Source organism: Lepisma saccharinum, chromosome 22, assembly GCF_977018435.1.
Source record: "Lepisma saccharinum chromosome 22, izLepSacc3.1, whole genome shotgun sequence".
NCBI classification, from domain to species: Eukaryota; Metazoa; Arthropoda; class Insecta; order Zygentoma; family Lepismatidae; genus Lepisma; species Lepisma saccharinum.
Window position 1 is genome coordinate 13,512,605 of NC_139250.1, and position 103,711 is coordinate 13,616,315.

Here is a 103,711-nt window from a genome sequence, read left to right on the forward strand (position 1 = left end):
CAAAGTATGTTCAGAGTTTCTCGCAAGGAATTCAAGAGAATCTCTATCCATATTCCATGTGAGTTTTGTCTAGATATTGGTAGTGTTTCTTCTGTCATTAACATCCTAGACTTCTTTCCTATTACTACAAATCAGGGTTGGGTTCAGGAACACATAAATTCTAATGGGTTCTATTGTGTTGTTGCAGGACTGGAACCATTCTTCTCGCACAATTTCAATTCGGTCCACGTTGCGTGTTGTTTAATTGAAAAAAGGTTCCTGGAGCGAATTTAAATTGATCCAGAAAAAGAGTTGCTGGACCGTATTTAAATTTTTCCTGAAAAAAAGGTTCCTGGGCCGAATCGAAATACTTTAAACATAAAAAGGTTCTTTACGGCCTAGAACCCATTTGCAACTTGCTGATTTTCTCTTCCGAACTGGAATTGAATTTATTTACAATTCCTCGAAATTATCAACCCTGGGATTATTAAGGATGCAGAAATCCATACATTCTAATGAGTTCTATTTGGTTCCGTAACATGACAGGAACAATTTTTCTCGCACAATTTAAACTCGATCAAAGTTGCTTTTTGTTTAATTGAATGAAGGTTCCTGAACCGTATTTAAATTGATCCGGAAAAAAATTCCTGGATCGTATTTAAATTGATCTGGTGAAAAGGTTCCTGAACGGAATTTAAATGTTTTAAAGATAAAAGGGTTCTTTACTGTCCAGAACCCATTGACGCTTGCTGAATTTCACTCCTGGACCGGAATTGAATTTAAAATTCCTTTACCTTTAACAACCCTGGTACAAATCCGGTCAATATACTGTGTAATCGGCATAGGATCATTCCATCCCAATCAGACAGGAGGTGCCATTGGACCATCACAGACTTCTTTGAAACAAAAATATATGTAATAGTTAAATAGAGTGTTTAGAAATGCATTAAGCGCGCTACAATGGCAGAGAATGTTAAAAGAAATGCTTTAAAATCTACCTTCACTTTGTGATAAAGTTACAGGCTTGCAAAGATGTGAGACAAAGTTCACATTTTCGAAGTCACGTGAGAACATGGTTTTCATCATGTTAATAACATGAAATCAATTTTAAGAATGGTTTTAGGTGTTAAAAGAAGTGAGAAACCATGATTCCCCCACCATTTTTCAAACATAACAAAAGCGTCTGTTGCGTTGAAGGTACTTTTGGATTGTAGTAGGGGTTTCAAAGATCTCGTTGCTATGGATACAAAATTCATGACCTCCGGCTAAACAGCAGAAATCAATTTTTGTTAATTACCCTGTCAAACAATGAAGTTTGACGTATCGATAGGTTCTCGAAGTATTATGCTGAATTGAAACTTTCACACCTTACAAGGAATATTTCAAAGCGAAATAACGAGATATTACAACTAAATTCAGATTAATTAAATGCAAATGAAATGGTGATTTCGAATTTTGGCCCACATATATTGTTGAAACAAATACTCTTTTTGCTCCTCTGTTACCCGTTTTCATGGAAACGTAAACTTAAATGAATCCAACAAATTTTCTCAAATGCATTTAGTGCATTTGTTATGTGCATAAATATGCCTTTGCTGAAACAGAAACAATGAATAAGCAAAGGAATATTTGTTCACTATCACTAAAATGAAAAATTACAATAATCGGCGCTCAAGGAGACTGATTATTTTCTATGCTGTAATTGAGTAAGTACTAAGTCAGATATGTAAGCATGTGTTGTAGATTTTTGTTAAATTAATCACAGGTTTTAATCTGCTCAAGAACTTGTTTATATGATTCTGAAATTGTTTAAGACCATTTCCTGCGCAGATACTAGAGACTAGAACGTCTATTATAATAATATCAATATGGTCTAAACTGCGTATAGTAACAGAACAACAACAATAGTCAACTTATGTTAAAAAAAGAACATGCTGCATGAATATATTTATAATTAGTTTAATAGGGAAGTTTTTGTTTCCTACTTGAATAGTGTGAGTAGCGAGAAGTACACATAGATTGTCAAACACTTGTTTCTAGTTAGGCGGCAAACAAATGACGTCACTAACATCACATGCTTTTAGTAATCTTTTCTAAATGCTCAACAATTTTCTGTTTTTCTTTTGCAACAATCATGCAGTTTTTAGAATTGCCTTTTCATTCTGTCATGGTCGGCGGCTGCCTGTTAAATATCACGTGGTTTTGTATGTTGACTATAATCCAATTTACAGATGTAACAAGCATTTATTTTTAATATTGTAAAATCCGATTTTGTGACATCATAGGTAGCATGTTTTGTTTCTTTTCTCACAAGACATTTTCCAATTAGATAAATTCGAAAGTTTTGTTCGAGAATGGAAATTTGTAGCAGGAGTGGGAAATTTTTCTTCGAAAAGGGATTTTTTCTCTTTGAAAAATGAAATTTTCGACATCACTGGCTGAGGGAATTTATGCGAAATGAGGTTTACATCACTGCGTATATCCGGTGCCTTCTCGCCCGCAGGAACATTACTAAAAATGGATGGACTGCCGCAATGTCGGTGCAGTGTTTACAAATTGCATATCCCGTAATCGCTCACAAGGACCATTTCCATGTATACCTTCCTCTCCGCCGTACATTTCCATCTCCCGACGGTCCAGACGAGCTATCCCAGCCAAATGACTCCCTTTTACACCCCGTTGGAATCGGCTCCGTCCGTCCCATTACACGGGAACCTCCCCTTCGGCTCGTGAAGTAAAATGAAAACAGCCCTAAAGGAAGCCAATGAGTTTGTACAAGGGCCTGTGTGCGAAGGTTAATGGAGTTTGCATTCTGGAGAGGAACTCTAGTCACGTATCATTGCAGTGTGCTATAAATAAGCTCCTGGGTTGCATAGAAACTTGCTGCAAAGTGTGTTTCTCTCTTCCTCTAGCGCTTGTGCTTAACAGATCGACCTAGTTTTGTAACAGCTTCATCGTAACCTAAGCGTAAGTGCGATGCGCATCCTCCATCGTCACAGGAAAGGCTCCGCCCATTTATCGCTCTTCTGTCTACTGCGCAGGCGCAGAAGTCTACCGCGCAACTTCCACTTGACGTTACAATGATAGCCCCTCCCATTTATCACTTTTAGCTCCTTTGCGCAAGCGCAAGAGCCTATTGCGCATCGACTTGTCACAGAAAATGATTCTGCGCAGATGTGGGAGAATGCTACGCATTTTTCTATTCACGAGGCCATCGTCTGAAGTATTAAAGGTTGTCTGAATCGAAAGCTATTTTGACTTTGAATGAAATCGGCGTCCTTTGTGGAATGACTCGTATAACTATGAAGCTAGGAATCTCAGGTTTGTAATTCATCACTCACCCTTGCCGTCGAACTTAATCTACAGAGATAGACAATTTGAAATAAAGCTGTTTGTTTCTAATCTCCGGAAACGATTTTCTGCGCCCATAAGGGAAGATACTCATACTATAGTTAATGGACACTAGGTCTGAACCCCAGTTTCTACTACATAAGCCTTTTAGCTGTCCTGGCAGCCAAGCCTATACTTACTATGATGAACATAAAACTTTGAACAAATGCATTTTGCAGTTGCTTATAAGAAAAATACCTGGAACACAAATCTGACTGATCCCACCATATTGGATTCAAATATGGCGGCTTTCGAACTATATCTGCCATATTTTATATCTAGTCAGAAACTCGTTACTGTTTTTTTAAATAATAATAATAAATTTCCTTCATTAAGCGGGCGAGGTTCAACCTAGGGCTGTTCTGCCATCTAACTTGTCAATGTAATGTTACATACAAATATGATGAACTGCTTATGGAGCAGAAGCTACATGTAAAATTATACATATATACCTGAAAGTACACAAAATTAAATGGATGCACAGATGTGAAACTGCAACATTTGTTGGGACCAGGATTTGTGTTCAGGATATATGAAGGGTACAGGGGAGAAACAATCAAAGTCCATTTTTTAACCTCTTACAGGAATGCAATTAGAAAGTTTGTAAATGCCATAGACTGAAGCAGAAAAAAGGATTTTTCAATACTGATTTGTGCATGTGAGGTTGTAGTACATGGAGTGGGATGCTGCATCTTAGGTTTCCCTGCTACGTATCTACGTGATTCTTGAGTATTTCTGAGAAAGCCTCTTTAATAAACAATAGTTGAAGTTTCCCGGGTGTAAAGAATTGTTCCATTCATTGTTCTCTGCGGAGAGTTTGATGTAGTTATGTGAACTCAGTTGCTCTATTTTGTGGCCTGCATTCATAATCCAAATTTCAGTTCTACCGTATGTCTACCTCCATATCTGAAAAACAGATAAAAATATTAGAATAGAGCAGAGTTTACTATTGTAACATCCAGATGTAAAGTTCCATTTCATTTTGCTTCTATGTTTAATTTCAAATTTTCCCTTTCATCGCTTTCATACTTATTTCGTTCGTATCAATTCTCAAGCTTGTTTTTTTTTTCACTCGTTTCATCTTGTTTTCTTTTCAGTCTGTATTTCATGTGCTTTTGCTATTGTGATTTTTCCCTCATTAACTCATTTTATTCCTTCTTTATAATATCCACTTCTTCCTCATATTATTTTGTTTCGTATCTTTTGTTACCACCTGTAATTACTTTAGTACTTGGTGCGAGCTATTTTTTTCGTATGCTACATTTTACAAGTTCATTTTTATTTCTTGCTTGGTTATCAAAGCGCGCTACGGAGCCACGGGTTCGAATCCCGGTCTGTGCATGGGTGTTTGTGAGTGTCCATTCATCAATTTCATCATATCATCACCAGACCTCTTTTTAGGTTCTAAAAAGTGTGCTTTTAGGTTCCAAAATAGGTTCCAATCCCAAAATAGGTTCTAAAAATTTTAAATTAGGCTCGAAAAATCCTGAAGTAGCTTAAAAAACAACTTAAAACGGTTCAAAATTCCTGAAAAATACTGATTATGTATAAGCGTTAAAAAGAAGCGTAAGAAATCTTAACAGGTATATTAACAACCGATTATTAACTTTCTAACCAAATTTTCATTTGCATACATCATTTTCAAAATAATCCAGAAACTATTGTAATTCTATACACATTTTGTTAGCGAAAGTTACTTTGTTGATACGAAGAATCAATTATGCATATATAATTTGCTGTACAATATCTGGGTGGCAACTCACCGGGAATTCCTTGAATTCAGGGAATTGTGCGTGAATTTTTCTCCATTGACGTCAAAAGTTTAGTGCTTTGAAAAAAAAACATTATGGATTTAGGAGGGAGGGAAATCGACTGAAAGTAAGTTCCAAAAACGTTACTCAATGAATTTTTCAGTACCAAACTGAGCAAATACCTCTGTGTGATATAAAAATCATGAGAAACCTTAAAAAATATATAAAAACCTAAAAAAAAAGTTTGATTTAGATGCTTAAACCTAAAATAGGTTCTAACAAGCAAAATAGGTTATTTTAGGAACTTCACCAGTTGTTGCGTTTTTTTAATGAAACGTTGATGTAACTTGTTATTTCTTATTTACCTACAAAGGAAAAAATAGGTTAAAAACCTAAAATTCAAGGTCTAATCATCACTCATCACCATCTTCGCAAATTAGCCAAATTGGCACAAAAAGCGAAGTAAAATAAAGCAAATCAATCAATCAATCTTCTTCGCGATTAGCCAAAAATGGTGGAAGAGCGATGTAAAATAAACAAAATTAATCAATTTTTATTTCTTGAGTACTCATCTACTTATTTGATTGTCCATTCCACCATTCTAAATGGTTCTGTATGCTGTCTTATTCTTTACTGTTGCATGATTATCATCTATTTAATTTGCTGCCAACGTGGCTGCATGCTTTGAATGTTCGATTGAATGTCTCGCCATCGGAGTTTCAGAGCTTGAGTCCCTGCCTGGACATTAGTGTGCTTTGTAAGTGTCCCTTGAGCAACCTCACCCAATCTTAATCTACACACAGAAAACTAAATGCATCATATCGATTGATGCACCAGAATGCATCGATTGATGGACTAAAGTGCGTTTTATGGCTTCTTTAAAGAATCAGATTCACATTTGATGCATTTGCATGCATTTCTGTATGTCGTGAAAGAAACACCGAAGTGCTTCATTTTATTCAAGTGAGGATTTATTTCAGTCGAGATGCACTTCAATGCATCAGTCGATGTTCCTTGATGCACCTTCCTGCATCATCAAAAAAGATGCATTCTGGTTCATCAAGGTGCATCAAAACGCATCAACTGATGCATTGAAGTGCATCTCGCCTGAATTAAATCCTTGCTTGAATCAAACGATGCACTTTGGTGTTTCTTTCACGATATATAAAAATGCACCCAAAATGTATCAAATGTGAATCTGATTCTTTGAAGAAGCCCTAAAACACACTTTAGTGCATCAATCGATGCATTCTGGTGCATCAATCGATATAATGCATTTAGTTCTCTGAGTGTATCCTCACACTCACTGCAGTCACTATTAGTCCAATAGTGGCGTAAAATAGTGAAAAGATGGCTTAATTTATAGACCAACCACTTATTCTGCAATTATCGACAATGTAAATAAAAAACATAATATTGAAATGTTTTCTGTTCAGAATAATGTTTTTACTCGTGTAACTTTGTTGAATCACTTCACATTTATGTGTATTTATTTTTTTATTGTAGATGACGCTACGTTAGCAGATAATTATAAAGATAGCATTTTGGGCAGATCCAAAGTGAAAACAACTACGATGAAATCATCTACTTCCTAAGATGGGGAATGAACAATATGTGAAGGTAAGTACACAATAGGTTACAGCATTTATTAAGTCATTTCCTATATACTTTCTCAGTATTATGCATAAACATTTTTTTCTATTTCATTATAAGAAAGTTACGAAATTCGACTTAGTGAAGAGAGCATCGGATCCTCATATTGTCTCGTTCATTACAAGACTATATTATAATTAAATTTGCATTTGAAGTTATCGTGCACTTTTCTGTTTTCGTGAAACTCGTAGACGTTTGAATATTCTTATTACCATACGTATTGGTGTACGTTTGCCATACGTTACGTTCTAGTGAGGTATATTTTTATTACATGTTTGTTTCGGGCTTTATATTTATTATCCACTGAACTTCTTGTTGTAATGTATTTCTTGCATAAAGTGTAATTTTGTGAGCGTATAATGACGACAAAGTTAATATTGCATTTTGTAGCAAAATATTTCGACGATTACTCTGATGTTCTTATAACCGATTGTTTTTGAACAAATTCTGTGAAACTCGCAGGCGAGTTTCCAGAGAAATACAATTCCATAATTTACGAATAAATATTATTACATATATATTAACATTTATATTACGTATAGACCCTCAACCGGTATCGGCCGATGTAGCCATATTGATTGATTGATTGATTTGGTGTTTAAGTCCACTTTATGCACAGTAAGGCTAATCGAGACTGGGCCTTAGTCTAAAGTGGGATCCGAACCACTTGCACCTCCACCGGGTATCGAACCCGGGACCCCGATGTAGCCATATTGATGCATTAGTTTACCTATCATTATAGTTAAATATAGGCGAACGCACCCTAATGTGTCCTCAAAAATATGAATGTACAAATTACCATTAATACAATGAAAATAATATTCGTGTTTAGATATTTAGTTTCATTTGAATTGGCTCTCTCTATTTAAAACAATGTCTAAAATAATCAGTAATCACGTAGTAAAGATGTTTTTCACTTCATAAATCGCACAGAGTATTAACTATCAAGTGACCAGAAACAATATTATATTGTATGAAGTAATGTGCATTAGAAAGCATGGAAACATTGAAACTACATACTTATTTATAAGAGGAATATAGCTGATATTAGCTGTAGAGATATAGCCTTGCATCACATTTGTTAGAGTTGGTTATTCTGTACGAATATTATTTTCAGATGTTTGCTTATATTAAGTAAATAATATAAATCTCGTTAGATGTTAAAATTTCATCCTCATATACCTAATAGTTTTCTTTGAAAAGAGAACATGAAGCCACCACAATCAGACTATAACATTATTCAGATAGGCAATTGATACTCCCCTTAAAGCACCCCGAAATAAATTAGCCTGCAGTGATACTACTCCGATATACTTATAAATAGTCTATAATGTAGTGGTATTATTTTTATGAAGAGAAGGTAATCATATGCTCTTGCTTTGTAAAGACTAATTTCCCAGTCTCTTTTTCAAAGCAAGACCTGGTAAGTCACCTTGTAACAGATTAATTCATGTTCTTCAGGAAACATTTGTATTTTTTTTTTATCGGGGCGCTTATCAGTGTCTGTAAATTTTCTATCTCAGCACTTTAGTGGTATAGATATCATATCGGTCCATCTCTAATTTGCATAAATTGTTTTAACAAAATGCGAATGTTAACAGTAGAAACGTGTGTGCGCAATATTTTTGCTCGTGTCTTCGGCTCGGCTCTTACCGTAAAAACGAGTTTTTTAGTTTTTTATGCATCACTTCTAATCGAACCCACAAGTACGCTTTTTGTTGTGCTGGGAATTTTTGAAAGAATGAACTGTGTACGAGTTCAATATACATGTTTGGTTCATTGGTTCTACAACAACAAGAAACACTGTATTTATACATTTTAATGCTTTCAGGGAAAAATTAAAAGGTTCTGTTGGCGTGCTGTGTTATTTATTTGTTTGCAAATATTAGCGAATGAGATGCTTTTCTTGTTTTTTATTCCGCAAAATTTTTGACGCCGCGAAATAATAATCAACGTTCCCTCCCGTTCTTTTGCAAGACGATTATCGATCCAGCGTTTTTATGAACAATAAATATTCACTATCATTACCCTTATCATAACACACAGCCCTTGCGCGTTCTGCATTTATTGCATTTTACAGCTAATTAGAAAGCATATATCTATTTATTTTAATAGTCACGTTTAATAACGCTCAATTCAATTTTCCCTTTGCTCACTAATCAATTACTGAGGCATTTTTTTGCCCCCTCTCCCCACCCACTGGGGGCTATAAAGTAATTTCCCCTCCTACGACGCGCCGGTTGGGTTGGCAGCCCTGGCGATTGCCCGCCCTCTTTCCTCGTATTGACGTCACTGGCGTCCCGACGCGGCGCGTGCGCAAAACGCGGACCGCGTAGAAAAAGGCGGGACGAGACGCGCTAGCTGATTGGTCGAAACGATTTTTTCCCGTTGTCGTACTCTCGAACCCCCTTTCATGTATATATATATATTCGTGGCTAAAAGGGGTAATATTTCGAAAAGGGGGGAGAGAGTGTAACGTTGCAAGAGTGGAGGGGGATCCAATATGGAGTCTGCGCGAAATCTGACAGGAAGTAGGCTGAAGTTACACGAATTGCCCGCTCTATTTCGCTTGGCGCTGATTAAAAATTACAAATAAGCCTCACGCGAAAGGCTTATCATTACCGAGAAATAATTGTCAAAGCCGCAGGAACGGCCATGAAATGTTTGATAATGCGCCACGAAAATTGTCCACGGTTTAAAAACTGCTTTTTTCCCTCCACGCGAATAGAACCTGATCGTGTGTCGGAATCTATTTCTTCTCAGGCCAGCATGTCGTGTGCAAGCGAGGTAGCGTGATCTGCAGTTGTTCATTCGCAAGCATAGGTGCTTGTAATTACTTTTAGTAACTGGACAGGATGAAGTATTCTTGGCAAAAGGGTATTTCCCATCCCTGCCAGTGGCGTGTCCAGGATTTTCAAAGGGCTTGGGGTTACCTTTTGAAGTAGTCTCATTTTGTCATCTTTTCTTGCCTCTGACATTTTTTTTTGTTACATTTGGCCGAAGTGATGGTTATGACTTCCACCCCCCCCCCCTTGGGCACGCCACTGATCCCTGCTCACAGTTAGTATCATTCAAGGGCGTGCGGAGATGGGGTTGGGGGCTCAATCCTCCCAAAAATAACTGTGATACAAGTGTCCTAGAAGTCACGCAACCGAGATTTTGAACGTACGTAACGTTTTTGCACAAAAAGCAATAGATATGAAACTTCCACTGGGTATTAACTTTGTCTGTGTCGATATTTTTAAATCAATTAACGAGAAAATTATGCTCTACATGCGCATTCCGCATGCGGAACGAGTTGCTAAAGTGTAAAATATGTGTACGAAGTAAGAACAAACATGGATGAAACACAACCATGGAGTCGCTTGCAAGATATTTCGATGTGTATCGATGGTCTGTTTGGGTAGTCATCGGAATGATAAAAGAACGATAAATTTTTGCGCATTTGATGCATTACAGACGATTTTATGGGGTTAATTAGCGCATAAAAAAGTATGTTTTTTTAGAAATTACGAGGTGTACTGGCAACATTGGTCGTGTCAGAGGGCAGTATCAGGTGTGCCCAACATCTGCTTATGTTATTCAATCAACATCCAGAAAACGTAAAAACCTAACCTACACAATCTTTTCAAATCTTTTCTTTCATCTGGGTTCCTTCATCAAAGGATCACAGAAAACATTTCTATTAAAGTCTTCCTAAGCACAGGTATCTGAAGGTATCAAGTTATTAAATTTCAAAATCTCACGTTAAATTTTTAACAATTGAGGGTTAATAAATGAAGGTAGGCCTAAATACGAATCGATACCAACCTGTCACCATTCCATTTTGGATTTTAGCCTTGTTATATATTAAGCTATCGATGTAGCAATTTTCATCCATTTTGATATTGGATCTCATGGTTAAGAACTATCTTGAAAACGGTGTCGTGTCGTTTGCGCCGAGGGTTCTTATCGGTTAATTTCCGCCGTGACATATGTCAAGACCTTCCTTGGCTGGTTTTCCCACAATCCAGAGTGTCATCACCGCCGCGCGCACGTACGTTTATGGGCACGTGGTGCATAGTGCATAAAGTGGACTTAAAACATAAAATCAAACAAACAAACAAACGTCTGTTTATGACGTTCAACAGCTGTGTTTACACTGAAATGTTAAACCTATTCAGAGAGTCAAATATGACTTTTCTTTACTTATTTCAAAAGATGTTACACAGAATTGCTTGTATCACTTTTATTCCACAATACAAAATACATAAATCAGCATCAGACTAGTAACTATTAATCATTTATACACTACATAAAATCGTCAAAAAAACATTGTAAATACAGTATTGTTAAAATATTGCAAGCATTCTACAAGTACTACGTAAATGTACATTTTCGAAGCAACATAAATTTACCAGTCTATTACACTTAATTATTATACACTATATAAAATCGTTAAAAAACATTATAAATAAAGTATTAAAAAAAATTAAAGAAAATTTCATAAAATTGTATGTTTCCAATTAAGTTCGCTTAGGTTGTAAATTTTCAAGAAATTCTTACCATTGAGTAAGAAGCAATGCGGCTTTGAAATAATGAATGAGTGATTCCAATTTTCCGTCGGTTGAGTGTTTCAGGAAATTTTACACCCCTTTATCTCCTGAAACAAATGTCCAAGTACATTATAAATCCGCATTTCTTGTAAGAGCCATATGAGGAACAAATGTAGCAAATTTGAAGAATCTCTGAGAAAGACTGTTGGCATGGAATGATCTTAACGCAAGAAACTGAGTGTGAATATCTCTCTTAATTTTCATGTAGGGAAAGGATTTTAAGGTGCAAAATTATGGTCGGGAAAGGGAAGAAAAATTCTGAAAATGTTTTCAAAAAGGTTCAAGAAAAGGTGCTGATAAAATGCATTTATTCAATGCTCTCTTTTTCTGCGCCTTCTGTATATAATTCGCGCGGACCGCAGAGAGAACTGTCGTTCTGCCGAATAGGAATATAATTCGCGCGGACCGCAGAGAGAATTGTGGTTCTGCCGAATAGGTTTTGTTGAAGTTTGTGTTTTCTCTCGCGGGTTTTGCTACATTATCTTGGGAACTATTGGGCTGCGATGATTATATTATGCCATTTTTATAGCTTTCGTTCTGCTCTACAAAATAAGACTAAAAGATTTCATGTATGTGCTTAAGAAAAGTGAAAATCGTTCACTTTTCTGTCCAATTTCTTAACAAAACATGAGACGAAAGGAAGGAAAAAGGTGCTAAAGCATCAAAGACGGGATAAAAAGGGGATAAGTATTTTTGGATTTTTAAAATATTTTTACACCCTAAAATTCGTTCCCTAGTAATAAGCGATAAAAGGTATAGGCTTGAGCGACTACTGAAGCATCCTGTAGCTGCTTGTTCACCTCTTACCCTCCTGGCCACCCGCAATCGGCTCGGATTTCTTTAGGGGATATCTTATACAGAGATGGACTTATTTTACAGTAAATTCAACTATACACAAATGAACTGTTCCCGCGAAATGATATAGGGGGTAATTTAACTTGTCCATCAATTTTTACTAGATCAAATATCGGTGCTAAGAAATGTTGAATCTTTAAATAACAGTATGAGTGGGTGTACCTGAGCCTTACTCTTGCTTTAATAATTGGTCCAAAAACTCGAAATTTAGGACATAGGGAGGAGTGAAATACAAAATTGATTGATTTATTTTTTTATTATGGGTGCATCAGCCCATAGGATACTTTTGCCCTTCATCCAATAGGGGGATAACCTTATAACAAAAATAAAATTGATGACAGGCCCCAAACAAGAAAATAAAATATATTTATTTATTTATTTATTCCTTGTTTTGGATGGCGAAGTTAAGGCACAAGCCTTTTCTTCCACTTAACCATCTCTACTTTACATTTTATAAATTGATTTTTATAGCTGTTTGTGAAATATATAAAAACTAAAAACATTAAGATACCAAAAAATGAAATATATAAAAACTAAGAACATTAAGATACCAAAAAAAGAAAAAAAAAACAAGAAAAAAGAAAAATAAAAACACGCAAAAAGCATAAAAAATAAAAACATCGTACATACACACTAAGAAAAGTAAAAAAAATACACGTAAAACATAAACAGACACACAACAAACATACTCAAATTACAGAAAAAGTCGCTGGGTGTTGGTCCTACAAGTTTACACGAAGGTTTAATTTTATTTCCCTGTTGTCAGTACTGGTAAGTTGACTCAGAAGATGATTTCTTAATTTTGATTTTAATTGGCCTACAGAAGATGAGTTTCTTATGTCATTGGGGAGGTTGTTCCACGCTCTGGTAGCAGTGAGGGTTAAGGAATTTCCATAAAACGTTGTCTTGTGGGAGGGGATGGCCAGCAGAGAGTTGTCTCTCGATCGGGTGGCAAAGGTGTGTGCTGCGCTTAGGGGTTGAAATCGAGAGAGTAGGTAGAAGGGCTCTCGTGAGTTTACTATTTTGTAGAGCGTGGAAGCGGCGGCGAGTGGAAAGGTCGATCCAACCTAGGTCCTTGAAAGCCGGGGTCAGGTGGTCAAAATATTTGATATTATAAATGTAGCCTAAAGCATCCTCACTCAATTTTTAAAACTAATACATTCATTCATTACTTAGCAACAACTGAAACTCTACTATCTCTGAGGACAAATGTCTCCTTGGGTAGGATATAGCTGAGGCTGTGAAGGGGCACTCAGAACATATAAAAACAAACACAAGGCAACACAGTCACACAGATGATTATTCCGACCGTGGGTCGAGGCGCCAGAACCTCGTTGGCCCCCAAGGAGCAGTTACCGGGGTAGAAAAAACTAAAATCAGGTGCCAGCTATTCCTTTGTGGCAAATATGGTCTCAGGAAGCCACGAATCCAAAGTAAGATAAAGCTACACATTTTGAAATATGATCTTCAAACATTTAATCTATTAATTAACACAAGACTAGATTAAACGCATAATGCGGAAGATTGGAATTCCTAGAAAAGGCTCAACTGGTAACAACATGGATAACTATGCAATACATGGCCGCCTCTACCATATCGCCGCACATTTTAAAACTCTGCAAGAAACAATGAAAAAGAAATCATTCGATGTTTATTATTGTGATTTAATGATACACGTGGTTCAGAAAACACACAAACTTTAAAAAAAACACGCACTGAACTCCAGATATATTTTTTTAAATATATTTTTAGTACTGAATTTGAAAATTCGGGCTCCAGGTGAAAATTTTCAGGTGGCATGGCGATTGGACACCCTGAATTTTTCTACCCCTATCGGGGTACCTGGGGTTGGTGTTGAATTTTGGATGCCTTACCAGGAGGTCGCCCCTTACAAGCCAGTAAAATCTCATATATACAGGGTGTATCATAAGTACTGTAATAGCGCAAACTGACACAATTGAAAGTACACGATAATAGAAGCAAGAAAGTCTCAGATAATCGTGAATGTGTGGTTACAAGCCGCCACTGACTTCATTGTTTGTAAACGTCGTCCTAGTTGGTAAAATGCTAATAATGTGTGGTTAGAAGTCGTCACTGATTGCATTTTGTAAACACCGAGTGCTTTACTCCTTGCGCGTTTCGAGGTTTGCTCTTCGTTTACAAAACAGAACATTTCCGAGAGGTGGCGTTGTAATCAAACAAGATGGATACAATCAGTATACAGTCTAATCGTACTGCGGGAGTCACGTCAGTTGTATTGTACTGAGTAGTGAAAATGGAACCTTACAGCAACAAAGAGTACATTTTACCAACTAGGACGACGTTTACAAACAATGAAGTCAGTGTCGGCTTGTAACCACACATTCGTAATTATCTCGGAAACGGCTCGTTTGCAGACCCATGTTTACTGAGACTTTTTTGCTTCTATTATCGTGTACTTTCAAGTGTGGCAGTTTGCGCTATTACACTGTACTTATGAAGCACACCGTATAGCCTATATATATGGTGGGCATGAGAGAGAGAAACAAGAAGATTGTGTGGAAAGGAAATGAAATAATGGAAAAACACGACAAAAGGGAAAATTTACGAGAGCTTAAAAAGTATCTCGAAATCTTTTTGAAATTAAAACAGGCTTTTGTACACGATAACAATGCACTGTGCCGTATGACTGAAAGCAAACCGAAAAGGAAAAAAAGGGGAGAGAGAGACAATTAAAAAGTTCTTGTCAGAGGAGATGGGAGAACAAAAGAAGGAAAATTGAGTCATGTAGCTGGGGAGAAGCGAGAGTACAAAGGGAAAATGATGTAAAATTTAGGAAAGGAATGGAGGTGGGGAGGGGGAGATATGTTAGGTTCTGAAGCACAAAACATTAGGGGGGAGGTAACGTAAGGTTCTTTTCAAGGAAACTTTCCATCACTTCATTTTAAGGAACACGGAGAACTGAACTTATATTGTTCTCTACGTCGTTAATTGGGCATCTTGTAGGGATCAATTTTCCCCTCAAGTCTTGATGAAGCTGAGAAATTTCGCGTGATGATTCCATTGTGTATATCCGTGTTGTATTTGTGTTATTGCAAATAACCCTGCAAGGCTGCTTGAGGGAAGAGAATATAGATCTAAGGTACATTAGCTAATTTGTACATGTTGATCCGTGTTCTCTCGCAGTTATGGCATGTTCTTCCAGTCCGGGAAGATTTCTGCGGTAAGTCAGCAATTTTAGAAGAATCTGTCCTGATTACGATGATTTTTTTCCGATCTTGTAGTAGACACCACCTTGATTGGAATTATTGCATTTTTTCTGCTTCGTTTTTTGTACAGAACCGATATTGCAATTGATGATCTTGCATCAAGAACGATGCAGATCCAAATTTACTGCTGTTTGAGTCATCTGCATATGACCATTTTAATGATACTCGGAAGTGATCGCTTACACTACGCAACAATGAACAACCTTTCCCAGGTTGAAGATAATCAAAACCTATCATCGAACGACCATGTCACAAGAACGGTTGTAAGGACTGGCAATATCATCCATAGATAACATTGGCTCAAACCAAAACCATTCGGAAGTTGTGAGCGAATTCAGCTCCAGAAAATGCAAAGACATTATTATTAAAATTTGATTATACTTTTGCTAACGTATGCCTGAAAATCTTGTATGGAGTTACATTAGTTGTTTTTGTTATTGATTTGCTTTATTTTACTTCGCTTCTTATGCCATTTTTGGCTAATTTGCAAAGATGGGGATGATATGATGCAATTGATGAATGGACACTCACAAACATCCATGCCTAGGCCGGGATTCGAACCCGGAACCCCTGGCATCGTAGCGCGATGTACATTGAGATTTGAGACTTAAAGAACGAATGGGAGCTGCTCCCACATTCTAATCTCGCTCAGGGCATCGCGAGGATTGGTTGAAAAATGGCGGAGGCACGAGTGTTCAGTGAGATGTGCACTATGTAGACCTACATGTGGCACACACAGTGGCAGCCTCGCTCCGAGTGGTTGGCGTATGTAATTTCGGGATATGCAAGCAGTGATCATTGCACTGACCGCCAGCGTTCACTTCGGCGCACATCTGCGAAGTGGCATTTTCTGCAGGCCACAATTATTAGGTGTTAAACGGAAATTTACCTAAATGCAATGTTTTGCTCTGTACAGGCAGCACATATCGCACATGTTGTGGTCTGATACTACAAATCGCATGTCTTACAGACGTTGGGGGCTTTCCTGGGATTTGGAGAGTCCTTGAAAAGGTAATTATTGTTGGCAGTAAACTATTTCCTACCATGGGCGTCACTAATTTGATTAGTATAAATAATAACAATAATTATTATTATCATTACTATATTGTTATTTTGTTATTGTAAACTAATAAACAAAGAGCAATTTTATTCCCAATTTGTTATTATTATTATTTAAGTGGAGGAGTCTTTGCTACTCGAACCACCAAATGAGTGACTATTCAGTACAACTGATTTTCATTATTATAATAATAATTATTATTATTTATATTTCATGCAGTTAGTGTACTGAATATCATAGTCAGTAGTAGCGAATGCGTGACAAAACTGAGGGGGTTGGCAAGGAAAGGACAGTTTACTTTCTCTTAGTAGCACAGCTTAGCATTAACATACTACAGTTCAGGGGCAACTGCCACTCCACGCACCCCTAATCGCCGCCACTGTTCAAGTCATAAAGTTTATGTCGTGTGACCTTTCACATAGAACTATAATTTTTGGTATTTTGAAACTTGTGGAACCATTTATTCTTCGAATTAAATAGTTGAATATGAAAATATAACCTCGTTACTGTATTCTACACTATTGTTTTTCGATCTAATGCAGTTTTTACTTTGGTTATTCTCTTCGAATACCAGCTAAATGAACTTTATTTCCTGTTATTAACTAAAGCTTTCTGCTTTTTTGTAACTTGAAGTTAACGATGCCAATTTCCAAGCGTGGTCACTCTCACTTATCTCACCAAACTCAAACAACTTCTTGGCCGTATTTCGTTTTCTGACCTCAGGAAAATGCTTTCGTTGTTAAGCTAAATATAATGTATTTATGCCAAGAGATTTAAACCTAAGAAACCTAGCCTAACCACGAAAGAATCCGCGCTTGCGTCAGAAGTGAAGTACGGTGCTTGACCAAGAAGGTGTTTGAGTCTGGTGCGATGAGGGTATATTTTTTTGAGTCCCTTGTGAATGTCCCTTCATCAGTTTCATCCAATCCTTGCCACGTCCTCTTCCTTTTCGACAAAGTCAGGAGCGTATATTCTAGGCTAGCTAGGCTATCTGCGAAGCCTGAAGTCTAGAGAATAAAATACAGGAGCAAAATCGATCAGATATTGTAAATATTATTCATATCAGTGATATGATGGAGTTGACAACCTGATTTTTTATGAGTTGGCAACCTGATTTCTTATGGGTTGGCAACCTGATTTCCTATGAGTTGGCAACCTGATTTCCTATAAGTTGGCAACCTGATTTCCTATAAGTTGGCAACCTGATTTCTTATGAGTTGGCAACCTGATTTCCTATGGTTTGGCAACCTGATTTCTTATGAGTTAGCAACCTGATTTCTTATGAGTTGGTAAATTTATTTCTATTCATAGCCTAGGATCACATGCCATAGTGAGATAGCCCAGATATTGGATTCAGTCTACGCCACTGGACAAAGTTTATTATTATTAGTAGGGAGCGGAAGTTGATGACCTAAAAATATAGCTATATGACCTATACAATGTCCTAAAAATGAGAAAAAATGACGTAACAAATGCAAAAAATGACCATTAAATTTGTTAGTTTCAGGTTAAAAATTGAAATGAAAAGGAAATTAAACAAAATGCTATCTTGCTTTTTGAAAAAAGGCACCAAATGATACCACATGCACATTCAGTTTGAATATGCAACGAAGATTTCCAATGGAAACAACCGAATAATTTTAAAGCAATTTAATGAAAAAGTCGTATACACTGAATGAATTGGTGTAAAATGCATTAATTTCCTGCATCTTCCGCTCCCTAATTATTAGTAATCTTGAGTATTATTGTTAATTTGATTTGTTGCATATGGCGACTCGGTGATCTGTCTGGCGTTTTCACAGCCCGCTATGGCGAGAGATCCCGGGTTCGAATCCTGGGTGTCGACCTCCGTGACGAAGTGGTCAGCACAGCGCGCCATGACGTCAGGGTCTCGAGTATGGGTATGGGAGTTCTTTGTGATTGTCCCTTCATCAATTTCATCATACCATCACTCATCTTCATACTCGCGTTTAGCCAAAAGTCGCAGGTGAGCGAAGTTGAATAAACCAAAATATGTGCTGCAAAAAATGTTACGTTATTCTCGTTGAATAAACTCAGGCTTTACAAAATGAGTAAGCATTATGTTTTACTTATATACACCTCACATCAAGCACTATATCCAATACCTGCAATGAGCTATCTAGTTGTCTATACTGTCCACACTGCGCATATGCCCTAATATACTGTTCGGGTACCTCAGTTTGTTACGTTAGTCACTATGAAATGACCTTGAAGGAAATGAAACTTTGAACATTGTAGTACTTCTCAAAAAAAGTACTTACACGTTTGATCCAGAAAGTAATGAAACAACATGAATTTAAAATCCCGGAGTTATTTTTCGGACACCCTGTATAACCTTCTTGGGAAGTTGTTTTTGATAGGAAGCGCCTTGCTGTTTCCAAGCCGACGCCTATGTTTGATACCACACTGAACACCGGGCACTGCCGATAGAAGGCTTAGGTTGTCGCTACCCTATTCACCCCTTCAGTTCAGATGAAAAATTAATTAGAGAGACTCCAGCCTCTTTGAACATGCACCCTTTCTCCCCCAACCCTATCTTACATCCCCCACTCTCGATTACAAATCGCGTGTCAGATCCAGGTGAAAAACCCGAAAACTAAAAAAAAAAAAGAAGTTGGGCCGGCGAAATTGAAAAGGCCTATCCCGGGACCCTCTCAGTCTCCAGCCAGAAACTTTTCTTGATTAATAATGGAAGTTTAGGGCCAAATTAATCTTCTGTGTTTCTCGTCTTTGGATTTTCTTTTGCGCGGGAGGTGGAGGGGGGCTTTATTGAGGGGGCGGATTTTTCAATCATTTTTTCCATAATTATTAAAGCACCTAAGAAGAGGGGAAGATTTGAGCATGTTTGTTTCAGACTTGATGCAGATTTGTTTCTAAAAAAAAAAATGTTAGTCATGCATTTACACCTTTCTTTCCCATCCTTACTCCGTCCCACATATTGATTGAATACAGTAATAATTAATGATTGAAAATAGGGGAAGTACTGACAGTGTGGCCATATGCTCTTTTTTTTATGGAGGACACCTTTAAAAAAATCCGTCGGGTTCAAAATTCTGTTTAAAATCCTTAGGATCTTTGAATAACCGTGTGTTCGACGGCTGTTCTCTTTAAGAAATCAATATTGAAGAATTCATGTTTTAGCTCATACTCGATCGAATCTTCCGTGTATAGAATCAAGTATCATTTCTATGTGACAATAATCGTAGAAATATACATGTAAGAATCTTTCCTCGTAGTTGCAGCCCATAATCATTTATTTCATTTTCATATATCGCTATCCCGGGTTTCTAACCCGGTAAAGGCACATAGTGGTTCGGATCCTACTTTAAACTGTAGGTCCAGTCCCGATTAGCCTTACTGTGCATAAAGTGAACGTCAAATCAATCAATCAAAATCATATATCGCTATGTATTGGTAAGATAGACTAAACTAAAACTACATTATAACATGGATATGATGACGTTTATTTAAGTTTCAATTTCACTGTCTTTCACCTCACGATCCATATTTGAGGACCAACTGCCAAAGACAAATTACCGTTACACGTGTACTACTGGGCTTCGAGCGTATACCGATCGTTTTGCCTGCTCGAGCGTTATTCGCTCGAGCGAAGAAGCTGTCAATTCCTTACGCTATCTAGCGTCGTTCGTACGAACTATTTGGCGCTCGAACGAAATGCTCTTCCTGCAGCACACTAATATGGATCGTAGATGGCAGAATCTCGGTCTCGTCTCGAGTTGTGGATGCCTGCCTCGTTCTTTGTCTCGTTTCGCTTGAAAACCATCCGTTACTATACCAAAAGTAAATTCATCAGTTGAAGCAAGAAAAATGGATAAGGTCTGTAGCTGAGAAAAAGATGCAGCAAGGTGCATCTAAAAATACATTAATTGAAAGTACAATTACATCATATGATGCACTTTGGATTTACCTTTACAAATGATAGACAAAATACAACTAACTAACTCTCTAACCTTCTCAAACCCGAAGGTTTATGGCTGCAGCAGTACAAGCCTTCAATTTGTCTCTATCCTGGGCAAGATCAATTCAATCTTTTCCATCATTACAGATTTCATGTAGGTCCATCTCAACGTTATCCCTCCATCTTCGTCTTTACCTTCCTACTGATCTCTTACCATCAGGTTTCCTAACAAGAATCCTGTAAACTCTTCTTTCCTCTCCCATTCGTTCCACATGGCCTGCCCATCTAAGTCTTCTTGATTTAATCATTCTAAGAATATCTGGACATGAATGCAAATTATGTAACCTTCTCCACTCACATGTCTCCTCATCCCTTTTAGGTCCAAATATTTTTCTAATGATTTTACTTTCAAACACTCTTAATTTATTTCCTCTTTTAATACAAGGGACCAAGTTTCGCATCCATACAACACTACAAGTAAAATTACTGTTTTGTATAATTTGATTTTTAGTTTCTTAGATATTATATGCTAAGATATAGGTTTATGAAGAGAAAAGTAACATGCATATCCTGAATTAAGCCTGCTTTTTATTTCCTCTTTAATATCATTTTCATTTGTTAGTATTACTCCTAAGTACTTGAATTTGGAAACTGATTCAAACGAGTTGTTATAAATAATTTAAAAATACATCAAACTGTAAACCAGATTCTTGCAAAGTACCTAGGTACAAAAAACACATTTTGGTGCATCATTGGATGTGTTTCTTGTGCATCAAATTATATTTGATACATTTAGTTTTATGAGTGTATGTTCACTCCAGTAGCACATTAACGTGCTTAAACGGCTAATTATATATTTTAGTGCATCAAAGTATAGAGAGAAATGCATCAAAAGGTACTTTGATCGTCTGCTGTTCCGTGTGACGCACCGGAATTGCATCAGTTGAGAAGGCCAGATTCCATCATTTCAAGGATACCAAAATTGATGCACTTATAGAATTCTCTGTGTGGGGGGAAAAGGAGGGGAAGGGGTGATATAAATCATTAATTAATTAATTTATCGACTCTCTTCTATGGAGAAAACTGACAACGAAAGGTTCTTAAAAATAATATCAATGGACAAGGATTCAAAGTGACAAAAATCCGCTGTGGTGACTATATCTACCAGTTTTCACCTTATGGGCAATCAATATTCGGGTTTACGACTTTTGAAACACTCTGTATTTAGTTGGAATGCCGTGTCAGTTTCATGAAAATTGCGCTACTGAAAAGAAGCGAAATCTTTCCCGTCGCAAAATTCCTGAGTACGTCACTGGATTCATTAAAAGTTAATTTTGTTTAAAAGAGTTTTATTAAAAAAAATCTGTAGAATTCTACATTGGAAGAGAACTGAGTGGCTTCAAAGAACAAACTCTATCGTACGTCTTGTTCAGGCAAGTTCTCCATCAACCCCCCTTTCAAAAAAAAAGTCTGAAATGGAAGCTGTTTAATTTATTTTTAAAAGACGAAGCATCTTGTTTCACTCAGTTCATCATATGAGCGTTTTAAGCGAAGCCTTCGTGGAGGGGGCGGTATTGCTTCTTTAATTATAAGAAATAAGTGCTTCTCGAAGATCTCGTAGGTAGTTAGTCTTTTCAGGATCACAAAAGTTTGTTTTTAAATCCGTTGAGAGTTCAAAAAAGAAGAGTTGTGAAAGCACCACTCCTTTCCTAAGAGGAAAATGTGTCGTTGAATTTGTAATATCTAATGTTACAAAGCGAATGATAAACATAATTTTCGAAGGCACCTTTCCTAGTGTGGGGTGGGGGGCGGTACGTGTTTGTTAATTTATTTAGTTCTGAGATCAACATCTCGATTGTTTGCTTGACAGGCAGACAGACAATCAGATCAAAATACCTTATATAACACTATGTTAGTATTAGTTAGATGGTTCTGTACACCTAGTTTTATGGTTCTATCTTTAGTTGTTGCTTAGGAATCGATAGGTATAGATTGGGCTCTATTGTTGACTAAAACAGACAAATACGAGAATATGAATGGCCGATGAATATCGGATTTTCTGACATACGGATAATCCGAGATGTCGGATATCCGAATGTGTGCATTATCCGGACGGTTTTTTCGTTTATCAGTTTTCCGGGCTATCCCTACATTCTTTTATTCACCATGTTCGTATTTCACTGCATCGGATTCCTACAAACCCTTCATCAAATCTGTTCCATACGGATATCTCAGGAGCGTATATTCTACGCTAGCTAGGCTTTCTGCGAAGCCTGATGTCTAGAGAATAAAATACAGGAAAAAAATCGATCAGAAATTGTAAATATTATTCATATCAGTGATATGATGATGATGATTCTGGAGTTGGCAACGTGATTTCTTATGAGTTGGCAACCTGATTTCCTATGAGTTGGCAACCTGATTTATTATGGGTTTGCAACCTGATTTCCTATGGGTTGGCAACCTGATTTCCTATGAGTTGGCAACCTGATTTCTTATGGTTTGGCAACCTGATTTCTTATGAGTTGGCAACCTGATTTCTTATGAGTTGGCAACCTGATTTCTTATGAGTTGGCAACCTGATTTCCTATGAGTTGGCAACCTGATTTCCTATGGGTTGGCAACCTGATTTCCTATGAGTTGGCAACCTGATTTCTTATGGTTTGGCAACCTGATTTCGTATGAGTTGGCAACCTGATTCCTTATGAGTTGGCAACCTGGTTTCTTATGAGTTGGCAACCTGATGTCTTAGGAGTTGGTAAATGTATTTCTATTCGCAGCCTAGGACCACGTGACAGTGAGATAGCCCAGATCTTGGACTCAGTATACGCTATTGGGATATCTGAATTATCAGGATATCCGGATTATCCGTTGGATATTGGGATTTCCGAATTTTCCGTTGCATCCGAAATATATCCGTTATCCGGATTTTGATGCAATTCCTATAAGAGTTAGCGCAGGGCGCTACGACGCCAGTGGATTCGATTTCAAATCCCAGCCTGGGCATGTGTGTTCTTTTAGAGTGTCCCTTCATCAATTTCATCATATCATCACTCTTCGCGATTAGCTAAAAGTGGCAGAAAAGTGAAGTGAAATAAACCAAATCAACCAAACCAACTCCCACAACCAGACGGTCCGGCTGATTGAGATGAATTTTGTTGCTTCGGGATGATCTTTGGTAGGTCCATCAGTGCACCAAATTTTATATTTATAGCTCTTGTAGTTTCAGAGATATCGAAAGTTGGGACGAACGTTGTTACTCTCTTTTTCTGTCGGTCATGATGAAAGGCCTCAGACACTGAGGCTCTGTCCGAAATGTCCAAAAAGGAGACTTTAAGTACGGTCTTATCGGAAGTGACGTGACCGAGTGCAGTTCGAAAACGCCAATTAGAAGAGCAATCGACACCATAGCACGGGGCACGCATCGTTCCAGGCTTGAATACCTGATTCGTGCATTCGTTGTTCATTTGTTTGAAATCACGGAAGTCGAAAGTCAGCCAGATGTTGGTTGAAGTTATTCTAATGTGTGGAAATGTAAGTATGAGAACATTTTAATATGCTGTGTGATTTCTATGGTGCAAAGCAAGTGTTTGAAACGCGGGAAGAACAACGTCTACTGATCGCAGGCCCGTATCCAAGGGGGGGCAGGGAAGCCATGCCCCCCCTCAAGCCATGAAAATTTCTAATTTGAACGTATAAAAAACTACAAAAATTACGTTGATGGTTTTTCAAATTTTACATGAATTTCGATTTTGTCCTTGCACAAATGAATAGGTTGTTTCTGGACAGATGCAGGCTATAGAAGTCTGCAGTCTGCAATATTCGGCTATTTTAGTTCTACAGCCATTGATGCAAGGCATTCCGATTTAGTCGGGACAGTCCATTCCTTTTAATCCATGTCCCGACTTTTTTGCCTCAGCTCGGTCACAAATGTTTCACATAATTAGAATAGAAGGGATTTTATTATACATTTTGCATTATGGAAGAAAGGTTCCTCAATGACTGCAATACAAAACCAACTATATAAGGGGCATTTAGCTGTCCACCCGCACCGCAAGGTCTGTGATCCCTTTTCGCCACCACTGAGCAGAAGGATAAAAATAACTTTGTTTTCTTTCTCCGACATCAGGGATTTTCTGCAACTGATGTCCATTCTGCCACTCAATGGCTTAGGGTTAATTAATATTATGTAAACGGAGAATCCACTTCACAGTAGAATCGTTGCTAGATTTTGTGGGCAAAAAATTGCCTGAAGTACTCTTAACATATATTGTTATTTGTCCAAAAGACTCAAATTAAGTACATTATTATTTACGCAATTCTGTCAACAGGAATTTCTTTATCTGCAACTTTTCTTCTTATCTACTTGTAATTATCTTGAACATAAATACATAGTGTGCAGTGACCTTACAACAGTGAACAGACAACTTTCACAGTGTGCAGAAGACATCAAGGCCAAAAAATTTGATGCTACAAGCCGTTGAAAATGGAATTTTTGTATCCCACATGTATGCAACCCCATTTAATAGCATTTAATTTTACTGTCGAATAAGATTCTAGAAGCGAAAATACACCATAGAAACAATATTACGCCAGCAGACACACTGCCAAGGTGAAGTCACTTAGCCGTTCCCTTCAGATATTTTTTTTTTTACAGAGTTCGCACTGACTCCAAAATCCTGGACAACTGGAGGAGTCAGGAAAACAAGGCTAGGACTGAGGTCATTGGAAACAAATTATTTTGGCTTGGCAGAATTTGTAACCGGAAACACGTTTCGTTTTATCTTCCCAACAATCTTCTCTTTTGGGTAATATTGCATATAAAAAGGTTCTTTAATTTATTTTCAAAAATGTTCAACAAACGTGATTCATTTGATTAACTTACAAAGTTGAAATGTAACTCCTATTTTTTATCATATTAAATGATTACACAGTTATGTAAAATACCTGGAAAAGTCAGGGACTTTGGAAAATGGGTGTGAACCCTCATCTATAAACCCCACAGTTTGAAGAAGTGATTTCCCAGCAGAAAAGTCGAAACTCCCATTTGATTAGCCGTAACTTGATGTTGAAGTTGATTCCCCATAAGGAAAACATGGGATTCCGAAAATTCTTATTCGTCATATTTTTTACAGGTCGTATCTAGCTTAATAATCAAATTTGAAAATCGCTTCGACCTGCCACATGTGGAGAAAATCATACTCTCTTGTACCCCCACGTTTTTCTTCAGTAGCATTGCCCATTCCGACGATATTCAAATAAATGTACACATGGTGCGTAACTGTATCTCCTCGCCTTAAATGCAAATTGCAGCGAAATATTTTGAGCAACAGAGAGTTTATCTTACGTTAATTCCTCATTATGATGCGTCGATTTTTCTCTCCTACAAATTGCATCGTAAGACTCCTCAATACCTTCCCAGTCGTTGTACAGTCACCAGCAATACAAATGGCGAACCTAGATTCTGAAATACTCGCTCTCTTGAAAGGTGTTATGTGTGTTGCCTAACTCTGCGGCAACAAGTGGATTTTAATAGCAAAGTTTCAATGGCAACTTCTTCCGTCGCCGATGAGTTAGAAAACACACATAACGCCTTGCAAGAATGTGAATATTTCAGGATCCAGGTGTCCTATTTTTATTGGCGGTGACTGTACAATGGTTTTTCTTGCGAACCTTCCGAACCGCACCATGCTTTATGTTCAGCGTAAGCTCTGAAGATTACTCACTTCAAAACCCATCACGTTTCCCTGTAGCGAAGGAACTACTTTCGGTTGTTACCAGTCCATCACTTATCCTAACGCGAAAGAAAAAAGCATTACTTAAACTACCCTTAATTCTATGTTCCGTGGACTTTCCCGTAGGTCTACGTCTTGCCAAGTCCTCGCTAAATGCAACACAAGAGATGCGGGGGGGGGGAGAATGTAACGGGGCAAAACAAATGAAGAACGCCGTATCTTCCTTTTTCATGCTTTCCCGTCACGTTCGCGCCTTTTTTTATACCAAGCCATAATCACTACGTGCTGGATCGCAACGCCCCATATTTCTTCAGCGGGATTGACGAGAAACACGAGTTTTACAGCGCTCAGTTTAAAACCCAGCAAATAACTAATATATGCATGTTTTAAGTGTAAATCATGAAACGTTATGTGCTTTGGACCGGCGAAGGTTATTGCAGTCAGGCAAACGACTGACAACTCCCCCCTGGTGGAGTCAGATCAGCAGGGGGGAGTTGTCCAAGGGGCAACGTTAATACGGTAATGAGGCGTTTCGTTGCCGTTAAGAGAAACAAGAGGACGTTTGCTTGTCCCTTGCTTTTTAATATTCATCTGCATTTTCCCGTTAACGTTGCCCATTTTTCATTTGGTAATTATTTCCTTTCAAGATCTCAGGGGGTGTAATGCTTTCTGCATAGATGGCAGGGGTAGAAAAGCACATACTTCATTACAGTCTACAACTGCAAAAGAGTTTTGGCATATTTTACGATCATAGATTCATGTTTTCATTCATATCATGTCCTTCATAGAATTCGTATGTCAGTTTTTTGGTCATGACTAAGGCTCGGAAGTTGAGGAAAAATCCTTATTTTTCCCTTAGTGTCCGAAGACGAGGCCCAACATATTATATGTTCATTTTGGGTCATTGTAGGCCACAAAAAGGTGGGGTTTATTTGTCATTTTCGGCGTTTTTCGGCGTTTTTTGGCTTATTTGTCCTTTTCTAGCCTATTTTTAGGTCTTAACGGCTTTCTTTTGCAACTTCACCTTCTTTCGACTACGTTTTTACTGCCCATTCTCATTTCGAATCATCATCAGTTCATCACCTCTTAAACATCCTTTCTGTAGTAAAGAAATAAGAAAAAATAATAAATATATTTGAACCATCCCTGAAACGAGAGAAAAATATTTTTGGACGACTGAAGCAGGTACGGTACAAGGCCCTTTAACCTGTAAGTGGCAACTTCCTCTTGTTTTGAAGCTTTCAGCAAGGTGTATACGACCAGACAGCACGCCCCTGCAAAGATCTCAAGTCAGATAAGGAGGTGCCGCGCATATTCATTAAATATGTAATTAGAACTGAAGTTATTAATTAATTTGGATCACATTTATACGTCCTTTGTTTCAGTTCTTAGGTCCTTTTTTTGATATTTTTAGGTATTTTTATGTTTGTTTTTTTTGGCAATTTATAGGTCTTCAACTTCCGAGCCCTAGTCATAACTGATCTGAGCCGACGTAGTTGCAGTTCCCCCCCTCCCCTCCCAATGTGCATCTCTTGGAACAAATAGCATTTTCACAATGAAAGAAATTTTTCTCGCTATGGGAAGAGACATTAAGTACATAACGTACTATTTCAGACTTTAGTAGCCTACCATTTATTTTGGCTTGGTGGTTTCCTTGATATGTGGCAAGAACAAAACGGGGTCCACATTTGGTACACTTCCTATATATAGGAAGGTCCCGCTTTCGAATCCCGGCCTGGGCATAGGTATTCTTTCTGAGTGTCCTCCCATTAATTTCATCATATCAACACTCATTCTTATTTTCGCGATTAGCCAAAAGTGGCAGAAAAAAGAAGTAAAATAAACCAAATCAATATATATATATATATATATATATATGGTGTAATATGTACTATGCAATATAATCTAGAGGCACTAGCGTACACAGGACTTTATTTTCGTGAGCTACAATTTATAAAGGTTGATATTACATAGCTGCGTTCTAGTGGGGAGGGATACACTATGAAATACAGTAAAACCTGTCTATCCCGGAACATGATGGTTCCGAGCAAAATTTTCCGTCTTATACAGGGACTTTAAATACAGTATAGAGCGCTGCAGGAAATAATGGAAAACAGATTTACATTTCGCATTACTTATAATGTAGAGTACTAATGCATGTACGTACATGAATAAAAATGTACAGTCGCAATAAGCATAGCAGAGATTACAATTATGTAACTACACAACATGTTGGTACACTTTTTAAACTATTGTAAGAACGTACAGTACGTACTTATGTATCTTTTCGAACCCGGGACCCCTGGCGCGTTGAGGGAAAGAGAAAGATTGAAAGATGGAATAAGAGAGGTGAAGAAAGATTGAGATAAAAGTGAAGAAAAAGAAGCAAAGATAGATAACAAGAAAAATAAAAAGATGACGAAAGAACAGAGGAGAAATAGACAAAGAAAGGTGCATAAAGAGGGTAAGAGATGAAAGAAAGAAGCGGAATTGTAACAGCTATGAAGATCGACAATGTTACCGATAAGCGGGTGGCAACAGAGGCATGTTCCACTTACAGTATTTGTTTTCTTGCGAGCGAGAAAAATAAAGGAAGAAATTTCAGTCTTACTGAGAATAAAAACATCTCGATTGGTCTTGGGGACTTTTTTCCCCGTACTTACAGGTTTCCTTCTTATAGAAGTTCCGGGATATGCAGTTTTTACTGTATTTCGTAATTATCTCCTGTAACCTTCGTTTTGAAAATGGTCTTGGGGCACGGGTCTGAAGAAAACAGTATAAATATTCCGTGTAGAGTATTACAACCTTCACATTCAAAACTTTGCTGAACTTCATGAAGCTATAAACGTTAAACGAGGAGCTTCGTACATATTCAAATATCGGACCTGTCATAACTGCGGTTCCTGAAACCCAATTAAATACAGTATAATCGTTAAGACTTCTAATTCTTTATAAAGCAGGCAGTTCAAGATTATTGTCTTCCTCCTCTCTTCATTCCCACAAAGAACATAACTTCCGACGCCATCTTGATTCGAAACTGTCGGTGGCTTCTCACGTCTTAGACGATGACAAAAAAAAGTACTTTTATTAACGTGACATAACCTCCCCCTTCTATAAGGCTTCTTTCTCTTTTGAACCCGGCGACCAAAGTTATGCAGAATAGGTGTAACGTGGAGACACAAACGTCTGTCTACAAGGATGAGGTTGCAATGTTGCCAGAACCAGGAAGTAAAATTTCCCTACTAAAGGTGCAAAAAATCCCTTTCTCGTCCAAGTTTTTTCTTCATGTAAGAAAAATTGTAATCGCGATCACAAATCTTAAGCACTTATAACTATGATTATTATTAACGGTAGTAGTATAATTATTACTATTATTTTCACTGAAACAGAAATATAAAGACATTTTGAATGGATGAAAAGTAGAGAATAATGATGATTGCTGATAGCAAATTGTACACTTTGCGAAGAATATAGTACTGAATGTCAGAATTTTCAGTAAAGTTAGGTTATACTTATTGAATTATTAAAATAATTTTAAAAGTTGGTCGCCTGGAAGGTGGTGCTGATCACATCACCTCTCCAAAGGCCTAGATACTATATGGGGCCCCTACCCCCGACACCCCTTCTATGTGTCTTAACGACATATTGCAGTGTGCAGGAGGGCACTGGGGCCTCCCCGATGGTGTAATGGTAGCGTCGTCATGGTAACCGCCAAAGGGTTCTAGTTTCGATATCAGGTGGAGGCACATACAGTGCCTCGTGTTCCACTGTAGGTCTAGTCCAGATTAGCCCATCTGTGCACAAAGCGGACTTAAAAACTCCAGAAAAATAAAAGTAGAAACTTCATTGCGTCAGGTAGAAAAATATTGTGTACATTAATTTTCCGAAACACCAAATTTCAAATGTTTAATTATATTTGTGGTATAAATTAGTTGAAAAAGAAGAAAAGTAGCCAAGTATCTTCAAAGTTTCCTGCAATTTCGATATTTTCCATGACATTATACTCTTTTCTCTATTCATTTAGAAATTCTGTCTGAATTTCCCCACTGAGGGGAAATTTCCCTTCGTGTGGCTACACTTGAGAGGGGCAGGAATTGGGTCCGCTGGGGGCATTAGCATATGAAAGATTCCGTAGTATGCTATGCAAATGGGAAAGGTCTTATGGGGTCATTTGCATACTCTCTTTCGTGGACCCCCTGTTAACGGAGTTTCCCGTCAGAGGGTGCTGATGGCCATTTTCCTCCTTGGTGGGAAAAGCTTCGTCTTGGATAAATAGAATTTCGTCTGGTGGGGCACAGGTGTGTCGAAGGGGGGAGGGGTTATCCTCACCGTTCCTGTAGCATCCTTCCGTGCAAGTCTAACGTATCTTTGCACTGTTGCCAACTTCCATTCTAAAGCACCAAGTTCATATTTGACTATAGCCGACTTGGTGGTCGAATGAGGAACTCAGGGGTACCAGATACACTGAAAAAAACATTCCTGTCACTTATCCACAAACCATTCATGTACTAAAACACTCGTTTAGTGTGGGCATTAGTTCCAGATAAACACAAAAGAGACTTCAATATTTTAGGAAAATTGGAATGTGCCACATTGTTGACATTGAAATGTGAAATAATTTCTACCCAACATTGCTATAGTTGATAGTAATACTAGAGAAGGTGTATTGTTGCAGTAATTCTATGCCGATAAGTCATTGTCACATAAAAGGGACATCTTAGTGTCCCGTTTTACGTTTTCAAAAATCAGGACAGAGGCTCAAAAAACGGACGAGTAGTATGGGATGTCTGGTCACCTTACTTAACATTAGCCCCGTGTAGTTCGCTGTACTTCTTGACTCTCTCTGCACTCGCGTGTCTAGTTGGTTACTCGTCTACTTCGTTCACTTGATGTCAAGTAGTGTATTTGCTGGAGCGGTGTAGCTTGTGGTGTATGATTACGTGGTGCGTGTTAACTAATCGAATGAACGTTCAAAGCAGCAGACAGGCATTTGTTGAATCTTTTTGAACTTGAACACCGCTTTCCGTCTACTTGGTTGAACGTCATTTCCAGGGCTAGGATTTTGATGCAAATGCATCTCTTTTTTGATAAAGCAGAAACATTGCACAAGTAGATAGGAACGTGTTTCACACGTAAGTGAATTAATTGGGATGCCTTTGTTAGGGCATTTTTTTGCGTGTTTTTACTCTTTCTTGGAGTAAAGGTCATTTTTTTAACTTTTTAAACCGTTTAAGTCATTTTTCAGCCTTTTAAAAGTCATATTATGCATTTTTCTACACTTTATTGAAAGAAGGGGCATTTTACATGCAAATGTAACTCTTTGAAGGGGAGAGGTTCCCGACTCTCGTCTCATTGCCTTCAGCGCAGTTCTGAAGGACTGTGTTTGAAGAAACAAAGAAATTCTTTGCATTATTGCTGATACAATATGTTGTGTAACAATTCAGCTCAAACAATGTGATTTCCCCTTTTATCAGTAACTACATTGTCTCCAGATGGATTATTGTTAAAAAAACAAGGGGTACAAAGTTTTGTGCTCTGTATCGAACATTTTGTCAAGGAAGCAATTTGCACTCCATGGAATTGAAAGTGACTTAATAGCAAGTAATATTGTTCATTTGAAGTACGCTCCTCCTGTGTCGGTGGAAGTCGAGAGAATTTTTTTCATGTACAAAGCTCTTTTGTCCGACAACCGACAATCATTCACTTTTGAAAATTTGCATATGTTTTTCGTTGTGTACTGCAACTCAGTACTTAAAGTGTAAAAGATGACAAAAAGTGAACTTTCTTACTTGTACTACCATACGCAATGAACATGTGATAGATACTGTAACGTTAATTTGTAATTTGAATTTCTCTTGGTAGTTTATAAATTTGTTTTACAAATCTTTCAGAATTTTTAGGTCATTTTTCTAAGCTTATAGGGCATTTTCTTGCATGTATTAGGTCATAAATGCATTTTTTAAAGGACATTTTTTGGCAATTTTAGGGCCATCAAATCCTATCCCTAGTCATTTCCTTGCACCAGACTGACACCGGGATACACCTGGTGTCAAAAAGTGCAACGAACTACCGTAGACGTATCAACGTATCAACCAATGCACGGGATCAAAAGTCTCGAGTTACAACGAACCAAGAAACCAAGGATTTCACATACCGTTATGACAACTAGTGCATTCGAAGTGCATAAGATAGATTATAAGTTCTTCATTCTCTGTGTGTATATATTTATGTGCGTGTGTGTAGTCTCCACGATGATAAACGCGACCAACAACCCTCTATTCCGTTTAATGGGGTAACAAAATGCAGGCACTAAATCCTTCTTTGCAAATGACTGCAAGGAACTAGTCAGAATTCAGGCAAGCTCCGAGCAATTTTCTGGTACCGAGATTATATTTTGTCCCCTTTGAGTATCTGTGGTCGAGAACTTGGCCAGTTACTACTACTCGGCCTCGTTAATTTGGAAGGATTTGGAGTTGATTAAGCCTATTTTTTCTTCACTTTCAGCCATTCCGTTCTTAATTTATTTTCTCTCCCCCCTCCGCCCCGCCCGCACACAGAGGAACAAAAGAGAAGAAATGGCGGGAAAGAATTATGAAGAAAGCCAGGGAAGCAAATAAACTTAATATTCACATTATAGCTTGGGTAATTAAGCCCCCGGCATGGCTCGGAATTTTGCGATAATTCTCCCCCCAAAAGTACTTATTTGCAAGGCCTAATCGGCTTCTTATTGGTTAATTCCGCCCAATCAGAAACAGCCACGTTGTAACTTTTCTCTGCTGGCAATTTCTCCCTCGATCTTCAACTGTCTTTGACCGTTTTTTTTTAATTCTTTCCTTTCGTAGCTTTGTGGAGAAAAAGGATTTTTCGTGCAACTTAGGTTTGTAATCTGTGAGGAAAAAGAAGAAAAAGGAGAAGTTTAAGACAGAGTGGAGCAGCTAATTAGTCGGATGGGAGACTTTGTTGCTAATTGTGTGCCACGCTTGAACAGTAGTGACATCTGCTGGTTGGCTCGAATCTAATGAATCGTGATTTCTTGTGCAGGCGCTCGCACAGAATGTAGATGCGGATCGCGTTAGCTTGGAACTAGTTCTAAATCAACGTGACGATGTTGGACATTGTGCGTATATCAAATAATGATGAGTAGATGCCACTTTTATACTTTAAACTTATCGTCATGTGTTGTTAATTTATTTACAGTGAGATTTCCCCTCGACTGCATACAGCACTTTTACAGTGATGCACAAAACAAGATATAAACAGTTTAAAACAGGATCTCACATTGTCGAGTACATAATTGTGTGTATATTTAGTTTGTACTGGTAAAACCCAATTCTCCGTTGAGAAAGCGCTTGGTACACTGGCGTACGCAGTGGGAGCTGATGGGGTTACAGCACCCTCCAAAATTTCAGACATACAAATTTTCAATTCAAAGCAGTAAAGATCTCGGGTATAAACAAAGTGGTGATTGCAAACTCTTCATAAAATGGCCCCTGATTACCATTTATGTCATTGAACAAATTTCAAATCGAAGGTTAAAAATGGTACTTACATTGCGTATCGCTCTCCTCCTAGAACGCAGCTCCTCCGAAAAAAATCTTCGTACGCCAGTGCTGTATAATAAATCATAAATGTTTTTTACAATAATATGTATTCTCATGCTGTTTCTACGATGAGTCCTGTTTTAAATTCAACCATCTATGCAAATAAAATAACAATAAATAATGGCAAGGCTGATAGCAGCGGCGATGGGACTCGATGTGCTGACCACGCGTCAACCAATAGGAAGTCGCTGGTGTTGGCTCTCAAAGTTATGTTAGGGTTTAGAGTTTATTATTACAGAATGGGATTGAGTGGAGGAGAAAAGGGGACTGCTGCTACTAGCGGTTTTTTTACAGCGTATTCTGCTTCACTCGCCCTCTCAATTTCTCCCCTTCTCTGTTGTTATGCGCGACCTTGCTCCACAGATTCCCGATCCGGCCCCCGTGGCGGAGTGGTTAGCACATCGCGCTACGATGCCAGGGGTCCAGGGTTCGAATCCTGGCCTGGGCATGGATGTTTGTGAGTGTCCATTCATCATATCATCACTCATGCCCATCTTCGTAATTAACCAAAAGTGGCACAAAAAGCGAAGTAAAATAAAGCAAATCAATCAATCAATTAATCAACAGATTCCCGGGATAGAGTATATAATGAGGATGCTTTTGAATGGATGATATTGTCCAGGCAAATTCATAGTGGGCATATATCTTACGTTCAAACAATGTTAAATCAGAGAGACATATATTATAATACGTTTATCTGTGGTTAAATATCTGCGCTCCCCACGAGAGACTCAGACTGGCAGCTTACATTATTTACATAAAATAGCGAATGGTAACATCAGGTAACATCATCAACGCCTTACGGATATTCTACTTAAGCGAACATTCGTAATATGGTTACGGATGTTTATTTTCTACTTATTGCACATACACAACCCCGTTCCCTGCTAGTGCTGCCACCTAGCGACGCGGTCTGGAACTCGCCTCGCAGACATGTGGCGTACCCCAGCCTGGCCTACATATCCCGTAAGTTTCATCGCTCTGTCACTTTCTTTCGCTTTTTCACGGCATTAATCGGGATATTTATTGACTGTACCAAATATTAATGCATATTGTGATCATTTTCTGGTCATATTAAGCATATTTCCCCATTTTCAAGCTGTAAATAACTTTATACAGAAGACTTGGCTATTTCAGAAGTGGATTACATTTGTTCCCCTTGTGTCAGTCGAAGTATGGTTGACAATACGCTTTCATTTACATTTGCAATTTGCACAAAGTAGTCATTGCGTACTTTAAGTCAGACCTCATCAAGTTAACTGTTTGTGAAAATATCTCAGCATGTGGTATTGATATATGGAAGAAAATAAAAAGTTCTTCATGGATTCAAAATTAATACTTTTCAGTTGTTTGTCTTTCTTTTTAAATCTGTTCCACCTCATTAAGAACACACAATTTATTAATTAGATGTTAGATTGATTGAATTAGGTTATTTGACGTTGCTTTTTTCCACTTTTGGCTAATCGCGACGATGAGGATGAGTGATGATATGATGAAATTGATGAATGGACACTCACAAAGAACACCCAGGCCGGGATTCGAACCCGGGACCCCTGGCGTCGTTAGTGCTCTGTGCTAACCACTCCGCCACGAAGGTCGGCCTGTAGTTGCTATGGTACAGGACATATTTGTGTAAATTTTATATCGTATATTCTGATGATTCTTAGGACATAAAAATCTTCGACCTAATAAGAATTAACACCGACCTCCGTGGGGGAGTGGTTACTACACTGAGCTCAAATCCCGGGTGTTCTTTATGTCTCCATGAGTTTCTTCACTTATCCTCATCGTCGCGATTAGCCAAAAGTGGCAGAAAAGATACATAAAGTCACCCCCATTAAATAAATCAGTAATAATAATAATTAACATGCTGTCATTTTGCCTGAAGTATCTACGGCGTAGGGAGGTACAATTTATTATGTTAAATGGATTATATTCAATAATTATAATTAGAAACATTCTCACCAATATTGTTTTCTGTGCTATACAGTGGCGTGCCTAGGATTTTCGAAAGGGGGGGGGGCACGTATACTACTTTTAGTAGTAATCCCTCATGTTCCCATCATTTTGTGCCTTTGACGTTCTTTTTTATTATTTTAGAGATACTGGATTAAAGGGGGTTATGACCCCACCAATCCCCCTTGGGCACGCCACTGACTATGTATGTCAGTCACCATCACTTCGGGATTTTAAGACTGTATGTTATGCAAAATAGATAAAGGTTAAATCGAAATATTTGAAAGAAAGCTTCTATATGGTATAGCCTATAGGAACCAGCAAAGAAGTTTACTAATCTATGGAAAATTCGAGCGAGTGTTCATAATTTCACTTCGAAAACCAACGGTTGAAAGTTCTTAATGATCATCCAATCGATTTGTACTTCGCTAGTTCCCGACTGCGGTTAAATGCAACCGCCGCTACGGCTGGAAGAGGAAGCATTGGATTTTCCTCCCAGTTTCCTCCACTGGGAAAATAAAATAGACGCCATTTGCATACAAATCTTCCTGCTTCTCGCGAAGGAATGAATGAGGGTGCTCTGCTTTCCTTGATTAGCATTCCCTCGACGAAGTGAGGATTATGGACATGTCCGGTTCCCTTTGCTGCAACCCCTCCACCTCTTTCAAAAGTTGCCCCATTTTCCTCCGCTTTTGAACTTGGCACCAAGAGAGATCAAAATGTTGACTGATGAATTGCATTCCTGATAATAGATGGCACCACATATCTTGAAAACATATTTTTATGATTCATCTCTTTAGAAATAAATTATCAACTAATATTACTAATGCATAAATTGTATATTCTACACATTGACAGTATTTGAAGCATAACTATCGTGTTTTGTAAAAGTAATAAAGATTTTACCTTTCACAAAAGTATCTCTCATGTACTCGAATAAAAACTTCACACACTATAAGTTGAGCGAATCTGGGTTACAGTTGCAATTGGTCAAATCATACAATGTCAGCTCTTACACTATCCAGAGTAGATATTAATATTTATGATTGTTGTTACGATATAGTACGTACTGTATGTCCCACACCTTGGCCGTGGTGACTGAGATTTCAGGCTGTGTATGAGAGCGGTGGCCACCCATAAAATTGTGGAAATTTGCTATGCCATAAATACAAACCCCCACCCCCACAAACACGTGTGTGTGTGTGTATATATATATATATATATATATATATATATATATATATATATATATTGTATTCTCTAGGAACCGATAGGTGATATAATTCATTTATTAAGATTGATTGATTGATTTGCTTTATTTTACTTCGCTTTTTGTGCCACTTTTGGCTAATTTGTGAAGATGAGGATAAGTGATGATGTGATGAAATTGATAAATGGACACTCACAAACATCCATGCTCAGACCGGGATTCGAACCCGGTACCCCTGGCGTCGTAGCGCGATGTGCTGACCACTCCGGCACGGGGGCCGGTTTCATTTATTAAGAATGTAACTGTAATTTGTTTTCGTTTCATTGCAAGTAAATGATCCACCGTGTGTCTGGGGGTTCGGTAACCGTGGTTATAGTTAACCAATAGAGAAAGACAAGTTTGCATTGAATTGCTATTACATAGTTATATTGAATTCGTTTATGTACACAATGCACACACATACATTTATTTTGTAGTCCGTACATAATATAACTACTAAACTATTGACTAATATAACCAAGCCTAACGTAATATACTGTTTTTTTTATTACGGTTATGTATCATTTTGTTTCTATGTTTATAAACTTCATCTGTCATTATCTGCCCATGTTAAACATGTGCTCCATTTATTGGGTGTGTACGTTGATCATCATCAATTCAGTTTCAGTAATATCAATCATATCTGTTTCATTCAATTTGAATTAAATTTTAACTTTCTACATGTTTTTCCCAACTCCACTACCATTTCAATCAAATGTGATTAAGTATTAACTTTATTCCGCAATATGTGATGCCCAACACTACTGTGCATCCCAGGTGGCGCTCTGGTAGCGTCGTCGATTTGTAAGGGTTCCGTGTTCGATACCCGGTGGAGGCATATAGTGGTTCGGATCCCACTTTAAACTGTAGGTCGAGTCCCGATGTGCATAAAGATTACTTAAAACACCAACTCAATCAATCAATAAAAAAAACCAACACTACTGCAAATATTGTCAATTTGATTACGTTTCAATTCAATTCTAATATGTTCTATCCAATTCTACTACAATTTTTGTCAAATTTGATCACGTTTTGAGTAAATTCCACAATATCTTTTGCCCAGTTCAACTACAATTTCCTTTAAATGTGGTTAAGTTTTAAATAAATTCCACAATATGTATTGCGCAATACTACAGCAAATTTGATAATTTCATTACGTTTCAATTAGGTTATACACTATGTTTTGTCCAATTCCACTACCATTTCAAGAATTTTATTATGTTTCAAATTAATACCACAATATGTTTTGCCCAAGTCTACTACAATTCTATCAAATTTGATAATGTTTCACTCAATTCCACAATAAGTTTTGCCCAAGTCTACTACAATTTTTATGAAAATTGATAATGTTTCACTGAATTCCATAGCAAGTTCTGCCCAAGTCTACTACAACTTCTGTCAAAGGTGATAACGTTTCACTCAGTTCCACAATATGTTCTGCCCAAGTCTACTACAATTTCTGTCAAATTTGATAATGTTTTACTCAATTCCATAATAAGTTCTGCCCAAGTCTACTACAATTCTATCAAATTAGAAAATGTTTCACTTAATTCCACAAAAAGTTCTAAGTCTACTACAAGTTCTGTCAAACGTGATAACGTTTCACTCAATTCCACAATATGTTCTGCCCAAGTCTACTACAATTTCTGTCAAATTTGATGTTCCTCTCAATTCCACGATATGTTCTGCACAAGTCTACTACAATTTCTATTCGATTAGATAATGTTTCACTCAATTCCACAATATGTTCTGCCCAAGTCTACTACAATTTCTATTAGATTAGATAAAGTTTCACTCAATTCCATAATAAGTTCTGCCCAAGTCTACTACAATTTCTATCAAATTAGATAATGTTTCACTCAATTCCACAATATGTTCTGCCCAAGTCTACTACAATTTCTATTAGATTAGATAATGTTTCACTCAATTCCACAATATGTTCTCCCCAAGTCTACTACAATTACTATCAAATTTGATACTGTTTCACTCAATTCCATAATAAGTTCTGCCCAAGTCTACTACAATTTCTATCAAATTAGATAATGCTTCACTCAATTCCACAATACGTTCTGCTCAAGTCTACTACAATTTCTATTAGATTAGATAATGTTTCACTCAATTCCACAATATGTTCTCCCCAAGTCTACTACAATTCTATCAAATTTGATAATGTTTCACTCAATTCCATAGTAAGTTCTGCCCAAGTCTACTACAATTTCTATCAAATTTCATAATGTTTCACTCAATTCCACAATAAGTTCTTATCAAGTCTACTACAATTTTTATGAAAAATAATAATTGTTCACTCAATTCCACAATAAGTTCTTATCAAGTCTACTACAATTTTTATGAAAATTGATAATGTTTCACTCAATTCCATAACAAGTTCTGCCCAAGTCTACTACAATTTCTATCAAATTTGATAATGTTTTACTCAATTCCACAATAAGTTCTTATCAAGTCTACTACAATTTTTATGAAAATTAATAATGTTTCACTCAATTACACAATAAGTTCTGCTCAAGTCTGCTACAATTTCTATCAAGTTAGAAAATGTTTCACTCAATTCCACAATAAGTTCTGCCTAAGTTTACTACAATTAATTCAAATTTGATCACGTTTAACTCAACTCCATAATACGTTCTGCCCAAGTCTGCTACAATTTCTATCAAATTTGATAACATTCACTCAATTACATAATACGTTCTTCCCAATTCTACTAACATTTCAACTAAATATGATCACGCTTCAAGTCAATTCCACAATACGTTCTATCAAATTCTACTGCCATTCCTATCACATTTGCTTTTATATCACATAATTATGCTATACCTTTTGCTGAGTTTTAACTCGATCCAACCAACTTTCAATCAATTCTCCTAGTTTCTCAAGTCTACAGTGATTACAAGGCGATTACGAATATTTCGTATTGTATTCGTATTGCTGCAATACGAAACTGTTTCAAGGCTGTCTCTGAAGACCGTAGGCTGGAGGCTGTCCAATGGCATGGCTAGAAAAGATGCTCTGGAATTTTTCCATGCGCAAGCGTCTTGGAAGCAATCTCATTACTTTTATGAGTTTCTGCTTTGAAAAGACCCAAGTCTCTCTCTCTTTCATGGAAAATCCTTTCCCCCTTCCATATTCTTCATTTTCTTCCCTTCCCCCCCTTTTTCTTTTCTCCTGTCTTTCCTTTTATGGGGGAAATTTGTATTCGTCTGGAAGGATGGATCTCGCCTTACCTCCCCTCCCTTGGATCTTGCATTAGTCAATTCTCCCTTTTTTTAAATCCACGTATCAGGGATGCTGGGCGTCGTTTTTTGGGTGGCTTAGAGATGATGAAGGGTTAGCTAGGGGAGAGATTAAAATTTCAGTGTTGCCAACTGGTTTATTTTTACACCAAATCGAATATAAGTTTACAAATCAGCAGTGTTGCCAACCGCTTTATTTTAACACCAGACCGAAGATAAATTCACAAATGTAACCATATAATCTGGAGAACCACCAATGTACCTTCTTTTGCAACTTCTTCAAACATATCAAACGCAAATCTGTATATTTTTTTGTAGATATATCATAAACTTTGTTTATGGTGATCTCAAAGTGAATCAACTAGTGTAAGTTGTAATTCTGTGCTGTGTGGTTGCATATACATTCAGGATAAAATACTAAAAAATACATTACGCGAAGCAATACGGAAATAGGGACCTAGATACAACACACAATTATATAACTAGGCTGTTCGAAGTCAAAAAATTATATTTTACAGCAGACCTTTATGGTTAATTTTGTTAAAGTGGGTGAAACAAGGTGCATGAGCATAATGATGGCCAGTTTGCTTGGTAATACTTATGCATCTCACTGTACATGAAATTTTATTATTTTTAATAGCATATAGCCCGGCAATATGATCTCGTCTTACAGTACTTAATTTTGCATTGAATATTGCATAGTTAGTGTAGTTCAGAGGATATTTCATGTCAATATAAACTTGATAAATGTTACTATTTATAATAATATCTCTTTCAAGGTTCAACTGGACGAACTACACTCCAGAATTAATTTCGTCGTCCGAACTGTAGATGGCAGGCATGGCAGATAAACTGCGTAAGTCAGATGAATGAATTCTTAAGTGAATTTTTAAGTATAAGTATAAGTATAAGTTAAGTATAAGTTCCTTGTGTATTCCATTCTTTATATATCTTACACTTAGTCCATCAATGAGCTCAAAATTACTTTTCTTTACCAAATAACAGATGATAGAGCAAAAATAAATATATACAATGAATTAGTTGAATTATGATTTCGTTCGCTAACAGTTAACAACACTTTAAGTTATTCTCTTTGGCAGTTGATAGAAATATATTATTTTTTAGGAAAAATATTCAGGATAAAACCAAAACTTGCCAGTAAATAACTGCATATCAGCAATCCATGTAGACAGGGTAATGAAAAAAGAACGTTTCAAATCATAACGGGTAAAATATGTATTCAGATAATGTTCTGTGATTTGCCAGAATGTCGTAAAATACATTAGGTGTTAATCTGTTACGATTCTATGTGACTTCCATTGTTAATACGGCAAGCATTTCACTTGTAGTCAATTTTTTCCACACTATATCACAGCCATTTGTACTTTGAGGCGCCAACACTCCCCCCTTTCACCTAGGTTATTGAGTCGTTGGGGGAAGCAAGCGATGTGATTGGTCACTTGAGGGGTTCCATTTCGACACGTCACAGCAGGCGCTCGAAACAGCCAATCAGACAAGCATGGTCTTGAAATCTTGAAATCTGCCCGCGCTTTTATTCTACTGGAGGCCGGGTATATCGCCAGGTGCTCAGAACAGCCAAACAGATGAGAATGTTCTTGAAATCTTCCGGCGCTCTTATGCTATTGAAGGCCGGGAATATCGCCAGGTGCTCAGAACAGCCAAACAGATGAGAATGTTCTTGAAATCTTCCGGCGCTCTTATGCTATTGAAGGCCGGGAATATCGCCAGGTGCTCAGAACAGCCAAACAGATGAGAATGTTCTTGAAATCTTCCGGCGCTCTTATGCTATTGAAGGCCGGGAATATCGCCAGGTGCTCAGAACAGCCAAACAGATGAGAATGTTCTTGAAATCTTCCCGCGCTCTTATGCTATTGAAGGCCGGGAATATCGCCAGGTGCTCAGAACAGCCAAACAGATGAGAATGTTCTTGAAATCTTCCGGCGCTCTTATGCTATTGAAGGCCGGGAATATCGCCAGGTGCTCAGAACAGCCAAACAGATGAGAATGTTCTTGAAATCTTCCCGCGCTCTTATGCTATTGAAGGCCGGGAATATCGCCAGGTGCTCAGAACAGCCAAACAGATGAGAATGTTCTTGAAATCTTCCGGCGCTCTTATGCTATTGAAGGCCGGGAATATCGCCAGGTGCTCAGAACAGCCAAACAGATGAGAATGTTCTTAAAATCTTCCGGCGCTCTTATGCTATTGGATGCCGGGAATATCGCCAGGTGCTCAGAACAGCCAAACAGATGAGAATGTTCTTGAAATCTTCCCGCGCTCTTATGCTATTAGATGCCGGGAATATCGCCATGTGCTCAGAACAGCCAAACTGATGAGAATGTTCTTGAAATCTTCCCGCGCTCTTATGCTATTGGAGGCCGGGAATATCGCCAGGTGCTCAGAACAGCCAAACAGATGAGAATGTTCTTGAAATCTTCCGGCGCTCTTATGCTATTGAAGGCCGGGACTATCGCCAGGTGCTCAGAACAGCCAAACAGATGAGAATGTTCTTGAAATCTTCCCGCGCTCTTATGTTATTAGATGCCGGGAATATCGCAAGGTGCTCAGAACAGCCAAACAGATGAGAATGTTCTTGAAATCTTCCCGCGCTCTTATGCTATTGAAGGCCGGGAATATCGCCAGGTGCTCAGAACAGCAAAACAGATGAGAATGTTCTTGAAATCTTCCGGCGCTCTTATGCTATTGAAGGCCGGGAATATCGCCAGTTGCTCAGAACAGCCAAACAGATGAGAATGTTCTTGAAATCTTCCGGCGCTCTTATGTTATTAGATGCCGGGAATATCGCAAGGTGCTCAGAACAGCCAAACAGATGAGAATGTTCTTGAAATCTTCCCGCGCTCTTATGCTATTGAAGGCCGGGAATATCGCCAGGTGCTCAGAACAGCCAAACAGATGAGAATATTCTTGAAATCTTCCCGCGCTCTTATGCTATTGAAGACCGGGAATATCGCCAGGTGCTCAGAACAGCCAAACAGATGAGAATGTTCTTGAAATCTTCCGGCGCTCTTATGCTATTGAAGACCGGGAATATCGCCAGGTGCTCAGAACAGCCAAACAGATGAGAATGTTCTTGAAATCTTCCGGCGCTCTTATGCTATTGAAGGCCGGGCATATCGCCAGGTGCTCAGAACAGCCAAACAGATGAGAATGTTCTTGAAATCTTCCGGCGCTCTTATGGTATTGAAGGCCTTGAATATCGCCAGGTGCTCAGAACAGCCAAACAGATGAGAATGTTCTTGAAATCTTCCCGCGCTCTTATGCTATTGAAGGCTGGGAATATCGCCAGGTGCTCAGAACAGCCAAACAGATGAGAATATTCTTGAAATCTTCCGGCGCTCTTATGCTATTGAAGGCCGGGAATATCGCCAGGTGCTCAGAACAGCCAAACAGATGAGAATGTTCTTGAAATCTTCCCGCGCTCTTATGCTATTGAAGGCCGGGAATATCGCCAGGTGCTCAGAACAGCCAAACAGATGAGAATGTTCTTGAAATCTTCCGGCGCTCTTATGCTATTGAAGGCCGGGAATATCGCCAGGTGCTCAGAACAGCCAAACAGATGAGAATGTTCTTAAAATCTTCCGGCGCTCTTATGCTATTGGATGCCGGGAATATCGCCAGGTGCTCAGAACAGCCAAACAGATGAGAATGTTCTTGAAATCTTCCCGCGCTCTTATGCTATTAGATGCCGGGAATATCGCCATGTGCTCAGAACAGCCAAACTGATGAGAATGTTCTTGAAATCTTCCGGCGCTCTTATGCTATTGAAGGCCGGGAATATCGCCAGGTGCTCAGAACAGCCAGACAGATGAGAATGTTCTTGAAATCTTCCTGCGCTCTTATGCTATTGAAGGCCGGGACTATCGCCAGGTGCTCAGAACAGCCAAACAGATGAGAATGTTCTTGTGAATCTTCCCGCGCTCTTATGTTATTAGATGCAGGGAATATCGCAAGGTGCTCAGAACAGCCAAACAGATGAGAATGTTCTTGAAATCTTCCCGCGCTCTTATGCTATTGAAGGCCGGGAATATCGCCAGGTGCTCAGAACAGCCAAACAAATGAGAATGTTCTTGAAATCTTCCCGCGCTCTTATGCTATCGAAGGCCGGGAAACAGTCAAACAGATGAGAACGTTCTTGAAATCTTCCCGCGCTATTGAACAGCCAAACAGATGAGAATGTTCTTGAAATCTTCCCGCGCTCTTATGCTATTAGATGCCGGGAATAACGCCAGGTGCTCAGAACAGCCAAACAGATGAGAATGTTCTTGAAATCTTCCCGCGCTCTTATGCTATTAGATGCCGGGAATATCGCCAGGTGCTCAGAACAGCCAAACAGATGAGAATGTTCTTGAAATCTTCCCGCGCTCTTATCCTATTGAAGGCCGGGAACATCGCCAGGTGCTCAGAACAGCCAAACAGATGAGAATGTTCTTGAAATCTTCCGGCGCTCTGATGCTATTGGATGCCGGGAATATCGCCAGGCGATCTGAGCAGCCAATCAGACGAGCATGTTCTTGAAATCTTCCCGCGCTCTTATGCTATTGAAGGCCGGGAATATCGCCAGGTGCTCATCACAGTCAAACAGATGAGAATGTTCTTGAAATCTTCCCGCGCTATTGAACAGCCAAACAGATGAGAATGGTCTTGAAATCTTCCCGCGCTCTTATGCTATTAGATGCTGGGATTATCGCCAGGTGCTCAGAACAGCCAAACAGATGAGAATGTTCTTGAAATCTTCCCGCGCTCTTATGCTATTGAAGGCCGGGAATATCGCCAGGTGCTCAGAACAGCCAAACAGATGAGAATGTTCTTGAAATCTTCCGGCGCTCTTATGCTATTGAAGGCCGGGAATATCGCCAGGTGCTCAGAACAGCCAAACAGATGAGAATGTTCTTGAAATCTTCCCGCGCTCTTATGCTATTGAAGGCCGGGAATATCGCCAGGTGCTCAGAACAGCAAAACAGAAGAGAATGTTCTTGAAATCTTCCCGCGCTCTTATGCTATTGGATGCCGGGAATATCGCCAGGTGTTCAAAACAGCCAAACAGATGAGAATGTTCTTGAAATCTTCCGGCGCTCTTATGCTATTGAAGGCCTGGAATATCGCCAGGTGCTCAGAACAGCCAAACAGATGAGAATGTTCTTGAAATCTTCAGGCGCTCTTATGCTATTGAAGGCCGGGAATATCGCCAGGTGCTCATAACAGCAAAACAGATGAGAATGTTCTTAAAATCTTCCGGCGCTCTTATGCTATTGAAGGCCGGGAATATCGCCAGGTGCTCAGAACAGCCAAACAGATGAGAATGTTCTTGAAATCTTCCGGCGCTCTTATGCTATTGGATGCCGGGAATATCGCCAGGCGATCTGAGCAGCCAATCAGACGAGCATGTTCTTGAAATCTTCCCGCGCTCTTATGCTATTGAAGGCCGGGAATATCGCCAGGTGCTCAGAACAGCCAAACAGATGAGAATGTTCTTGAAATCTTCCGGCGCTCTGATGCTATTGAAGGCCGGGATTATCGCCAGGTGCTCAGAACAGCCAAACAGAAGAGAATGTTCTTCAAATCTTCCCGCGCTCTTGTGCTATTGAAGGCTGGGAATAACTCCGGTTGTACTCCGAGTCACGTCAGCAACCGCAGCAGCAATTCAATGCCAGGTCAGCAACGTTTACTGATTTTTTACGAATTCTAATAAGAAAACGTTCACACGTGTAAAGTCTGGTGAACGAGGTGATAATGGTATTGGGGCTCCGCGATAAATTACAGACCTGGGAACAAGGTGCTGAAATATCTTGGCACTTCTTTGTCTTAATGAGGGGGTGCCAGCCTCATCCTGCTGGAAATGTATGTGGCTTTTGTATTCGTCTTCATCGAATTGTGTGTGATGATGAACTGTTAGAGCACGTCTACATAAACAATATCGTTAATGGTCTTCTGCATGAAAACAAAAGGCTCGTACACGTTCCCTTTACAGAGGATGAAAAACGTTTGCTACGTCATACAGGGAATACAAATTTCCTGAGATTTTCGGTCACTTGCCATAAGGGCTAAATACTCCAATGCAGGTGTGCCCACAGGGGAAATTCATGGCGTGCTTGCGTCATGCGATTTTTTTGGGGGGGGGGGTATATTTTTTACCAATTCTATATATCTTCACACAAAAATGCGAGGGGTGATCGTTTCGTTTTGTTGACTTGTTATTAATTTTTAGTTATGGTTATTTACATTTTTTCTACTTACCTGTTGTTGATCGCAGCGATGGGATTGAAATGAAACTCCACTTCTTATGCCTTTAGAATCGGTTTGAAATTAGGGCGGGGGGGGAGGGGCGTGCTGTTCGCATTAATATAAGGTTAAGGATAAGGTTCAGTGCAATAGCAATGGCAGTGAGCCCGAATAGTTTTTTGTACGTTTTGTGTTAGCGAACATGAAAGTGAGCCTAAAGTGCCTAAAGTAAACATATATTGCTCAAATATGTCTATTATATTGTTCCGCAAATTTTGTCTGACTAATATAATTTGAGTAAATAATTCGGTATAAAGGGGCCGGGCGGGGGTAATATTCTACCTTTTGTGGGGGATGCGTCATAGGTCTTGGAGGGGATGGGCACCCTTTGCGCCAATGTATCGTGTCTGTAGCGTCATTGTAAGCTTTCGGCATATTGTTATTGAATGAGCCGATTTTACATTTCTCAGACAGGCTTTTAATTTTCTTAACCGTTTATCATCCTTATTAGCAGATGATATCTTAACAAACGTTTTAAACTTTTTGAGAAGAGTTTGTGAGGAAGTTCTTTTTTAGTAAATTCTTACTTTATGCTGTAATCAAGAGGTCCCAGAATCGATTTCCGGTGAAGATACATGGCACAGTGGACTTAAAACACCAAATCAATTTACCTGGACGCAACTTTACGAAAAAAAAATCACAAAAAAAATTGAGGTACAGTCACGGACACTTCTGGGTTGAAACTTTTCCAGTGAAATTCAATGAGATTATTAGAAACCAGAAGTATCCGTGACTGTACAAAATGCTACACATTGTATTTGTACTACGAGAAGTTTATTCTGGGTTTATACATATTCTGTGCCCTTCCCCCCAAAAGAAATCATAATTCTGGATATGCCTATGCTAACGACGGACCCAAATTCTAACATTTCTTTGTACATTTTTGATAAAACGATAATCACGATGTATTTTAAACCTGAAATTAGTATTTAGTATTAGTATTAGTACATTTCGTTAGTATATAATATTTGTATCTTCAAATATGACAGGTAATTGGCAACATAGCCATGATAACGAAGCAGTTAAAATAATGCTACTATGGCAACACTTAAATTGATATTTTCTCTACGTCATAAATCCCATGTAATTTACAGATAAAATTTAATCTACAGCGATTCTTAGTTTTATACCTGAATCACACGAGGCTAGCTCTCCTGCTGGATTTTCCAGTTGGACGTGGACTAGTTGTGTGGCCCTGGCTCATCTGCTAGTTCTCGCCTCACACGATACTTGTTAAAGTCGACGCGCTATCTTGGTTAACGACCGGCTGGCTTTAGAGTCCACGGAGCGCGCCGACCAGCTGCAACAATCACATTCAACGCACAGTGTTGGACCCATCTACTCTACGCCACCTTGTCCCTCCGCGCACAAGCTCCTTCCCACGGTCTCCACATTGAAGTTGCAAACTACGGCAACAGCGTATCCGCAGTCATGTGACTGAGACTCCACGTGGAGTAGACCAGCAGAATGACAGCTGCGTTCATTGGCTGAAGGTTGAGTGTGATTGGACGAAAACAAGTCGCCGCTGTTTAACCCCACTCATGTTCGTGGCGGCGGCTTCCTTCAGTTCTTGGACGTTAACGAAGTAAACGCGCGGACTATACTGTACTTGTCGGTATACTTTTGTTCCCATAAGATATTGCACAGAGCAGACAAGCTAAAAAGATGGACGAGCGATTTGAAGAACCATGTAGGAGAATAGCTATGCTGTTATTAAATATTAATATGAAAAGAAAAGTATGGGCTAGAAATGGCTCCAAAGAAAATACGAAGGTCACTATTTATATTTTGAGCCTTGGCAACACTGATTGAAGTTAGGCGCGATTTGACGTTTGCACGGAATCGTCTGGCATTATTGACCATAACGTACTTCGAATGTTTTGTCAATAGCTTCATTTGTGTTGTTTATGTTGCCTTGGAGATTGCGCGACAACAATAAAATGGAATTAACTCGTGAACATTTTCGTGCGATGAGTTTTTACGATTTTCGACGTGGATTATCAAGACAAGAGTGCAACGATCAACTTACTTCCACATTTGGCGATGAAGCCCCATCCTTTGCCACTGTGAAACGCTGGTATAACGAATTTAATCGTGGCCGCCATTCGCTCACCGACGAGATTCGCAAAGGTCGTCCGAAATCAGTTGTTGTTCAAGAAAACATTGATGCTGTGCAAAACCTAATACTGCAAGATCGTCATGTGACATACTGTGAGATTGAGGCAACCATAGGCATTAGTTCCACCAGCATATATAAAATATTACGTGATCATTTAGCTGTGAGAAAGGTATGTTCTCGTTGGATCCCACACAATTTGACAAAAACTCAAAAAGACGCTCGCGTCAATTGGTGCAAACAAATGCTCAATAAATACAATCGTGGTGCTTCAAAAGACGTATATAAGATTGTAACAGGTGACGAATTATGGATATATGCATATGAGCCGGAACGTAAACAGCAGTCGACTGTATGGGTGTTTCAAGATGAACCCAATCCAACAAAAGTTGTTCACGCTCGAAGCACATCGAAACAAATGGTCGCCTGTTTTTTCGGGAAAACTGGTCATGTGGCAACTGTGCCTTTAGAGGAACGTAGAACGGTCAACTCTGAATGGTACACAACAATTTGTTTGCCAGAGGTCTTCGGTCAAATACGGAAAACAAACAAACGCCGTCGGATCATTCTTCGTCAAGACAATGCCAGCTGTCACACATCTCGTCTAACAACCGACTTTATGAACAGTCAAAAAATCGAATTGATGGGTCATCCGCCGTACAGTCCTGATTTGGCACCCAATGACTTCTTCTTGTTCCCGAATGTCAAGAATAAATTGCGTGGACAACGATTTTCGTCGGCGGAAGACGCCGTTGATGCGTTCAAAAACCATATTATGGAGGTGTCTCAAGAAGATTGGAAAAACTGCTTTGATAAATGGTTCGAACGAATGCAAAAGTGTATTGACCATAAAGGAGAATACTTCGAAAAACAAGAAAGCAGTTTTCAATGCCAAATTCCTGTTTTTTCATTGTTAGGCTTAAAATATAAATAGTGACCCTCGTATGGTAATCAATGTATACTCAACAAGATTTTTTAATGAACTCTGATCTGTATTCATACATGAGATTTGCAGGATTAATTCATAAGTATTTTTTTTCAAGTAATGTGTCAAACATTTATTTAATACTTTGGTAATAATACGAATTTTCTTTTTCGGCTAATCACATTTGTCGTGTATAAATATCATTGCTTCGGATGAATTCCTAAATACTATTGAACACGAATACACGTCTCTGTTTTTCTCTCATCAAGCAGCGAACATAGACAATCAACACTCGAAAAGCACAGAAAAAAATCCTACTTTCTCTGCCAAACACACAGACTATCTTCACTTGATCAAACTTTCAAACAGCTATGAATGGCTGTTTCACATAACCTAGCAGAGAAAGCCATTTGCAATTAGAACACGATCTAGTCGTCTGGCATCCATCATTTTCAGCCAGGTAGCCAGTCCGGCGCCAACTAGGGCATTCCTACTGGAAATCCAGTTCCGTGTGATTTGGCGTTTAGATCTGAACACAACTAAATTGTTTATTACACAAATTAAGCCAAAGTAATGTTGCAGAATGTTTGCGTTTATCAAATATGGAAACAAAGAAAAGTTGAACCATGTTGTGTGAACCATTACACACTGTGCGAAGGGGCGGGGAGACATTGCTCTGCTCTTTTGTCTCATCAGGGCCACCAACTGCAGGGGAAAAAGAAGCGAATCTCGTCTCCCCTTGCACAAGTCACCCTTGTCTCCATTTGCTTCCCCCTTTTGTCTTTCAGTGTCTTTATCGTTAAAAAAACCTTCGGGAAGCACGTTTTTAAAAAATATGATCGGTGGAAATCAATTTGAACGTGCCTAAAGTTCCTAGGGGTTCATTACGAGCAACGAGTCGCATGCAGATAAAAAAAAGAGAGAGGAGAATTAAAAGCAGTTGCGAAGTTAATGTCTACTTTACAAAGGAGAACGGTTTCGCGAGGGAATGTTACGTTCTCTTCCCCCCACTAGTTAAAATCTTTTCTGTCTATGACGTCACAGAAACACACAGCACATTAAAATGAACAGTCGTAGAACTGCATTACGTGTTTTGATTTAGAAGCAGTGTAGCAGTGTGAGCGTGGTAAGGTAAGTGAAATAACAGAATATTTAATAGCAACTGGCGAATACTTCTCTCATCCTTGTGGATTAAGAGCTATTTTACTCGTATGATCAAAAGTCGCCTGTTTATTTTATTGTTTTAACAGCTTTCCTTTCATTAATCGCACATTTCTTAGTAACGCTCCAAAATCGTCACAATAAATGTTATTCTTCGGCATCGTTGCCAGAGGCGTCTCCTGCGGTGCATGCTGCGCATGCGTCAATTGTGGGAAAAAGGAAAGTTTGCTCTGCGACGACATTCATGAGCGTTTCTACATTCTAATGTCTTCATATAGGAGAAGTATTTATTTTACACGAGAGCGCTCAACTAAGATTATATTACATTTCTTGGATCTGAAGTGACGCATGCGTCAATTGTGGGAAAAGAATTATTACTTTCTTTCACTTCAGATCCAAGAAATGTAATATAAGCTTAGTTGAGCGCTCTCGTGTGAAATAAATACTTCTCGTATATGAAGAAATTAGAATGTAGAAATGCTCATGAATGTCGTCGCAGAGCAAGCTGCCATTTTTCCCACAATTGACGCATGCGCAGCATGCGTTCAAGAGACGCCTCTGATCGTTGCTAACTCGTCAAAACCGTACCAGTATGTCAGGTGGATCGAATTTTTGTCTCCAGAACTGCACCCTTGCACTTTAGGGATTTCTGTCTGCCCTCCAATTTTCAAGTTTATTAAAATTTTAAGTGCCTCCCCGATGGCGCAGTGGTGGCGTTGTCGCCTTGTAATCAAGGGGTCCCGGGTTCCATTCCCGGTGGAGGCACATAGTGGTTCGGATCCAACTTTAAACTGTAGGTCCAGTCCCGATTAGCCTTACTGTGAATAAAGTGAACTTAAAACACCAATTCAATCAATATTAAAATTTTAAATTCTTATTTACTTTCTGGAGCCCTGACGAGCAAATAAAGACAAGTTCCTATGACTTTGCAAGCGTACGTCGTTTATAAAATTATTCCTGGACGTTATTTTTATGGGATGAAAACCTCTCGATTCTGCCCCAAATTACGCCCATGCGCCGCACGTGTGTTTGTGTATATATATATATATATATATATATATATATATATATATATATATATAAAATACACAGTGTCTTTCTTCGTGAGCTTGCAACACTAACAAATCAACAGAAAAGGAAAATATTTTTGTACATGTATCATGTGGTCCTTTAACATTGTTTTCAGCAAAATCCATGATGATGAGTATACCAGTTTATCTGGGATCTCCATTACAAAATTTTAATTCCTCTAACTTGTTAGTGCTTATCTGTTAATTGAGTATAGGTTTGTGAATAGTAATTGTAGAAAACATTACTCATATTTCTATTTACATTGCTGCTTATATTTATACGTTAACCAGATATATTTAATATATTTTTACCTACATTCTATCTTCATTTATTCCCTATTTATATTACAATTAACTTATTGTCTACACTTTTCTGGTGCTTCCATCTATTATCTCTTTCTGCAAATACATTTTCTCGTATATCGGGTTTGTAATACCTCGAGTTTCCGTAATGAACAAAATACTAAAATTGGTAAACGCTGTAAGTGCCACAAGAATTCAAACACCGTTTTCCACGTTAAACTGTGAAATGAGCCATGCTTTATAATGTGGTAAACTTGAAAAGTGGCTGGTAGCCCTCTAAGTAGTTCAAAGGGCGTGTAAAGAAGTCACTCGTGTGAACGTTCTTACGGGCTGATGTGCCGAACGATGCGATTTCCCAACACTTTCGCTTTTGGCACTTACAACGTTTACCACTTTTAGTCCTCACCGCCGGTCTCTTGTCACTTTTGGAGGGATATTTCCACGAACATCTGCACATCTAATTACGGACTGAAAACGATGCGCTTTTGTTTGAAGCCGTGCATCTTTGCTCGCGCATAGTCCTGGGGGAAGAAATATGGCGGGGATGCACATTAGAGCTTGTTATTGTTTTCAAATACCGGGTGGTCCAAAAGTCCCGGAACGGTCACATATCGTGAGAAATACACATCGAATCGGAAAACGAAAAAATACGTGTTGAATAAGTGAAAGAAAGCTATTCAATAATATCACTTTTGATTTCCCACCCCCGGCGGGGGGCAACTGTGAAATTTTAAATGGAAACCGCCATTTTGTATTGTAGAATCGGAAAGAGGATTTCATTCCGAGTCCAACGAGCTATCAACCATCCTCCTAGCTCAATTAGGAATGGAGATATGGCGATTTTAAATTTTTCTCCCCCCCCCCAAAAGTGAAAATTTCATAAAACCCAAAAAATTTCAAAGGGACGCTCTGACCCTAATTGAGCTAGAGTGAAAGCGATTGCACCTTTCAATAGAGTCTATCAGGGGGTGGGGGTGGGGAATCAAGTGTGATATCATTGAATAACTTTCCTTCACCTATTAAACACGAATTTTTTCGTATTTCTCACCATATGTGGACGTTCCGGGACTTTTGGACCACCCGGTATAGCTATGAAGAAATATTTTGTTCTCGCGTGTGGAGTGGAATATGTAAAGTTATATACTTCTTAGTAAACTTTAAATCTTCAATCTTGTGTGGTGTGATTACTCACAATCTTCAAAATAGTTGTTATAGGCAGTGGCGTATCAAGGGGTGGGCGACCGCCCGTAACCTCTCGTCTCATGGGGTTGATACAGAAAATGTATTAAATGGAAGTGAGGGAAAAAAAGTTAGAAAATGGTAATTTTTGTAGGCAATAATATTAAAACATTATGGTTTATCTGGCTTTAAATTTTAGTTTAACGTTATAATTCGTCAAATAAGGTGCGTACCATGCGGGCAGGCGGGCTCTAAGCCTATAAAGGGACCCGGAAAATGTCAAAATTATTGTCATATTTCTCATGTGAAACATTTACGCAAAAATTCACGATAACTTGCGTGGAATTTTTTACCCATTTATTGTTTTCTCTAATAAAAACAATTGTCTTGAATTTTCTTCTTTCTCTCAATCTTGCACTCTCGATTTTAATATGTTAACAATAAAGCACCTCCAAGTGTCACGAAGCATGTGTGAGGCATTTAAATGCTTGCAACTCAAGAAGTTCTTACTTCCATCATAGAGCTTCATATTTCAGTTCCCGGAAAACAAAGAAAGACATTTTTAGGGTGAGTGAAATTATTAAATATAATTTTCTTCAGTAATTTAATATCATTTAAATATGATAATTTGCTGACGTATCCCTGAACATTTTGTATCGATTCACACTGAGATATTTCAAATTTAAGGAACGGATGGGAGCGTCGCATTTTAATCTCGCCAAGGACCTCGCGATATGTTGCTACGCCACTGGTTATAAGTGGAAATATGAGGTATGCTCGCAGCGATGATGGTATCCAAAGGCGTAACTTAGGATTTAATTTTGAGGGGTCAGAAACAAACTCGGCCGAATTTTCAGGGGGCAGAATAAAACTAAGCCTAATTTTCAGGGGCAGAATCAAACTGGGCACAATTTTCAGGAGCAGAATCAAACTCGGCCTAATTTTCTGGGGGCAGAAACAAACTGAGCCTAATTTTCAGGGGGCAGAATAAAACTGGGCGTAATTTTCAGGGGGCAGAATCAAACTGGGCCTAATTTTCAGGGGGCAGAATAGAACTGGGCGTAATTTTCAGGGGGCAGAATAGAACTGGGCGTAATTTTCAGGGGGTAGAATAAAACTGGGCCTAATTTTCAGGTGGCAGAATAAAACTGGGCCTAATTTTCAGGGGGCAGAATAAAACTGGGCGTAATTTTCAGGGGGTAGAATAAAACTGGGCCTAATTTTCAGGGGCAGAATAAAACTGGGCCTAATTTTCAGGGGGCAGAATAATACTGGGCCTAATTTTCAGGGGGCAGAATAAAACTGGTCCTAATTTTCAGGGGGCAGAATAAAACTAATCCTAATTTACAGGGGCAGAATCAAACTGGGCCCAATTTTCAGGAGCAGAATCAAACTGGGCCTAATTTTCAGGGGGCAGAATCAAACTGGGCCTAATTTTCAGGGGGCAGAATAAAAATGGGCCTAATTTTCAGGGGGCAGAATCAAACTGGGCCTAATTTTCAGGGGGCAGAATCAAACTGGGCCTAATTTTCAGGGGGCAGAATCAAACTGGGCGTAATTTTCAGGGGGTAGAATAAAACTGGGCCTAATTTTCAGGGGGGCAGAATAAAAATGGGCCTAATTTTCAGGGGGCTGAATAAAACTGGGCCTAATTTTCAGCGGGCAGAATCAAACTGGGCGTAATTTTCAGGGGGTAGAATAAAACTGGGCCTAATTTTCAGGGGGGCAGAATAAAAATGGGCCTAATTTTCAGGGGGCTGAATAAAACTGGGCCTAATTTTCAGGGGGCAGAATAAAACGGCCTAATTTTGAGGAGGCAGAATCAGACTTGGGGCCTAATTTTGACGGAACAGAATTAAACTTGGGCCTAATTTTGAGGGGGGCAAAATAAGACTTGGGGCCTAATTTTGAGTGGGTAAAATCAAACCTGGGCTTAACTTTGGGGTAAGAGAGACTAAAAGTTTTCCATCCCTAAAAGCAGTATCCAGAATTATTTGCTAAGTAACTGTGGCGTTCTCGAAATCACAAGTATTACTCTTTATTTCTTTGTTCATAAGGTTTTAATAAACCAGAAAATTTGGGGGAGACACTTGCCCCCTTGCACCCGCCAAGTTACGCCTATGATAGTATCCCCCAGCTTCCACATTTTTGGCTTCAGGTTTATCCATGTCAAAAGGCTCAAATTTCCAGTCTCCAACGAGAAAGGTTGAGTGCAACATCGAAACACAAAAACAAGCCAATTCCTTCTTCCCAGATTCTCTAATCAATTAAAATACCAATGTGGCCTCTTCTTAAAAACTTTCCGGGAAGCCCCCAACCCCCTTGCAATCACTAACGGTTCGAAGCATTTGAGTTACAGAGCACCAGAAAGGGGGAAAAGGAAAGGAAAAAAAATAAACGGTATTTAGATCTCGGAAAGGCTTTTTAGGAAACGTAACCTCACCGGAAAATTGGATTACTCCGAACCCGATACCCTTGCATTTCTTTCTGGACGACCGCTGTTGCGCAAAATCCCATCTAATAGTGGCACGGGTTCGAAATCTCGTCACTGGAAACGGCAGTGTGCTCTGTCTCTCTCCCCCTGGAAAGGGGTGTTGGAGGGAACTATCATTGAGACCCACTTCGACTGTTTGGAGCAGCTTACACGGTCTCTCAATTTTTGTTTACTAATTATGAACGTGATTAAAATCGGATCAGATTTTCTACCCCTGCTATTTTTTCACACATGTGCGAGCAGGAGCTGCGTCTGGCTTTACCAGAAGGGGTGGGATTTTTCGTCTTCTGGCCCCAGATGGTCTGAAAAAAGAGCATCGGGTGAAATTAAAGACTAAAATTGGTAAACGCTGTAAGTGCCACAATAATTCAAACACCGTTTTCCACGTTAAACTGTGAAATGTGCCATGCTTTATAATGTGGTAAATGTGAAATGTGGCTGGTAGCCCTCTAAGTAAGTTCAAAGGGCGTGTAAAGAGGTCACTAGTGTGCACGTTCTTACGGGCTGATGTGCGGAACGATGCGATTTCCCAACACTTTCGCTTTTGGCACTTACAACCTTAACCACTTTTAGTCCTCAATTAGCATAGTCTTAAGAAAGGGGTACTGATTTAATTTAAGGGGAGAGAAGCAAGAAATTCACCCTTGGCGATATCTAGTCTCGTTCTTCTGTATGCACGGCTTTGATGTGTTCGGTGGTTGGCAACACTGCCGATTTACTGTCCTCCCTGATCCCTTCTTGCCTTGTACTATCTGCTCATTCTCGTCTCGGTTTCTAGATAAAAAAAAGTACAAAAATATAAAATAACAGAAATTAACAATTGATTGATTGATTTCACTTCGCTCTTCTGCCACTTTTAGCAAATCGCAAAGATGAGGATGAGCGATGATTTTGATGAAGGAAACTCACAAAGAACATCCATGCCCAGGCCGGGATTCGAAAACGGGATCCCTGGAGTCGTAGCCTGCTGTGCACACATCAATAAGAACTGAAGTGTTAACTTTTATTTTTAGACAGGAAAAATATATGCTAAATTATCACGAAGAAATTATATGCATCGATTTGAACTATTCAGTTTTAACGTATATCTCATCCAGGGCGCGGATTTTGTTGACATTTCATCTTTTAACTGGTGCAACGTAGACATTGCTAACTAGTACAGAAATTCTGAACACCCTCCTCAGGTTGAAGAAATGTAATTTTTTGGGTGATTTTTTAAAATTTTGCGTCATTTTTTAAAATTTTGCGTCATTTTTTAAAATTTTGCGTCATTTTTTTTAAAAAAAATTGTGTCATTGCATGCTGAAACATAAGAAGTTCAATAATTTCTGTTTTGTCTGATGTTATCTTACGGTACTTACCCTGTGTTTAACAACAAAGACTGACGAAAATCGCGAAATGCAATATTGTCGAGTTTCTTATTCACAGTCCGTACAACACACCAAGGTGAAGAAGCAATTGTTAAATTGTTTGTCTTGGAATATATATACTATTTTTTCAATAAACAGATTGAGTTTTGTACGAATTTTTGGGTCATTTTTCAAAGATTTTAGGTCATCAAAATCCGGGTCCTGTGAGCATTACGTGCATCCTAAATTTGCACCAAAGACTGATTACCTGAGTAATAAATTATTTTTAAGTACCGGTAATACTGGCACAATTTAAGAAGCTCCACATAATGATCGCACCCGACTTTTTTTTAGAAAAAAAGGCATAAAATCTGCGACGATTAGCCTATGCGGTGAAATTGGGTAATTTATTGAAGACTCGGGAAGTATGGAAGCTTTCAGACCGAAATAGAAGCGACACCGAGGTTTCACATCGACCGTCCCGTCCAATTTGTGGATTGATTGATTTGGTGTTTGAAGTTTACTTTATGCACAGTAAGGCTAATCGGGACTGGACCTACAGTTTAAAGTGGGATCCGAACCACTATGTGCCTCCACCGGGTGTCGAAGCCGGGACCCCTTGACGACGACGCTACCACTGCGCCATCGGGGAAGCCCTCACAGTCTGTAGAAAAGCATTTACTGAACATACATGCACTATCAACAGACCGAGACGACAATACAAGCAACACGTGTCGTGTCACTCCGGTACGAAACGTTGAATTCATTCCTGGAGGCAGAATTGATTCAAGAAATGTTTTGCGACTTTAAAGAACGTTTTTGTAAATAGAAAGATGTGCCTTTCCCCCTTCACAGGAATTTCACCCCTGACCCAACCAATAAAAATCTGCAGTCCGGGCTTTGATGAGTTAGGAGGTTGGCAACACTGCCGATTTCCTCAGCTATACTGTGCATGGCTGGGTAGTTGAGGCAAGTGGATTATTTCATGAAATCCTGTTGCAATGTTGTCTGGAAGCATAGCAGAAAAAAAAATCCTGAGGGCCCTTTGTTGCCAACAACTTCCTGTTGTTCGTTGTCTACCAATGCGCAATGATAAGACTGCAATTCATCAGCTGAGAACGAGATTAATTTTTGAAAAAAATAATAAACCATATACATATCCGTATGTGTAGTTTAATTAATTAAATATAGAAATCTTATCACGGGAAACGTCAACTGCTAAAATGTCTGACGGATATTAATCGCAATTATTAAGTTTCCTCTTCGTAATGAATTTAATCGCTATTTTTGATAAGAAAAAAAAGGCAGTTTATAAGTCCGTGCAAAGCCTTGTAAATGTTATCTTGGCGCGGGACTTTCGTTAATTTATCAAAAGCGCTGCCTGGTCCGCGTAATGAATTACTGCGAAGATGTGACTGGGAGGGGGGGGGGGGGTAACAATTCCGTTAGTTGAAAACGATAAACGGATCGTTGAAACTTGTCCTTTTCCAAGTTGTCCATGATCAGTATATCACACACTGTTCATCTAATATGATTTAATTAATTTGACAATAAAAACCAGGGACACTAAATTTTAAATTCTCGAATTTCAGTGCTGACGGAACTAAAGTAGCTTTAAGATAATGGAATGGCAGTTGTGGAAACTCCATAGATGCGGATTAACAACCGTTATAGAATTTCTAAGTAACAAATTATATTAAAATGGAAATTTAAAGGAGGCTTAATTCTGGTAATGCATGTCACCTTTCTTACTCTCGTCTAATATTAAAGAATTTCTAAAATTTTCGTTTTGTCTAAAGCTAACATGTTTTATTGATGTTACTGCTTAACTCTTTGACTTCCCGGATGGCGTAGTGGTAATGTCCCTGGGTTTGATACCCGATGGAGGAACATGGTGGTTCAAATCCCACTTTAAACTGTAGGTCCCGCCCCGATTAGCCTTTCTATGCATAAAGGGTGCTTAAAACCAAAACTCAACAACAACAACTTATTTTCTTGGATGAACGTTCCCGATGCCATACGGGCAGGCCCGTAGATAGGATTTTATTTCGGGGAGGGCTCATCCCTAATCAGCACAGGCTATAACTGTCATTTTACAACAATAACTAATATAAATCATTAATATACCAATTTTAATCCAAATTTATTATTGTTATTACTATTTTATTATTATTATTATTATTAATATATAAATGGAGAGACTTTGCTACTCGATCCACCGTATGAGTGAGTACCAAACAAAACTCTTGTTCACTATTATTTTTCTTACATTTTATACAGTTAGTGTACTGAAATTCATATTCATTGTTATCTTTTATTAACTTTTACACATTCCGTTCAAAAGAAGGCTTTTAAGGTTAGGGGCAAATTTTACTCATAAAGTTTATATCGTGTGACCTGTCACAAAGAAAACTATAAATTTTGGAATCTGTTGATCCAGTTATTATTTGAATTAAATGGTAGAATATAAAAATATAACCAGGTTCTTCTATTATACAGTAAACTTTTTTCGATCTAATGTTTAATCATGCTAAGGAAGTAAAATTAATTACCACTACACACTATTTAAATTAGATATTTGTAGGATTTCGGGGAGGGCTTCAGCCACCTTAGCCCTCCCCGTGACTACGTGCCTGCAAACGGGTAAGGCTATGAAGTTGCAAGCAAGAGTTTCCGTGCTGTGGAGGAAAATTGCAATTGAGACTATAGTTCCTGTCCCGAGTAGCAAGTACACGAAACAAACTACGAATTTGTCATTTCCTTGGTTGGCTTACTTAATTTTCTATCCTCGTATATATTCTTCATATTGAAGAACATTTGAGCGCTATTTCATTAATTTCCAATTTTCTTTGTATATTTTATTTATGCGAATCTAAGATCAATGTGTTTATCAGCCCACATTTCTCGCCATGGACACGCCACTAGTCACTGCTAATTAAGCTCGTAATCCTTTATTTTCATTCTTATTGTCTTACATAAAACTCGTCGTCACGCTGGCCAAATGCCTTGTGTGGTCGACTCGCAGTCTCGCCACTGCAGGCTCCGTATTCAAGTCCCATCCAAGCGTGGGGTCTGTCCTCATGAAGTAATACAATCATCACACATCGTTGCAATTAGCTTACGCAATCAGAAAAACGACTGAATCATATTCAGACGTAAAATGAAGTGTTTGTTGCACTGATTAGTGTTTACAAATAATGTTCACCATTCAAAGATTTCACGCACATATTTTATTTTCTGATAGTAAAAATTGCTTTATGATTACATTCATATAAAAATGCATATACACAATTATCTGCCAGAGAACAACCTAAAACAAAAAGTCAAAAGTTCATTCAAACACTACACAGTTCGTTATACCTGACGCACATCTTATTTTAAGTTAACTTACATAAAGCGTTGCTCATGTTTGTACAGTATGAAGTATTAACAAGTATTTACAGAGAATTAATTTTAACAACATTACGGTTTGAATGCATTCTCCTTTCCGTAAGAAACACAGGGCTATTTCTACTTTATATTCTTGCCTATCTTGGTTGTAGTAACACTGCCACCTATTCATACATCGGTAAGTTATTTTCCATCACAAGCACAAATTATTCTTTGTATTTGTCACTGCCTCACCAGACCTCACTATCTTTGGAGATTCAGGGTCACGCAAGCCTTGACGCTACGGCGCAGTGCACTGTTCTGCTAGTTTCCCAGGAAACCGATTTCCGTCAATAGATGTCTCTAGCTCCGCGCAGAGTCCGTGCTAAAACTCTTGTAGCCCTTTGACGTCATCTTTTTGCTGTTTTCTTCGTGTCTGCTGCAGAATCGGGCAACGTGGTCTGGAAAGGCGTTTTGTGCTATTTCGTATGTCGCGTCCGTCTGTCTGTCAGTGCACAGGGACATCGCTTGGTGGAAGAAGAGTGAAATCGTTCGTTACTGCCTTCGCTGCGAGGCGTTGTTAGGTCGTGAGAGCGTGTGCGCGGTAGGTGAACAGTGGCGTTCGCGTGCCTTCGTGTGGGGCAACATGGCTGACGAGAATCAAAGTGCGCAGGCTTCAACCGCGACGCTGTTCAGGCGCAAGATGTTCAAAAAGCTGCCGGTGTACGTCGCTGAGAATCACAACGAGGTTCTGCCGTTTATTTATCACTGCATCGGCTCCAAACATTTACCGCTAGAGGGAAACACGATCGTCCATCTAGACTCGCATCCCGACATGCTGATCCCGGTAGGCATGCCTGCCGACACGGTATGGGACAAGCACCAGCTCTTTGAGCACCTCAGCATCGAAAACTGGATAATGCCCGGAGCTTACGCTGGCCATTTCAGGAATCTCGTGTGGATCAAACCTATCTGGGCTCAACAAATAAGTGACGGGTCGAGGTCGTTCTTCATTGGGCGCGAAAAGTCGTCCGGGGAGATACGACTGACGTGCAGCGAGTCGTATTTCGTCAGCGAGGCCCTCTATTGCGCAGCTGACGAACTAGAAAACAGAAGAGAGACGTTTCTGGACGTTGGGACATTGGGTCAGGGTCTGGATGACCCAACCAAGGTGGACGATATGGAGGGTCTCAGTGTCATGTTTCGGAAGTACATTACAGAACGTGATCCCTTCATTCTGGACATTGATCTAGACTTCTTCAGCACGAAAAACCCTTTCCGGAACATGTACGATAAGGCTGGCCTTTACGAGAAACTGCAGAGGATATATTACTATGAGACAGCTAGCGATGGTGGCGACGCCGAAACGCTGCGGCGAGCGGTCGAAGTGAGGAAGGCTCAGTTGAAAGAGTTACAATCAATCTTCAAGCATCTTCATGCTAGACGTAGCCTGGAGGGACTGAAGGAAAGTCCGAGACTGTCTTCAGTGAGGGAACTGGTCGAGGCTGTTTCTAGTGAGTACCCTGATGAAGAAGTGGACTGGGAGGTCATTCACGATGCCGGGTGTACTTGTGACGACACTGATCTTCCTCATCACATCAGCTCACGTGATGAGGTCGATCGTCTGATGCAGACTGTCGTGAAGATGCTGGATGTCTTGCCGACGCCTCCCGCTATCATCACTATATCAAGGTGAGTTTACTTTAAGGATAAGCATAAGACTTGTTACCAGTGGCGTATGCTGAGTCCAAGATCTGGCCTATGTCACGTGGTCCTATGCTATGGAGGAAGGGAGAAGAGCAGGCTCGCGTAAACTCCGTGTGTAAGTGGTTAGACACACCCATATAATCGTTTTCGGCGTCTTCAAGAAGTCACTTTGCCATGCAAGTGGCAGCCAGGTTGCCAACTCGTAAGCAATCAGGTTGCAAACTCGTAAAAAATCAGGTTGCCAACTCGTAAGAAATCAGGTTGCCAACTCGTAAGAAATCAGGTTGCCAACTCGTAAGAAATCAGGTTGCCAACTCGTAGAAAATCAGGTTGCCAACTCGTAAGAAATCAAGTTGCCAACTCGTAAGAAATCAGGTTGCCAACTCGTAAAAAATCAGGTTGCCAACTCGTAAAAAATCAGGTTGCCAACTCGTAAAAATTCAGGTTGCCAACTCATAAAAATTCAGGTTGCCAACTCCAGAATCAGCATCATCATCTCACTGATATGAATAATATTATATACACTTTCTGATCGATTTTTCTCCTGTATTTTATTCTCTAGACTTCAGGCTTCGCAGATAGCCTAAGTAGCCTAGAATATACGCTCCTGGTTGTTGCATAAGCGTCGTGAGGTTTGAGTTATTAGGAAGGGTGTGCAGTATAATGCACTAATAACTTACATGTACTCAATATTGATTGATTGAGTTGGTGTTTTAAGTCCACTTTATACACAGTAAGGCTAATCAGGACTGGACCTACAGTTTAAAGTGGGATCCGAACCAACTATGTGCCTCCACCGGGCGACGACGCTACCACTGCGCCATCGAGATGTACTCAATATATTTTTTTCCGGATTATACGATGGAGCATCCCCCACTGTACCCCCGCTAACAACGCCCTAGGTTAGTTGTTTCTTTCCCTGATGTAGAGCGATCAGTGGCGTGCCCAGGATTTTCGAAGGGGGCGGTATACGTATATAGTAATGAGACCATTTTGCTATCTTTTCCTGCCTTTGACTTTTTTTTTTAGTAATACTGGGCCAAAGGAGGGATATGATATATACCTGTTATAGAATATAGAGGGGTTTTGATATCATGTAAGACAATAAGATGGTCTTCCAATAAAGGGTGTGAATTGTAGGCATTGCAGTAATGTTTCAATATTTCGATATTACCACTACCCCTGACTGTACAGTCAGATGGGGGGGGGGGGGGGTCGAACCAAGTAACATCTTTGGACAGAACTTTATCACACCTGGCCTCTAAGATTTAACAGGAAGCAACTTGTCTACCACTATTTTCGTTCTATTTTATTTCCACATTCTAAGGAATGGAATTTTGTTGACGCTGAAGCTGATGTGTCCTCTCCATCATAGGCGTATCTTGGCGGGGGCAAGTGCACTTGCTTCCCTCCCTAATTTCCAGGTTTTAAAAAATATACAAGTTTTACTGTTGTTAACCCTCTGAGACATGAGGAGCAAAATAATAAAGCGTAATAATTATGATTTCGCAAATGTAACAGTTATTTAGCTAATAATGCTGGATGCTGTTCTATAAGATGGAAAACTTGTATGTGTTGGACATAATACCACGATCGTAGATTTTACAGATTTGCATGATCCCTGTAAAGTACTGGAATTGCTAGATAAAAAACCCATGTCTTGAGTTTCGGATGAAGCAGTTAAGGCTCTTATAGTGGATGATATACTGCTACGTCACAGGAGAAATATTGTGACAATATAATGGATTGTTTACGACGATAGATACAGTCTGCACTTATCTACATTCGCACTGTATACCGTTTCAGTGTGCAATAAATTTCCCACCTGAATGCGAAATAAAGCGAGTGATAGAAATCTGGCACCAATGACCTCGAGGTAGTGGGAAAACACCATTTAATGTTCTTATCGGTTTCTTTTTATGCTCCCTTTAGTTTCCTTGTCTCTTCTCTTTCTTTATTACCTTCTACTTCCACTTCTTCACATCTGTTCGGGAATGTCGAGTAAAACGTACTTAAGATTTTTAGATGGTAAAGGCGGGTTACATTGGTCGAGTGCGCGGGGAGAGTTACTGGACTGTCTGCTCGATTCGACCCTTCTATGGCGCGTAGCTGTTTACACACTTTCTACTAGACTCTATACTGGTTGCAAGCCGAAAAGGTTTATTTTGGTCTCATCGGAGCAGATGACGTTGGTTGTTCCAGAACTCCTGGTCTTCATGCACATGGTTGCTTTGCATTCTCCCATGATATCCCTGTCTGTACAATGCGCGTTGAACTGTTAAATTGCTCATTGTCTTTCCTGTTGCATTTTCGACCCGTAACCTCAATTTTGGATTTGCCTTAACTTTTCTCACCACGAAAAGTTACTTTCTGTTAGCCTTTTCTCTTTTCTTCTTCTTTCCCGATTCTGTGTTGAACCCTCACATTTGGATTTATTTACTATATACTGAACAGCAGGGCCGTAGCCAGGAAGGGGCCGGGGGTGCTCAGCCCCCCCTGGAATTGCCGTCAGCTTCCTTGACATTAGGTAAAATCATTTTGTACAATTTCTTTGCAGTGAAGAGTGAAAATGTAGACAGCAGATATTATTTGCTCACAACTTTGGTGAAGGATAACTTCACAGAGCATGAACAGCAGCGGCAAGTATTTAGAAGATTCTCTTCTGTAGACTTTATATAGTCCCTTCGCTGCCTCTGTTACAACGTCCCGTTTAGACAGAAATCAGTGACTTTGACGTCATCACAAAAATTCCCTCCGCATCTGCGTCAAAGGTTAACAGCTCCCAAGTTTTGGAAATTAAGGGGTGTTTCATTGCTTCAGCCGGAGGTGGAATGTACTGTAGGTAGTATGATTGAATATTGTCCATTTTTTCTTGCATGATATAAATACGTATCTGTATTATCAAAAGTAGTATGGAGTGTGTAGTAAGGAACGATTTCACTAGTATTCAATTAACACATCAAGTGGTATTTTAAAAGATATACATAAAATGTAGTATTTGTATATTTCTAAAATGTATGTAACTTAATGGACCCCCCCCCCAACACACACACAATTTGCCTTTATTTAATAATGTTAAACTTATAAAAATGGACTTGGTTTGAAAGACCCCCCTGATAACCCTTGAGCCCCCCCCCCTGGAGATCAATTCTAGCTACGGGCCTGCTGAACAGAAGGATGAGAGTGGCTCAACAGACCTGCAACTGAAGCTGCACGTACAAAAACGCAGTGTGCTGCACACAACGATGTGACATGATCACTACATGACTCATGCGTGCAACAAGAAAGGTATACATGAAACAACCTCTAACGATTTATAATACTCTCCATCCAATACAATTACTGTATCTCGCATATTTTGTACAAATTACCTTTTCAAATGTCCTCCCTGAATACTGGACACCTTTTGTTACGATATTTCGCAACTGACCACGTTCAGAGGTGTTTCATACAATGTATACAGCCTGTACGAACAAGTATGGTACATCCTGTAGCTCTATCTGCCCAACAATCGTCTTCGGGGGTGTGTGCCTCCATGAGTGTCAACAACCTCAGTTGCAAGTAAAAGCTGTAGGAGTAACATCGCTCTCCCGTTACAACGTTGCCAAGGGTACGTCTGCTTTTATCAGTTGTTTTTATTATCTTCTTTGTACAGTGTGTGGGTGTTTTGTGTACTAATTTTCCGTGCTTTGTGTACTATTGTACAACTTCTATCGAGTAACTGAGCTGATCAAATGTCTTTCTCTCCCCAGTTTTACAGTACGTTTGGCAACATGCTGTGTATCCGTCGCTCGTTTCGTCCCGATAGGAACTTGCTGTGCCTTATGACTCGAAAATGCCCGATGTCAGTCGAAGACAATTCAGCTGATCGCTGATTCGTTCTTTCCCAGCCGCGAGTTGGAATTGCGAGGGGTATAGCAATCAGTGTTGCCACAATGTGAGGGCACAATTTCCCTTTCCAAGGGGCAAAATTTCCCTTTTTGGACCAGTTTTTCCCTTCACTTAAGCAAATCATACAATAATAATAATACGTATTAGTAGTGGTAGAGCAGTAGCTGTAATTATTATTATTATTAGTGGTGGTAGAAGCAATAGTAGTAGTATTTCCGTTGGTCCATGTCCGTGTTAATAATAAAAGAAAAAATTCACATACATATCACTTTCATCGCTTCCTGACCAGATGTCCCAGGTTTGGATCCTGGTCAGGAATCCATTTAATCGTTAATCTTCATCGTTACTATTATCCGAAGGTGCAGAAAAGCGATGTACTTAACAGAAATATACAGGCTATATTCAAGGGAGCAGAAAAAAGAACAGAAAAAATGAAAAATGTGAATATGAAACTGGAACTTAACATAAACTGTTATAATGTAGAGTCAGATATCTTAAAATTTCCCTGAAATTGTGGTATTTTTTAATCGAAATTCCCTTTTCCCTAAAATTTCTGTCCGAATTTCCCTGCAAAAGGGATATTTCCCTTCATGTGGCAACACTGATAGCAATGTGGGATGGTGGCTGCACCTATTTGGCGCTCTTTTCACACAATGAACCCATCGACGTCGTTGGCGATTAAAATAAAGCTCTGAAACGGTTTACACACTTTTTTACGAGAAATAAATACAACAATGCACGAGGACATGTCTAGAAAGAAAACTATCTCCATTGTTTTTTTCTAATTGTTCTTGGTTGTACGTAAAACATAAATTCTTTATTTTCAATATTACTTCTCCTCGCCAGATACATCAAGTCCCATCTCCTGCACTTGATAATCATTCGTCAGTCTATCTATATCTCAGAAATTAGTCACCACATGTGAAATTTGTTGTACCTATGGAAAGATGGGTGTGATATCTACAATTGTTGCCACTAATACAATAATGATATGATGATAATGATACGATAATATTATCACCACAACGTCAAAATTGGAAGGTTTGTACTGATGGCAGTTAATCTGTGGGTTTTGGACTGGCCTAGTGGTAACGCCGTGGCCTTGTAATCAATGGGTCCCCGGTTTGATACCGGGTGGAGGCACATAGTGATTCGGGTCCCACTTTGAACTGTAGGTCCAGTATCAATTAGTCTATCTGCGCATAAAAGTGGACTTAAAATGAAAGTCAAACCAAATTGAATGAAACTAATCTGTGGTTTTCGAGCAATACCAGTCACGTGAAGCACCTGATGGGTTTGGGAAAAGCGATTTTATGGGTGAAGAGAAACTGTCATATTTTTAGTGACATATAATCCTGGTTAGCAACACTAGTAGTACAGAATTTCGTCTTCGGTCTGGAAAAATTAATTTTCAAAGTTACTTATTAAAACAAATCAGCAACATAAATTTGTGGGTATCATATTAAACCTGTAGCGTATAGCATACAACCTATCTATAAGTAACCAGTCTCCTCCATCATGGGGAAGGAATTCTGATTTAGGCCAAAAAAAATTATTAGCCTGAAATTCAAGTTTGTCGAGCGGAACGAGACGCCAGAGGATAGTAAGTCTCTGTCTCGTCTCGCTCGACAAGTCTAGTCTTGTTTTTGTTTTGTTATACAGTACAACCTCGTTAATCCGAACTAATGGGGGATACGTTGACCGGTTTAACGAAAGTCCGGATGAACTGAAATAACCTAAAAGAACAGTAGAAAGTGCATTTAAACTCCGTTTATAGCAACAAAACACGTTTATTATGGTGTATTTTAAGGGCATAGGCCTAAATACACTATACAGTATAGTACAAAGTCTGCGGGAAACAGAATTTCATCAGTGGTTGACTGCCTTTTCTTCGGGAAGTTCTGTTGTTGACTTGTAGCCACATTTAAAACCTTGCATTCTGCTTTTTTTTTGCCTTTTGACTGTCCGGATTAAGCGAAGTCCAGCTTATCGGGGTCCGGATTAACGAGATTTTACTGTACATTCGGTAGTCTCGTTCTCGGTACTGTATCAAAATTTAGTAATGCCCGTAGAAAACATAGTGCACGAAGAAACATGCTGCATGTGAGGCGGCGAGTGTTCTACCAAAACATTTTGGCACGGTTCAAGATTCAGACGCGAGAGCCTGCTAGACGACATGCACGAAGCCAAGCAAGCTTCGACGAGTGTTTTTTCTTGAAAAAAGAAGAAGAAAAAAGGGACCATCAAAAACTCATCGAAGAGGTAAAGTCAGTGTCACACTTCATTAACACGTTTTTTAATAAGCGTCTTACGTTTTCATCGGATGAATATACAAGATTGGCAGGTCTATAGATACTACTTGAAAGGTTAAACCGTGAGTTAGATTTTGTGTAATGGAAGACATTTTGGGCCCAGGAAAGAGCACAGTGTCTTGGTGGTTGTAAAAGTCAAGACATTTTGTCACCAGAATTGTTTCGTTAGACGAAGGTAGTTTCGTTAAGACAAGAGTGATTATAATGTCTTACTGATTGTTCAACTTACGGTGGGAGGAGTTAAGGATCTCACCCCATTAGAAAATATAAATAAATATTAAAATAGTTAGAATGTATTAGTTGCTCTAGAAGTCTATACATCCTAATTATTATGCAATTAAACATAAATTGATATAATTAATCCCCATGTAATCCCCCCCAAGGCCTATGACGCACTCCCCCAAAAAGGTATAACATTCACCCCCCTTTGTGCCGAATTATTTACACAATTTATTTTGGTCAGTCAAAATTTGCGGAACAATATAATCCATACATATTTAAGCAATATATGTTTACTTTAGGTACTGTAGCCTCACTTTCATGTTTGCTAACATAAAACATACAAAACTGCTCAGCCTCACTGCCATTGTTAGTGTACTGAACCTTATTCTTAGCAGTTTGCTTGACTAACCTTGTATTAAAGCAAACAGTACGCCGCCCCCCCCCCCAACCCCCAACCAAGCCGATTCTAAAGGCATAAGAGGTGGTTTTTCATTTCAACCCTGTTGCCGCGATCACCCACACGTAGGCAGAAAAACTGTACATAATAACCATAACTAAAAATCAATAAAATGTCAATCAAACGAAACGACCCCCCCCCCAATTTTTGTGTTAAGATATATAGAATTGGCATAAAATTTTGTCTTCCCAGAAAATTCCCATGACGCAGGAGCATCATGAAACCCCCCTGTGGGTACCCCTGTCTCCGGAATCAAAGGTGAATTTTCACACTTATCAAGGATGATTTAATCCCTACATAACTATATAATAGCCACATTCCTAACTCAAACATTTCTGAATACGAATAAGTGACGTCACGTGGTGGTATTTTTCAAGGGAATAGTAATAGCTTCATAATTTCTAGTTTTATACAATTAATAACGCACATACGAGGGGGGGCTGGAAAGTTCATGAAATCACCCAGAAGAAATACAGCTGGAACAACAATTTAAATACATTATTCAACGTATTCCCCCTGAAGCTCAATACACTTTTCACAACGATGTTTCAACATTTGTAACCCTTTCAAATAGAAGGTTTTGTCCTGCCATGCAAACCAGCCCTCCACCTCCTCAACCAGTGCCTCTTCGGACAGAAAATGTGTGCCCTTGAGATGTTTTTTGAGGTTTGGAAAGAGGTGATAGTCGGATGGGGCCAGATCAGGGGAATAGAGTGGATGGGGTACACAGGTAAAGCCCAGATCCGCCAGCAATTGCATGGTTTAATGGGCCTTGTGCGAGGGCGCATTGTCCTGGAGAAATTGCACACCACGGTTCACTTTACCCCGACGTTTTTCCTTCAGAGCTGCCTTCAATTCAATCAAATATGGGGAATAAACAGCAGCATTGATGTTTTCACCCTGTTTAAGATATTTTATGAGGATGACACAGTCCTTATCCCAAAATACTGATGCCAGAACCTTCCCCGCTGACCTTTGGCTTCGGAACTTCGGCTTCGAGGAGACCCACTGTGGCGCCACTCCATTAATTGCTGTTTAGTCTGTGGGTCATAATGGTTAATCCATGTTTCATCTTCAGTCACCAGGCAGCGCAAAAAATCATCAGGGTGTTGAAATTTGCGCACGATCTCCTGTGACATCTGCACCCGTTTTCATTCTGGTCAGCATTCAGACATTTTGGGATCCATTTCGCACTGAGCTTCCGCATGTCCAGATACTCTGATATTAGGACACCCACACGTTCACGCGATATCCCCAGATACGCAGCAATGGTTTTGGTGGATATGTGCCTATCCTCCAAGAACATGTCGTGCACTTTGTCATGTTTTCCCTGGTCACTGCACTTGCAGGCCTGCCAGAGCGGGGTTCATCTTCAGTCTCACCATGTCCAGTCTTAAAACGCCTCACCCATTTGGCTACTGTTGTATATCCTGGGGCATGTTCCCCCAAAGTCTCATGCAAAGTTTTATGGATATATGCATGGGGGATTTGTATTGCAACACGAAAAATTTGATGACACTGCGAAACTCATTCTTCTCAAATTTCCTTAGATCCTCCGCCATCTCTTCTTACTGAACGTGAAACAAAAAAAATAACAATGACAAAAGGATCATATTCAGGATAAGAGGTTAACAATATATGCTCTTTCTAATGGTTACAACTATTTGCTTCAATTTTCTTTTCTTCTGGGTGATTTCATGAACTTTCCAGCCCCCCCTCGTATTGGTTTAGAACGTGCGTTGAATTATTGGCAAGTCTTGGTTGAGGGAAAAGATGCACTAAGAATCGTGTTTATGCAACTTTGTGAGATCCTCCAACTTACGTCACACGAAAATTCCCGATCACAGACAAGTGGGCTCACCTGCACATATTCACCTTGGAGAATAAATCGAGATTTAATTTGACTTCCATTCCAACAGCTCAGTTAACTTTGCTTGCAAGTTGTATTGGAAGAACCTGTCCCTCATGCCCTATTTACTCGCGCGGACGCATCTGCAGGAATTGCCCCCACGTATCCATCCGCGACTGATGGAATTGCATTAAGTGATTTCCTTGCAGGCTAGTTTGCAAGACGGATTCCACGAATTCCTATCTTCGTGCGTGTTTATTTTGGTTTCTTGTTTCCTTCGCTTCTTTACCGACCGTCGTATATCTCTCCTGAAACATCTATTAAAGGACATTTAGGCGATAAGACCTGCGATCTGAAGGAATCCCGATGGATGTCTCCAGTACCAAGTACTTTTTTTTCGAAATCTCTCAAGCTGTACACCCCCCCCCCCCTCCCTGCCTTCTTTTCCTTAAACCTCCATGCGCGGTGGAATTCAAGTAGATAGGGGTTCGCACAGGGGAGTGGATCGAAAATGCAATTTAGATAAGGGGTGTTATGAGCTGGATTCACGGGGATTCTTTTGGAGACGAAAGGGGGGGGGATAAGGCAGGAACGTTTTTGGCCACTCCCACTTTTTTTCTTGTTGTCTCAGCCGCATCTTCTACGTCTGCGTGATGCTGCGGAAGCTAACCCTGCAGGACCAAGGCATCTTTCATGTGTCTATCTATATAGCTGTAGATTTGCCTTCAGAGATGAAAATATTGCCGTTGTTATGACATCGTTACAAAAGAGAACCCCAAAATATATTCCTTTTGGACAGACAAGCCACATAATGATAAAAAAATTCAAGAGGCAATACAACTTTTCAAAAGGTGGGCTCAAACACTTGCATTATAAGTTCACAAACAAAATACCATAAATCCTCTCTTCTGTGTATTATGATATTAATTCCCACCAACAATGAATCTCAATTTGATTTAAAATCTGTTATTTACTGATTTTCAATAAGCACTACACCACGAATCACGATAACAAATATAATTAAACGTCGTTAATCCGGATCCCGATAAGCCGAACTTCGCTTAATCCGGACATCCAAAAGCCCCCCCCCCCCCAAAAAAAAAAGCATAATGCAAGGTTTTAAATGTGGCTAGAAGTCAACAAGAGAACTTCCCAAAGAAAAGGCAGTCAACCACTGATGAAATTCTGTTTCCCGCAGACTTTGTACTGTACTGTATAGTGTATTAGGCCTATGCCCTTTAAATACAGCATAATAAACGTGTTTTGTTGCTATAAACGTAGTTTTAATGCACCTTCTACTGTTCTTTTAGGTTATTTCAGTTAATCCGGACTTTCGTTAAACCGGTCAACTTATTCCCCATTAATCCGGATTAACGAGGTTTTACTGTAATAATAAAAAGTAGGGCTGAGCTGATACCACTTTGAACCGATACTTGAAAATTGAAATAATAAAAAAAATGCAAAAATGTTTAACAATATTGGTGTGTAAATAGTCTTCTCCAATTATATGCATCCATTTACCAAGAAATTTGCTTTAGAATATTCAAGAATTACATCAGAATATTAAAATATATATCATGTAATCTGAGAATACAGTTTTTCGTGCAAAATTAGTGCAAAATAATAAGAAAGTTTGAATTTTGCATAACTTCCAGGATAATTGGACTCCTCGAAAGTGGCGCGCTGCATTTTGGCAGACTCCATGAAGGTCCAGTGTGCCGGATAAATATCGGCTGGTATCAATACCCATACCACTGGTATCGGTAAAATTATTGAGCGGGCTCGAGCCCCACGGGCCACAGGGCAATATACGCAATGCGAGACTGATATTCAGGATAGGATGCAAGTTGTAAGAATTTCGGTGTTTATTTCGATGATCGATTAATTGATTTGCTTTATTTTACTACGCTTTCGGTGCCACTTATGATGAAATTGATGAATGGACACTCACAAGCATCCATGTCCAGGCCAGGGTACGAACCCGGGACCCCTGGCGTTGTAGCGCGATGTGCTAACCACTCCGCCAAGGGTGCCGGCTTTTTTTCGACGAGTCCTTAACATTGGCAAGTTGCGCTATTGTGTATTTTCATGTATGTTTTTGCTTTGTAATGTGTTTATCTTATTTGACGCCGCAAGATGGTGCATCAATTCATGTATTAAAGTACAGATGGACATGGAAAGACTCATATGATGCACGTTGGCTTTATCTTTACAGACGATATACAAATATGCCAGGGGCGTATATTGTAGGCTAGCAAGGCTATCTGCAAAGCCTGAAGCCTACAGAGTATAATACGAATACAGAAGAAAAATCGATTAGAAATTGTGAATAAAAGTACTCATTTCAATAGGAAGACGATCGCGATTCTGGAGTTGGCAACGTCATTTCTTAGGAGCAACCTGATTGGCGTTGGCATGGAAACGTTACTTCCTTGAAGACGCCGAGAACGAGCGAAATGGAAGTGTCTAACCGCTTATACATCGCCTGGTCTTCTCTCTTCCTCCATAGTCTAGAACCAGGTGTCGTAATGAGATAGTCCAGATCTTGAAGTCACCATACGCCACTGAAATATGCATCAGACTGTACACCTGATTCTGGGCAAAGGCCAAAAAACACAATTTAGTGCATCAATCCATCCATAAATTTGATGCATTTCTGTGTGCATAATGGATTTCAACAAAGACGTTAATTTTTTGATCTGAAGAATTAACATCTCCATTTCTCAAATTTCTATCCATCTTCCCCATTCTCTTAGGGGTAATTGTTTCTTCCCTACGTCGTTTCCTTCTTCGTTCAATCGTGTTTTACCTCGTAAACAAATTCATCTTCAAATACTGCATTGTTTTCCTTCGTTATAGCCTCCAGGGTGTTCTCTTGTGTTCCTTTATTAACTACCGCCTGGGTTTACACGATATTTGTAGTTAAGGCTTGCGAGAAAGCTGGTTCGGCAGCAGTCTTCATCAACTTCATAATTAGCGAAGGAAGGAAGCACGGGTTAATTACAACTTCTGGACTGTTATTTTGTCAATTTTAAGCTGATTTGTGAAAATCTCTGCGCTTCAGAGAGCACTGTTCACTAAATATTTTTTTAAAAATTTATTTATTTATCAATAACGATGACACCGAAGAGTTTAGGAAAGCAAAATAAAGTGTTTAAAATGTATTTGGGTAGGTACAGGAGACAAGTATTCGGTGTTTCGCATTCGCGAATTAACGCGAATTATGCCATTGTTTTCAGAATAACAACGAATTTTAAACTTTAACGCGAAATATGCAAGATAAACTTGTAATAACACTTCTTCTGTTCAAAAAGATAACACCCAAAGAAGTGCTATTGTGTCATTTGTAGTGTACCTGGTAATAGTTCGATTCAAAATAGATCCCCATGTTTCATTTATTGCAGTTTGGCGCAGGCATGACTGACAGTGTTTAACGTCGTCCTGAAATAGAATTCGCTCATTGGGGATCTTCCCAGAAGGGAAATTTCGTAGGAACGGGAAAATTTTCAGGGAGAAGCACCTGTTGTGTTTCGGAGGGCGTGTATGTATGTGTGTACAAAAACGGTCGCAGAGGGATTTTTTGGCATTGTTCGGGAAATGTGATGTGTATGAGTGTGTTCAAAGATTTGGGTGTTATCATTCAATAAACACTTTATATTTAGTGGCTGATGAGATGAAATAGTTTTCCGAATGGAAGAAATTTGGTCATTTCTCACAAAGGTAAGCCATATTTTTTTTTGTCATTAGAACTAAAATTTCTCTCAATTTTCCAGAACTAAAACAATGTGAAAACCTTGAGCATAAAAGAATCAGTAAAAATGCACGAATTTTGCCCTAAACCGCGAAAAATAACACCGAATTGCAGTAAAAAATAACGTCGATATTTATGGAAAAGTAATATCTTCACGTCCCTACCTATAACAGAGCTCTCTTAGAGTTACATATATACCATTTAAAACTTATTTATATTAGCAAAGTGTCAAATACGTGCCCATTTGATTTACGTTTTTAGATTTCCATGCATATCTATACAGGTTGAAACTTTCACAGGCTTTTCGGGGATGTTGGCGGAGTGTTTTGATATAAGGAACTCATGGTTCCCAGTACCTTATTACAGAGTAAATGCATTTCTTTCTTTTGTTCAAACTCTACTACCTTTGTGTACGTTTAAGCAAAAAAAAACCTTTGCGTATGTTTATTCGGCAAAGTACAATTTGACTTAGTGTACGAGACTCCAGCATGGGCGGAATTTGAGCTTTTGCTTTGGGGGTGGGGGGCAGACTCTGGGGGAAGCATATGATATTATAAACTAGGGAATATTCAATAACCCTCAGGTATTGAATATCCCCTAGTTTATAACGGGTCCGGAGGCCTTCCCCCGGAAATTAAAAAAAAAACAACTTAAAAACACTGCGTTTTAGGTATTTTAGATTTGAAAATGTTTAATTTTTTCGCTTAAGTAAACAAATATTAATTAGTATATTGGTTGTCAGTTTTAAAAGAAGAAAAACAGTACGATTATTGCATTTTACATTTCATTAATTTTTTTTATTGATACAGTACTCGTATTACCTTAAAAAAGTTACGGTACAATAGTAAGCTTCCGAAATTTTAGAAAAATTAAATTGAAAAGTTATTTTGATGCCTCAGCAGTAACTGTTGACTCAACACAAAGTCATTTTATGTTTTTCTTTCTTCAAACTGTACACATCAATCAAATCGTCTAAGACCCACTATTGCGGCGCAATTACCGCACATGCCAACCGTCAAGATTTGCGGTATGGCTTCATAACAAGAATGTAGTAACTCAAATTAATCATTTGTTATTTTTTAGTATTTTTTTAAGTTGGGGGGGCAGGCCCCCCTGGCCCCTCCAGAACTCCGCCTATGGACTCCAGTCACCACTCCCATGGACCTGGTTGATAGGATTATCGCAGCCGCTTAAGATGTTAGTCAATCTTCTGGGAAGCTAGAGTGTATGCAACAGTCCATGTTGCGTCGCTGTGCAGTTTGTCGTGGCCATGGCGGTCGACATTTTGAACAGCAGCAGTTCATATTGAAGAGTTCACAGTGTACTGTACTGTACAGCTATGTATGAGTTTTGTCCTGGGTTTCTTTCTTTAGGTCGGTTTTAGACGAAGCATTTCCTTTAACATTTTTGCTAGCATAAATGCTACTTAAATGCTTCCAAAAATCTTATAACAGATACACGAAAGCTTTTCATCGAATATTTCGTTCTCTATCTCTAATTTTCATCTTCTTTTTTTCAGTCTTTTTCCTCCTTCTCTCTTCCCCTTCTCCCTTTGTTTCTCTATCTCCAATTTTAATCTTTTCTTTCCTTTGTCTCTATTATTTCTAGCCTTAATATAGTTTTTGTTGTTGTTTGACTCCACGTTTCGACACTACAAGCCCTCGAAGAAATTGATTTTATCCTGATTGTATATGCAACCACGCAACACAGGCCACTTGTGAATTGACCTTGTAATTACTGTAAACGAAATATCCACTTAGTATGTCTGAAGATGCAGCATAGTATAGAAAATTTTTAAACAGAATTCTCTTACGAGACCGAGATTCTCGATTTTTTACAAGATTGTCTCTTTCTCCGTACCATACCTTGGCTTGTAGGTATTTTTTAAAGTATTATTCAGTTGTTTATAGTATTTAATAGGTCTTTTAAACTCTTTCTTCTCTCTCAGTCACTCATTCTCGCCCTCCATTTTCTTCAACGCGAACAGTGAACCTAGATAATAAAAGGGAACTAGGAAAACTAAAACCAAGATATCTGACTTTTATATAAGAGTATATGAACACTATTATTTCACCGCTGCTTTGATATCTTGAAAAGAAATTCATTTTTTTCTGTATAGCCACCGTGCATTTCAATGGCGGACATCTTTCTCAGGTAAGGGCGTGGCATCTTCCTTTTACCCCCACACCATCCTCCCATCCTGTTTCCGTGTTTGCTTTCATCTTTTGCATCGCGGGGCTTCTCCTCCCACCATCCTGCATTTCGTTCCCTCCGTAATTTTTCGACTCGCATGAAATTTTGCGCCCCCCCCCCACCTATTCCCCCTCCGCCTTGCTTCTTTCGTTTCCATCCATCTTCGTCGTATGATTTCCATCGTCAGAGCAAAGACGGACGAATTGAAGCCATGATTAAAACAGAAAGTTGGTAAACATGAAATGGAAGGGAACCTTTCTTTCCCCCTCCCTCCCCAACCCTCCATCCAATTTCTTTCTCGTCTTTGAACAAGATCATGCCTAGGAGCTGGAATTCTTAATATCAGATTCTATCTTGAAGAAAAAAAAAGGAACTCTGAGGAGATTTCTTCAGGCATAGCCCCCCCCTTCCTCCTCCGTGCCGTTCACAAACGTGATTCTTAATTCTCGACGTCTTCCATTTCCAAAGCCCCCTCCACCCCCCCTCTCCCGTGCGCCGTTACGGCTGATGGGCATATTAAACCCCGAAAAGTAAAGCACAGTTTGCCTTTCTTCCAATCCGATATGGCGCCGATTCCCCCCTCTTCTCCTTTTTCCATTTTCATCTAAAAACTTTTCCCTCCCAATCTACTTACTTCTTCCTTTTTTATCATTTCCCTATCCCGATCTTCTTCTTCTTCTTTTTATCCAGCTTTCCTCCCTCCCCCCATCGTCTTATCTCTTTTTCTAAGATTGCGAAGTTGTGCGGCCATCTTGGTAAAACGGAGCCCATAGGATTGGAATGAAACATTCCCTCAGATAACCTGTCAGTTTAGACAACCGCACTGTAACAAAATGCACCCATTTACAACAACGACTTTTCTTGCTAGAAAATGTTTCTCGTTTCGAAGAATCATGGTCATGTTGTTAATTCTAAAATAGACTGGACTATTTTCAATGTAGAACTCCAATGGAACACAAAATTCGAATTTACAAAAACCTATATATATATATATATACAGGGTGTCATTTTAATGGCGCCCACGGACCACAGATTCGTATAGAGGACATCAAAATAAACAACTTTTCTCAGTAACATTTTTCTCGTTGGTGCATCATTTCTGCGCTACAGCCGTTCAAAAAAGACCGTTTTGCCGCCTGGATGCTGGCAACCCAACACAACATTTGATCGTATCTGTGATGTCATTTCCAGCGGAGAAACAGCGCACGGCAGGGTTGCAAGGAACACACAAGTTTTGTGAAAATTGACAAACTACCAACCACATGATTAAGTGTAAAACGAAGCGAGAAACGCGTCCAGTAGACCGAACATCATAGCCTACCAGCCAGAAGGTCAGCAGTCATCTCAAAGGAAGAGGGAAGTGAACCAACGATATGAGAAATGGTAAAAACGTATTCAAAATGAAGTGTCAATATCGGATTTTGTCTCAGCCTACATGTCAAATATCAACAACAATACATTTTATTGGGCTTACAGCTTACATGTGGCTATTTACGCCCAGTTACATATCAAATATTTGCAAATCTCGTTGCAAGGTTGATATCTACAGGATTGTATCCAGATGCATTGTGGTACTTTATGCTGATAACGGAAGTATCCGAGGTTCACGTTGTTACATTAGGACTAAAACACGTACAACCACAGTAACAATCTAATTATGAATCAGTAGCGAATATACTGCCCTGTTCAGAGTTGCAAACTATTACATTACATGTGTATCCGGTGATTAGATAAACACAGTCGTCGGAGAGCTTGTATTACTACTACTTATATCCCTGTTTTTTTCAACCATTTTTGTCACTTGCCTCATAATGCTCTGAATATACATTATATTATGTGTTGCTTACCTTTGGAATTTTGATTTCTTTCATTTCTATTTTGTCATCTGTTCAATGCGTCACAGACAACTAGTATCAGAAGGACGAAGTGGATAGACTAAATTGTAGATGCCAACTTGGTAAGTAGATTTGCAAATATTTGACATGTAAGCTGAGACAAAATTCGATATTACCACTTCCTCTTGAATTCTATTTTCTTTATACTAGTTTTCGTGTCGTTTGTTTACTTCCTGTTAGGTTAAAGAACGTGTTTTCTCGTTTTCTTTTACGGTACATAATGTGGCTGATTGTGGCTATGTCATTTTTCACAGAATATGAGTGTTCCTGGCAACCCTGGAACGCATCGCTTCAGGACGGGATATGACGTCACAAATGCAATCAAATGTTGTGTGTGGTTGCCAGCATCCAGGCGGCAAAACGATCTTTTTTGAACGGCTGTAGCACCGAAATGATGCACCAACGAGAAAAATGTTACTGAGAAATGTTGTTTGTTTTGATGTCCTCTATACGTTTCCGTGGTCCGTGGGCGCCATTAAAATGACACCCTGTATATATATATATATATATATATATATATATATATATTCGCTTTTAAAGCTTGTGCTTACTTTTCATGAAAAATGATTATTCAATTACTAAAATCATATTTCCATATTTAACTTGTAAAATGATATTTTCCCCGCCAGAAGAATCAAAATTGCAAATTTAAAATACATTTGGATTTCAACTTAACCGTTGGATGGATGGTAGAATTTTAAATGGACTTCAATTTATTGGAAAAAAGAAACATGATATTCTCTCCTAGATTTCAGCCGATTGAATTACGAAATCGAGTAACAGAATTTACGTGTTTCGTAGACTTGTTTGGACATTCATATTTGTGCCAGTACAACCCACGTCTCTCACCTACAGTGGGTGAGTATTACCGTGCAAACTGTCCATCACCATGTTCGTGCACTTTATTTGACCCAATTAGAGCTTCAAGAATTAATAGAAAACTCAAAACAAGCTGTTGACAACTTCTGCACCAGCATACATAAAAATAAAAACACATAGGATGTGAGAGAAAAATTAATGAAAATAGTCATGGACAATTTGCACGGTAATACTCATGGATCCCGCTGTATCATTGTAGCGGTTAATTCACCAAATAGAAATTAGGAATGTTAAATTAAGGTATCTTACAGCAACTTTGTTTCCCTATTTTTGTCTTCATCAGATCTTGTCAACCTTCATGGTGTAATGGAACAAGATAACTTGTATTCTAATGCCCAGGCATGACACAGATATAGAAATATTCCATTGACCATTTCAGTTATATCCAAAGTAGTCTCTGTTTAATACGCTTTACACAACTTTTACTTAACATAAATGGTCGTGAGAAATTGGACGGGGGAAAGCCTTAAATGACTACCAAATTTACTAAATCTTAAATTTTCATCTTCATAATTATTGCACAAACAAAGGAATGAATTTTGATTTGCCTTTCTACAACTGATGAATAGATCTATTCATCATTCGTCGCCAGGAAAGGTTCAAGTCTTAGTTTCTACAACTGTTGTACAGTTCGTGTAGATATTGATTCCTTCCAACAACCCCTACACAATTTATACAAGGGCAATGCGTTGATTCGTACGAAAGTTGCTTCCGTCCAACGCAACCATCTGCTGTGGTGAGATTTTTCAAGCATTTTCTGGTTTAAATTCGACGAAACTGTTTTGTTACAGAACCGAGGTACACATTTTCCCCCATACCGTGTTGTGCAATTAAGCCTGTTACTTGAACTGAAGACAAAAATATATGTAGTGTAGGTGAAACTTTTTATACTTTACAGGATTCCAAAGCATTATATTTTAGCTTCAGACGTAGATGAAACATATAGTTCGTACATTTGAAGGAGCAAAAACAAAGAACATTAAGCTTTGAACAGCTCCGAAATGCGAGGACTGCAAGCATAATGCCGTTTACACTTGTTTCTCGAGTAATTGTTATTGTTATTTTTACAGAGTTTGACCGCCTTTTAGTGAACAAAAGCGTAATCCGGAAAGATGCTATGTTACTGCAGGTGGCAGTTGCATTTAATGATGCAGCTTTTATCTTTATGTTGCTGCAGAAAATAATGCCTTTGAGTTTCAACACAACTGCTTAGTTTTTTCCTCCATTGTTTGGTAGCATGAACATTGTCGGTGAGGCTAATTAACGTACTGAGAATGTTAATCACGATCATCTAAGACTGTGATCATAATTTTCTGGTTGCAAGGCTGAAATGTGACTCCGGTGCTCGTATTTTTCAGCTTTTTCCTTGTCCTTTCTTCTATTTTTATGGTTTCATGCTTTCCTGGCTGTCAGATGCTTCCGTTGTTGGTGGTGTTTAAGTGTTGCGTTTCGAGTTTTAGAATGTTCTTTATTGCACACAAACACGTAAGATTATGCGGATGGTAGAGTTTGTCTATCAACCTTCGTACTTGTTATTATTATTATCATTATTCAACCGTTGGATACCTGAAAAACCAACTGAATGTTATGAATTTGTGCAAATATAAAAATCTACTGATATTATTTTATCGGGACCCGAATAACGGACTAAAAAACATATTTTTGAATCACCACAAGTGGTGGAGAGGATAGAAATTACTCCATATATTTCTATCAAGATTCCATCCATGACGTCTGACACGAATGACGACTATCATTGCTTTGAATTAATGTAAATTGCAACATTTGGTGACGATATTTCTAACTGTGCAAGGTCTAAGGTGATTTTAATGATTACTTTGAAAACAATTTTGCTTGAATATTTTTATGTCAAAACTTGCATGTTTATCTTCGTTTTAGAGTAGTCATTGCTGGATTGTTCGTTTGTGAATGATTTTGATTGCGTGGACGTGCATTCCAAAATAATTTGTTCTGCATTGATTTAGTGTAGTGTACTGGTTTAACCGCATGTACATTTTATTTTGTTCTTTTGTGCCGCTTTTCTGTCATTTTTGGCTAATCGCGACGATGACGAAGAGTGATTATTAGGATAAAATTGATGAAGGGGCAATCTCAAAGAACACTAGTGTCAGTACTCGAACCTGGGAACTTCGTTGGAGAGATAGGTCTCCAGCCGATACTGAGTTAACTGCTAGGAGAAACTCATCTTTGGGCATTAGTTTTATTCAACCCAGAATTTTCATATGGATTGAAATGATCGATGGATTTTTTTTTCAGTCCGAACCGATCCGAAAACACAATATTCAAACAAGGGGAATAAAATGCTTTGCTGTGATTCTAATAGCTAAAAATTATTAACGGAAGAGCGGAAACCGAAAAAGGGGGTTGAAACAAAGTGTTTTATGAAACGTCGCTTTTCCAAAAAAAACTATTTTAGGTACACATACTTAGCGATTAAATCGTTTTTAACAAGATAATGTTGTCCGTATTGTTTCCATACGAAATAATCTCACCCATTACAATTATTCATGAAAATAGCTTGAAGCGAAAATAAAATAGGCGAAACGATACGGAAAAAAATGTGTACATTGGTTCTGAAAGAAAGAGAGAAGAAGAAGAAGAAGTAAATATGAAGATAGACTGTGTTGGTATAGATTGTTTTTTTCATTGATTTTTTATGAAGTTTTGTAACATGGAGTGTTAATAAATAATATTAAAGTTACTGTTTTTGCCAAAATAAAGATTGCTACAATTGGCAACGAGGATAACATAGATAAGATTTAGCTAGGGATTGTAGTGGTTAGTAATCATGTGCAGTTTTTTTGAACAGTTTCATTTGAGGTGTGCCAACATTCAAACTTAAATTGAAAGATTTGACCAATTCTGAAGTAAGTGTTGAAACTTTCCTGGGGACGAATGATGAAAATATTCTCTCGGGCTATCGACCAGTTGTAGAAAGGATTCCAAGCTTTCGAGAGCTAATGTCATTCTCATCTTCATCTTATATCCTGAAGATGAGAGAGACGCAAGCTCTCGAAACTTAGAATCATTTCCACAACTCACCTGGTCAATTTCCCGAGAGAATCTTTTCATCCTTGACCAATTCTGTTTGCCAAATAATATTCCTTCAGAGAAAAAAGTATATTATTTTTTGTAGCTGTTCGAAGAGTCTATAATATTTTCAGTGGTAAAAGTGTCACGCAAGACGTGTGACGAATTATGTACTTTGTTGCAAAATCATTATAAGCCTAAAAGGAATGTTTTAGCAGAAATATTCGGGTTTCATTTATTGAAGCAAGGTGATGGGATAACTACATTGCTTTGAGAGTAGCCTGCCTGTTTTTTCACCACTTGTATTTTTATTCATACAATGATATCGTTAAGCATACATACTTGCCCATATTCGGGTCTTTTGTGCAAGACGTATGCAGAAACGAGTCACAGGCAAGCTGCAGACCTGCATCAGGAAGTCAAACGAAATTATTCCGTTCCAGATAGACTCGAAACTAGATAACTGCAAAGTTAGATGCAGATGTCGTAAGGATAAGCGAATGCGGAACTTCCATTAGGATTAATAGCACCCACCGCGATAGTTCCACGGGGGGTTTGACAGATGATTTCGCAGGTGCTTGATCGATTCGATCGAGGCCTGTTGGCATTCGCAACCCAGACGAAATGCAGCTGTGCACTTGCACTCCATGGTCATTCGCGCTGGCCACCTGCATTCGGCCAAACAGGTTCCTGAGGAAAGATCCAAGACACGCGTCCGCAGATAAATGGATCGGGGTCTCATAATCTACGGTCAGTATCTGGCAACTCTGACTAATTCTTCCTCCTCGGTCATATTTTTTTTGACAGGTGAGGCATATGTATCGAAGCGTCAGAAAGAATCGTTGGCTGCATGGAGGAACCCTCAGTCTTTGTCGCTTCCGAAAAGAATGAAGGTTTGGCGTTATCACTTCCACTTCCGACTTATTTATAGCTTCCTTCTCCACTTACTTTTGTTTGCTTATCCTTTTAGCCCTTTTGCTTTCCGTTGTTGGGTCCTTGCAAATCAAAACATGTCGCTAACAGAAAAATGGCTTCAGCAAAGATAAAGTCCATTGTCTCGAGCAAGAACCAAGTTTTCTTCTGTCTCTTCGTAGCTGGTGTAAATTTGCGTTTTGGCTCTATACTTTCAGACTCATTTTTTTTGTACGTACCTTTATCTCTCAATGGCTACAGCCATAAAACAAGTTACACTACAAACCTTTCATTATTCAATTGCGTTTTTCATATCGTTTATCACCGTTGCAGATAGCATGAAGGCAGCATGTAACATTATGTGCTAAGTGTTTGCAAAATAAAACTATACAATGGGACATTTTACAGCCTTCCTTATGAGCCTGATAATCATCGAACAGCCTCTGTCCTTGTATGACACAATGAGACAAGTAGCCGGTTCTTTTAAGAGAAAAAGCTGCAGCAATTATCCTGTACGCTTTGCTAATTACCATATGTTAATAACTGGTTTCCTTTAATCTAGAGTTTTTTCATTACTATTTTTTAGAATTTTATTTCGGTGCTTACGTTATTGTCGCACTGTATGTACTCTGGCTAGTACATGAGTTCCAAATGCTTGTTTTTTTATATATTATTAGTTCATCACAAATTAACAGCAAAGAAGTCAATATACAGGGATGAGCAGACAGGTTTAAAATAGCAGAAATGAAACGAACACGTTTCACTAGAGCATATTATGAAAATGGAATAAATTCTAAACTTCTTGGGGATTAATTCAGACAAACACACACAAACTGATACTAACTATAAATAATGACTTTCAAGTGGTCAACTTGCTATTTTTAAACGGTCAGCTAATTATGCTCATCCCTCTAGATCGTTTTTGAATCAAATTTGTCTGAATATTCTACATTATCGGCTCCTATATTATGAAAAACACTTCTGGGCTATGTTCCATTTCTTTGCCGTATTTATGATTTTTGTTCACTGACTAGAGCGTCATCAAGTTACCAGGAGCCCATCATATCATTTCATGTAGCAGTGAGAATAGTGCTTACATGATTGAAGAACCCCCCCTCAAAATCTCCTATCTTCCCAGATATTAGGCTGTCGAGGAGAGGATTTCTTCAAGTATGTGCATTCCGTAACCTAATTACATCACCATTAGAGTAAATTTTGGCATTTCCAGCACATTACAGTATCCACCCCCCCCCCCCAAACGTAGTACTTCTGGAATACTCTGGGATACTTACGGGCCGCCCTCCGTGGTGGAATGGTTAGCACAGCTCGCTCCGACCTGGGCGTGGGTGTTCTTTGTGAGTGTCCCTTCATCAATATCATCCTATCACCACTCATCTTCATCTTCGCAATCAGGATGCGAAATCCCGGTGGGGGGGGGGGGAATCTTGGCCTCAAAAATCCCCCCACCAAAAATTTCCGGGAGGGAGAGTTTTTGTTAAAACAACAAAAGTTAAGCGCCTAGTTTTGACTTCAACTATACTTTACTGAAGACAATTTCGAAAACATACACTATCTCTTACAAGAGAGTGTTTAACAGATCTACACCAATAGCAATATGGGCAAAACAAAAGTAAAAGAAGAATGCATAAAAAATATAAGTATGAAATCTGATTGATTTATATTAACAGAAAGCAAAAACTAAAAAAAGAGCTATTTCAATTCAACTATTACATAATAAAACTATTTCAGCTGCGAGTTACGCACATTCATCATCTGGAGCGAATGTCACTCCGATATGGCAGATCGAGTTTTTCGCAGCAGTTCCTTGTTGCAGAGCTGCCAATATAATTTCGAGAGTTAGTTAGTAAAGGAATGACTTTGCTACTTTATAAATATCTGACACAAGTATAAAAGTAACAAATTATTCAACACAGCCCACAACCTGACCAACTCATATTTTCATGTAATTTGGAGAGTTGAAACTATGCATGGAACTTAGTAACTACGAAAATTTTTAGTCTCGTGCGTCTTGTAATTGTTAAATTATTCAAGGTCAAACTTCACATGAATTGCCCTTTTTGAGCCCGCTTAGCTATACTAAATGTGCTGTAACTCTGCCCCTATTTCGCCTAGGAAGCTCAAATCAAGTTTATTGTACAGGGAATTGAACAAGCTTTCCAGCGATATATAACAAGCCTACCTTTGGATAAAAATTTAACCTTGTCACGTGACCTTGACCTTTGACCTTGAACATCTCAAAACGTCATCACCAAAAATCGTTAGAGAAAATATATTTGGTCCCTCATGGCATACTCTAAAAGATATCAAGCAATCATTCTGGGACTGCAATGGGATCAGAAGATACAAAATAATATGTGTAACTATGTGACTGATAAAAGCCTCATTATAAGAACTATGATGAGTCAAAAGCCGCTTCATTTCTCGTGAAATTCTAGCCTGATTTGATATATCACATCACCGCCTTTTCTTTGAATTTTTTGCGTTGAATTCAATATGGCGGTCAACAATATGCCGGACCTGCGCTTGACACACACAGCTAGGGATCTCCCTGTGCCTAACCTATTTCTTTCATGACTAGGATATCTCCTTTACATTTTGTAGGGAGTGTTAAAGGACTTTTGACTCGTCATAGTTCATGTTATGAGGTTTTTATCAGTCACATAGTTACACATATTAATTTGTACCTTCTGATCCCATTGCAGTCCCAGAATGATTTTTTGGTATGTTTTAGAGTATGGCATGAGGGACCAAATATATTTTTTTCACGATTTTTGGTGATGACATGTTTTGAGATATTCAAGGTCAAAGGTCAAGGTGACGTGACAAAATTATATTTTTATCCAAAGGTAGGCTTGTTATATATCACTGGAAAGCTTGTTCAATTCCCTGTACAATAAACTTTATTTGAGCTTCCTAGGCGAAATAGGGGGGGGGCAGAGTTACAGCACATTTAGTATAGCTAAGCGGGGTCAAAAAGGGCAATTCATGTGAAGTTTGACCTTGAATAATTTAACAATTACAAAACGCACGAGACTCAAAATTTTCATAGTTACTAAGTTCCATTCAACTCCCCAAATTTCATGAAAATCGGAGATGGTCAGGTTGGATACTGTGTTGATTTCACATGGAATGACTCTTCTGTGTATTTCGTAACAATGCATTTTATTTGTATATTTTTTCTTTTCTTCTTATCTGCATGCGCGTATAGATTAAGATATCCCCCCCACCAAAAAGTGGCAGAAAAGCGAAGTAAAATGTACCAAATCAATCTGCCCCGACGCCCGAGTAAACAACACATAATCTGCCGTCAACAATCCACGTTATCTGATTTGTTTTTCCCTTTCGTCGAAGAGAGATGAAACGCTAGAAGCCAACCGACGCGAGCAATGTTCTATACGTAGCAGTTTGTCCCGTGGCAACATGCTCTACCCCTTTAAACCGCCGGAGCTGACACGGAGGTTCGATCAATACATAAGCTGAGTGGAAATTGCTTGTTTTATGTACACCGGCATGCGCCGTGAAAGGACTTGCCTGCGTTGAGGTATAGCACTAGTCAAAATCTCCCTGGTTTATAAAAATTTTGGTCCCTAGGCTATCCTTTGTCCGACGTTATTGTCAGCTTTGTTATCATGGTCACTTCCACTGTATTAATAACACTTGTAAACTTTAAAATATAAACACATCTGATTAAAAATCATTCAACTTAATTTGCGAAGATGGGGATGGATGATGAAATGATGAAATTGCTGAATGGACATTCACAAACAACCATGCCCGAGCGGGATTCGAACCCGGGACCCTTGGCGTCGCAGCGCGATGTGCTAACCACTCAGCCACAGGGTCCGGCACTCATGGACGTCCGCAGGATTCTTTCCAGGGAGGGGCAAGGAAGGTTTTTTTTCTCCAGGGGGGTAAACAAGGCACATTCTCTCGAAAAATAGTGTTGTTCCCTAAAAAAACATTGCTTAAATTTGAATGTATGATTTGAATTCGAATTTAAAATTTTTGGAGCGTCAGCACTTAGGCTATTTTGCTCCCGTCACATTATATGGAGGCCAGCCCCTTACCATTACAAATAACAACTCTAACGTTGCATAACTAAAATTCTTAAAATCTACTGACTTCTGTTAAAAGCTGAGGCTGTAAATGGGCACTCAGCACACCCAAGGACAAAAAACAGGACAACACACACAAAATTATACTGGCCATAGTGCCAGTCGCCAGAGCCTCGTTAGTCTTTAGTCCAGGGTGCACTACGTGGAAGCGAGGTTGACGTTTGCGCGCCTACGTGGAAGGTACCACTTACACCCCTTGAATGTATGATGTTCATGTAATAATTAACACATATTATTGTGGCTAAAATGAAATTATATGTGTGAAATACATAATTTTTGGTTGACTCTAATTTTCCAGGGGGCCACGGCCTCCCCTTGACCCCCCTTCCGGACGCTCGTGCTTACACTCCGGTTAAAATACAGTACAGCTATGATCAGTGGCGTGCCCAGGAATTTCGAAAGGGAAGGGTTATGTATACTTTTTCTTGGTAGTCAGCCCTCATTTTGTCATATTTTCCTACCTTTGACGTTTATTTAGGAATACCTTCATTCATGAAACAATCAAGTAAAGGGACTTGTTATTATTTTGTTATTATTACAACAATATTAAGGGCTTTTAATAGTTCATTGTCTTCGTTATTTCTGCCCCTTCGGCATCTCATTTTTTTGCGAGTGGCAAATCTCCCTTTGGGACTATTCAAATTATGCTGTGCAATAATGCTGTAATACTCAGCTTAATGTACAGTCACCGGCAAACAAATGGTAACCCCAGATCCTGAAATACTCGCAAGGCGTTGTGTGTGTTGCCTAACTCTAATAGGAAAGTGTCAATTGCAACTTCCACCACCGGCGTAGACTTAGGCAACACACATTGCGCCTTGCAGGTAAACTAATATTTCAGGATGTGGGGGATCCATTTTTTTTGCCGGTGACTGTACATATTTGCTAGAAGGGTAGATTGCATGGCCGTTTATAAGGGAATGTTATAACAGATCCATATCCGTACAATTGGTTTAGTAGAAATGTTTTACATTAATTTCATATTTGATTTGATTTAGTTTATTTAACTTCCTATTCATGCCGGTTTTGGTTAATCGCGACGATGGAGATGAAGAGAAATCAGGGTGGCTATTCACCGGGAATTCTGCGTGAATTATTGTCTCCGGGAATTATACATGAATTCTGCGTAAAAGTGAAAAATAGCAACTTTTATTAATTCAAATTCAATTGAATTTATACTTATTTGTAAATACCCTGAGGCAAGTACTTCACAGTTTAGCCTTTATGTTTATGGAGGAAAGATAGGAAGTGTGTGTGGAGAATAAACAGAATTATCTCGGTCAGTTTGATTTGTTAGTGTCATTTGTAGAACAATCTATCTGACAGACGGAAAATTATTGCAAGATAAGATATTTTGAAGGTGATTAGATAAATTTGAGTTTGAAATTTTCATACAATTATCATTTTTTTAGTAGATTTGTATATCCCTTGACACTTGTGACTTGTATCTGTAGATGTATATCGAGTCTCTGTGTGTGAAATGGCAAATGCAATCTCCGCGCCTTAAATTAAATATTTTAAATATATACACTATATAGCCAAAAGTCACTGGACACCCAGTGCTGTTCATTCCAAAGACACCAGCCAGATAAGTAATAAGATGTCGGACCTCCTTTTGCTGTTATAACAGCATTTACTTTTCGGGGCAAGCTTTCCACTATGTTCTGGTCATATTTCTGGTGTTTTTTTCCTCATTTATGCTGTAGCGTCGTGAATAGTTCATGTCGAGTGGGTCTGGCACTCAACCGACGCTCCAGTTCATCCCAAAGATGCTCTATGGGGTTCCAGTCGGGGGTTTGAATGGCACATCCACCTGATTGTCCTCAAGCCACGATGCAATGGACCCTGCTTTATGGGCAGCGGCATTATCGTGCTGATAGAGAGAAAGGGCCCATTCCAAACTGTTGCCACAGTGTGGGCAGCACGCTATTATCTAAAATGTCCTCATATACACCACCATTCAAGTTGCCATTGATCAAGACTAATGGCTCGAGCCCAAGCCGGGAAGAAGAGCCCCAGACCATGAAACTACCTCCACGTTCACTTGGGTGTCCAGTGACTTTTGGCTATATAGTGTATACCGTTTAATTGAATTGAATTAGACTTTTTGGATGCATCTGAATCGCACATATCCTTTATATTGTTAATATATTTGCGTGTGTATGTGTGTGTTTGGTGAGAGGCGGTAGTTCATAAGGTTGAAATAGAGAAAACATCTGCTTGAATTTTTGGAAATTTCGCCTTGAAAACCGGGATACTTGAATTTTATCATGGTCCTAGAGTAGCCACCATGAAAATGAATTGAAAGGGCAATCTCAGATACGCATGGACAGCACACAACAAAAATTCCACTAAGGCTGTGAGTCCAGTCGCCAGAGCCTCGTTGGGCTACTATGAGGAGGGGCTGAGGTTGACTTTCGGGTGTTTTCAGAAAACGTCACCACAATTTTGTAAGAGTGATGAACATAAAAACAGAGCAAATACTGCAATGTTCAAAAGATGTTCGCAACTTTTCATATATTGTTTGGTAATAACCTACTGGTGGGAGTTAGCACAAATATTCATGTGCATTAATTTTAATGCCGAATTGATACATTTAATTCCTGAAAATCTCAATTAATTAATAAATGTAAATAATTATTAAAATAGAGGGCGAACGAATAAATATTAAATTTCAAAATAATATTATTATGGACAATATTTAGGTCTACTTCATTTTGAAATATGTGTCATTATTTAATTGTATCCTCATTAATAACACTATTAGTACTACCAATAATAACAACATGAAGCTTTTAAAATGTAAATTTCCTTAGGCAACTGAAAATTAACCCCTCCCATTCATTATGTATATACAGCCATGATAGGTTGTGATCAACAGGATAGTAGGTTAAAATGTTTTTCTACGTTTGTGGCTTCGTCTGTATCATCATTATATCCGCATCGTCGCGATTAACCCAAAGAGAGAAGAAATCATCGTGAAATCCCCATAAGATTGCAATATTTTTGTAATTATATATATATACATACATATATAATTGGTAGCTGAGAGGGTTACGTGATCAACCCTGCCAAAGTATCCGAATTCGAGTCCCGACCTGACACGAAATGATCTTTATGCTTCATCATTTCCATGTAATCATTCATCCTCATTGTCGCGATTAACCTCAAGAGGAAGAAAAAATACGTAAGCATATAAACATAGAGCTCGTAAATGTAAATTTCTGATAATTATGTAGTAGAAATCTGAAAACTCTGCCCTGATATCTGAGTAGGTTAGGCTTGTATTTATATATTTTTAGTAAATTTAGGTTCATGTGAACTTCCAAGGAAACTATAAGTCTAATAATTAAAGTAATTAACCTAAGAGAAATCCCTGCCCTAAGTTTTTATAGTTTAAAATCAACACAGTGATCTAGTAAACCACTAACGAATAAATATGTTCCTTTAGCAGACGTGTTCACCACTCTCTTCAGACTAGTCGTTAGATCTTCCCCTGTCAAGCAGACTAAAGGGCATATGCAATTCTTAAAATACCTTGCAGTTACTTCAATACAATATTAAATTTTGCATTCTTTAATTCCATATTTAGTTTTGTGTGTTATATTCAGGGCGTTAAAACTTGTGTGTGTGTGAGTATAATGTGTGTGTGCGGACATATGTGACATAGACTTTTTGACGGATCTACTTCGGGAAACTTTTGTTTTGCAGCTAGAACATCAGGGCATGCAACCGTGCAGAAATTAAAACGCCAAAGCCAATAAGAGAGGTTGGGTGGGCCGCGGCCCCCAATTTTCAATGAAACAAATCATAAAAATGGGGAGTTTGCCCCCTCTTCCCCCGCTATTGTGGGTTTTGGGACGGTGACGCAAACTTTAGCCTTATTTCCGACCTAACAGAAAAGTATCAAGATAGTAAAAAAAACATGAATTTTGTAAGCAGCTGCATGGTCGATTTTTGAACCAAATTACGAGTAGCACCTTATATTCGATCGTCGAAAAATCTACCAAAATACGAGTACAGACATTTAATATTCCGCTTCCTTACTTCACTCTCTCGGTCTCTAAAGTTCTGGGTTCAAACTCTAGGCTGTGCATGAATGAGTCGTTTTGTTTGTTCTTCCATGAGTTTCATTCTAATTATCATTCACACTCGGAGCCGTGATTAATGTAAGAATCTAGTAAAAGCGGCGTTAAATAAGCAAAAATGCATTTCGAGGTAATTATATGCCATTACTTCCCTACAAGGGTCTTCGCTCCAAGAAAAGTAATGTGAATACAGTGTTGCCAACTCTACGGTGCATTCTCTGTTGCCATGGGAATGCTGTCATAAGAGGGGGGGGAGAAATTCTCGAAGCAGCATCCGGGCGTTGCTGTAGCCGCTTCTTCCTCGCTCGAAGACTTCGATCGGATGCAAAAGAAGCCAAACTGATTCAAAAATGGAGGCAGGGGGTGTGGTTTCCTCCTCAAATCACCTCCTCTTTTTCGCAGCGGAAGGCGATCTCGCATCCCGACGAGGCACGTGCAATGGCTGATGTAGTTTCGAATCGAAACGGTCTATCTGCTTGCTGAAGGAACGATAGATATATCGTCCATTTTTCCTCTCTTCATGGATATCTTAGAAAAAGTAAAAGAAAAATATCAAATTTTAGCTTGCAGTAGTCAGATATTTATATACTACTCACCATATAATGTTTCTTTTTTTCTTTTTTAAATAAGCTAATTTATGTGTAGAGTAGAATGCATAAGTATTGCCAAGCAAATTATCCATCACCAGTGTCGTCAACTTATATGGGCCTGTGGGGCCCGAGTCCACCCAATATAATGGCCGCAACCAAATTGCGCACACTTTAGATCCAGAATTGCGCACATATCTCACTGACCTGTTTTGCCCACAGATTTTGAGCCAACGTTGCCACTTTAGACAAGAAGAGAGAGAGAAAGGTTAGGTTAGGTTAGGTTAAACACAACAGAAGTGTGAACGGCTTGAGAACATTTTACATCTGACAACATCGCCTCATTTTTTTGTGCACAATCCTGTACATTGTGACAGCTTGTCAACGGCTTATCAGATACCACTGATAAAACTGAAAAAGTGTGCGCAATCCCGCTGTAGCCAATATAATTGGTCGTGTTATTATTATTATTGGTTATCGTGATTCACGGTAGAGTGCTTATTGAAATCAGTAAATAACAGGACCTCCGTGGCGTAGTGCGCTAAAGTTCCCGGGTTCGAATCCCGCCTGGGTATCCTTAGGTGTTCTTTCTTAGTGTTCCTCCTTCACTTTCATATCATCACTCATCCCCAAAGTCGCGATTATCCAAAATGTGGCAGAATAGTGATGCTAAATAACAAAATCCCAATCCAAAAAACCTATCCATACATCTTAGTGTGTCGAGATTAATCACGTGGTAAAGTATGAATCACCAAACACTTGAACGATTCTGTTTCAAGCACCTTTACTTCTTTAAAATGATTTTCATCTGCTTTAAACAATGTTATACCTACTAATTCGAACTGATATCGTTAGATTCGGTTACAACATTACACATGGACACCTACTTTACATCAACTATTACATACATTTATATGATAACTTTTTATTGACTCCAACACTATCTCATCGAGTCGCATAGCAGCGTAAAATAAGCTAAATTAAATCAAATCAATGAAGTCAAAATGTGTTCACTATTTGTGTGGTCTCGGTGCTATAGATATGTAGCCATTTCTTTCACTGTGCTGCCACCTTGTATGATGTGAATGAAGCATATATTTTGTATTTATGTTATTTATTCGGTTTTTCTACATTGTTGCTTTTATATATATTTATTAATTTTTCTTATTAATATTAATCAATGTATCTTTATGATTTCAGATCGAGCGAGGACGATTATTGCCCACCTGAAGATGTGGACTACATCCAAGATTCTCTTTTGAAGATAATTCGTCAGAAATACTCACCCGTCGAAGTGACGCTGGCTTACAAGGACCAAGATGACAACTGATGATGGAGCTCAGTTTTGTACCCTTGCATCTTTTCCTTAGAAAGTAATAAAAACTTTAGATTGCAATTACTGTTTTGATATGAAATCTACTGTTCCTTCTTCAGTTTCTAACCTTAGCATTGATAAAAAAAGTTTCAAGTATGAACTTTCATTGAAACTTTAAATAACGATAATTTACCTCTTGTTATTTAAGATTTTTGCGTATATTCAATAATACAAATTCTAAGAATTACAAAAATTAATATTTGAGACTAAAAATAACTGAAGTTAGTAGATTAAAGAGAAAACTTGTTGAAATATTTTATTTAAAGAAGGTCGCTAAACTAGGATAATTTTTGGACCAGTTTCTTATATTGTCACTTGTATTCTTATACGTAGGATCTATAGATGCCACTGGTTGGTTTTGAACACATTTGGAATTAGAGTGATGTCCTTATAGCCTAATATTCATAACATTCCACTTAAAGCACCATATATTCTGAAATTTCGTATATGTAACCTATATAAGCCCATTGCACATCAAGCGGCAAAAATCTCATCAATATTGTGTTAAAATAAGTCCACAATGATTCAATTTCCACTTTTCCAATGTATGCACCCAAAAAAGGCAAGTAACATTACAATATGTATGTTTTGATTGAAATATGCACAATATAGTATGTACTAAAATTCTTTACGTGTAAACTGTCACATTTATGATACTTTTAAATGTACCTCCGAGGTATTTTTGTGGAGATATAGTATATGATGTAGCAGATATCAAATCATTCTCACACTAATATATACATTCCTGGATTATCAGTATGCGTGCTTGGTTATTCCCAATTTCGGTGCCTACGCCCTTAAATACGCTATGAAATGCATATTGAAGGTAAAAGTTCGTATGATTACAAAGTTGTTTTCTTGTAAACTGTCGGTTGACGTCCCTGCTCACCTTCTGTTATTGTTACTGCATAAATGTTTGCAAATTATACAAAACAAAATAACCGCAAAAGCGTAACGTGTTTGTAAATTTGAAGTCCATATTTTTCTGATAAGATATAAGAGGAACTGCAAACTTTGCCAAAGTGAATGATAGGTTGGTTTGTTTAAAGTTTATGTTGCGTATTTGTAACAGGTTTACCACAACGTAGAGGATAGCGAGGAAATGGGCAGTGTCCGTTGTCTTTGTTCAAGGTACTATCCAGCCTTTCATCAGCAGTGGCTGATGATATCCGCGGAAACGTCTGTCAAGATGGGCGACAGGAGGACTGTAACTCGAGATCTACCAAATCGGCAACAAGCAGTTGCTACCGACAATGAAAAACAGGTGAGTCCTCTCGGCCACGTTTGCTGAAGTTTTCTGCTAACAGTCAGTAGGGGAACAAGAATTTTATTTTGGAACGGGCTGTCGCTGGAGTTTAATATACCATATAGAAATTTCGAGTATGAATAACTCTTCCACCATAAACACATATGTGTCTGCGTGGGTGTTGTGGGTTCCAGAAACTGTAAATTATACATGTTCAATAAATATTGTTTCCAGACGACCAAATTCACATAATTCGTTTGTCACGGCAATGTATGAATGGAATGATTCAGTACAAAACATTTGCTTTTGAAAAATATTTAATTTAGTAATTTCCAAGATGGATATAAGTTACATATAACTTTCCTGTTTGTTTCAAAACTTGGTTATTTGTTCATGCAGGGAAGGAAGCTGCAGTCCCATCAACCTCTGCCTACAGCAACTTAATATGGAGCTTAACTTTAGGGGAGTGTATAACTAATGGTCATAGTTTCGTATAAAGTAACTATTGTATATATATATTGTATATATATATGTGTGTGTGTGTGTGTGTGTACACACAATATTGTATTTTTAAATAAAAATGGCCAGGGATACAACGTATAACAATTTAAAATACGTACATATATCAGTTTGAAAAAAGATATATCTGTTGTTCCTCCCCTCCCTCTTATCTTCATTTTCAATTCGAACATTCCACAGCATCTTCCACTGGAGAACGGAAGTTACGTCAGCTTACTCGAACTTTCGTCTCCAGCAAACAATAGTAGGTAGTATTTTGTGTTCGTTTAACACGAGAACCATTATTCACTGCATGAAGATTCAAGATAATAGGTATAATGTAATGGCATGGCTAAAATATAATAAAAAATAAGTGCTAACAATTATTTCCTCCAGTCGGTACAAATATCTTTCATCTACACACAGCTTCCGTAGGGTTTATCAGAACCCAGAGTACGAAACTAATGGCCATTTGTCTACCTTGTTTCTCTTGTTAATTTTTGTACTTTTTGCTCATGTGCCAAGTTCGGTTGTCTAAAAGAAGAACATTCACTACAAAACCTATCTGTCTTCCAGAATTAATCAGAGACAGTACTAAATCAATGGAATAATGGGGACGATTATATACTTCAGGATGAACAGAAAAATTAGTTGATTACGTCGTTACTTAAGCCTATATATGTCCATTTCGACTTCAACAGCGCGCTGTGTTAAGAAACGAAATTAGGCTTATCTGATAAAATTAACTTTTGGAAGATTTCGTACAATTCCTGATGAAGCACACAGATAAACGACAGGCTACAGCAACAACTGAGAATACAACAGGAACAAGAAAGATATTTCCGGTTTGGTAGTCTGTGCGTTCACTCTCGACAGCCAGTCATAAAACACAGAAGCTCTATAAATCATTCCAAGAATCGCCAGCGAGCTAAAAACAAGACGAAGCTGCAAAGTGAAGCAAAGAAGAAGAAGAAAGGCATGTACCAGCAGTAGCATGTGCTTGTTTATCCAGTCTTGTGTCAAACCGGTGGATTCTAATGAGAGGCGGGGTGAAGAATTGTGGTTCAGCAATGCGTGAAATTTTGCTGAGTTTTTACTGGTGCGACTGCTACCGCACACATGCAATATTTTTCGTAGGGATCCGCCAGGTAAAAATTATCGCTGTCGTTGGAACTAGTAGTGACTCAACTTTCATTTTCTTGATTGGTTGACGCCAGAAATTCTCACATTGTAATTGTCTGGAATTCTTATGAAAGCAAGAACTACATGGCTTTCTGGGAAAAGTTTGCCGGTTGGAGGAAATTTGACACAGTCCATGCACACACGCTAATTGCGACCCCTCGCAATAAATTTCACCATAACGAAGTTATAGGAAAGTTGTTGTGGCACGGTGAACTGTTTTGGAGAGATAATTAGGGAAATTTTTAAGGCAAGAATGACATTTCCGGTTTCTGGCACTAATATGTTTGTTGCCTTTAATGGTTGCGCATGATTCGTTGTGGAATGGCTAATCGTGAACTATTGCAACCTCCATAATGGAGGGACCACAAATCGCATTTGCTTGAGAACCAGATGCAGTATGGATTCAAGCATCTCAGAATATATGTGATGGGGGACCACATTTCGTCACATGGCCGTATTTTAGAGGAGAATGTAACTAGGGGCGTCGCCTAGTGGGATTCACAGGAACATATGAACTCCCAATTGTAAACGCAGAAACTTAATAAAGTGCTTGGAGTCCCACAATTTTATGTTTATTCGTAGGGGTAGGAGTAAGGGGAGGTAGGAGCACAACCGGGCTTGTGCACTTCTGGTGGTTCTTGAGATTCAGGTCATGACTCCACAGGAAGAGTCGCCAAATGCTATCTGAGCTGTAACGCACAACACTCATTGTGCACCCTGAGCAACTTTTCTTGGTTAGAAGTTTTAGAAATGTCAAGAAGGTGGCAGCATCTGTCAATGTCTCGCACGTAATACTACTAATAATAATGTTTACAATTAATAGGACAATAAGTTTTATTATTGTACACATACATATATGTATTTTTATTAATAATATTTCAACAAACAATTCAATATTACATGAACAGGTAAAACATGTCATAAAGAATACAGATACAACAGCACTCGTTATCTATCATCCATAGTCTGTCCCAGGAATCTATAGAGTAAACCAACGAAAACAAGTCCTCTGCGCAAGTAGTGACTCGACCAATGAACTCGTGAGAGGGAAAAGGATTGTGTGATGGGAAAAGGCGGCTTGAAGTATCTGCGGTTTGCAGAAGCCCGCATTGCCCCTTCTCTACCGTTATGCGCGGCGTTGGTCCACAGACTCCTGACACAGACTATAGTTAAGACCACATTCACAATCTAATTCTTACCTTTGCGTATGTTCTGCGGAAATAAATCAATTTCTTATTATACGACAGTAAACAAATATTTTTCTTATTTAATTTTGGATTTCGTAAGTCTTTGGGGGCACGTATCCAGAAATTTCTTTCGCGGGGGTAAGTTCGCAAGGGAAGTTTACTTTCTGTTGGTAGACATTAAGAAGCCATAGTGCAGGGGCAAAAATGGGGAACAACTGTCCCCTAAATCGTCGCCACTGTTTAAGCCTGCCATTTTTATCCAAACGTCAAATCGGGACCTTTTTTTTTACCATTTGACTCCTCTGTTGCAATGCATTAATATTGTGTGTGTGCAGAAAACCAGCTCCGCATGTGTGTGTTTGTTCGTTTCTTCTCACAGGCATCAAAACATCTGTGATGCCTACGAGCATTTTTACGAAGCTGTTACGCACGGGATGGACAATCCATTCGACAACGCGAGATTCAAACTGTGGGCCGTGAAGGATATTTCTGTGATTCGAGCCTGAACACCACTGATGCGTCTTGTCCTCCCATGTTTGCAGCACTTATCAAAGCCGAAACCCACCAAATTGTTCACATTCAGGTCTTAGCACTCGCAAGTGTTCAAAATCGTCTTTGTCAGCTTCAGCAGTCATATATTGGCACGAAACAAAGGAAGTCTACTCGAACACAGCTGGATCGCGAAAAAAATAATGCACAGTAAAGACTCTTTCTTTTTCCAAGACATCTAAAGTTTCGTCTGCAAATATTATGATGAAATATCCCACACCCACGCATTGTTTTTAATCAGCTCACCAAACGTTTGTATCATCATCTTACGATTTGGCGCACACAGGAGATGCGCTAAGTAGACATTTTTAGCAAAAAATGCAGGCTCAACCAGGACCCGAACCAGGGTCTCTGGCATACCGTGCTATTGCTCAACCAACTGAGCTACCGACAGCGACAGCAAAAAATCAGGGGTGGCTCGGTAGCGCAGTTGGTAGGGAAATTGCACGGTATGCCAGAGACCCTGGTTCGGATCCTGGTCGAGCCTGCATTATTCGCTAAAATTTCTAAATAAGCAACATCTTCTTGCTTTCTCTTCTCCCCATTCATAAAATTTCCGACCTTAATGGCTGACCCTTTGTGGTAGTTAGTTTTTGAGTGTGTGTCAAACCCAGTTGGCTTAAAAGTCCTTTTTATCCCATGAACGTATCAAACCGTATACAAATAAATCATTTAATCGACTGTATGAAGTGTCACACTTACTCCTCAAGTCTCATTAACCGATTCTGTTGTATAGATAAACCTGGAAATTCTGGCCGCTTATTTATATCCCCATTATATTCTAGAATGTTCCACAGATAAAAACGTTTCGTTAATATTGCCAGTAGTTCGACTCCACCACCTACTCAAGAACGTTCCCTCTCTCGCTTTCAGAGAATAAATACTACAACGATTCGTCCAACTCGTGGCGCCACCTTTGGTGTGCAACTACCGAATGCTGAGACTCGGCTGGACCTTTTGCCGCCACCAGGGCAGATTTTTTTTCAAATTTCTCTCTCCTTTCGAAAATCGCTGTGATATTCCAAAATCTGAATAATTACATCAGCTTTGAATTCCATCTAGAGCATTGACGTGGATATTTGTGTGGTTTGCTTTCGCTATTATCTATATATTTTCAATAGTTTTACAGTTAAGTAAGTCTATCAAAGGGGTGTTGTATCACCTAGTTTTGTTCTGTAATATATACCGGGTGGCCAGAATTAAAGTTACCCAACTTAGAGCCCCCTGTAGCCTGTTTGAGGCATCGTAGAACTCTGAAATTTGGTGAATCCACTATGCAGACCATGGGGAACTGGATGGCGATAAAAAAATAGTTCAATTTTCCGCCACCAAATTGAAATGTGGCGCAGTACTTCCATGATGGGTTGAAATAATGACGTAAACTGCTCCAATTGGTTATGGATTTGCCTTTACCTTGCAATCTTGCAATAAACGAGAGATTATTTTCTCGCAACATCCAGCCACTAACAAATGTCTTTCTAATTAATAACTCAGCGAAATCACTTAAGGTGATTATTTGTACACCCCATCATGGGTGGCGGAAAATTGAACTATCTTTTTTATCGCCATCCTCTTCCCCATGGTCTGCATTTTGGATCCACCAAATTTCAGAGTTCTACGATGCCTCAAACAGGCTACAGAGGGCTCTGAGTTGGGTAACTTTAATTCTGGCCACCGGTACATAAAATAAACCTGAGAATAATATATTTTATAGTAGATTGATAGACTAGATAGGCACTAGTTTGGAAAATAGGAGCAACGGAATGAAGAAATTACACCAGTTACTTTGCTACCCACCTCGCCCTCTCCCGTCTCTTCAACATATTAATGAATGATCATTCATGATTGTTATTTTCACCCAATGCAAATGCTAATATTCACGAACAAGTTTTGAAATTTTAGAATACCTCGGGATTCCATTATCATATTCATTTCCCCACTTAGGGGAGGGGCAAAGAGTATACATTCGATTTAGAAGGATTACACAATATCTATACCCACATTACACAAAGCAGACATGTAGCCTAATCTTAAGAGAGCATCTTTCAAAACTTACCGTGTACAGTCACGGACACTTCTGGGTTGTAACAAAATAATTTAAAATCAATGGTTATTTACAAGCCGAAGTGTCTCCGTGATTGCATAATTATTACCAACGATTGTCCATCACAATGTTAACGAGAGCTTTGGAAAAAAACGGCAAAGAAGCTGCTGGCAGACAACCTTTGCACAAGAATACGTAAAAGTTCATTCCTTAGAAACAGGTAGAATGAAAGGGAAAATTAATGAAAAAAAAGCCGTGGCAATTTGTCGAACAGTACTCTCTATACCGCTTCTGCCATTGAATAATTTCCAAAAGGGTTGTGGCAGCTGTGCACGTCATTACCTTTCTGACACCCTGATAATACGGTTGAATTGACGTTTTAAGTCCACTTTATGCACAGATAGGCTAATCGGGACTGGAACTGCAGTTTAGTGGGATCCGAACCAATGTGCCATGTGCCTCCACCAGGCATCGAACCCTTGATTACAAGGCGACGTTACCACTACGCCATCGGAGAGGCTCCCCTGATAATACGGTGAACGTACGTATTGAATAAATGTTATTAAAATTGGTTAGAAACCGCATCAAGAAAGTGTACCCCCACACCCCCTATACGCCTTCATGGCGTGGTGCTAAGCACAGGGGAGCACTTTACCTTTACCTTTTTAGAAAAATATATTTCCATATGAAACTGTTATTGTTACCCCGCATTCGCCGCCAATATCGACAGGTAAAGCTGATTATCTTCTCGCTTCAAGGTTCGTCTGGATTCCTTCTTCGGAAAATTTCTGTTTCGGTTATAGACCAACAAGTGTCCGATATGGGACTCAAGGCTGGGAGAAGTGTAGAAGTAGAGGAGTAGTAGTCCCATGGTGGAGAGATCGAATGGTGGGGAATATTGATTGATTAAGTTAGTGTTTTAAATTAACTTTATACACAGTAAGGCTAATCGGGACTGGGCCTACAGTTTAAAGTGGGATCCGAACCACTATGTGCTTCCACCGGGTATCGAACCCGGGACCTTGATTACAATGTGACGACGCTACCACTGCGCCATCGAGGAGGCCACTCTCACTACAAATATAAAGGGAATTATCTAGAAATGGCATTTTTTGTGCTAGGTATAGCCTGACAAGTTAAGTCCTGATATGCGCAGATCGCTGCGGAGCACTTCCTATTACGTCATCCTCCCCACCACTCTTCTACGTACTGGTCTGGCCTTGAGAGTACGAGTGGTGCCAACTCAGCAAAATTAAGCTAAAACAAATATGACAAACTATTTTTACTGTGTGGATTGACGGTGCCAGCTCTTATCAGTGGTTCATTTCATTTAATCCGGTCTTTGAAAATGCGTGCGGTGCGCGGATCGTAAACTGTAGTATTACGCACGCGCGTTAAGGTTTATAACGAAGAGAAACTTCTGGGCGAATGACTTCATTTTCTAAATGCGACATCGAGTAGTAGCCTGTTTTTTTTAAAGCCGAGTGGGGTGTTGTTTTTTTTTGTTTATCGTACAACAATCGCTACGAGAAGGCAATCTGATAACATGCTTGCCTGTGATCTTTTTTAAAGCATTGAAATGTTCTTGCTCTTTACTCTTGGCTGCATATGTTTTGAAATGCAAAAATCAAATCATGCCGGGTCCAACGAAATCCACAATCTGCTCTAGAAAGCCCCTCAAAGGACAGGCCAGATAAATTGTTTACAATGTTGCAACATATTTGCAAAATCAGAAGGAGTTACATAAACATAAGTATAATGTTGTCGAGTCCACAAGCGCCGCCACGGGAGTATCTAAATGGATGGTTACTCAAGTTTTAAAAGAATTGGATTGGATTGATTTGTTGTTTTAAGTCCAGTTTATGCACAGTAAGGCTAATCGGGACTGGACCTACAGTTTAAAGTGGGATCCGAACCACTATGTGCCTCCACCGGGACCCCTTGATTACAAGGCGACGACGCTACCACTGCGTCATCGGGGAGGCCAATTTCTTAAAGAAGGAAAAGAGTCGTTGGCGAAAGGTGAGCTGAATTTCTGTACTCCGACAGGTAGAAAACAGCCCAGGAAAAAGCGAATACAAATTTCGTTGAAAATCCTCAGACCATTCCGTTCCCTCCAGATTGCAACCCTGCGAACCAACGTCGCTGCGGAGAATGGAGTGGGGAAATGTGGTGTGAGATGCGCAACAGCCAGGCCCGTAGCCAGGAATTCTTAGTAGGGGGGCGAAGTCAATCCTAGAGGGGGCAAATTTTTAATATATTTTGTGTTGTATTGACAGTTATAGCAAGGTACAGAGAGACACTTGTCCCCCCTCCAAAAGTAATAAGTAACAGGAAAGGGATGTTATCTTGAAACTCCAACAAACAAAAAAAGTTCGAGCAACATCAAATAACAATATTTCGATAATAACCTTTTGGACTACCAAAGAATACAAAGATAAAGTGTAACATAAATAGGCTAATCAGGACTGTATCTACTTTATATTTACAGGTCAATAATGTTAATAGACGATTAATGTGTACTAACAGCTTCGGGCTTCTCCGCAGAACTGATTAAGGAAGTCATTTATAAATCGTGCTTCATAATGTTTCCCCTCTAGATTCCAGTATGCAAGATTTTTATGCAAAAAGGAATCTAAGGAGAATCCAACAACACCATTGTGTTGTGTTATGCAAGAAAAAACGAATTAATTAAATAATAATGGTTACATATTATCTAGACTTTGATGAATTGTGTAAAAATGTGTAATACATTTGTTGTAGGCCTACTTGCTAAAACATTGAAGCATGGGTCTCTTACTCCACCACGGATTCTATTTGCTTCAAATGAAAGAGTCTTGCATCACTACAGACAATGTTTGCCTACTGGTTACGTTAACCATTTTGCAAAATATTGTGTTGTTGAAATACTGTGTTTGACACCCGACAATCAAATAGGAATCCCTTGATTGATCAATGGCTTCTTGGATTACAGTGTCATCATTAATATTTCATATCAAGTTTTATAGAGGGAAATGTTGTATCCTCTTTACATTATGAAAAATACCTTCCTTAATGACTATGGTACGAAACCGAACGATATAAGAGACCTCCTTCGCTTACCCCATTTCCAAGGCACGAGGTCTCTGGGCCGCTTATCGTCACCACTTTTTGAG

General features: G+C 38.9%; 1 protein-coding gene across 3 annotated transcripts; it reads left to right on the plus strand.

Annotated features, from left to right (window-relative positions):
• Nucleotides 1–6,632: 6,632 nt before the first annotated feature.
• MESR6 (misexpression suppressor of ras 6) lies at nt 6,633–95,103 on the plus strand. Of its 3 annotated transcripts, none has more exons than XR_014443951.1 (3): nt 6,633–6,740; nt 41,040–41,116; nt 93,676–93,784. XR_014443951.1 is itself a non-coding variant. In XM_083143513.1 (3 exons), exons 1-2 carry the CDS (start codon nt 61,192–61,194, stop codon nt 93,803–93,805), a joined length of 1,176 nt encoding a protein of 391 aa, XP_082999639.1. In that variant the 5' UTR covers nt 61,010–61,191; the 3' UTR covers nt 93,806–93,848; nt 94,923–95,103. The 3 variants fall into 3 exon arrangements, 2 of the variants coding, with proteins under 2 accessions (XP_082999639.1, XP_082999638.1); XM_083143513.1 differs by lacking the exons at nt 6,633–6,740; nt 41,040–41,116 and adding exons at nt 61,010–62,237; nt 94,923–95,103 and having other exon boundaries at nt 93,676–93,848; XM_083143512.1 differs by lacking the exons at nt 6,633–6,740; nt 41,040–41,116 and adding an exon at nt 61,010–62,237 and having other exon boundaries at nt 93,676–93,887.
• Nucleotides 95,104–103,711: the final 8,608 nt, after the last annotated feature.

Excerpts from the sequence above, each read along its gene's own strand:
- MESR6 (XM_083143513.1), top strand. The coding sequence starts at position 61,192 with ATGGCTGACGAGAATCAAAGTGCGCAGGCTTCAACCGCGACGCTGTTC. Across the intron at positions 62,238-93,675 it reads GCTATCATCACTATATCAAG|ATCGAGCGAGGACGATTATT; the intron begins GTGAGTTTACTT and ends TTATGATTTCAG.